Source organism: Eleutherodactylus coqui, chromosome 4 (assembly GCF_035609145.1).
Source record: "Eleutherodactylus coqui strain aEleCoq1 chromosome 4, aEleCoq1.hap1, whole genome shotgun sequence".
Lineage (NCBI taxonomy): Eukaryota > Metazoa > Chordata > Amphibia > Anura > Eleutherodactylidae > Eleutherodactylus > Eleutherodactylus coqui.
The window spans coordinates 184,615,575-184,740,281 of NC_089840.1; the positions used below are offsets into that span (position 1 = coordinate 184,615,575).

Sequence of the window (124,707 nt, forward strand, 5' to 3'; positions counted from 1 at the left end):
TTGCTACATCTCAACTTATGACCAGGGTACTGTGTGGATCCATGTCTTTAATCACATCAGTATCCCTATGAAAATGAGGAACGAACGTTGCACAATTGTGTTGAAGTTTGAATATTTCCTAGAAAGTGCATATGTATTATGGCGGCAACTCCCAAACCCCCCTCATGGTTCAAGTGAACCAAACTCAGATCAACATAGGGTAATATGGTGATCCAAGTTCGGTGAAGAAGAAATGTGGATTGTCCAGGAACTGTGACCTTTATACCAACTCTAAAATGAGGCCAAATGATAGCCATCTGAATTTGTCCTATATCCAATTTTAAAACCAGCAAATGTTAAACTGGCCTTCAATTTAACTCTCTAATACTATGTGGAATATCCCGCCATCATTTGAAAGGTCTACCATTAATAAGGCTAATAGAGCAGCTGCCTGATAGTCCATGGGGACACTGAGAAGACCTTTAACATCTGTCAATCAGCCCACTGATTAACACAAACAAGTGATTTCTTTTTCTTTTTTTATTAACCACTTTATTTTCACAACTCAAGCACATCATGTGGCTCTATTAATACAGAATATCATAAGCAAAAGCAATACAATAAAGTTAATGTGTAATTCAAACATTAAAGCAAACCAACATCAAAACCAATACAAGAAAATCTTATATTACATCATTATCTTGACTGTCTATGGTAAAATACTAAGGAAACCTTGTCAAATCAGCCTGCTAATCAACCTACTAGCCCTAGAACTAATGACAAACATATGGAATATTCTACTATGGACTTTCTAATCTTAAGTGATACATTGCTCCTGACCTGACGCACGTCTTCCAAAACGGACTGTTTTTGGTAACATTTGTTTTTTATTCATTTAAGGGAGGTCAATCTTTATGGCGAGATAACAGTTTTTACCCAGTGTAAGACTCATTTTTAACCTTTTCCTTATACTTACTAATTAAGAACTAATCTAGATGATCAGAGTAGAAGCATTAAAGCGCAAAACCATGTCACGTATACTGTACAAAGGTAAAAGGTTATATCTCACTTAAGACAACTATGTGCACAATCATTGCAGGGCTTTCAAATGTACAGATATGGTCAACACCTATCACATGGAGCGTGTGGTTAGCAGAAAAGTAATACACTGCACTACTCAATATCACTCTGCAATAAGCAATCCTGATGACCAGTGGTAATATTGATATATGTAATCCATAGGTCCTCATTCACATGTTGGGAGCAGTCATTTAACAACAATGCAGAACTAATAATGGCCAATCTCCATTATAAATTCACTCCATTATATCCCTAGCAGTGCTAGTAAAATTACTTAAGCTATTTAGGCTGCATATCTTCATGGCATATGCTATCCATGATCTATAGTCGCACAGCTAATCCATCAACCCATTATTCACCTGCATAGCAGGCATGTACCTCAATCCTACAGCAAGAGCTCCAACCCTACATTCTAAATTACCAGCATATACAGTGATCACACAAATCCTGATAAATGTTAGTTTACAGCTTTTTTTTATTTATAGGAAATGAAATACAAGAGCTAGTTTCTTTTTTTTTCTGATTCCAAACAGCATATTAAATGCAAACTCAAAGCAAATATCCACTAATATTATGACATAGTTGATAATGGTGGGTAAAGGCACCGGAACAACAAGCCTTCGTGTGTCTTTTTATATATTTATATTATTATGTATATGGTGTGCAGGGGATGTTTATGTTCATTGCCTTTCAATAGATATTGTGTTACACGTGGGCATTTAGCTTTTAACATTAAGGATTTGTGCCGAAAGGCCATTATGCCATTTGCGCAATTTGGCAAAGCGTGGGCTGTTACGTTCCGTTTCAAACTTTTCCCTGTGGCATGGAAACAAACAGAGAGACAGAGATAGAAAGAGAGAAAGAGAGGAGGAATAAAGGGGTTAGGGACAGTGGCCAATAAAGGGGTTAGGGACAGTGACCAATAAAGGGGTTATGGACAGTGACCTTCACTCCCCACCATACAAACATGGCAATTTATTTGGATTTTTCATTGTGCCAAGATGGCTCTCTAAATAAGTAGCCTGTTAACCAATCCAATGAATACGTGGCTTGTATGTGTTTGGTTTCATATATATATATGTATGAACATTTTCCAGCTAGTTTTGAGGGAAAATGCAGATGTAGCCAGAATCTTGAGTAAAACTGCAACTACGGGATACAATTGCACCCACTAAACAACCTTCCATAATGCCAATCAAGGAACTGGAAACTTTCATGTAACAAACATATTGTGGCTTTCTCCTCTTCACTAATACCTTAAGGGGGTTTCCCTCCTAAAAAAAACCCTTTCAGTATGCAGCACATAATGCAGTGGGTGAACAGCTGTTCAGATGAATGACCATCCTGCAATACAAAGATGGCTCTAGGCTGCCAGAATGGCGCTATTTGAATAGAGTGGCCTCTATTCCAGCTAATAGAGGGGGTTCAATGGGAGGGATCCTGCTTTATGATAGTCATATTCCCCAACAGGGCATATACATAGGTTGTTTTCCTGGCACAACCCCTTTAAAAAGCAGGAATATCATTGTTTCTATGAAGATAGTTGGACTCATTACTTTTGGTCTCATTAGTATATTAGGTCCATTTAATCATGAGCTTTAATTTTGCTGGAACCCTAATCTGAAGGGGATCTGTTCTGGCACCAATGGCTGTACGTTAATGGAGTAGGTGCCATGCCCACAACCACCCATCATTGTCAGATGCAAATAAAGCGGCTGTTTTCAATCCAGTGTTGTATGTACTCTACAGAATATTTTCATATCTTGATTTTTTTTAAGTTCTGCTTTAACTACAACTTTTTCTTACACTTATAATCTCAAGAATCTACAGTATTATAGCATTAAATATATTGTGAGTAGAGCTCTGGCTATAGATTCACGCACAATGTACATATAGCCTTCAAACTAAAAATGGATATAAAGCCCCTATCCAGGTATTGGTTCACTTTTCTACCCATGGATGAGGAAGGAGGTTTGGGCCTACTTGAGCTAGCTCCACTATAACACAAATGCCTTCGTTGAGCATCCCGTGTTCCATGAAAGATTGGCTTACATTATTTTTTGCCGTTTATTATGGTGCATTTCCCTTTAAGTGTAATTGTATCAACATGTCTCCCAACTGCGTTCTGTGTTAAAACATTATTGATATATCCAAATAAATTGCTCATTTAATGTCACATCATATATAGATGAATTTGCTAAAATATATATTTTATAAAGAAAATAATGGTCACCACTTTTTTGACTATAGCCAATTGAAAAGCCAATAGCAGATTAACTTCTGTGTTAAATCTGGTTTACATTTGTGTTTATTAATTCTGCTTGGGAGCTTTAGGCATTTTGTTATCTATTAAGATGGCCGCATGATTTTGCTGCTAGTTGCCTACCTTGCTCTTCTCAGAGCATCTTCATCAGGGTCTTGCACTACAAAGGAAGTAGAAGAAAACACATTCTAAGACTATAGAATAGAATATAGAATCCAAATGTCTATAGTGAAACTCTCATGTATCAGAATGCTAGGGTATGAAGCCCAGACCACCTACTATTAGACTTCAAGCATGTGTCGTTATTATGGATCTGTTTTGTATGGAGTAGTAATTGACCACCCATACCTCAGTATATATCATGGTGGCATGCTTCATCAGATGCTTATGTACTGAGCTTTACTTCCTGAGAAACATTGCTGCTAGTGAAGAATGGCTCTGTATATACAACACCCGATACAGCATGGTGACACAAGAAACCATATAGGCCTCTATATCATGCATGCAAGGCCTAAACATTAGAAATTTCCATATTATAATATTAAAACGTTCTCATTATTGGTACTTTATATTCTGGGCAAAAAAATATATAATTTTTCTTAAAACAAGAATCCAGCTAATTCACATGAAGTCTGTTTTATCAGAAAATAATCTCTAAATGTAATTTTCTTGTAGAAAAAAAACGTTTTGGGTTTTCTGCATTACTAATGGTAGTCTCATGTACAGTTAATTCTTTAGTGGATACAAAAGAAGAAAACACTGCATCAACAATTAAATATTGCATGCTAAAGGGTTGTCAATTTGTAAACTATTGCTAGCCCATCCTCAGTATAGGCTTCCAATAGTAGATTAAAGGGGTCCAAATTTAGGGAACCTCACTGATCAGCTGTTCTTCGGGCTGGTATGTTCGCACACTGAGCTGATTTCTGCAGAAAGCAGACAGCTCTATTCCCACTGCAATGGCCAGGCTGGGTATGGCAAGCAAAGTCCCAATGAAATTAATGAACACTTGACCTGCAATACCAAGCCTGGCCACTGCAGTGGGAATGGATCTGTCTGCTTCCTGCAGAAATCAGCTCAGTGTAGGAGACTGGTAAACAGCTGATGTCCTGAGCGGCAGACCGCCACAGATCTACTGTTGATGACCTATCCTGAGGATAAGTTATCATCAGTTTACAAGTTGATAACCCCTTTCACTTACAAGCTGAAATCATAGTCAAGAAAATCTACTCACTGTATTCTGTTCCTGTCAATTGTGCAAGGACACGGAATGACTTGGACTGCAGGTTAGCAGCACGACGTGTCCAGTCTTCAATCCCTTGTTCACTTTTACCCTGATTTTTAACCACAGCCTGATATACTGGAGAAGCAATGTCTACATGAGGATCTTTAACTGGGAGATTACTGCAACGTAGAAAGACGGAATTAAAGTTTTTCTACAGGCAATGCATAGGTCCATTTTATTTGGAAGTACGTCATAGCTGGGAAAAAGGTAAATTAACATATTTCAAAATTACTCGAAAAAAGTTTAGGTTTGTATCTGTTTGCTGTTGTGGGTTTCTAATATCTCCAACACTGAAGGACTTAGGCAAGTCTTGCATTTAGAAAAAATGGCAGAATAAATATGGTATTTTGAAATTTATTGATTGTTATATTACTTTCATGATTTTTTTTCTAAATCTTTTTTATGGATAGAATTGATGGAAGTTGTAAGCCCAATATCTGTAGTTCCTTTACCCAAGGGTTACTGTTCTGTGGTGTCAAGGTAAATTCACACCTGGCAGATTTGCTGTAGACATTTCTGCCTCTGTCCCATTCATGTGAATAGAGTTTGGAGAAATCCATTTGCTTGTGGCAGAAACATTCGTGTTCAGATGAATCGAATTAATTTTCAGAAACAGAAAATTCTTCAACAAATCCACCGTTCATCATTGTAATTCATCATTACAGTTCCGCTTTGTCATTGGAACACTACATGGATCCAATCAGCATCAACATGAATGGCCACATACTAATTAACGTGACTAGACATAGTTAGTTATTGATTTGGATAGTTGTTCAGTTTCCTGTAATGTCCTTATGACCATAGTGAATTAACAAAGTACTAGATGTGTCCAAACAGGGGCAATGTGATGAAAAATACTTTTAATACGTTTGATATGCAGTAAATAAGGTTTACCGATGCTTTCAGAAATATCACACTTGGACTATGAGGGAACTTATGTGTAAATCAAAAATATGTATTACTCAAAGAGTTCAAACTCGTAACTCAGAGCTGGAATAGATTTTGTTTTTCACACAGGGAAAAGATGAGCCAAATCTATTAAGAGGCGTGTAACCTCTAATAAGTCTGGTGCATCTTATCGGGCATATAAAATGCCAGTCTTAACAAATCTGGGTCTGGATCCTTACCTCTTCCTAGTATTTGCTGAGCTTTAATTGAGTTTACATAAAGAGCATCAAATGCAATCCAGCCAGGGGCGTAACTATAGAGGATGCAGGGGATGTGGTTGCAACTTGGCCAGGAGCCTTGGGGGGCACATAAGGCCTCTCTTCTCCATATAGAGAGCCCACTACTATGAATAAAGCATTATAGTTGGGGGCCCCATTCCAGGTTTTGCATTGTGGCCCAGAAGCTTCAAGTTACGCCTCTGAATCCAGCATAAATAGAGCTTTCACATAGAGTAATCTTAATACATGTACTTGATGATAATATTTCCTACTACTGCCAAGATGTAAATACAAGAGCTTGCCTAAAAGTTCATATTTTTTATCCAATATCTTCAATTAAATGACCAATTTTAGACCTTTAGGCCAGATTCACAGAGTTGCATTACTTGTAGGGCTCGGAACAGTTCCTAGAACTATTCCTACAGAAAATGTATGTCACAATGTGTAAAATACAAACTTGCAATTTTATGTTATTTTGAAAATGGTGGTCTTTACCCACTAAAGGCAGCAGGGAAAATTTGCTAAAATCAATACACCTGAAGCTTACTGCCATTTCCAAAAAGTGCAGAAGGCTCTAAAATTGCGGAAATCTTATAAAGAGTGAATACTTATTTCACGCATACCATTTACTAATATTGTATATCTAGCAGCTGAGGTTAAACAGCAATCCCCTGTGAAAATGGCCTAAAGGCTGCAAACAAAGGTATAATTAATTAATAAGGGATATCCAGGACTAGAAAAAAATAGGGTGTACTTTTTTCCCCTAAAAACAGTGCTATGGGTTGTGAACGGCTTATTACAGCACAACATAATTCCAAAGCAATGCTGTTACTGGCAAAAAATACAATTGCCTTTCTAATCCAGGACAGCCCTTTTACAAATGAGTATGAGCCCTTGAATAAGAATATACACTCTTTGTAAAAAGCAATCCTGCCCCAGGAAGAAGTTGTCATTTTTCTAGAAAACTCATCTTGCAGTTACATCTCAAGCAGATATACAAATGATGAGAGTTGTTGTGTGATTAGATGACCTTGGCCTATAAAAGGCTCTCGGAGGCTCCTTGTGTGTAGTGCCCTCTTCTTCCGCTTATATAGAGCTTGTTGATTACTAGACGCCTCTACGACACAGAGATGAGATGTCACCCTGATACCAGAGTCTGAGAGGGGTGCATTATTGGGATGTGAGAAGCTGGATCATCAATTAACAGTCCCCCACTTGGACTGTTCAGACCAGACTGTTAGGAGGCGTTGGGACCAGTGGATATGTGAGGACACTCAAGATGACTGGACTCAAGACCCTCAATAGGCCACCAGTAGAGAGGACCATCTGATCAGACTGTTAGGAGGTGTTGGGACCAGTGGATGTGTGAGGATACACAAGGCGACCGGGCTCAGGATGCCCCTGACAGACCCCCAGTAGAGAGGACCATGTGATCATCCAACAAGCCCAAGCAGCTCCAACTGTTTTGTTGTCCAGAGACAGGTGGCACCATCGTTACAGGCCCATGTGTCTGTCTGAACCATTTCCATGGTTGAAGGACATTTGGTCTCAGAGCACCCATTATGTGTACTGCCTTTGACACTCACTCATTATCACCTCCATTTAAAGTAGTGTTGTGAATGACAAAACTGGACTGCTATGGAGTGGAACTGGGTTGTCTTCAGCGACAAATCCAGGTTTAGTTTGGGGACTGATGGCAGCAGTGTTTGTATCTACAGACCTAGAGGTGAGCACTTACCTATATCAACTTTACAATCCCACAGAGAAAGTTTCATTCTATTCTGACAACTCCTTCTAGGGGAGGGATTGTTTTTTTTACAATGAATGTATGTATGTGCAATACTCCAGCTCATTTATATACACAATACTAGAATCGAGCAAGAATATTTTTGAGTTTCTTGAAGAAGCCTTTGTTTGCATTTCCCACTATAACACAACATAAAATAATACACATAATAATGACAAAATCAAATCGATCACACAATTAAACCTCTAAGCTAAACTACATTGTCTGTCAAGGTGTAAACAATGTTGATTTCTTTATCTTTATTGGTTTCCATATTTTTACTACGGCCTGATTACACCCGATATAAAGGTATGATTGTGTCATCGATACAACAGCTATAATATGACATTTACTGTTGGTTCTTGGTATATATATTGCCAATTATTATGAATCTGTAACAATGTCAAATGTACTTTACCCGGAGCAGCTTTGACTGTGAGGTCCCGGCATGAGCTTGTAAAATATATAGAAATTAAATGGTTTTACCACACCTGTTCATGATGGACTACTCATCATTTGGAGAATTGGAACTTCACAGTGGAATATCGTAGGCTGTTAATTTTACATACCAGTTAGTTTCGAAACTATATGGACTAATATGAAGATCTCTTTGGAAGTAATAACGTACAAAGTGTGATTGTGGTAAGTTTACCACCCAGTTTTTCTTTTTTTACAATCCAGTATGAGTTGAAAAGTTTATTTTCTGCTAAACAAGAACTCTTGGCAACTACAATGTATTTGTGTTGCGTGAACATAGACTGTAGTATCTAGTGGAATTTCACTTGTGTACTTTTACAAGCTGGTAATCACTGATCACTATACGACAATATTAAACTAGTCGCCATAACTAATGAGATGCCATTTAGGATTTTGTAAAAAGAATTTCTATGAAGCAGATGAACTGCAGTTGCCTACTTTGGCTAGATTAGCCATATACTTCTTCTACTACCTTTTCAAAATATAATTAGGCCCAAGTGACTCTACAGAGATGGATGCAGTCAGGACCAGACGGCCTACCTCAGAAATGCTAATAACGAACTAAGTATTGCATATAAGAAATACATATGAATATATTCTAAACCCAGGAAAACTCTAGGGCTTAAAAATATACTTCTCAAGATTATTGACATTGACTGTGAGGTATGTGTGAAACGGGCTAGAGAAAGCACACATGGTAGAAAGAGAACAGTATTTAGACATGAGACAGCCACATACACACTAAAGCAAGCACATGGACCGATCTTGTAGAAGTGTCTACAAGGATCTACAGTCATATGATGGCTTTTGGGATCAGTAATACCCTGATATTCTGTAAGACAGAATAAGAATGCCCCTGGAACAACTTACAATTCAACCGGTAAAGAGTTGACTTTGGAATAAGAAGCACAGAAGAAAGCAAAGTTAAAGAAATCTTCTGACCCTCCAATGATATATAATGTAGCTGTCTCTCAAGTATTGTGCTCTAAGAACAATAAGAACAATACATCAACTGTGATGAACCATGCATCTTATTAAAGAGAATTTATCACAAGGACAGGTTCCCTCTAATTAAGGCATGGGGCTATAGTGGAAGTCATGTAAAACCTATTCAAATGCCAATGGAGAGTTCAAATGAAATGCCCTACGCATATAGATGTAGTATCCTGCCTCCTAAATGCTTTCTTTTTTAATTATAAAGTAATTGCTAATATATGCATTACTTTATGATCAGTAGGGGTCCGACCTTAGGGACCCACATGATCATGAGAATGAAGTGGATGCAGTGCTGATTCAAAGCTATATCTTCTTCTAATTTGAACTTGAAAGGACTTGTGCTTCAGTTCCCTGGTGGCCTGGGCACTCCTATGTAGGGAAAAATAGTAAAGAGGACACTGTAGTACATTAGCCCTGCAGCCCCTCCATTGTCAGGATCGGTGGGAGGTCCAGGAGGCAAGTTGTAAAACTGTTGAGTTAATGTAACAGGAAGACTTAAAGAATGACTCTTTAATGCAAGAACATCCCTGTGGAGTGTAAAAAATATGGTGAATATCCACCTAAGAGGAATAAACCTAGCCTTTGTAGTGAAGTGAAAAAAATGGCTACTTACAGCTCAGATGTTTCAGGAGCACTGTGATTGATACGACCAAACCCAACAGACCAGTGCATTGAGGTTTGGTAACCATCATTATGATGATGTGATGGGCACAACAGAGTGAAGTTAGTATGAGAAGTACGTTAATAAGGAAAAAATGGATAAGGAGGGGAAAAAAGAAGAATATAGTCAGTAAAGGAAAACATTGGTATAATTAACATGTCAAATTTGCCTCAGAGAAGAACACATGGTTTTAAATACACAAGGAAAAGGGTCCGACAAGCTGGAACGACTATGATGGAGTGATAGTGAACCTAAAACACAACGTGTAAGTTGATCAAGTTACAGACTTGATCACTAGTTTTAAAAGTTAATATGCATTACCAACTAATGCAATCACCTTGAAAACTAGTAAATAAGGAAAGCAATTGTTTTACTAGCATTGTTAAAGATTAATATGTAGTTGTACAGTCCCTTCCATTAATATCTAATTATCGTTCTATTATCTGTGCTTCACTTAGAAGACTTCAATAGTCTCCAACACTTATTATTCTTCTACTGGTATTACCGGTGCTACAAAAGCAGCTATGTCCAATGAATAAGACAGTAATACAACAAACAGAGGTATGAAAAGTTACTGCAAATGGAACACTGCAAAATGACAATGTACAAATCGGTATAACAGATGACTGTGACAGGCGCAAGCGTTGTACAGATCTGTGGGGAGCTGCAAACAATTGTCAATGTTATGTTCATACTTTGCTATGGTTGGAGCTGTAGTCAAGCTATGGAAGACAACAAGAAAAGGGTCCAACAGGAAAGACAATGTCCTTCCTGTTGGGATTTTAATATGTCTCGACAAAGCTATGATTTCATGGATGTTGGATCCTTTTCTTGCTGTCTTCTGTGTTTGATTCTGGTCAAGTCCGTGCATCGTGCTGGTGAACTGCTTCATTTTCTCAAGCCCTAGTTAATGCTGGTTTGCAGGGCGATGCATTGTGCTACTGGTCTGTTCAAAATACTTTACTGGTGTAGCGCTGATTCAACTGTCACCTAGATTGGATCTCCCACCTCAATATGTTATCTGGGGCAGAGGTCCCCAATCTTTTGAAAATTGCAAGTCACTTTGAAGCAGAAAATATGCATCATAATGAGTAACAAAAGGGATAAAATCTATTAAAGAGATGACCAAGTGATATGGCGTATATTCTAGTGTTAACTACCAGTTCTATGGTTTTTAATATGCTGTGACATCCGTGGTACCACCACAGTAAGCAATAGTATCTGCAGGTGCCAACAGCTGGGAAACCACATGTAAATAAAATAAAAATTAATAAATCTTGTTATTTGTATAGCGCCAACTTATTCCGCAGCGCTTTCAGGTAATTTATTTATTACCCCACCACCACCACCACCACCAAGCTGGGTACTCATTTTACCGATCTCGGAAGGATGGAAGGCTGAGTCAACCTTGAGCCAACTACCTGAACCATGTACTAGAAGAGAAAGCCATTTGTGGCCTCTGGTTAGTGAACAATGACCTGTGGTCTCATAAAAATGGTTTCTTGTCAATTTCCTCAGTTGCAAGTCTTGAGGAAGCAGGCCTAAAAAGTTCCATAATCTAAGATCAATTTAAACTGCTCATAATCCCAATAATACTTAACGTCCCATAAGACCTTCAAGCAAACAGCTGATCTTGTTGGGGGAAATTTCCATCACTTTCCCATTTCTCTCACAGCAACTGCTACAGGAGAAATGTAGTATTACATGTGGTCATGCAAATGGATGGCTGTCTGTGTAATATATGTGTAAACCGGGTGTGGCAGAGAGCTGCAGCTTGTTATCAGCTTTCTGCTTTGTCTCAGAGGTTGTGCCCTAGTACCTATATGCCCTACTATAGAGAACTACCAAAGACCTGTTTTATGGTGTACCCAAAAGTTCGGCAGATGTTAAAGGGATTCTCTTATCAAGTTTATACTGTTTGAACTACAGGCAGCAAGAACCCAAGACAGGGATGTCTCCTGCCCCCCTCCCCCTCCACAACCCCTGTGGGTGCTTTATTCGGAAGTGCTACTACGTTTCAGAGTAAACACAGTCTGAAGTTTGACTCCGAGTAACAGGGGTGGCCGAACCGTTTTCCCCCCCCGCTTGCTGCATACAGAGTGGCAGCTCTCTCCGTATACCTAAGCAGGGGGAGGAGCTGTCAATCTTCATAGTGCGGGCAGGGAAAGGCTGGTGCGACCTGCCTTCGTGACTCTGTGCTGAGCTCTGAGTCGAACATCAAAGTGTGTCTATTCTGAAATTCTCCAACAGTTCAGAATAAAACATACACAAGGGCAACAGGCATCCTGTCATAGGATTTTGCTGCCCGTAGTTCGAGGAGATTAAACTAGATGACAGAATCCCTCAAAAAAGCACAGAAATCATGTGCAAGACATTTATCTAATCTTCTTGAATGGGCACAGAATCTTGTTTATTAGCCATTAGTAGTGAACTGATGTATTCCTTATTCAATTGAACTGATAGGATAAAATATACACATAAACCGTGTTCATCCAAGAAAAGCCAAATGTTTGAGAAAAATCTCTCTGCATTGTTTAGTTTAGCGTGATGGAAGTTGTGTCAGTAATATGTAGTTACACAAGACGACAGCTTTGTGAAAACCTTTGTTTCTGAGCAGTATAACTTTCGTAGACTGTACGCACTGGTCATAGGATCACAGATCATATACAATCACTGCACACGTAATGGCTACAGACCACACTGCAATGGCTTATTGCGCTGTATTATGTGTGTACAGTATGTCCACTTTATTTCTCTCTTAGACATTTCTGAGGAGGCCTCAGCACTGTTTTGAAACTGTCCTTGTCAGCTCTTGTCTGCAGCACTTATTCTAGACAGTGACTATGTCTACGGACACAGGATCTGTACCTATTTCTGCAGTCAGTTTACTATAGCTATGGTATTTACTTACACTCTCATTTTACGTGTCTTTTTGCCTATTCAGCTGGACTGAAGTCCCTATTTAAGTGGTTCGAAAGGGTCTATTTTATGAGAGTGCTGCCACTGACATCACTGACTAAAATTATTGAATGTCTATTTCTTCTTCTGAACTTTGCATAGTAATACTTTTTATATAGATGTAGACTTCCTCTATTGGAAAACTCTTATCCAATATTTTGAAAGACTAAAACAAACCAAAAAAAATAGTTGCACGTACTTAATAAAGTTATGTTGCATCTAACAAACCTATATACTTTGTGTTACAAAGTGATATATTGGCTTACAGTCTCTGAAACCTATACACTTTTGTAATGCAAAACTCTTCTGACTTTTCACTGTAGTTGTAGTACTTGGTGGCCACATGAGGGCAGAGATTAGCTATGTTTATCCAACGGATTATGTGCTTTGTCACTGTTCTGTGGATGCCATTTACAATGGCAATGATTTAAGGAATGTTATTTTTATACCATTTCTTAAGTACAATATCTAGATACATTCAGCCTTTTGCTCCAGGTCCAGAAGTTTATCATTTGTCATTAACATCATCAGTACGATCCAGTTGGCATTCTATCGGAATCATGGGGGAAAAGCAGTTAACTGGTATAAAACAATTACTTTATCATATTTGTCTACAGCGTTCCTAGAAGTAGAACAGAAGGTAAAATCTGCAATTGAACAAGTAGCAAAGTTGCATTTGTCGGGGAAGATTGTGTATCCATGCAGCCCAGTAAGTACAGAAGTTCTTTTAGAACAGTTGATATTTTTCACGTCTACATGGTTGATGTTTCGGAATGTGAAATGCGTTAAATAGGTCTCATTATCTCCTGACATATCTCTTCTAGTAAATACTTACATTCCCCATAAAGTAACTATTCTGGAGAATACTTTTGTACAACTCTGCTTTGTGCCATTCCGTCCACTTGGAAGTTTATGACTGACTGGATAACTGCGTATTGCCTCTTGTCATTGTCCCATCAGTGCTGACACTATTCATTTATTCCTGAATTAGGCTACATTCACACAGGCAAGCATGATATTGGGCCAAGAAATCTGCCCCGATTTTACTCTTGCCAACATGCGATTTTCAACGCGAACCGTTTTTGATTTACAAATTGCATCACTTTTGTGAATTCGCAATCCTCCTGTGAGTGTAACACGCTCTTACCAGGAGGAATCGCTGAGAAATGGTACAATAGAAGAAAAAATGCTCTAGAACTATTATGATATTCTCTTGGAGATGTTGTGTGATGTGCACAGAACTCGCACGAATTTGAAATCTATTCTTTTGAATGGATTCGATCACACGAGCGATTTCTTTTCCTCCCAGCATCGCAGTGCGATCTATCTTTGGGCGTTCCCTTGGAACACCTCACTAGAGATGAGCGAGCATACTCGCTAAGGACAATTACTCGAGCGAGCATTGCCCTTAGCGAGTACCTGCCCGCTCGGAAGAAAAGATTCAGCTGCCGGCGGGGGGCATGGGAGCGGCGGGGGAGAGTGGGGGGGAACGGAGGGGAGATCTCTCTCTCCCCCGCTCCCCCCTGCTCACTCCCGCAACTCGCTCACTCGCGCAACTCACCGCTCACCCGCGACGGCACCCGAATCTTTTCTTCCGAGCGGGCAGGTACTTGCTAAGGACAATGCTCGCTCGAGTAATTGTCCTTAGCGAGTATGCTCGCTCATCTCTACACCTCACCCATTTTTTTTAATGGGACCTTCAAAGACATCGTGGGATGTGCATGCGAATGCGATGCAATGTTTCCCATTGAAGTCAGGGACTGCAATTTCACAGTAGCGATGCAGTTTTTAATTAAAAGTGCTTAACATCACTGTGAAAATCGCATGCTGGCAAGCACATATTGGGCAGAGTTTGTTGCCCCAATATCGCGCTTGCCCCCGTGTGAATGTAGCTTCATAGAGAACACAGGTATTTACTAAAACAGAGATGCCAGGCGAACAATTATCATTCAAAAAAAAAAATCCCTGGTTAGTTTGAATTTGAAGGAGAATTATCATTCAGTGTAAACACAGACAACGACCTTATGATGAATGCTAATTCATTCACTTAATGTTCATTTCATGCAGACATGAAAATCATCATTGGCTTATTCGCTAATTGTTCGGCATAAACACCGATCGCTCGGCCGTTCTCATTCACCAATACAAAGAAGTAAAAAATAAAATAGATGATTTATCTTTGTTTTTAAACTGAACACCCGAGCGAACGAGCAAACTGTGACATCATTTGTTCAATCGCTCGGGTGAACCATTATCGCTACGTGTAATAGTATCCTTAGACTTGTAAAACCCTTTCGCGATTGTCACGGAATTCGGGTTGCACAGGGTGAGTTTTACATGACTTAAGAAGACGCATTGCGGTAGTAGAATCCCAAAAGTGAGTCATTATTATAGCTGAATGTAACTGCTCATATTGGCAACACAAGGAAAGTCTGTGCAATGAATGAATTTGGACTGCTGGCGCTTTTCAGCAGCTGAAGTAATTGACAACCTGCTTCTAAATGATTTTGCCAAGATTTCAAGTTACATTATGTTACATATATCCACTGACATGATGTTAAAATGATAGTATTTTTCTGAGAATGAGGTGTAGCAGTTATGGTAATATAACACAGTTTACCTGAAATCCTATGAAAATATCCCATATTTTACTATTTCACATGAATTGTGTCTGATGACAAACTGAGCTCAACCACATTTACAAATTTGACTGTGCTACACCTCTACAAGAAATTATAAATACACTTTGGTTTCTAGAATTGTAGTAAAGGTAAAGTTAAAGGGTTTGTTTTAAACTTTTATTATTGATAACTTCAGGATGGGTCATCAATAGTTGATTGGCAGGCGTCTGCCGCTGGGCATCCCCATGGTCAGCTGTTTGCTAGGCAGACAATGCTGGAAGCAGAAAGCGCTGTCAACATTGTAGCGGCCTGGATTGGTACTTCTGGCACACCTCCCATTAAATTCAATGGGAGCTGTGCCTGCAGAACCTACCCCAGCCACTGCAAAGTTGACAGCACTCCCTGCTTTGCCACATTGACTGTTGGCCTGGCAAACAACTCTTCGGTGGGGATCCTGAGTGGCAGATCCCCAAATATTAATGCCTTATCCTAAGGATAGGCAAAGTCATAGAAAAAGATCCGGAAAACCCCTTTTAATATTGATTTTTCTTAGTCTAGTTTTTCTATGAAAGTTCTCTCAGGTAGAAAAGAGTTTTAAACATTCTGTATAATAGATCCTGAACTTGCGCTGAAGATGGTCTATATGAAATATTATGAGACATGTATAACCTTGTTGTCACCATTAACCTGCCAAATGTAACTTATATCCAGATTGCCTTCTGGTACAACACAAATTTGTGACCTGTAGTAAAGAAGGTGTGAAAGTGCTTACTTTATCCACCATGCAAGAAAGTGTCTTAGATAGCTTACCCTGTGAGATCACTGCCTCTGGCCTGTGCTTGACCAGCAATAGCATCCATAATGGCATCCTGGGAATACATGCTGATTGGGGTGTTATATTGAGCGTGAATAATTGTGGCTTTGCCTCCAGGACCCTTCACCTCAATAGGCTTGTGGGTGGAGAGGGCTGAGTCCTTCAGGACACTGGGGTTGAATCGTTCCACAAACTCAGAGCTGAGAGAAGGTGAAGGAAGTTGTGAATTGTGCAAAAGAGAGGGAGAATAGAAAAGGTGATAGTGATCAAGGTAAGATATAGGTGAATGGTCTATAGGGATCTGGATTTGGTTAGGTCATAAGGGTTAACTCATGCAGTAATGGTACACAAAACACAAGTAAATCTAGGATCATGTTAGAGATGGTGACTGTGCAATTGTGGTAGATGGTTGAGATATGCACACTGAAGGCAAATGGTATCATAAGGGACCTTCCAAAATTTAATAGACATCTTATCTTTCTTTTGGTTGAAGTGCATGGTCACTCTTAGTTGTCATGATTGGCCATGAAAGAGCAATGGATTAGGCTGGTTTCACATCTGCATTGGAACCTTTCATTGCAGATCCGGCTCAAAGTACCGGAAGAAAAATCACTGCAAAAGCCAGGCAGCTGAGCGGAAACCGAACGGACCTCATTATAGTCAATGGGGACCATTTAGGCTTCTTGATTCCATCCTGAGACGGAGTCATTCGGCCGTGGGGATTGCCATCTCCTGCTCCCCAAATGGAACAGGAAATCGGAACCCCCAATGCAGATGTGAAACCGCCCTAACATTACAACACTTTATAGCTGGAACCCCCCTTTAAGAGTCGGCTATAACAATTCTATAGACTTCCAGGTATCTCACTGTTACATTTCTGTTCTCTGTCAGGAAAGATCGACTATAGTGATCTTCAATGGGATTACTGAGAAGAATGGTCCTCCATGATTACTAGTTTCCTTCACATATCTCCAGTTCAGAGTCTACAGACACATTTAGATATGCGGTTAATGCTATTGCCTTCATATGCTTTACTTTTATGGACTTTCTAGATCTTTCTCCTGGGTACCCAGCAGTCACTGATAGACATTCTGCTGTGTGATCGCTTGTACAGGCAGCTTAAACCTCCATCATTTATTTACTAGGATGCAGGTTTAAAGCCCAGAATCACATAACCATCACACTTGAATATATTTAAATATACAGGTTGAATAGGTTTTAATAGACTATCTGGTCAAGGCGCTTCTTAGGTAGATTCATGTACACCATAGAATTGCTGCAGACTTTGTATTGCAAGAGGAGGAATCTGCAACAAGCCAGGGCAAATCTGCATCCAAGGTATGCAAAGTTTGTGATGGATTTGTCTGTGGCAAGTTTTTGTGTTATAGACTATTTTCCGTAATTTCTTAAAGGGGCTGTCTTGTTATAAACTAAGCCATGAATAATAGAATAGGGGGTCATCTGTTAGCCAGCCAATGTGCTAGTGCACTTACCTGATTCCTGCAGGAAGTAGACAGCTCCATTCCCACTGCAGTGGCCAGGCTTGATACTACAGCTTAATTTCCTATTCATTTCAATGAGAACTTTGCCTGTAATACCATGCCTGTCCACTGCAGTGGGAAAAGAGCAGTCTACTTCCTGCAGAAATCAGTTTAGTGCATTAGTGCACTCGTTCTGCAAACAGCTGATTGGTCGGGCTCCTGCGCAGTGGAACCCCACCTATCAACTTTTGATGGCTTATTCAGAGAATAGGCTATCAATAGTTTACAACTGGACAACCCCTGTAAGTACTATGGGCTTCTTCAGATGACCATATGTGCAATTGTGCATGCTTCAGCACAGGGTATTTGCTCAGTGAACGAAGTTTATGCGGTAGATTTTCACAAAACACCTGATTTAAAAAGCTATTTAGCCTAATGAGCTCCAAATGTGTTCTGTTTTTCATGTAATTGAGCAGTGTATTGCGCATGCTAATGAGTTTTGCATGTACATTTGCACACCTCCTATAGACTTCTATAAGAGCGTTTGTTGAGCAATACGTAGAAAGATAGAGCAGGTCCTATTTTTTGTGTATGAGGGGAATGAACATGCAAAAAATGTTCATGAAAATGAGCCTATTTCTGCACATCGCGGATGTATACTTTATACGAGTAAAAACGTGCAAAAAGACAGTCATTTGAAGAAGCCGTAAGTGTGGCCGCACATGGACTTAAGCGCAAAAACGCTCGCTCTTGTGCAATGCATATGTGCAGTGAAGGAGTGTTTTTTGCGCCCGCGCCTGCATTAATACTGTGTGTGTTTAAGCAGGAATTGCTCATTCACATGGGTGAGGGAATCAACTACGCCCTGATTTAAAAGGCTAATTAGCCTTATGAGGTGCCAGTGTTCGCGGCTATGCACAGTGTTTTGCGCACACACACGCGTAAATATGTGCGCACCCTCATAGACTCCTAGGGGACATTTGGTGGGCAACTATGCACCAAAATAGAGCATGTCACGTTTTTTTCACATGAGAGAAATGCGCAGGTAAAAATGAACCATGAGAATGAACCTATTGAAACCAATGGTTTCTATTCGATGCGTATTGCGTGCGCAAAAATTGCCAGCACAAATACGCGTGCAAATACACTCATGTGTGGCCGCCCTAAGACTGCTGTCTGCCGGTTGGTGTACATGGCATTTGCTATGTGCATAGGAACGCAGCACAACTCAATATGCAAACCAACCTGTGTGCTAATAAGTGGTCTTTTTCTTTATCAGTGAGAATTTCATTTTCTTGCTTGGGAATCATTGGTGCCTTTTGAAAACTAATGCTCAACATATGCAAAATGTGATCACAAATGGCAGAACATCATGGGTTGCCTCAAAAATGGTCATTTTGTGTAGAATACCAGCTTATTGTACCATTGAATAAAATAGATATCTACTTGGTGCAAAATGAGACTTCATGTCCTTTAACCTTCCTGAAGAAGTAACAGATTACTCCAAGTCTAAATATTTATACTTTCATAGAAAACTTCTATTAACACCATTAGCAAGTGTTTAAAGAAACCCCATAATATGCCAGGCTAAGACTGCGCAGAAGTTTCATTTTTACATAACTGTTTATGCCCGCAACATCAATTTGTTCAGTTATTTTTGCAAATTTTAGCATTTTGGCTTATTGGTTCACAGAAGTTGTCATTCTAGACATCTGAATGCAGGCTATTAGGTTACATGCAGTAGAAAACTGAGATAAAAGCGCAATTTAGGTTTTAAGTGTCAAGAACATGTTTAGTTTAAAGGGTTCTCTGTTGATAAAATCAGATGAATAGAGAGCAGGATTTGTTCAGCGTTAGAGGGGCCTCACAGGGGCACATTTGTATGCCAATTTGCAGCCACAGCACTGAATTGCTGTGATTGGTTGGATCGAGCGCTGGCTCTGATTGTCTGGCACTCGAACCAGTCACAGCAATCACTTGCTGGAGGCGGGGTAATTCAAAACCCCATTATCAGAAAGAAGAGAATCCTCAGTCAGGCTGACATGGCAACCTGCCGCAGCATCGGAGATCAGCGTGAGAACCCGGGCGCCGCAAACCAGGTGAGTATAAGCCCCCACCCACACCCTAAAAATAAGACACTATGCCTCTTTTGGGACACAATTTAATATAAGACAGTATCTTATTTTTGGGGAACACGGTAAGTAGGTTGCCCGCCTACTCAAACATGGCGCTGCCGAGTAAAAAGTGCTGCTGTGGGTGCTAAAGCCCGCAATTGTGTGCCTTGCTTAACACATATACGTCTTGCGATAGCCCGTGTGAGGCCGCCCTTATAGTCCCTTCTCCCTATTTATCTGTCATCCATGGACACACGTTGTAAAGACATAGACCTTATGGAGATTGGGGATCTGACTGGGAGTTGGAGCGTGCTACAAACATAGGCCGGATGCACACTACTGTATTTGGGTCTGTGTGCTGTTCATGAATTAACACTGATGATACCCTATGGGACTATACACGCTGCTGTTTTTTTACGGCATCATGTGTATCATGAACGAGAATTATGACATGCTAATGCATGTCAATGTACGAGCCATCCATATATCATACACAACACAGTTAAGTGTCCATGTGGTGTCTGCTGCGAGCTGTGCCCAAGATTCTTGGGCGTAACTTGGGCATGCAGTAAGTGTGCACCCGGCCATACTGACATCATTCTGGAGCATCTCTTTCATTTCCTTTACAATACACTGAAACCTCTTTAAAAAGACTCAGCTTTATCTAGACTAGATGTCATGTGACAGATTTCAGTTGTAACACATACTATATTTTACTTATAGGGCTCAAAAAAAACCCTGGCAGCTACTTTGTGACCTATAAGTTAGTCTAATGGGATCAAACTAGCTGACCCACTGAGTATGGGAATGAAAGTGTTATACTTACCTTCCCCACTGTCAGTGTTGAAACCGGCTGCTGCTTTAAGCGGCACTCTAAATAGTGCTTTCATTCTAAACTTAGAATGGGAGAACTACTCAATGCAGGAGCCGGTTTCAGCACTGACAGCGGGGGAATGGTGGGGAAGGTAAGTATAACACTTACGTCCCCGGACTCGGACGGTCACCTACTATAAGCCCATAAGCTTAGTTTATAAGACTAAAAGTGGCTGACAGATTCCTTTTAAGAAGACCATCTGTCTAGAAGATAATTCTTACACTTTGGAGGATATCAGAGAGGTTTGACTGTATTTCTATAACAGGATGGTGGTTGTCTTTGTTTTAACATTGTTGAGAGACGACAACCAGCAAAGTTTTCTTGAAACTATTTATGAGAACATAGCAAACTTCAGCAACATGCTCTAGTAGTAAACCTCGATTTACAGACGGGCACAGGAGGCGGGCCTCCTCCGTCATTTAGTTGCTACACACCACATGCTGACCAAAGGCACAGACCACATAAGCACACACGATCAAATGAAAGCAAGTAGCACTCTTATACTAACTTGGCACTAGTGTTGGCTATGATCTGTAGAGGCAAAGAAGAAGCATTACATAAGAAAAGTAAAAGTGAACACATGAAGACAAAAAATGATGTGATACTCTATACATGTGATACTCTTTGTGCCAGCGCACAAAGCTAAAATATGGGACTTGTCACCAGAATTCTGTTGCAGGAACCTCCCTGAATGTGCCATATTACATCGCATTCCATGATACATTACAAAGCAGTCTTTCTAGTATGCTGCCACTCTCCTAACTATAAGATGTACAGAGTTTGTTACAACAGGGCCCCGGAGTTTAAAGGGCTCAAGGGGTTCCTCTTACCACTAGTAGAGACCAGCACTACAAATGACTTGAAGCTTGAAGTTACACCTCTACTTGCGGCAGAAATAAAGCAAAAACTACCTTGAATTGCCTTTGAATTGGCTTCTCAGAGACTGACAAAGCTGTCCGTATATCTTACATACAGTAGCCATCGGCTACTATAGCTCCCCCATAGATTTGAACACAGGGCACAAAATCCAAAAGCTCAATACTTCCCCCCGCCCGCCATCTTTGCCATTTGGTAGAGTTGGAACACCCCATACACATTAGATAGCCCAGAGGTTTGGCCAAGTTTCTACGTATAGGAGGTTTGTCAGTATGCTTTATTGATAACATCAGTTGCTGAGAAGCTTATTTGAACAAAGAAAATGTTTGTACTTCCTGTTATCAATCATGGTCAATACAACGGAATAGAACAATAGCAATGTCTAGTCGACTCTCTTCATGCCACATTAGAGCCTTCCATCAGTGATATATGTTGTGGATATTTACCAGTGTATACCTGTGGTGAAAAGCTCCAATATATGATACAGTATACAGCAACATACATGGCTCATAGTCTTAAAGTCCTAAAATGCACCTTATTAATTATATATTTTACTTTTATTAGGATTTATTTTTCATTTGTGGAGTCATCTCTTAATTATTCTTGTTATACAGGTCGGTATGTGGAATGTATATATGATAATTGTAATCCAGATCAATTCTGATGTATGGTTATGGTGGGACGATTTCTGTATATTAATGGAGGGACAATATCCATCTTGTGTCTCCATTTCTGTCTTTTATTTTACTGGCTGATTGTTCTTTATTAAACTGTTTTGTATTAATGGTAAATAAAACTTGATATTTGATGTTATTTCAGACATTTTTCTGTCTCTTTTGTTTTTTTTTTGGATGTTAGTTGGAAGTAGCATAGTATGTAAATCCGAAAAAAAACATATGTCCATCCAGTACAGCCTATTACCCCCAATGTTGATCACGAGGAAGGCAAAAAACCCCAATGAGGAATAAGCCAATTTTCCACATTAAGGCCTCATGTCCACGGGGAAAATCGGGCCCGCTACGGATTCTACATGTAGAATCTGCAGCGGGTCCCTCCTGCCCCACGGACATGAGGGCTGAAAATACAAATAAATGACAATAAACTCACCTCCCATCCGCTCCGTTTCTTCTTTTCGCGGCGGCGTCATCTTCTCTCGTCGCGGCCGGATCTTCATTCTTCGGCTCGGCGGATGTGCACGATGACGTCGGTGACGTGCCCCGCGCATGCGCCGGGCCGAAGCAAAATGATCCGGCCGCGGCTGAGAGAGGATGGCGCGGCGCCGAAGAGAAGAACCGGAGCGGGTAAGTAAAATGTGATTTTTGTGTCCCGCGGATCCGGACGGCTTCCATAGGCTTCAATAGAAGCCCGCGGGAGCCGTCCCCGCGGGAGACCCGCATGAAAATGGAGCATGGTCCAGATTTTTTCATGCTCCATTTTTTTTAAAATCACTTTTATTGACGATCCGCGGGTATTTATTTACCCGCGGGTGGTCAATGCATCCCTATGGGGTGTGGATCCGCGCGCGGGAGAAGAGTTAAAATCCGCTGCGGATTTTAATTCTTCTTTTCCCCGTGGACATGAGCCCTAAGGGAAAAAAATCCTTCCTGACTCCAATCTGGCAATTGGAATAATCCCTGGATCAACAACCCTTCTGAAGTTATAACATATAATATTGTATCACTCAAGAATGGCACTTGGGGCCCTTCTTCTGCTGTTTAAATTGAATTTGCCACCACCATGTCCTCAGGCAGAGAGTTTCATAGCCTCACTGTTAAAGAACCCCTTTCTATGTTAGCGTAGAAACCTTCTTTACTTTAGACATAGAGGGTGCCCCCTTGTTACAGTCCTGGGTATAAATAAATGGTGGGAGAGATCTCTGTATTGTCCCCTGATATATCTATACATAGTAATTAGAGCGCCCTCTTGTTACACCCCTCGGTATAAATAGATGATGGGAGAGATCTCTGTATTGTCCCCTGATATATTTATACATAGTTATTAGAGCGCCCCCTTGTTACAGTCGTGGGTATAAATAGATGAGGGGAGAAATCCTTGTATTGTCCCCTGATATATCTATATATAGTTATTAGAGCGCCCCTCGTTACAGTCACAGTCCTGGGTATAAATAGATGATGAGAGAGATCTCTGTATTGCCCCCTGATATATCTATACATAGTTATTAGGTTGCCCCTCAGCCACCCTTTTTCTAAACTAAATAATCCAAATTTTGATAACCTCTCTAGGTATTGTAGTCCGCCCATTCCGTTTATTGCTTTAGTTGCCCGCTTTTGTATCTGTTCAAGCTCTAATATGTCCTTCTTGAGTACCGGTGCCCAAAACTGTTTACAATATTCCATGTGTAGTGTGACCAGGGACTTGTAAAAAGTACAATATTCTTGTTATGTGCCCCTAGACCTCTTTTGTTGCACCCCATGATCTTTTCTGGAGGCTGGGATTTTTCAATCCCTGGCAACCAGACTACAGATGAAGACTGACGGGAATGGGGAGTAGAGCCGGACAGTGCTTCTAGGGATGATTTTCGGGGTAGGGCTTATATTTCAAGCAAGTCCCCGAAAATCTTAGCTGCAGGGGTTGCCTTCATCCTATTGCTTTTGAATGGGGCAGCAGCAGCGCCGGCCTCATTGAAAGCAATAGGATAGCATTGCGGTCCTCTGCCACAGCTGTAACAGCTGTGACAGAGGATTCTTTCATCCCCGCTGCAGATCCCTCCTCACTGAACCCTGTGACAGTGCTGTCACAGTGTTTAGTGATGAGGGGACTCCCCACGGGGATTAACGGAAATCACACAATGTCTTTACACGCAGTACGAACCTTACCGGCGCGCATTATAGGCGCACATGTGCTATCTTTTGCACGTGCGAGTAATTTGTGCCTCTAAAAAACAGACATGTGAAAACTTCATAGGAAACTAATGTTTCTAATAGACGCAATTTTTTTTGTGAACATGGGCGTGCAAAAAAAAATCGCTCGTCTGTAATGTAGTGTGTAATGGTGATGTGTATTTTTCCTGCCCATGTGCATAACCTTACATTTATCAGTGTTATAACCTCATTTGCCACTTTTCTGCCCCCAACTTATACAGATCCTCTTGCAATTTCCTTGCATCCTCTCGTGTTAATTTCTTAACATAGTTTTGTATCATCTGCAAGTATTGATATTTTACTGCACAATCCTTCTACCAGGTCATTAATAAATATATTAAAAAGAATAGGGCCCAGGTAATAGTTTGGAGGAACATATGTATGTTGTGTAGTTAAAGGGGTTTTCCAGTTCCTATTCTTAAGATAAGGCTTAAGGCTATCACTAGTAGATTGTCAGGGATCTGCCACCTGAGATCTCCATTAATCAGCAGTTTTCCGGGCCCATGTACTTGTGCACTTAGCATATTTCTGCAGTAAATAGACAGCTCCAATTCCTCTGCAGTGGGAAGGCATGGTATTACAGGTAACGTTTTCATTGCATGTAAAACCAAGGCAAACCACATAGCTGTTTATTGGAGAAAGCAGTTTTTGAAATATTCAGTGTCAGAAAGAATGATGACATAGTATTAGAGACAACAGACATCTGGCAACTGGTGTTTTGTAGTAGTGAAGTGGTAATATCACAGGATGATGTGTATAATTGGATGTCATCAGCGTAAAGATGCTACTGAAAGCCAAATCTGCTAAGAGTTTGTCCAATAGGGGCTGTGTAGATAGAAAAGAGGTGAGGGTCTAGGACTGAACATTAAGGAACCCTGACATTAAGAGAAATAGGAGAAGACAACTGGTAAATAATACCGCATAAGCAGGCAAAGAGTTAGGAGGAGAACTAAAGGAAAGCAGTATCCTGAAGGCCAATTGAGTGGAGCATACTAAGGATGAGTTGATTATCTGTGACAAGGAACGCTGCAGAGAGATCTAGAAGAACTAGTGGAGAGTAGCCATCCTTCTTTTATTGAGCTATCAGGAGATCTTTTGACACTTTAATAAGGGCAGTTTCTGTGGAATGTAGAGTTCAAAAATCAGACCATAAGGGGTCAAGAAGAGAGTTATCAGAGAGATAGCTTATTAGGTGAGAGAAGAATAGGCATTCCAAGTGTTTAGAGATGAGGTGGGGATTAGAGACATGTCGGCAGCTAGCAGCACAGAACGAGTCAAGAGCATTTTTTGTAGAAGCAGGCTTATGAGTGCAAGTTTAATGGAGGTCTAAAAGATACTAGAAGAAAGAGAAAGGTTAAATATTAGGCCTCTTTCACACGGGCTACAAAATCTTGCTACAAAAAGCCTGTATGTGAAGCCTATGGTTTCCAATGGGTTCTTTCACATGACAGATGTTTTGTAGCCTGAAAGAACTCATTGGAAACCATGGGCTTCACATACATGCGGTTTGTAGCAAGATTTTGTAGCCCGTGTGAAAGAGGTAACTAACGACAGCCATGAAGAGAGACTGGATATAGTGTGAGGGAATAGGGTCACTAATGTAGGTAGAGAAGAAGAGAGGAACCTGAAGACATCTTCTTCTGTTGTTGGGACAAATGCTGAGACTGAACTTCAGGAGATGTGGGAGGGAAAGGGGTCACATTTACTTGGGAATTAGAAGATTATTTCCCGTTAGCAATTTACTTTTTGAAATGAGTGGTCTTCACCCTGAGATCTATCATATGCTGTTGAACTATAGGGCAAAGGCAGGAGTGAACACTGTCAAAGAGTTGTTTTGGACTATTGGATAGTGAGAAGATGAGAGTGGTGAAATGGAGTGGGGAAGGGCAAAGTTGTAAATCCTGAGCATGAACTTGTAATGGAGGAAATCTGCTGATGTCTGTGATTTTTGTCCTAAGGAATTCAGCACACCTAGAGCACCACTGAAGGAAACATGTTTGAGCTAAAGTTCTCGTGGTCTGCATCGGAAGGGTCAGAGTACGGGGGTGTGCTGCTTTGTTCAGAGCGCTTTTGAGAGTTTTATTATAATGCTTGGCAGCCAGATTGAGACAAGAAAGAGACTAAGGACAATGACAACTGTAGGGAGTCTATAAATTACTGAGTGTTAAAGGCCTATAGATTTGTGTGTGTGATAGGCAGGAGTGTCCTGAGAAAGAGAAGAATACTTGATAGTAAAAGGAAAGGAAGTTCAGAGAGTGGGAAAGAGGCATTTAAATTTGTCATTGTATTTTAGCCAACTGGTGGACTGATGAAAGGGCTGGTCTGGCTCAGAAACGTGCAGCCCAATAATGGAATTCTCTCCTTGCAATCTTGTCATTGGATAAAGTTGTGGTCATTTGCATGTTTTAATGGCTTTTTTTCAGCATTCATTCAATCTAATGCAAGTCTAAAGAAGTCACTAAAATGGCAGCCAAGTAACATTAAGTAGCAACGATTGACCTTCCACATGGAAGGCAAATGCTATAGAGTGGCTCTGAATGTACGTGCACAAAATCAATGTGCATGGTTTATGGAGTTATATCCAGCATTTAAGTAATCATTGTATGTTAGCATTTGACAGAAAGACCCTTGACATTAACCAAGCTTACATGCTGTTCATAACCATCCACAAATAGAAGAGGAAAACAACTGTATTGCTAAAATACTGCTATGAGTAATAATCAGAAAATGTGAGGATTACTCCTTTATCCAGTAAGACTTATAGAGGTTTTATGGCTGTTGGCTGACCATGAAAAGTTTTTTTGAGAGACATACCCCCAAGGATCTTGTATGATATGTTAAGCCCCAATGTTCCAGTGCAAAGATTCTGTGTGTCACCTGGTATTACAATACTTTATCCCTGCACAGTTAGCAGAAAGATAAAACCTGTTTAATTAAACGGTTGTAAAACTAATAATTGCAGTGGTTTATCAATCATTTATTGCCAAAGTGGGTAGGAATGTGCAAATGGTTTTACTATGACACTTGAGATATGCTCCTAGGGTGAGAATAGCTTTTGAAAATTTGCACTTAACAAGGTATTACATTACAAGCAGGGGTGAAGCTATAGGGTGGGAAGGCATAGCACGTGGCTTGCTATACACTTTACATTGAGGTCCAGGCAAGGCTGGATTAACTAATGGTACATATGAAGCACTTGCCCCAAGCCCCATGGCCAAGGGGGGCCTGGGTTGTCTGCTCTTCTGCAGGCTGAGGGGCCCCAAACACTGGTTCTAACCAGTTCAAAAAATCCGATGAAAAGCAGTTCGACCCAGTTTTATGGTTATTTAATTAACAAAAAACCTTCATACTCACCTGTAACACCGCGCTCCCCCAGGTCTTCTAGCGTCAGTGCAGTCACGTGGTATGTGACTGGCGCTGACTCTGACCTTAGCGCTTGCACCAGTCATGTGTCTCAGCACATATCATGTGACTGCACTGACCCTAGAAGACTCACAGGAAAAAGCAGAAGAGAAGGTCTAAGCGCCTTGGGAGAGCGCAGTGTGAGAGGTGGGCATATAGCTGTTTTTGTTTTTTAAACTAACAGAAAAGGAGGCTGATGATGTGACATTATTAATCCTGCAGGGGAGGAGGGACAGAAAAAGCAGAATTATTAATTACAGGTGAAGAAAATGCGGCATTATCAATTATGGGGCAGAAGAGGTGGCATTAGTTATTACGAGGGGCACAAGAGGTGGCATTATTAATTGCGTTGGGGAAGAAGGGTGGTATTATTATTACCTACAGTGGCAGAAAAAGTGGCATTATTGATAATGGAGACAAATGAGGCAGCATTTTTGATTACAGAGGGGCAGAAAAGGTGGCATTATTAATTATGAATAGCAGAAAGACAACATTATTACCTACGACGGCAGAAAAAGTGGCATTATTAATTATGCAAGCAGAAGAGGAAGCATTATTACTGATGTCCGGCACCAACAGCAGCACTTTCAGTTTGGGGCCTTATTACTATCTCAGGCACTATGAATTGTGTAGCGCTGTGGAAAACATAGGGAGATAGATGGAAAAGCAAGGAGCCAAAGATTTCTGTGTCAAGTTCTGCAGAGACAAATTTTGGCTAGTAGGAGTCATTGTGATGGTCAAGCCTTCTTTCCTTTAGACCCTTGCCATGGTTAAAGTCTTGGTGTAAAAAGTTGACTGAAGGCCTGTTTCACATGGGCTACAAACTCGCACGATTTTGTAGCGATGCAACATTGTCCAAAACGCATGTATGTGAAGCCCATTAATGCTTTCCAATTGGTTCTTTCAGGCTACCAAACATCTCATGTGAAATAACCCATCACATACATGCGTTTTGTAGCAATGTTTTTGTAGTGAGATTTTTTTAGCCCGCGTGAAACAAACCTAAATGTCTCTGAAATGTCCACTCATATTTGTGTACATTATAATTAGATTGCTCCCAAGCCATCTTTTTCCAAACTGAACAACCCCAGTTTGATATCCTATGGCAGCCTGCAGACGGCCGGGTCGGATCCCGCTGCGAGAAGTCTCGCAGCAGGACCCGACCCGAGCCCTTGCAGGGACCAGTGCGGCACTCACCTCTCCCGCGGCTCCGGCTCTTTGATGTGCCAGCTGCCGGCCAGCCAGAACATGCGCAGAGCGGAGCCGGCGGCCGGGGAGTGACACTTTCTGCGAGCCCCACACAAAAATAGAGCATGCCGCGATTTGTTTTCCGCACGGACAAATCGCGGCCGTCTGCCTTGGATTGCATTTTCTAACGCAATCCTATGGCAGCTTCCACGGGCAGAAATTGTGCGGGAAATCACGCCGCGGAATTTCCGCCCGTGGGCAGGGGGCCTATGTTGTATTCCACCCATTCTCATAATTATCTTATCGCCCTACTCTGTAGTCACTCCAGTTCAGCTATATCTTTGTAATGCACAGGTGCCAAAAAGTGTACACAATACAATAATGTGTGAACTGATTACTGATTTGTATGGAGGCAAAACTATGCTCTTCTGTCTTTTGAGTCATGTCATGGTTTTATGTTCCTTGGTTGCAGCTGCCTGGCATTGGTCATTAAAGTTGAGTTTTCTGTCCACCAATACTCCTATAGCCCTATGTTTGTTTCAGTGACAGTCTTTCTTCCCTGGTGTTATCTATCTATCTATCTATCTATCTATCTATCTATCTATCTATCTATCTATCTATCTATCTCATATCTATCTATCTATCTATCTATCTATCACATCTATGTTCTATCGATCTTATATCTATCTATCTATCACATCAATGTTCTATCTATCTATCACATCAATGTTCTATCTATCTATCACATCAATGTTCTATCTATCTATCACATCAATGTTCTATCTATCTATCTATCGATTTTATATCTATCTATCTATCTATCTATCTATCACATCTATGTTCTATCGATCTCATATCTATCTAATATCTATCTATCTATCTATCTCTCTATTTCCTATCTATCTACTATCTATCTCTCTATTTCATATCTATCTATCTATCTATCTATCTATCTATCTATCTATCACATCTATGTTCTATCGATCTCATATCTATCTATCTATCTATCTATCTATCTATCTATCTATCTATCTATCTATCTATCTATCTATCTATCTATCTATCTATCTATCATACCATATACCTGTAATATATGTTGTACCTACTTCCGTTAATGAAAACATTGTATATAGTTGTAGTTAGGCTATACATTACCCACAGCAAAGATTCATTTTACAGCCTCAGTCCTTGTTAGTGCCCCCCTCCCCTAGCGCCCAGGGCACATGCCCTGCCAGACCCCTACCTATGTCCTTGTATATCTTAAATTTTACTGTTGTTTTTTTTATGCATTTCTCATCTTTACTTTGTCCATTTTATATACCGATGCATCATATCTTTTCCCTGCACCTAGTGTGACACCTCTTACATACAGAACTGTTCTGCCATTTCTCATAGCCTCTAAAATATCCGCCTGCTATCTGCGGAGATATATTAAGAACAGGCTGGAGCCTGTAAGCAGATAGTCATATAGCCATTTTTGGTATGCGTTCAACAGCTGAGCATCTCCTTACAGTCAAACACAGTGTAACAGTATCATTTGGTAAAAAAGGACCCTGTGTCTGTTTTAATCCGCTGAACCTCATCCATGTACGTCATCTGACATTTTTAAGGTAGAACAGGAGGTAAAAGTTTAGAGGAAAATCCAATTTATGATCCAGTGAAGAAGGTGGAAAAAGCAATCTTTTATTTTTTAAAGTGGGAATACATTTATTCACAACTGACTGGCGATACACAAGTGCACGGAGTCCAGATGTCTTGTTTTATTATAATGGTTTGGCAGCAGTAATGCCCATTAGCAGTAAGCAGTCACGTTAGCATAGGAATCCGTAACCAGATTCCATGACGAGGGGCACAGTGATTGTTCTAGTAGACCCAGTACCATTATGTCTAATAGAAACACTGCTAATAGATTTTTAATGAAGGGAGACTGTCAATTCTGGAGCCGCGGGGACGCCGAATAATTGTGTGTTTTATTATGCGTTTTTTTAAAGTGTAAATACAATCTATCTGGTATAGCATGTATAAAACAGGGTTATCTCTCTATGTCCGTCTTAGGGTGCATTCTCATGGGTGAGAGCGAGTCAAGCCCAACGTTCTGGGGCACGACTCACATCACTAGAACATGTTCGCGATGTGCGGGAGACTCACATGAAAATAGGATATGCTGCAATTGTTTCATCTTGAAGCATCGCCCATGTAAATACACTCATTGCAAATAATGGGTGCGTGTCTCGCAACGCACAAAACTCGCACGATTTTCTTGCTCATGTGAATGCACCTAGTCATAGTAATACTATCATAATACAATAGTTTGGATGTGTTTACCTGGGTAACAATGGGCAGATGGACAACCAGAGCTGAACCATTACAATAACCGGTGAATGTAAAGAAGACCTTTTTAAAACAGCATTCTTCAAAAAGGTTGTGTGGTTTCAAGATAAAAATTTTTACGGACTGGGCATGAGTTAAAATTAAAAAATTAAGCATACTCACCTGTCTTCACCCCTTAAATCACAGCCAACCAACTCCCACTGCCCCATCTCGATCTTCTGCTGCCAGAAATCAGGTGACCACTGTGGCCAATCAGAGGCTGCAGTTTCACCATCTCGAACACCCTGTCATCATGGCACCTAGGATGTGAGTGCTGATACTAGGAGTTTGGAAAGTGAAGCTGTAGACTCTGATTGGCTGCAGCGGTCACCTGACATCCCGTGGAGTCAGTTAGATGCGAAGCCAGGTGAGTATGCTGTATTTTTTTTATTGTAACTCATGCTTCGCCCTTAAATTTTTTTTCTTGAAATACCCTTTTTTAAATTGCTTTTTATTGCCATATTTTGACCTCGATAACTTTTTTTAATTTTTCAGGTGATAGAACTATGTGGAGGCTGCTTTTTTTACCAGGCGACTTGTGCTTTTCATTGGTAAAATTTTGGAATGCATACAGCTTTTTTATCTCTTTTTATTCATTTCTTTTTCTTGGAGATGAGATGACCAAAAAAGAGCAATTCTGGCATTGTGTAATTGTTTTTTTTGACAAAGTTCATGATGCAGGATAAATAATGTGACATTTTGATAAACTGGACCTTTCCAGACATGACAATGACTGGGAAAAGGTTTTTATTTTTACTTTTAATATGTTATAAATATACTAATTAATAAAAAAACATTATTAATTGTATCTTACCTTTTTTTTAGTCTCCATAGGGGACTTCAACTGGCAATCATCTGATCACATTTACAATATATTGCAGTACTTCAGTATTGCAGTACATTTTACTTTTGCATGCATCCTATTAAACTTTGCCACAGGCCAGGCCAGACTTAATAGGAGGAAATCCATGTCAGAGCCCTGACATGATAACTGAACATCACTCTGCAATCTTGTTATGGGGTCCATTCAGGAGACAGAGGGAGCCCCCCTCTTTCTGTCAGGCCATTAAATGCATCTGCAGCTGTCAGTATTGACAGCGACATTTAAATAGTTAGATGACTGGGATCTGTTACAGTCAGGTGTCAGCTGTCAAAGTCAGCCAACACCCACCAATTACAGAGCAGGTTTGTCTCCTGAGACCACTATATACACTGACACACGACATCCACTGTACGTACATGTACAGTGGATTTTGCTAAGTGGTTAAACGTTTGACAAACAGTTGTTATCGCTGGGGAAGATGTGTCTAGCAAGACATTTCCCCTGGAGTCACCACTACAGAAGAAATGTAATATTATATTACAACTATTCAAATGAATTGTCAACTATGTAATATGAGAATGGCTCATGTCCACTAGAGTGAGAGACACTCTAGAAGGAGGCCCCTCTCCTGCACTAATTTCTCGCAGCGGGACCCGACCCGAGCCTCTGCAGAGACCAGTGCAGCACTCACCTGCTCCCGCGGCTCCGGCTCTGTGATGTGCCGGCTGCCGCCCAGCCGGTACGTGTGAGCCCCGCACAGAAATGGAGCAATTTGTTTTTCGCGCAAGATTTCACGTGGACAAATCGCGGCAATCTGCATAGGTTTAAGTTTTCGGACGCAATCCTATGGCAGCTTGTATGGGCGGAAATTCCGCGGGAAATCCCACCACGGAATTTTCGCCCATCTGCAGGTGGCCTAAGGCCTAGAAAATATGTAATCTCACAGTAATGTAAAATCAGAGGTATCCACTAGATAGCAAAGCAACTTCAAGATTCAATATTCAAGTAAAGCTGATTTTGACTCAAATGGTCTCTAATTTTTCAATAACTTGTTCTTACATGATGTCTATTGTGATAGCTAGAAAAACTGCTATTCATTTGCCTAAAATTACATTTTGTGCTGAAAAATCACTCTAAAGTTCTGGACACTACAGGTCTCCCTTCCTCCTAACTTGTTGTCAACTGCCTGTCGTCAAGTAAGCCACTGGAGGCAGGATGATTGCAGAACAAGAAGTATAGGAAGAGATCATTCATCATGCTTATTGAAGTGTATAGAGAATAGAGATGAGTGAACGTACTCATTAAGGGTGATTTCGCAATTGAGCATCGCTATTTTAGAGTACCTGGCTACTCGGATGAAAAGATTCGGGGGGTGCCGGGGGGCGGCGTGGTGGAGCGGGGCGTAGCAGTGGGGAACAGGGGGGAGCTCTCTCTCTCCCCCCCATTCCCTCTGCAACCCCCCTGCTCACCCCCGGCGCCCCCGAATCTTTTCACCCGAGTAGTCAGGTACTCGAAAATAGCGATGCTCGATTGCGAAATCGCCCTTAACGAGTACGTTCGCTCATCTCTATTAACAATGGGGAGGGGGCAAGAGGAGAAGACACTCAGACAGACATTCCCTGAAGCTAATAGTCAGTATTTACTTTTCTTTTGCTACAGAAATTACATCTCCACTGCTCACTCTAGCTGTACACTGTACTACAACAAGATTTTATGTCTGTGTGTATTACACCCACCACCACCCCCACATACACTAGCATATTTTGGGCCATGTTCTGTCTGTGTTAATCCATGGACAGCACACTGCCCCATTATAGCCTATGAAGCTATAGATATTGACGTTTCTCATGTGGACTGATTGTCTATGTGATAAAACTCATTACATGTCCTATACCAGTCTATATCACAGACAAGATACTGGATATGCAAATTCCTGATCTGTATGCTACTCCAGCGTAAATTGAACAGCACACAGACTGGTGTCTATGTGCTGTCTGATGCAAGTGTGCCCGAGCCTCTTGAGCGCATTTTCTATTAATGAATAATGTGCACCTAGCCTTACAGACATTTACAAAGCAGGATCTGCACTGCTCTGTGTACAGTCTATAGAATACAACCCAGCACCAAGCTCCTCCCACCAGTACTGAGAGTACTGAGAATCAGATGTACACTCTGCAGAGCGGAAAACTTGGGATAAAATACATGATACAAGTCATATAATAGCCAGAAATAGTACTATCCTTCAAACACACACACATCAGCTTATTCTTCACATGATTCCCTATTCTTAGTTAAAGGGAATGTGTCATCAGAAATTTACCTACTATATAAAGTACACTTTGAGTTAAACATATTTTTAAGAATTTTGGGTTAATTTTTAATTTAATTTTTGGTCACAATTTGTTTTTGTTTTTTTAAATCCCAACATCCTGCATTTTTTACACTGACCACAGAGTTCAATAATAGGCTGATACTTCCTGATCTGTAGAGAAAACTTTGCCACAGTGATTTTACTGACATCACAGTCAGGACTATTCTGAAAGGTGACACCTATATGTAAATAATACAGGATCCACCATTCACTATAGGTGATCAGCTGTGAATATCTACTCTCCCTCCTTGCACAATGACCTCTGTACAGATCACAGAACATGCCTAGAACATTCTCCCATACAAGGTCAATTGCTACCCTCCTACACATTGTGTGAATGGACCATGAGACTGCTGTAAAACATATATCTAAATTCTGTTACATGCATCTCAGGCAAGATGGCCGTCCATATAGTCATGTATAGAGATGAGCGCGCGTACTCGGAAAAGCACTACTCGCTCGGGTAATTTGCTTTATCCGAGTATCGCTGTGCTCGTCCCTGAAGATTCGGGTGCCGCTGACAGGTGAGTCGCAGCAGGGAGCAGGGGAGAGCGGGCGGGAGAGAGGGAGAGAAAGATCTCCCCTCCGTTCCTCCCCGCTCTCCCCTGCAGCTCCCCGCTCCGTGCCGGCACCCGAATCTTTAGGGACGAGCACAGCGATACTCGGATAAAGCAAATTACCCGAGCGAGTAGTGCTTTTCCGAGTACGCTCACTCATCTCTAGTCATGTACAAACAACAGAGTAAAAAAATCTACAATCAAAAAGTAAAAGCAAATTAGAAAAATAAAATATATGTTTCTATCTGATTTTAATAAAGTAAAAAAAAATTGGTCATATAGTCCTTTTAAAGAGTTTTTCCAGACAGTGCCTGCTGGGATACACCCCCGGGTGGAAGTGAAAATGCTGCCCTGACTTCTGTGTAGTGACCGACACTCCTAATTGCAGGCTGGGGTCCCATTGATTTCAACTCCTTTTAGGTAAGCTCTAATACTTCCAGATTTAACTAGTGGAAATGTGTCTGTAATTAATTTGTGTTGATACAAAAGATAAATATTTTTCCTAATAAAAGATAGTAATATTCTTTCTGTAGTTCCAAACTATTTTCAGATTTTTCTTTCAATGTCTCTTTCTAGACTCAAGCCTTAACGCCTCATTCACACAATAATAAATCGGCATTGGAATAATCCAACACAAATTTAAATAGAAATCCACCAGTTACTGCAGATTTCCAAGGTAAATTTTCATATGATAATGCTGCAGATCTGCATGTGGATTGCCTCATTCAATGCGGCAAATCAGCATGCAGATTTTTCAACACAGATTCCACATCAAGAACTGACAGCTCCATTGTGCTTTTTCCATGCTTTTAAATCCGCCAGTGAAATTGCAATTGGATGTTAAACTGATGTGGATTTCACTTCCAAAAAAAAGTCATGTGAATAGGGTCTTAAAATTCAAAATTTTTTTTTCCATTCAAAGAAAGAATGTGGGCACCGCGAAGCAATAATAAAGTAGCGGTGCTGCTATTGCCTCCTTATAAACAACATGCACAGCAGAATAGAAAAGCAACACAAAAAATACATATATGCACACCCAACAGATAGTAGTAGGTAGATAAAAAGATATTTATTAATCACAAATGAGGAAACAAGAAAGGGGAGATTAAAAACACTTAAAAAGAAAAAAATTGCATATATAACAACGTCCTTTTGGTATAGAACAAATCAAACTACAGCTAGTCTTAATAAGTTATGTAAAGAATTGATATATTCATTGGAGGGCCCACTAGAAAACCTTATAGGGGCTTTCTGTGCACAAAATGGAAATTATGAAAATGCTGAAATCTAGGAGGTGCTGCTAAGTATCGGCAATCTGCACCTGTTATCTGCCTCTCTGGACCCTCTTTGACCCGTGGAGCCACCAATCTGCCACTGTGTTTACATGCATCAGTTCCGCAGCAAACACAGCAAAAGACTTCCCTATAACTCCCAGCATGCATATAGCTGGTTTACTGACCAGCACTGTAGCTCCACCCACAGCTCGCAGGTCCTACAACTTACTAGCACCAACCTCCCTCACTCTGAGTGCCAGAGATAGCCTGCTGAAACAGACAGGCAGAACCTTCCAGAACTCTGAGCAATGCAAGACATCGCTTCCACCCCTGTCCTCCCATCATGCCCTGCTCACAGGATGTTGGAAGCTATAGACTGGAGAGGAAATGCATCTTGTCCAAATGCAGGCATGATGCAATAGAAAGTGGAGATATTTTTTGGGCAGAGGGTCATGTGACATAGAAAATAAAGAAAATAGCTAGACTGGGTACAGTGCACCTATTACAGAATGAATTATTGTGAGGTACATTAGACTTTAATGTTAGTCTGTGCCCGGAATAGCCCTTTAATGGAATAAATAAGTAATATAAATCAAAATACATATAAAACCTAACCGGGAATAAATTGTAATCTCAAGAGAAACTAATTAATAAATAATTTAGCCATGAAATCCAGTAATCCATCTGAAGATCTGGGATAACAAATACAAACTAACCTAACTAAGTAACTAACCTAAATCACTAAGAAATAGATATTAATATGACATCTAATATGCATGATATCATCCTACCATGAGATCGCCATAAATCAGCATCCCAAATACATAGTAACTAGAGATGAGCGAGCGTACTCGGAAAAGCACTACTCGCTCGAGTAATTTGCTCTATCCGAGTATCGCTGTGCTCGTCCCTGAAGATTCGGGTGCCGCTGCGGCTGACAGGTGAGTCGCAGCGGGGAGCAGGGGAGAGCGGGCGGGAGAGAGGGAGAGGGAGATCTTACCTCCGTTCCTCCCCGCTCTCCACTGCAGCTCCCCGCTCCGTGCCGGCACCCGAATCTTCAGGGACGAGCACAGCGATACTCGGATAAAGCAAATTACTCGAGTGAGTAGTGCTTTTCCGAGTACGCTCGCTCATCTCTAATAGTAACATAATATGCTAGGCTGAAAAGAAGACAAATGTCCATCCAGTTCAGCCTGTTTCTACTGCCCTATGTTGATCCAGAGGAATGCAAAATAAATCCAGTTCGTTGGCAGATTACCCTGCCAATTTACCCCATTTTGGAGGGAAAAATTGCTTCCAAACTCCATAATGGGGACACTGCCAGGGAGCTCAAGTGTAAAAAATACAAAAAAGAAGCAATTCCCCAAACATATCGCTATATAAAAAACTTTCTTTAAATATAATCTATGTAATGAATGTGCCCACAGACAGCGTCCCGGCATGGGGAAACACAGTTATGAGAAGTGACGTAATGGAGCATAGAGAACTGAAGCCCAGCTCCAGATAATGTGCATGCCATTACAGGCATGCGCAGTACAATGAATGGAAATACAAAGCACATGCGCCAAAACATATCAGCGAAAAAAAATCCACATGCACTCATGGAGGAGCATATCAAATATGCAGCACACGCCAATACATCGTTATATCAAAAAGATCAAGCTTAAATGGGCATTGCTGTAAACATCCGGCAGTGTGGATGCTTGTATCAGAAAATTAGGTGAACATAAGATTATGAATAATCAAATTGGGCAAACAGGAAAAATCTATAAAAGTAGTTCACAACAAATAATATATATCCATGAGGGCTTATTCAGGCGTGCATATATCGGCTAGGTTTTCACGCCCGGGCCGATATACGCTGTCCCTTTCTGCAGAGGGAGAAGGCGGGATGGGCCGAGAGCAGTGCACTGAGTTCCTGCCCTCTCTCCGCCCCTCGCCACTGTTTGCAATGGAAGGGGCGTTGCTAAGTTCCGCCCCCTCCCATTGCAAATAGTGGCGAGGGGCAGAGAGTGGGCAGGAGCTCAGTGCACTGCTTCCATCCCATCCCGCCTCCTTCCCCTGCAAAGAGGGACAGCGTATATTGGCTGGGCGTAAAAAACCTGGCCAATATACACACATCTGAATAAGCCCTTAAAGTGATATTACTATTCCAATCATTAGCTGTAGAAGTCACCCATATTTGATTTATTGTTGACTATTGACAATGGCCATGGCTAAACGCTGACACACACTGTGGTATTTAGTGAAGCTAATTTTTAAGAACATTAAATATCATTATTCCTCAAATATATAGGAAAATGAAAGCGGACATTCAAGGATTTTTATAGAACGCTCATGCCTGGGTCAATAAAACAGTCTTGCTCCAAGAGATATACACAAACACCAACAGTTGTCAAATGTCCTATAAATGAGTGCAGAAAAACTGTCATGTCTAAGGCCGAATTCATCAACATTTGTAGGAATGTAATAGAAAAATACATGGGAGCAAATAATATGTTTTTAAGATTGAGATTTAATGTATTTACTCTTTACATATGGAACTCTTCAAGACCATAGCGACTTTAGACCAAATACTAACTCCACTAAGAAATCCGGGTGAGTGTACAAATTACTGCAATATTCTTCCTTCTCAAAAAGTTGATGAATTCAGCCAGCTAAAAAGTCAGTGCGAAAAACCCCAAAGTGATTATTGGATAGTTTCTTTAAGTGTGATCATGATAAAACTTAATAAGAACCTTATATTACGTACCCTCTAAGAAGACCACCTTCTGAAGCCCTTCCTTTGAGACTTAAATTATGCATCTGAGCCATTTCATTAAGAGTCTCTGCTGAATAAAGCCCAACTGGATTGTTATACAGTCTTTTCTTAGCTGGGCTAAACTGACTGTTGGTATTGTTCTCGTCATAGACTAAAACATCAGGCTTGGGACCTATACTATGCCTGGTAGAAGATGTTTCAGAAGCAATAGAATGAGACAACATGGAAGATCTAAGTGATGATGTCTGCACAAAAGAGTTGCTATGTGAATGGTGGATCTCCTGCTTGTTGAGGTAGCCTGACATTGTCCCATTGGTGGTCACACCACCATTCAGTGGAATAGCAGTTGTGTTAGACAGAGCACTGAAGACTGTTCTGCCATTAATTTCCAAAGCGTGGTCCTGTAGCATACATGCAGGCCAAGAGAGAAGAACACAGTAATCAGAGTAAACATGCAACAATACAAAACTATCATAACATAGTCTTTAGATGCACCAACATTCACAGCAACATATTCACAATCCAATTCCATTTTCACTCTTGCAAGCAAAATATTATTAGCAAATCACATGATGTTCTTCTTATTAAAGCAGCTTTCCAATGTGTTAATATTAAGTTAGAATCATATTATTTGAATGTATATGTTTGATAAACATTGGCCTCCTATGCAAAGTGATACGGCGCCCTCCGGAAGTTTGGTTATGCCTCATGTTACAAACAGCAAATCACTAGTCATAAACATCTCTGGGAAGTATTCCACCAAGAATGGAAACGTATCTCGACTCAAACTCTTAATGGTTGATCCATTGCATGCCCAGAGCATGCAAAGGTGGCATACAGGCAAAGGATGACTATTTCAAGGAGTCCAAAATTTGAAGTAATTTCCTGATTCCAAGAGTCATTCGGAAGACTGAGCTTTTTGATTTGTTTTCCAGTTCAATAAACATGTACAGTGCATCCGAAAGTGTTGATATTTTTGACATTTTTTTTAATTGTACAATTTTAAGAGGCATTTCCAAACTTCTCGAAAGTGCTGTAGATATATTGTTTGTTATAACCCCTATTTTCAAGAGTGCAGTGTAAAAAGAATCATGATCAAACCATAGGCCTGATTGCTATTTGGCCTCCTATCATGTAAAAACAGGTAGAACTTACTACATTTGGCTATGTTTACCTTGAAGTGACACTACAGGGATAGGCTAAAAATATGGCTTTGTCCGAAGAGTAGGCACCAAGCCCACCTCCCCAAAGCTTGTTTGCATGGTGTCTGTACAAGTTTCATTTTCTGTTCTTTTGCTGGGCAGGTCATGATATCTTCTACTTGAGACCTGAACCTGCGAGCAGGGTGTGGAGACCATGTAAGACAGGCTCGGAGGCTGGGGTTTGTACCATTATTTCACAACTTTGATTTTTAACTTTTGCCAGGGCTTTTACTAAGTAGAGCTAGGGAATATATTTTGTTTCTGGAACTATAAAGAGATTGAATATCAAAATAACTAAAAGGGTTTCGTGGTCTTAGAAAAATATGGATGCTGTCTCCTAGATACAGCATTATCCCTGCTTATGTATTATGTCTGGTATTGTTGATCTGTTTCACTGAACTTGTGGGGTTGTGCTGCAATACCACATACCACCTGTGGAAATGCATGGCACTGTTTTTGAAAAGAAGCAGCCATGTTTTTCTAATCCAGTACAAGCCTTTTCTGATAATTCAGCAAATGTAATAATCAATATAATAATGTAAATGAATATGGCAATGGGAAAAAAACATATATATATATATATATATATATGTGTATTTGTACATACATATATGATGTTTTACGCTATGTTGATGGACAACTGTAAACAAAAGTCTATTAAGTGATAATAAAAATGTACTATTCTCATTCACGAACCCATAAAACTGAAATCCCCTTTATAACTGTCAATGTGTCACTAAGGCAATTTATTAATTGGACATGCACATATAAAGCTAAAGTGCAGCTGAAGCTTGGCTTCTGGTAATGCCCATCAATCAATGGTTGGTAGAAAATGTTGGTTGTGTATAGAGATGAGCGAGCGTACTCGGAAAAGCACTACTCGCTCGAGTAATTTGCTTTATCCGAGTATCGCTGTGCTCGGGTCTGAAGATTCGGGTGCCGCTGCGGCTGACAGGTGAGTCACAGCAGGGAGCAGGGGAGAGCGGGCGGGAGAGAGGGAGAGAAAGATCTCCCCTCCATTCCTCCCCGCTCTCCCCTGCAGCTCCCCGCTCCGTGCCGGCACCCGAATCTTCAGACCCGAGCACAGCGATACTCGGATAAAGCAAATTACTCGAGCGAGTAGTGCTTTTCCGAGTACGCTCGCTCATCTCTAGTTGTGTAGCATTTGTAACACAAATTCAATTTGTGCAAATCTACACATTCTGCACCTAATTTTCCCAAAAAGTTGGATGCTGTGTAAAATGCAAATGAATGTAAAGGAAAATAGAATCCAATGATTTGGAAATCTCATCTAACCAAATTTTATTCACAGTAGAACAGAGAACATATCAGAAGGCTGAACGGAGACATTTTCCATTTTATTTAAAAAAAATAACTCATATGGAAATTGATGGCAGCAACACATCTCACTAAAGCTGGGCCAAGGCCACGTCTACTATTGTGTAGCATACCCTCTTCTTCTTTTTACAACAGTCTGTAAATGTCTGGGAAGTAAGGAGACCAATTATACTACAGTTTTGGGAGAGGAATGTTATCCCATTCTTATCTAATGTAGGATTTTAGCTGCTCAATAGTTCTTGGTCTTCTTTGCTGGTTTTTTTATTTCATAATGCACCAAATGTTTCCTCTTGGTGAAAGGTCTGGACTGCAGATGGCCGGTTCACCCTGGACTCCTCTTCTGTGAAGCCATGCTGTTGTGAGGGATGCAGTATGGGGTTTAGCATTGTGTTGCTGAAATATACAAGGCCTTCCCTGAAAGAGACATTGTCTGGATGGAGCATATGTTGTTCTGAAGGCTCTATATACTGTCAGCATTGAGAGTTCCTTTCAAGATATGTAAGCTGCCCATGACTTGTAGGCACTACCACAACCCGTCCTCACACCATCTTTTGAACTATGGCTGATAACGAGCTGGATAGTCCCTCTTCTCTTGAGTCTGTAGGACATGGCGTCTGTGATTTCCAAAAATGAATTTCAAATTTTGATTCATCTGACCACAGAACAGTTTCCCATTTTGTCTCAGTCCATTTTAAATTAGATTTGGCCCAGTGAAGACATTGGTGTTTCTGGATTGTGTTCATATATGGCTTCTTCTCTGCATGATGCAGCTTTAACTTTCATTTGTGGATTGCACAGTGAACTGTGTTCACAGATGACGATTTCTGGAAGTATTCCTGAGTCCATGCAGTGATTTGCATTACAGAATCATGTTTGTTTTTAATGCAGTGCCGCCTGAGCACCTGTAGATCTCAGCATTAAAGATTGACTGTCAGTAGAGATGAGCGAGCGTACTCGGAAAAGCACTACTCGCTCGAGTAATTTGCTTTATCCGAGTATCGCTGTGCTCGGGTCTGAAGATTCGGGTGCCGGCACGGAGCGGGGAGCTGCAGGGGAGAGCGGGGAGGAACGGAGGTAAGATCTTTCTCTCCCTCTCTCCCGCCCGCTCTCCCCTGCTCCCCGCTGCGACTCACCTGTCAGCCGCAGCGGCACCCGAATCTTCAGACCCGAGCACAGCGATACTCGGATAAAGCACATTACTCGAGCGAGTAGTGCTTTTCCGAGTACGCTCGCTCATCTCTAACTGTCAGTCTTGTGCACATGAATTTCCCCAGATTCTCTGAATATTTTGATGATATTATGTACTGTAGATGTTGAATATTCAAAGTATTTACAATTTTACATTAAAGAACATTTTTCTGAAATTGTTCCGCAATTTTTAGACACAGTTTCTCACCGATTGGTGACCTCCGACCATCTTTGCTTCTGAGAGACTCTGCCTCTCTAACATGCTATTTTTATACACAACCATGTGATTTAGTAGAAAAGTAGCCCTCCAGCTGTTTTTTATCAGTACCACTTACTTTTCCAGCTTTTTGTTAAACTTGTACCAACTTTTGTGAGGTGTGCTGCTGCCATCAATTTGTAAATGAGTTAAATGTCTCCCTTTCCCCTTCTGTTTTATTGTGAATAAAACATGATGAGATTCTCAAATCATTGCATTCTTTTTTTCTTTACATTTATTTGCATTTTACACAGCGTCCCAACTTTTTTGGAATTGGTGCTGTAAATCAGGTTTAGAAAACTCCATATGCACTGCAGAGTAAATCCTCATGAATGTAAGAGCACGCTGTCGCTGTACAAATCTGCAGCCAATCCTCAAGGTTTTCCATGTATTTCACACATTGCAATGCAAATTTTGGCTGTGGATTTCAGTGTATGGCACAAGGTAGCCGGTGGCTTATTTAGGCTGCCTGTAGACGGCCGGTTTGAATCCCCTGTGAAAAATCTCGCAGCAGGACCCGACCCGCACCCCTGCAGGGACCAGTGCGGTTCCCACCTTCTCCCGCAGCTCCGGCTCTGTGATATGCTGAGACCCGCACATAAATAGAGCATGCTGTGATTTGTTTTCCGTGTGTATTTTCACACGGACAAATCGCGGCCGTCTGCATAGGATTGCATTTTGTAATGCAATCCTATGCAGGCAGGCAAGGGTGGAAATTCTGCGGGAAATTCCGCTGCAGAATTTCCGCCCGTGTGTAGGGGGCCTAAGGCTGACCTGTTGCATTATCAATATTCCCCATTGGTAAAAGAAAGCATTCTGATAAAACGACTCTAACAAGACTGACTATTTAAGTCTAACTATTTAAGTAATATACCTGATGTTCAATAACATGTGAAATTTTAAACATGAATACTACAAGTAATACCTTAATAATAACAACTCACAGTAGACTTACATATGACACATGTTCATATCTACAAATTTTGTTTGCAAAGACAATATAATACATACCTTCTGATGAGGGATTATTGGCATTGGAGAGTCCATTCGTGGTGTGGCAATTGGAACTGGTCCTGGACGTTTTGATCTGTGAAGAAGATTCAGATGCATGAAATCAGTAGTTGGTTATAGTTCCCAATACAACATTTTCCATATGACATCCGAGCCTCAATCTCTGAAGAATGGACTTTTTTACCATACAAAATGAAGGTGGAGAATGAAAAGAGTCAGGGGTATATTAAAGGGGTACAGAGGTTGGAATTGACACATAGAGAGGCCTACTGAGGAGTACAGGTCATGGAGGAACGTTTCATCCTCTGGGGTTCCCCCAGCCCCCACTTTTCTGCAAGAGCAGTGCACAGTACAGTAGACTCTCTGTATAAATAACATGGTAAACTAATTAAATTAATTCTGCAGGTCAGTATGATTATGTCAATGCTAAATTTATATAGTTTTAATTTTTACTTTATTCTATCGTCGCATTCAAAGACCCCCTAACGTTTTTTTTTTTCACATTAACAGTGTTGAGTGAAGGTTTTTTTCTTTTGGGGGGAGGAGTTGTACTTTTTAATGGTACAATTTAGTGATACATAGAACTTTTTAATCTCTTTATATTCCATTTTTTTGTGAGGTGAGATATGCAAAATTAGCTAATTTCCTCATATTTTTAGTGGCTTGCAGCATACAGCATAAATAATTAACTAACTTTTTATGCATGTCATTACAAATGTGGCAATACCAAATTTTAGGGTGATTTTTTTGTCTTTTATTTTTTAACCTAATAAAAGTGGGATTTTACCGTAGCTTTTTTATTTTTATATTGTTTGCTATTTTTACCTTTTTTAAAACTTTTTAGTCTTATCCCACAAGAGAACATGAGGTTCACAACTTTAGATCATTTATAAAACTGTAATGTATTATTTTGCCTATGAATCTGAAGGCTAAGCCTCATAGGCCACCGTGAATGTCAGACCCAGAGGCCATCTTCAAGTCTCTGGGTGCCATAGCAACCCATCTGGAGCCTGTAGTCATATAATGGGGGTCTGCTGGGTGACAGAGGGAGCCCCCTCCCTTTTTCAGCTATTTCCATTCCTTAGTCACATTGACCATGGCAAGTAGGAGTTAAAACAGCTAGGATTGGCATTTTCTTCAGTCACTACTCTAACAGCTGGTTCCAGGCTGCCATCATACAAGTGGGCTCCCACTGCTACCGGCACTGGAGACCCATGTAGGTATTCTGATACAGCGCCATAAAAAAGTGCATGCATTAGAATGATGCCCCTTATCGACTACTGTAATAAGCCGTATAGGTGGTCATTAAGGGGTTAAATTAAGCCATATTCATTTTTTGTGGTTCAGAGCAGTCAATCAACAAAACAAAACTGCAAAACACCAAAATGAGCCGTCTTATAAAAACTGGATTACTTCTGGTCAGAGGATTATTTCTGTCACAAAGGGATTGCTTTGAACTACCCTGGCCATATACATTCGGAGCTCTGGCAATCATGTTGCCTTTCAGTAAAAAAATTGCTCTGCTTGTTGAAATTTCTTAAAATGATTTCCCATCTCTGGCTTATTGTAGCATTTCCCAGATATAAGTGACATACTCTGTTATATGTCATGTACTTTCCCTTCAGACTCTACAATGTGGGTAACTGTGGCTTAAAAGTAATTGGCTATGTTAGGAACAATGGAATGAAAAGTTTTGGAAAGTTTTAACATATTTTGTTTCAATTAACCACAATTTGAAAGATTTCTTTTTGCAGTCATTGAATGTATTTATCACAAATTACAAACACTGCAACTTGCGAGTCGCAGGGTGACCATATTCACATATATTAGCTTCCAGTGTAGTACAGTAATGCTATGACCTTTGGTCATGCCATATTTGTCACTGCCAAGCTTGGTATGTGGTCCTAGCCCTTGGATGTGATTAGACACGATGAATTTACTGCAGGTCTTCTGCAGCAGAAAGATATGCAGCGAATCAACCTCAAATGATGTGGAGTTTGGTGTGGGCCAGCCATGGATTTCATCTCTTCAATTGAGTTTAGTTAAAGGGGCGAAATGTACAGCGGGTCTACACCAACATCCGAGTCAAAATCGGTATAAAAATCAGATGACTATTGGCTGTGTAAATATGAACGATGGCCTGTTTACTGTGAATGGATATGGGCTGGCGGCAACGATCTCCAGCCGTCTCCACCTCCATTCACTGAGTGATCCTCACTTCTGTGTGAAAACAAAAGTGCCTGATAGTCGTCCCGTGTAAAAAGACGCAGCATGCTCTATTTTACCGCAGATTCCATGTGTATGGGCTACATTGATCTCTATGGATGCGTTCGATCCGCAATACATGCGCAATTAACATTGCTTATGGACGCCAATTCGTACGCATGTTGCTAGGAGATCAGATACAAATGGTATAAAGAAGGCAGGAATTTGTGGTTAGACAATGCAGGACAGAGTCTGGGGTGTAACACACTCATCTAGACTGCTGTCTGCAGCCTCTGCTTATTCTTCTGCGCTCTTCCTCCACAAGAATTTTTTAACCCCTTAGTGACCGGGCTTTTTTGCTTTTTTCCATTTTTGTTTTTTCCTACTCCCCTTTAAAAAATCGTAGCTCCTTTATTTATCCATCGACGTTGCTGTATGAGGGCTTGTTTTTTGCGGGACGAGTTGTATTTTTCAATGGCACTATTTATTGTACCATATAATGTACTGAAAAACTTTTTAAAAATTCTTAGCGGAGAGAAATGGAAAAAAAACCCCGACATTCCACCATCTTTCGGTGCGTCCTGTTTCTACGACGCACAAACTGCAACAAAAACGACCTGATATTTTTATTCTATGGGTCAGTACGATTACTACAATACCAAACTTATATAGTATTGTTTTTGCTGTAGTACTTGTATTTTTTTTTTAAGATATTAAATTTTTTTCAATTATTTTCTGCGGTCATTTTGTGCGCGTGATAACTTTTTTATTTTTCCCTCGACGTAGTTGAGCAAGGGCTCATTTTTTGCGGGATGTCCTGAAGTTTCAATTTGGAATACATACGACTTTTTAATCGCTTTTTATTGCGTTTTTTCTGGGAGACAGGGTAACTAAAAAAATGCATTTCTGGCGTTCTTTATTTTTTTTTCGGACAACGTTCACCGTGCAGAAAAAATAATGCACTACTTTGATAGATCAGACTTTTACGGACGCGGCGTTATCAAATGCATATTTTTATTTTAGGATTTAGATTTTTTAATAATAGATATGGCAAAAGGGGGGTGATTTAAACTTTTATAACTTTTTTTTTTTTTTACAATTTAAAAACTTTATTGATCTTTTTTTTTACTTTACTTTGAAGTCCCCCTGGGGGACTTTAACATGCGATGCTTTGATCGCTCCTGCAGTATGACGTAATGCTATAGCATTACGTCATACTGCTTTTTTACAGGCAGTCTTTCAAGCCACCCTGTGTGGATGGCTTGTTAGGCAGTCTGCTAAGGCAGCCCTGGGGCCATTCATTAGGCCCCCGGCTGCCATGACACCTGCACGGATCCCCCGATCTCACCGCGGGGGGGGGGGGGCCGTGCGGGACCCCCAAACAACGTTCGGAGGATTTAAATGCCGCTGTCAGAATTGACAGCGGCATTTAAAGGGTTAATAGCCGCGATCGGCCAAACGGCCGAGCGCGGCTATTGCCCGCGGGTGTCAGCTGTAAACAGCTGACGCCCGCGCTGTATGGAGGGGGATAGCGGCGCTACCTCCCTCCATACACGTCCTGTAGCTGCAGGACGTAAAAACACTATGGCCCGGTCGTTAAGGGGTTAAAATATTTTAAATGGTTAATAATACTTCCAAATAAAGTACTATAAACCAGCCAAACCAAGAGAGCAGTATCCCATCCTGAAGACTCGCAGAACAGCTCTGACCACAACAGCACAAAGGAATGTCACCTGGGCAGTTGACTGAGCGATGGAAGGGTGTACCCAGGGGTTAAGCCACTTTCTGATGTCATTCCTTGCATTCTGTTTTCCATGCGAACAATACGCTGTCCATCCATGTACATCCAAGCGAAAAACACACACATGTGCGACGATACGCAATTTGTTTCCTTGATCATTCACAGGATATCTGCACTGTGGATATCTGCACGCCGAATCCTGTCCGCTCATTTTAGCTCTGCCTAAAGTATAGAATTTTGCAAGAGTTTCCATTGGTACCATTTGGGAGTGAATATGACTTTTAATTTTTGTTGCTGTATTGTTTTGCAAAAAACAGCAATTCTGACATTGTTTAATTTTTAGTTTTTTATGTTGCTTACCATGTGGGATAACAGGTAGAGATGAGCGAGCACCAAAATGGTCGAGTGCTCGTTACTCGAGTCGAACTTCCCGCGATGCTTGAGGGTTCGTTTCGAGTAATGAACCCCATTAAAGTAGAGATGAGCGAGCGTACTCGGAAAAGCACTACTCGCTCGAGTAATTTGCTTTATCCGAGTATCGCTGTGCTCGTCCCTGAAGATTCGGGTGCCGGCACGGAGCGGGGAGCTGCAGGGGAGAGCGGGGAGGAACGGAGGGGAGATCTTTCTCTCCCTCTCTCCCGCCCGCTCTCCCCTGCTCCCCGCTGCGACTCACCTGTCAGCCGCAGCGGCACCCGAATCTTCAGGGACGAGCACAGCGATACTCAGATAAAGCAAATTACTTGAGCGAGTAGTGCTTTTCCGAGTACGCTCGCTCATCTCTACATTAAAGTCAATGGGCAACTCGAGCATTTTTGTATATCGCCGATGCTCGCTAAGATTTTCATTTGTGAAAATCTGGGAAATTCACAAAAGTGATGGGAACGACACAGAAACGGATAGGGCAGGCGAGGGTCTACATGTTCGGTTGCATCTCAAGTTCCCAGGTCCCACTATTAAGCCACAATAGCGGCAAGAGTGGGCCCCCCCCCCCGCACTCTCAGCATAAAGATCATTCTCCTCTGCCACAGCTGTAACAGAGGTGGCAGAGAAGAACGATGTTAGCCCATTGAATTCAATGGAGCCGGCAATACAGCCAGCTCCATTGAAAGCAATGGGCTGCTGCGAGCGCGGGATGAATTTTCGGGAAGGGCTTAAAAATATAAGCCCTTACCTGAAAATCATCCTAAAATGTGTAAAAATAAAAAAAAAATGTATACTCACCTTTCCGCTGAAGCCGGAGTTCAGCCGCGTCTGGCCGGCAGTTCTCCTGAACTGCTCTGAGTAGTATTCAGCAGCCGGGGATTTAAAATCCCTGCCTGCTGAATGAGCTGCCTCTGATTGGTCACAGCCTCACCAATCAGAGGCAGCTCTCACTCACACCCATTCATGAATTCATGAATGGGTGAGTGAGTGCTGCCTCTGATTGACAGCTGAGAGCTGCCCCTGATTGGTCCCTGCGCTGAGCCAATCAGAGGCAGCACTCACCCATTCATGAATTCATGAATGGGTGTGAGTGAGAGCTACCTCTGATTGGTGAGGCTGTGACCAATCAGAGGCAGCTCATTCAGCAGGCGGGGATTTTAAATCCCCGGCTGCTGAATACTACTATTTAGAGCAGTTCAGGAGAACTGCCGGTCAGACGCGGCTGAACTCCGGCTGCAGCGGAAAGGTGAGTATACATTTTTTTATTTTTTTTTTACACATTGTAGGATGATTTTCAGGTAAGGGCTTATATTTTTAAGCCCTTCCCGAAAATTCATCCCGCACTCGCCGGCAGCCCATTGCTTTTAATGGAGCCGGCTGTATTGCCGGCTCCATTGAATTCAATGGGCTAACATCGTTCTTCTCTGCCACAGCTGTTACAGCTATGGCAGAGGAGAACGATCTTTATGCTGACATATTTTTTTATTTTTTATTTTTACACATTTTAGGATGATTTTCAGGTAAGGGCTTATATTTTTAAGCCCTTCCCGAAAATTCATCCTGGGATCGCCGGCAGCCCATTGCTTTCAATGGAGCCGGCTGTATTGCCGGCTCCATTGAATTCAATGGTCAGTGCTCGTTTAATCAAGACGAGTACCGCGTGGTGCTCATCTCGAGTAACGAGCATCTCCAGCACCCTAATACTCGAACGAGCATCAAGCTCGGACGAGTATGCTCGCTCATCTCTAATAACAGGCATAATATTTGTACAGTATGGGTCTTTATGAATGCGGCCACATGTAATATATATTTTTCCCCATTATAAAGGGTGTTTGTAGGTAGGTTCCTCTTTAATAAACTTTATTTAATTTTTTTACATGTTTTTTGTTCCTCAAGGGAATTCGAGTATGTGGCAAGATCTGATAGGCTAGCTTGCTTAGCAAATCCAGAGGCCCTAATCAGGCTTTCGGCTGCTCTGCGATTGCATCACGGGCTGCCGATGGATGACAGGGAAAGCACCCCCCTCTCACCTGCTTACATGCGGCGATCGCTAATGATCACAGCAAGTAAGGGGTTAAATGGTTAGGAAGAAGGTCTCTTCACCCCCAGCCATTAGAGTTGGAGCCCGGCTGTCAGTAGACAGCTGATTTCTGGCTCTTGCCAACACGGCACTCTCATGCCAGCATTAGTGTAGGCCACCATATATTTACGTCAGCCTAGACTAAGAGCCCTTAGTCAATGCTATACAAACATGTACGGTTGGTCACTAATGGGTTAAGAGAGAACACTTGAAATGCTTGCATATTAGTAGTATCACTCATAAACCTAAATTGCTGGTTTAGATATCATTTCAGCCATTTATGATAGGCTCCTCTTTATAAAGAAAGGGAAGGGTTGTAGAATCTTAATCTTCTCATATAATATGAATTACTTCTCAGTTTCGTGTTGGTTGTAACAGTTCTATGTAATTTTAATAGAACAAGCTTTATTGATATTCTAGTTTATCCCAAACCTCAGAAGGAGAACAAACTTAAAGGAAAATAAGGTAAGGTGTGTGTGTGTGTGTGTGATGGGGAGGGGGGGGGGGGGGGGGGTCGTGAATATACACATGACGTACACATGGCTTTTCCTTAGAATGGACCATGAATGTGTGATTGATGAGGATTCAAACAGCATCCCAGATTTTGTATATCAGAAGATATTGATAAACTCTTTCTACATCAGATGGCCACGCTCTCAAAAAAGCATGACACAGTGATTATGGGAGATTTTAACTATCCAGACATTTGTTGGGAATCTTTCTCAGGTAAAAGTAATGGATCCAACAAATTCTTATCCGCTCTTGCTGACAACGTTATCTTCCAAAAAGAGAAAACAAGGTGATCTGGAAGGAGGGGGGAATATCTAAAGAAGAATATAATGCAGTCCTCAGAAACTGTAGGGCAAATGTCAGAAAAGCTAAAGCTAATAATGAATTGAAGCTTTCAACAGAGGCCAAAAACAATAAAAAAGCTTTGGGGGATATGTCAAAAGCAAAAAAAAGTCAAAGATGCTATTGCATGCTTACAAGATGAAAATGGTGAATTGGTTAAGAATGTGTTCTCTCAGAAAGTAGATGGAACATCAACTGATCATCCCTGTGCTATTGGGGGGGAAAGAATGCAGATTATCTATAAGCAGAGAGCTGGTGAGGGAATACATAGCTAACTTAAATGAATTCTAGTCTCAAGGTCCAGATGAATTACATCCTAGGATACTAAAGGAAGCAGCGGAGGTAAGTGCTTAACCACTCGCCATAATCTTTGAAAATTCCTGGAGAACAGGAGAAGTCCCAGAATATTGGAAAAGTGCAAATGATGTCGGTATCTTTAAAAAAAGGCAAGAAGGTGGATCCAGGAAACTACAGGCCTGTGAGCCTGACTTCTACACCGGGAAAGATCTTTGAACTAATTATTAAACAGCATGTATGCAAGTACTTGGATGAAAATGGAGTAATTAACCAGAGCCAGCGTGGGTTTGTGACAAACAAGTCATGCCAGATGAATCTAATTTCCTTCTATGACAGAATCACTGACTGGGTTGATCAGGGAAATGTGGTAGATATAGTATATCTTGACTTTAGTAAAGCATTTGACTAAGTATCTCATACCATCCTTATTGAAAAAAATGATCAAATATGGGATTGACAAGACAACTGTTAGGTGGATTCACAACTAGCTGAGTGATCGTACTCAAAGAAGCTGCACATCCAAGTGAAAGAATGTATCAAGTGGGGTACCACAAGGCTCTGTCCTAGGCCCAGTGTTGTTCAACATTTTTATAAATGATCTGGAGGAGGGAATTGATGGGAAACTGATCAAATTTGTCGACAACACAAAGCTAGGAGGGATAGCCAGCACTAGGGAAGAGAGAGAGAGAGTATTCAAAAACATCTAGAAAAGCTTGAACAGTGGGTGGAGAATAACAGAATGGTATTTAATAAGGAGAAATGCAAAGTCCTACATCTGGGCAAGAAAAATGAAAAAAAGCACATACAGAATGGGAGGAATTGGGCTAAGTAGCAGCACATATGAAAAAGACTTGGGTATACTAATAGATCATAGACTGAACATGAGTCAACAATGTGATACTGCAGCCAAAAAGGCAAACACAATTCTGGGATGTATTAAGAGAAGCATAGAGTCTAGATCACATGAAGTAATTATCCCCCTCTAATCTTCCTTAGTCAGACCTCATCTGGAATACTGTGTCCAGTTCTTGGCGTCCCACTTTAAAAAAGACATTGAAAAACTGGAGCAAGTTCAGAGAAGAGTTACCAGGATGGTGAGCAGTCTGCAAATCATGTCCTGTGAGGAACAGTTAAAGGATCTGGAAATGTTTAGCTTGCAAAAAAGAAGGCTGAGAAGAGACTTAATAGCTGTCTACAAATATCTGAAGTGCTGTCACAGTGTAGAGATATCAGTCCTATTCTCTTCTGCACAAGGAAAGACTAGAAGCAATGGGATGAAACCGAAAGGGAGGAGACACAAATTGGATATTAGAAAAAACTTTCTGACAGTGAGGGTGATCAATGAGTGGAAGAGGTTACCACGGGAGGTGGTGAGTTCTCCTTCAACAGAAGTGTTCAAGCAAAGGCTTGGCAAATTTTTTTTCTTGGATGATTTAGGGAATCCTGCATTGAGCAGGGGGTTGGCCCAGATGACCCTGGGGGTCCCTTCCAACTCTACCATTTTATAATTCTATGAATCTATGAATCTCCCCTCCCATAGTGAGCTCCACAATTCCTTCCATTATTACCCAGGCACTGAGGCCCATTCATATGTTAACTCAGCTCTATGTATATGAAGTCACAGCCCATCAATCTATTGATTGGTGGGGTCCAGGGAGTTGGACCTTTCCCAAGTATACGTCGGCCACATTTATTAAAAAAACACCTTTTCGTCTTTATTTTTTTAATCAGCATTGGAAGAGACAAGAAAGAAAATATTTGTTCACATCATCAATCATTGCAAGTATGAAATGTTGTTTTGTATAATGTACATACTACCTTATTTATCCCTTTAAGACATTTTGCAGAGATTACATAATTTTTTTATTGATCACAACTACTTCTGTCTGCCTCCTATTGCTGAACCTGCAGTACTTTTATGTTGTCCATCCACAATTTCACAATACAATTTGTGAATAGAAACACCTAAGAATTGTCTATAATCTAGCCTGTATTGTTTACTGCTTGCCTCTTGTATAGTCCATCTTCAGATGTCCTTTGTAGCTGCAAATACTGAGAAATTGCTTGAAGCACAACCTATAACTTTTCTTTATTTGGGTTAGAAGCAAAGTGGTGTTATGTGAAATATACGCATTGTCTGTGTTCAATAAAACTATTTTTCAGCCACCTTAAATATTTGCTGATGCTTTGTTGAGTATTTTCAATTGTTGTATTGGCCTTGGTTCTCATAATATTGTATTTTAGTATAAGAAGTTGAAGGTTTCCGTTAAACTTTTTTTAACTAGGAAAAAATACGTCGACCAACCCACCAAGGGCTCTTGTGATATGTAAGTATATAACTAGTAATTATTAGGAAATTATAGTACCAGTGTTTCTGGTGGTGCAATGCGCCACACAGCTGTACTACATGCTACATCCATCCTGATCCCTAGACATCCCACACACAGCTCGACTACATCCATCTTGACCCCACACATCACACAGCTCTACTACATCCATCCTGCCCTCACACATCACACAGCTCTACTACATCCATCCTGACATCACACATCACACAGCTCTACTACATCCATCCTAACCTCACACATCACACAGCTGTACTACATCCAACCTGATTCCCAGACATCACACACAGCTCAACTACATCTATGCTGATTCCCACAAATGACACACACAGCTCTACTACATCCATGCTGATTCACACAAATGACACATACAGCTATACTACATCCATCCTGATTTCCACACATTACACAAACAGCACTACTACATCCATGCTGATTCTCACAAATGACACACACAGCTCTACTACATTCATCCTGATTCCCACAAACCACACAAACAGCTTTGGTACATCCACATCCATCCTGATTTCCAGACATCACCAGCACAGCAGATTCCTGGATACAGTGATCCCTGACTCCACCAACACAGGTGATCAAATGACCTCATCACAGGTCGTGGTCAACACAGGTCTTGGTTGCTGCTGTCAGCTTATCCAGTGTACAGTACTTTCTACTAAACTGCAGAATAGCTCCTTCCACAGCAGCGCTAGGCACATTTAATTGACATCACTGCAGGTCCTTCAGCTTGCCAGATCTCTGTGGTGGTGGTAGCTCGGTGTCTCCTGTCAGGACCGCTGAGTTGTGTCTGAGATAATAATGACTTAGTTTTATTTTGTCATTTTTGTCGTCCCCTTCCAAGAGCCCTAACTGTGTTCTTCTTCTTTCGCTCAAGCTCTGTGTTTCATATATGCTGTAGGACCTGCGATGACATCACCAGGGGTGAAGCATGAGAAGCACCCACACACATACATACTAACGTACAAGTGGTCGTTAGTAGTTTGACTAGAAGTTCAGGTATATAGTGCAATTACTGAAAAACAAAAAACATAAATGGACCCCAATAAGATAAAATCTCTAATTTATGTGCTTTGGTTAGGTCATTGGAATAGCATTGAAAAGAAATGAATGGGCAGAAGGGAATAAGCTGTTGCCATACTCTTTGGAAGCTGCATATTTCTTATAGGAATAAAGACTGGGCATGTTAAGATCCAACATGGCCAATCCTTTTTCTCTGACATCCATTGAAAAACACTCCGGAGACCCATACACAAAACTAATCTTTTATCGGCTGTCCATAGCGTGCACGTTTATTACATGAAAGTTTCTGGTGAATACATTATGGATACGGCTCAACTGCAAAGTGTCTTGTATACAATCAAACTTTACACTGTATAACCAAATGGTAGAATGGGAGCTTACAGTTGGCAGCATAAACAATATTAGTTTACATTCTGTGATATTATACACACTATTTTATGCACTTTTAGTTGTAAAGTACCTAAACAAGACTTACTTTTGTAGGGTGAGGCCCAGATTGTAGCTAGCAGACTTGATTTTATTCTGGGCCTCTAAATGTGTCATACCATCTGTGCTAACTCCATCAATGGCCACCACCATGTCTCCCTGGTTTACATTGGACTGTGCTGCTTTACTGCCTGGAGTTACCTGGTAAAAAAAAATCAAAATAATTAAATTATATAAAATAAGTTAAGAAGTTTGACAAATATTTCAAATTGGAGAATCAGAGATGCAATCTTACTGCTATATATTTGGTTAAGCAGCAGCAATAGTCTATCATTTGTCAGAATGTTGGACACAATTAAATCATGTATGGTATAGATATCATAGGCAATATAGACAATATCATCAGAAAAATTGACTTTAAAGAGGTTTTATCAGGATCACAGGATAGCGGATAACTTACTGATCGGTGGGGGTTTAAACGGTTAGACTGCCACCGATCTCGAGAATGGGAATCCCATGTCACCCGTTTTCCTCACTCCAGGCTTACTGCAACCCCTGCAGTAAGGAGGGGGCTGAATGGTCCTGCAAGTGTTCTGTCACTCCATTCACTTTCAGTGGGACTGCTGGAGATAGCCAAGTGGCAAGTATTTGGGTATTTCCATTAGATGAATTTCTGTCAAATCAATTTAGTGGCAGCGCCATGCATACTCAGCCAGCACTCATTCCCCCACAGATTAGCAAGTTCTGTGGTTAGACAATAGCTTATGATCCTGGTACAACCCCTTTAAAAAATGAAGAATATATTCCTTAATAAGGCAATAGCTTCCACACCAATGATTACATTAAGATGCTTAAGAAAATAAAATTACTTAGAAGGAATTTCAGCAATGTCAGCTACCCTCTCAACGTGATATCTAAAGACTGCTGTTTATTTTCATGCTTCTAGTACTCTTCAGCTCACAAATGATGAACTTTAGAACTCAAAATAATGAGAATACAAAACCTGGGCTAGTTGACAGAAAGCCACAAGAGTACTGCTACTACAGTTGACATATTGATAGCATTGTGTATATACATTGGCCCCATGGAATATAAAAGACAACTTTCATCTGAACATACTTTATTAAAACCACACTTGGATCAGTTGAATTCTGGGTAATTAATTGTAATTAATTCCAGTTAATTTTACGTTCATAGTGCCATGGCTGTCCAGGCTGTGTGGGTTCTCTACATAGGGTCTGGACAGGATTCCTCATACCTCCAGCCTGAGCTCAGCACTATCTATATATTGAAGCTGGGCTAACCTAGAGGCATTAAACAACTCCATAGAATATGCCATAAATGTCTGACAGGTGGGGATTCCAATTCTGGGACCAGCATGTACTGGGAGAACAGGGAACTCCGGATCTTCTTTCTACCAGGGAACATGATGACCACATCTTGGCAAAAAATGAATGGAGTTTGGTTGGCTGTTTCTGTATCTCCCATAGACCCTAACTGAGAGACGCCACACTCCTCATTCACCTCCTGGATCTTTTCTGGCCAAAAGGTAGCTGGGGCTCCAAAGGATGTACTGCCTTTTCAATTTCGACTCTTAAATAAAGCTGTAATGCTGCTCATTTTGTAACATATGAGTGTCTCTAAAAATCCATTTATATTTTAGTCAGCCTCACATTTCATTATTTCAACAACTGATAATACCATTTTAAAACAAGAACAATGCATTCTCCATGTAAGACTTTTCATGGATTGCATTTGAAAGCATTAGTGTGAATGCTTATGTTTATGGCCAGATCTTTTGGGTATTTCTTGAGACACTTCAGGCTCAGCCAAGTGATGACTGACTGAATTGATGATAGCTATCAATACATTCAGCTCCATTTGCAAGCAAACAGACTTTTTCTTCACTTGGGTAAAAGTTTCTGTTTACTGCCCTAGCCTCATATTTAAATACCCTGACCCACGCAGATTTGCTTATTAATACAATAACCTCACCCCCATCTACCTGCTATGCACAGATCATAAGCTGATCACATAAAAGACCATGTTTAAGAATGCTACTAGAGATGAGCGAACGTACTCGTTTCGAGTAATTACTCGATCGAGCACCGCAATTTTCGAGTACTTCCGTACTTGGGTGAAAAGGTTCGGGGGGGTGCCGGGGGGCGGGGGGAGGCGTGGTGGAGTGGGGGGTAGCAGCGGGGAACAGGGGGGAGCCCTCTCTCCCCCCCCCCACTCCCCGCTGCAACACCCCACTCACCCACGGCGCCCCCCGAATCTTTTCGCCCAAGTACGGAAGTACTGGAAAATCGCGGCGCTCGCGTGAAAAAGGGGCGTGGCCGAGTAGGTTCGCTCATCTCTAAATGCTACATATAAATATATTTTATATACAGTATACATTTTGTACTCATTTGAAAAACAATATGTCTATAGTTTGGGAACCGCACTTGAACCGGTGAACGCTACAAAAACATGAACGTTTTAAAATCTAAATAATTTTTAGACAACATGAATGACGACAGTGTTAAATGTCTCATTGTAAAGAGGAACGAATGTACCTAGCAACAAAAGTCAGACCTTGGTATGAGGTTATCGGGTGATCCAATAGCGCCGCCATCTTGCGTTACTAAAATTGTAGTGGCTAAAAATTAGTGTAGCTCTGGACTCCAGCATGCTATCAAGTCGTGAGAGGTGTTGTGTGATTCATCTCAGTAAGTTCTACAAGTATATGGTAAAAAAGCAAACAGTAAACATTTGAGAAAATCGTGGTGTAAAGAAGTGCAAAAACGTTCTTTCTTTGCAAAATGTTGCGGCATATGGCCAATAAATGTCTTCAAAGTAATCAAAATAATCGAAAATGCATTCAAGAGGATAGAGTGGCTCGTGAGAATTACAGAAAGTCTAAAATCACTAATGCTGAATGTGAAAAGGCTTATCAGGTGTGTTTCAAAGTTAAGGTGGCTGAGCGTCACATCTCTATCTCTGATCTCTAAATGCTGCTGTTCGGGGGAATGATGTCTGACTCTGAGAAAGTCAGTAAAAACATGATAGTCAACAGACAAGTGCCCATCATACTAGGTGGAGATTTTAGTGATGATGCCAAACTGAATTTACACACTTTAAGCTTCCTGAAAATGCATTTTAATTTAGATTATCTGCCCATCGCATCGCCCTCAACTCTGGTGGTACAAATACGGATTTAAATTTCACCCATATTATTGACATCGATCTCTTATCAGATGTATGTTACTTCTCATATCAAAGACACGTTGGACATCCACTTTGTTTGGAGGCTGTGGACATTTCTTTAGAATTAAATGAAATTTCCAAAATAAAATTTCAAATCTCTATTGACCAGGCAATTGTTTTCAACAATACCTATCATGTGGTTCGAATTCTACGCCCCTGAAGACTTGCAGCCGTGACCCCAACACAGCCCCATTTAACTATTTTTTTGTATATACAATTATGGACTTTTTCTATATTATTTAAGAGTTTTTACATGTTTTTTGAAAGGAGGATGATAATATATTGTTTTAACTAGAATTGATTTGGATATTGCACATCCAATATGTAGTTAGCAGCAAATGATTTCCTATGATCCACCTTAAATTGCAATTAGTGAATAAACAAAAGACGGCCATGCAGCATGGAGGGAGAGGGAGATGATGAGTAGCTCAAATGTAGCCAGCGCACAAACATGTTTGATTGGCTGCTTAGTGTTCCCAAGACAATGGGGTATTTATATCTCCTGTTTCTCACAGATCTCACAAGACCATTACTGCATAATGCAAACGACACGTTGCTGCGCTTTCACTTGAATGCAGGCAAGCTGAAGTATTTGTAGACTCACAATGTTCTACTGAAATATGTTCTTTAAGTACATTACTGGCATACTGCAATGGTTACAAGTCTGGCAGGCAGCATCCTTCTGGGTGTCTGAACCTGCAGCTGGATATATTTCACAGCTCAGAAGTTCATGAACAATTTTAGTAATTTGGTCATAAACTTTATGCATGATATTACCCAGTGTTCAGTGGGTCACCTACGAGGGTAGTTGGCTATCCTTAGAATTGATGCTATTGTGTAAGAATATGCCAAAGTTGGATAAATAATTGAAAATGAAACAATGTAAAGCAAAAATAACGCATTAAAGTTGTAGCCAAAAAAATCTATACAATGTTACAATGTTAAATACTCTTGTATAAAAAAGACAAAAGTTTTAGTGGAGTTATAACTTTATTGGCCAAGCAGAGGACACTTCATCAGGCGGCTGACAAAGAAGGACTGAGAGAAACACACAATATAGAAAAGATGTTACATTACTGTTCTATTCCCACACTTGTATGTAAGCTTCCCACAACTGGCAGCACACGGATACCCATTTGTGTGCTGTCTGATATACAAGTAAAAATAAACGAGAATAGTAAATGCAGTGATTTTTTATCGTCTATCTGAATTGCCTGATAGGCAATTATGGGTCATGGGCTGTGTGGAATACATGGCCAGCACAGAGACCAATTATATGGCCTTATGAATGGGCACTAAGACATTGTACATGGGATGATACATTATTGAGATAAGCCATAGAAATAACACTAAGGTTTTTGCTACAGATGGAAAAGCAATAGAGGTGATAACTTAAGAGTTCACAGATCAGAAGTCCCTCTACAATCACTTCTACATTTATAAAGTAGGAAAACAGCTACCCCCCTACTGCACTAGAGAGAAAGTAGTAATGCAGACTATAGTAACATGTAAATAGTCTACTAGTTATATATGTCATATTAATGGCTTGCATGCCCCCCGAATCCAAATGTCTGTACTCTGTGTCTTAGCCATAGATACCTCTAAAGACCCTTTTACACACTACGATTATTGCTTAAACAACCACATGACTGAACGAACTGCTGACATTTTTGAATAAAATTACTCACACCTAATAATCTGCATTTTCCCTCATTAGTTTATGTAAACTCAGTAGCAGCTAGGTGTGTGTTTGAGTGACAGATTATCTGGCCAGCAGATTCCATTGTCTTTCTCCCTTGCATACACAATGAGTACATTGTCCTCTCCAGGCATTAGTAAACAGTGCACTCATTGTATATGCAAAGCAAAATTATCCATTGTGAAGTCTCTGAAAAGATGGAATGAACTGAATTCAAATAGAATGAATTCTGAGCGGCTTCATGATGGATTTTATGTCGGCTGAAAACCAGCGCTGAACAACAATTGAATGAATAGTGCACGACTACATGTAATGATTATCGCTCGCTTTCGGCCGCTTGAACGAATTTTTAGCGATAATCATTGTATGTAAAAAGTCCTTTACTATCATAGATGCCCTCAAGAGTTGCTCTTGCAAATACCCCCAGACTGCCTGACATTGATGCCCTGATCAGTGCCCATGTTGTTCTGGAGGGATACAGGTGCCAATGTGGGAGATGACATAGGGGATGGGGTTCGAGTCCAGCATTACATGCATCTACTGCTATTGTTCTGCTTATGTGGGAGATAAAGGTGAGGGAGAGAAGAGGAAGAGAACAGTTGCAGTTTGCCCTATGGATAAAACACCCCATGACATTTATTTGGACATCTCCAGTACATTCACTTTAATGCTGCTAAATTGTGACTCTAGTATGCTAATTGCCTACTACTACTACAAATAATAATACCATAGCTTCTATATACAATCAAAAAGCTCTTTGCAGGCAGAGATATTTTCTTGCCCACATTGTTGTGACTTAAATGTCTTTGCAGTCTAAACCTTAGCGATGATTTGAGTTCTGCAATGTCAACCAGTAACAATAGCTTCTTGACTGTCACATGATGTTTCTTAACAGGAATTTGTTTATGTTATAAAACTACTTCTAGGGCTTCCGTGTGAGAGTCATCCTCTTGGACTGTTGGTGGGACATGTTGTTAGATGCTTGTAAAGTAGTAACAAGAAAACTTTCCCTACCGGTAACAATAGAATTGTACGTTTCTCAGAGGTAATTGTTTTACATGTAAACTACGGAAACAATATGGCTCTTTCACAAACTTCTCTTTTTTTAAAATGTACTTATTTTTTAACTTTAAACTCAACCTGCCAGCAGAAATATCAATCTACATCTGCCCCAACATGTATACAGGTCACCCCAAGATCTTACTTTTAATGCTGTGTGCCCTGTTTGTAAATTTTTTTATCTTGAGTCAAAGAGGTGGTCCCACCATTGCTCCGAGTCACTGAATTATCACAAAAACCTGACTTCTCCTTCTGCTCTCCCTGTGTTTTGATGTTAGCATTGGTAGCTCTGAAATCTCGTACATATGCCATGCTACCCTTTGGCAATGTCTTCTCCACACATGTGCGGTGAAGAGAGGAGAATACACCTCATATTACCTCACTTCATTGCACATGTGCGGGGATATTGCAGCCAGATGTAGGACACATGCCAATCACACCAGCACTCGATGAATCAATCACAGTCATTCAATGCGATGGCTATGATTGGTTAATTGAGTGCTGCAGTGATTGGCTGAGCCGCAGCGCTCGAGAACCAATCAGAGCCAGTGCTTCCTGGAGGCGGGATTTTTGAACCCCCTGTCGGGTTGGCTGAAAAGCGGTGGCTGAAGACTACAAACAAGTGCTGCGGAACTGCTGGAGAAGTCCAACGGAGCGGACAGCGCCTGTTAGGTAATGGATTTTTTTTTTTTAAATGTAGCTAGGGCTTATTTTTGGGACAGACAGTAGGGCTTCCTACTGTAAAAGTTGCATCGCACTGCACAAAAAACATGATTTTGTGCGATTCAATGCTACACAAAGAAAGGCTCCATAGCGAAACATGAGCTACAAAACATCGCAAATCGTGGCTCTATATAGCTTGCTGTAATTTTTTTTCTCACAATGTAGCAGCCTACAAAACATCGCTAACGTGAAGGAATCCATTGGAAAGCATGGGCTTCACATACATGTGATTTGTAGCACTGTCGCATCGTGGGAAAATTGCGCAATTTTGTCACCCATGTGAAAGCTGCCTGAGGTAAATTTTGAATAAGCTCATCTACAGAGTAAGCAGCATTTCAGTTTGAAATATTGAAATTGCATTCATTGCATGGCCCTTCAAGATATTGGCAGGATAAACAGCATATATTCTTTCATCTAAGGACCCATGCACATAGCATTTTACAGATCCATAATATAGTACTTACAGCCTGCTATTAACCCATTCTAAACCTTCGAATGCCTCTGATTTTATATACCATATCACATATTCTCCGGGAGAAGAATTGAGTATGGCAGATGCATGCAGCTTTGATGTGTTGAGTCCAAATAAACTAATTGACAAAAAAATTCAAGCACTTAGAATGAGTTGTTGGAATGAAATGAAGCTTTCTTTGTGTGATTGTAATGTTGATATAAGTAAGTGGTTACAATATCAGAGCAAGAGGACAATTTATTGTGGAAGACTACCCCCTTGTAGGGAGGCTCAAGTATCCTGTTTTACCGCCTCTAGCTTAGATACAAGATGTGAAACAGGCAGGCATGGAGGCTCTAGTACCCTGTTGTACTGCCTCTAGCTTGAATACAAAATGTGATACGGGTGGACATGTAGGCTCTAGTACTCTGTTGTACTGCCTCTATCTTGGATACAAAATGTGATACAGGCAGGCATGGAGGCTCTAGTATCATGCTGTACCGCCTCTAGCTTGGACAGAAGATGTGATACGGGCGGCAGGGAAGCTCTAGTACCCTGTTGTACCGCCTCTACCTTGGATACAAAATGTGATACGAGCGGCATGGAGGCTCTAGTACTCCATTGTACCATCACTACCTTAGATAGAAGATGTGATACGGCAAGCATGGAGGCATACAGGTTCCATATAGTATCCTGTGGCATACCACCACATTTGCTGTAACTGAACCTCTAGATCATGCAAACTCATAGGTTGTCCAAGTTGGCAGCCTAGATGGTCCCATACATGTTCTACTGGTGATAAATCTGGTGACTGGGCAGGACATAGAAGTGTGGCATTGTTGTGAAGGCATTCCTCTGACTCCCTTGTGTGGGCATGGCCGAGCATTATCCTGCTGGAAAATGCCTCTTGGAAGCTGCCATAAGAGACAATGTATGTAGCTGCAGGATGTTCTGAACATATCACTGAGCTGTCATTGTCCCTCGTACCACTACTAGGGGTGACCCACTGTCATATGTGGTGTAACGTCGCACTCTATGGCAAAGGCAGAATTGAGGTGCTCACCTCTAGGTCTCCATACATGAACACAGCTGGTGTGAGGGCCCAAATAAACCTGGAATCATCACTGAAGACAACCGAGTTCCACTCCATAGCAATCCTCTTTTGTCATTCACAACACCACTGCAAACGGAGGCAATGGTGGTTGGATGTCAAACGCAGTACACGTAATGGGTGCTGTGAGACCAAATGTCCTTCAACCAAGCACCTGAAAATGGTTGTGACAGACACAAGGACCTGTAACATTAGTGCCAACTGTATCTGGATGGTGGACAATGAAACAGTTGGAACTGCTCGTTCTTGTCGGACGACCAGACGATCCTCTCTACTGGTGGTCTGTTACGAGTGTCCTGCGCCCGGTTGCCTTGTATGAATGCCCTCACACATCCACTGGTCCTTAATCTGCTAACAGTCCAGTTAGAATGGCCCAGGTGGCGGGCAATTCATCAAAAAGATCATCCTGCTTTTAAAACTTGCCCCCCTCTCAAAATTTCTTCTTTGCATCCCATTTGTGACTAGTAACCAACAAGCTCTACACAAGTGAAAAAAAAGGTCACTACACACAAGTAGCCTCAGAGAACCTTTTTATAGGCCAAGGGTGAAATTACTTCTAGGATCTCAGGTGGCAAGACCGTTTATCTAATCATGCTACAACAGGAGTGAACAACATATAATCATTTTGTCAAGGCTGCATCGTCAACAACAGGAGATTCCTCACCATTGAGGCCATCTGACAGTTTCCTAAGCCCTGCCAAAAGACTTATCCCTAGAAGTAAACTTTCTTCTGCTTGACCCCAGAGGCCCATTAGTGTGTCAAAACCTCAGCCTTCGGATGGTCCAGCAGTTTTCTGCTAGGCCTGTGAAACCTTTTACTTGCGTGATTCCTAACTTTATGCTGTCAGTAAAGTGTTTTATATTTAAAATAATCCAAAATTCTGATCCTTACTACCATTTTAATTTCTCTATTTTCTACATGACCATTATATGCCTATTTTTAGTATCAATGAAATACATGTGTTGAACGTTGCCTTCATGAAATATTGTTTATATTGTTCCGCAGTGTCCCGTTAGTTCAACATTCTTGTTCAATGGTCTCTTAAAACATTTAGTAGGCTTTTTTCCTAGTAACGTTAAGAGTCATCATCCTTTATCATAAATGTTAATGTCACGGACAAGTGCAGTGCTAATCCTCTCCTCTTGTATGTATGTTTATTTTTACTGTCACGTGCAGACAAATTGTTCATCTAGTATCCATGTAGTAGAACAGATCCACGACTCTTATCAGGGTCTATATAAAACAGGCATGACTCTATCATTTCTGACTTCTTGCCAGAAAAAGAAGCCCTGCTAACCACTAGCTTCCCCGGGTCTGATGATATTACACGTTCTTTAAAGGTCACACACAACAATGAAGACCTGAGGGTCTCCCAAAGGACAAGGGTGTCATATCTTATTATCAGCTATGCTGTTTACCTTTGAAATTCATCTTCTATTCACCTAACAATGAGTATATTTATAATATACAGTAACCAGAGACCAAGAAGTGGAAGCAAATTTATTTTGCATTTAAAGGGGTTTTCTAAGCAAAAAGTATTGATGACCCATCCTGAGGATTGGTTATCAATAGTTAATTTCTCAGGGGCGGACTGCTCAGGATCTCTGGTAATCAGCTGACTGCCTGGTCCGCCATCAGTTCAACAAGGCTGGACATCATCCGCAGGGACAGGAGCTGAAAGGCCATAGCTAGCTTCTCTCCCAATGAAATCAATGGGAGCTGAAGCCTCCTATTACACTTCCATTGCCTTTTCCAGTCTCGGAGGTGGAAGTGTCGGAAGTGTAAAGTTCTGCTCCCATTCCTAATTACAAGATCCGGCTCTGCTGCACTGACAGCAGGGTGGGTGATTAGCTGGGGTGCCCAGCGATTAATAGTTGATGACTACCTATCTTAAGGATAGGTCATCAATAGTTTTGTTTGAAAACAGTGAATTCTGGTAATAGTCGTCTCATGTACATGCAGCCACCGATAGGGCACTGGGTGAAAAAATTGTTCACTTGTAGTCATTTGGTTTTTAGCTCACCTAAAAATCAAGCGACTATCAGCTCTTGTAAACAGGCAGTTGTTGATCTACAAATGACTGCCTGTTTGCAGTGAATGGAGGCGGGTGGCCAGAAGAGATCTCCGGTGTGCTCTGCCTTCATTCTCTGTATGACTATGACTCCCGGCACGGTTGACAGGCGCTTATGCACCCAACAGTCATCCTATGTGAAGGGACCTTTAATTTACTGGCCAGGGACCTCTCTCTAATTTTATCTCACTGCTTGTTAATTTATTTGTCATTCTACTACTTTTGTTACATTCCCGGCTCAGTACTTTTGGGGCCATAAGCGTACTTATAGGTCTCAAGGTAGCTGATTGATTCCCTTTAATATCATGTCATCGACTAGTACTATTATTCAGATACCACCATTATTAGTTTCTTTTTACAGTAGACTAATTAGCATATAGAAGCTCTTGAGGGAATATAAGTGTCTATGTTTAGTTTAATGGTCATATAGATCAATTAACATTAAAACTGGATACTGAAGGTCATATTGTAGAAATTCAATGTTTAGAAAGATGTGAAGTAAACTTCATGTATCCAAATAAAAAGTCATCATCTACACAGAAAATCTCCCAAGCCTTCTGCACTTAGGAAAATTCTCCTGACCTTCAGAACATCTCTGCTAAAAACAGAGCAAGACTGTCATCACATTCAAGTGAGACTTCACATTGCAGACCCTGATGTACAGGAATTCCAGGAGGTGCTGTGCATTAAAGGCATAGTCACAGGCCCATCGTCTAGATCTATCTACTAGCATGTATCTGACATAATATCATCTTCTGAAGGTGTAATATAAGATATATCATTCGATATTCTGTGACTTGAATAAACCTAAGCCATTGATATCTATGTGAGATGGGTACGTGACGGTCAGCAGCGTCCACACAACTGTTTCAGTAGGCTGTGTGATTATGTCAGGGGGTTCCCTCCCAGGTGCAGAAAACAGCAGGGTGAGGGATTAAACAGACGCTCACCGCAACATTTGCGCATGAACAACTTAGATGTCTTCGTTTTTTTTACTGTTCAAAACTCGCACTGTTGCACATGCAAAAATGAAATGCAGAAAGATAGGGCAGGAATTATCTTTTCTGGTACGTACAAAAAATATGTGCAAGGAAGATAGAGTAAGGCCTATCTTTTCAGAATTGTAGAAATTGCGTGCAAGAACATGCTCAGGAGAGTGAAACCACTGAAATCAATGATTTTCACACGTGCAAAAAACTCCGCAAACATGTGCGTCTGTTTAATCCCTTAGGGCAGACTCGCACGCCCGTGTGTGCAGAAATGCATGCATTAGTGCAATGTTTTTGCGCCATGAACGTCCAGCTGTCATGTACGTTTTGGCGCATTTTACTGTACTTTTTGCCCTGTTGGGGACAATACACATGGGCGTGGGACACACTCATGCCATGATTTACAAGACTGTGAAGCCTAATTTGTTCCAAATGTGTTTGTTTTTCCACAAAATTGCGCAGCGTAATGCATAATTACATGGGTTTTGCATGCGCATATTGCATACGAATGAACCTCTTGAAATCTATGGGTTCTATTTGTTTGATATCGCGCTTGCCATCCATGTGAAATCCCTGAGGATGCGAGGGATGTTTTCAATAGGAGACCTCAGCATGCCCTGAGATGCTGCTGCCGGCCCCATTGAAAACAATGGGTGCTGCGACACAAGAGCATGCAGAAAGATAGAACATGCCGCGATTTGATTCCCGCATCGCATCGTAGTGCCATGTGGGAAAAAAAATCGCTCATGTGTATGATTTAAAAGAATGGGGTTCATATTTTGCGACATTTGTGCATCTCACAATGCACAAATCTCATGCGATTTTCTCGGCCAGGTGAAGCCGGCCTTAGGGCAGTGTTTCTCAACTCCAATCCTAGTTCCCCCAACAGATCATAGGATGATTCCCACAACCCTTTGGAGTCTTCAGTCTTCACTTCCAAGTGCAGGGAGCCGGCGATGATGTCACCGACAAAAGGGCCATGTGACTGCTGCAGTCATTCACCAGCTCACTTCAGCAGGTCATTAGCGGCAATAGTCACATGACCAGGTTTCAGTGATGTCAGCATTCAGCACCCAGGTGGCAGCGAAACAGCAGCGGTGGAGCAGTAAAAGGGAGTATATATTTTTACTTTAACTGAATTAACTGTGCGGGATAAATGTAATATTTCACAGTACAAGTTGCTGCAGATGTGGTGCTCTGGGGTCTACATGTTCACCCTGCAGAGTTGAGGCTTGCATGGAGCAGGATCGGGTGCTGATTTCCAGCTACATCAGGGCAGGTGCCGGCTGTTTCTGACAGCTAAAACCCGCTGGTAACAGCCATGATCAGTGCTCATGCTGATCATGGCTGTTAACTCTCCAAATGCTCCCCAATTGGAATTTGGGGGTCTCGAATGTCTTTTAACCAGCAATGAGATTGTCAGGTGCTGTTTAGTTGACATAGCAGCCGGGGGGGGGGGGGGGGGGGGGGAGGGGGGGGGCTTCTGACTGCCTGTCAAAAAGAGGTATGATGTGATACTATAGTTTTACATTATACTGTATGAGCAATCAAACAATCACAAGTTCAAGTCTCCTGTAGAAGCTAGAAAAAATAAATAAAATTAAGTAGAAAAAAGTTGTATAAATTAACAGAAAGCATAAAAGGTAGGAAAGGTTAACCCCCTTTCCCATATTTGTAATTTAAAAAAAATCATATTTGGTATCGTTGCTTCCATAAAAGTCTGATCCATCAAGGTAAAACAATATTTTTCTTGCATAATGAACATTGTCAAAAAAAACCCCCACAATGCCAGAGTGGCACTTTTTGGTCACACTGTCTCCAAGAAAAATGTAATAAAAAGCAATCAAAGAGTTGTATGTACTCCGCATGCAGAATCCAGCCTGGTTGTGTGCAGTGGTTCAGAGAAGACACATTTTTTAGGGTATGTTCACATATGTTGGCAACACTGCAGAGTTGCCGCAGATTTCATGATTTGCAGTAGAAGGTGTGAAATCCTTACTAAAACTCTACAGCATAAATTAACATGCTACAGGTTTAAAAAGTCATCCACATGGGTCAATTTACAAGTACTTTTAGTGCAGATTTTGAAAAATTTACATTTTTAAAAGTTCGTCCACTTGCTACTACTGTAAATGCTGTAGACTTTCTGTGCGGAAATTCTGTATAGAAAATCCACAGCAAATCGGCCGGCATATGGACAGCTGAAACCACCTCATCCTTAGAGTGATTTTTCATCTTTTCCCACCGTGTAGGTTTTAGCTCCAAAATTCTGTGTGATCACAGTGCAGGTTTTTTTTACATACTATTCAATTACTGAGTTTGATTACAGTAAACCTCCCCTAATATTAGCTGTTGGCAGCCAGAACTTTACAATTTAACACTATGCAGGTGAATCCGAGAATAAGAATAATGCTTTCAATGCCCGTGCTTTACCGACTGTGGAATCCACAATTCAAATCCGCTCGTGTGAGCCTGCCAAACTCTGACTGTTATAAAGATACAAGAAAACCATACAAACACTCAATTTTAGGCCGATTTAGATTCTGAAAAACAAAATAGTATTGAAGGTGGACATTCACTTTACTTTATTTGTTTTAATAGAGAAAAAAATCTAAATAAAGATAAAAATTCACAGAATTCCGAAAAAGAACTGGGTCACAGTCTACCGAAAGAGGACTGGGAGAGAGCCTGGACACTATGTCACAAAATGTCTTCGGCCGGTAAGGCTTAGGACCTAAATTTCAAAATTTTGGCCAGGTGGTATAGAACTCCTGATCACCTACACAAAATTTTCCCACAGACACCACCAACGTGCTGGCGATGCAATACCGACATTGGGAGCATGTCCCACATATGGTGGAACTGTCCGGGAGTGGCTGCCTTGTGGAGGGAAATTATCGATTTATATAACCACATCTACAAATCACAGCTAAGGCTCACTCAGGAGATGGCCCTCCTCTCAGTCCTCCCGGGTTCTATCAAAAATCTCAAGCGAAATGTTCTGAGATTCTTTTTGCTAGCAACCAAAAGAGTCATTCCTAGACTCTGGAAACCCCCCCCCCCCCCTCGAGAGGGATGTGGATAGAAGAAGTAAATGATCTCATGCGATTCGACGAGATGGGAGCGGAGGAGAGTGACTCCCAGGTAACATTCCATCATACCTGGCAGGCGTGGTCTACCTTCAGAGTTTCTGAAAGATTTAAAGCCTGGGTGGCCACGGGGCACCTATAGAGGGCTCTGGAGCTCCCCCAGTAAGCCCTTGGGAGTGGGGCATGGGGCGGCTCAGAGCTGGGCCCTGCCGCCTTAAACAGTGTTCAAATTGACGCCAAAGATTCATTGGTCATAACGCCCCCAACCCTACCCTCTCTCCTACCCCCCCCCCCCGAATCCCCTTGTCTGTCAGTTATGTCTGTGTTGTAGTACAAGTTTAGTTAGATATAGACAGTATACATCTGCCCCCAAAAAAGGAAAAAGACGCATAGCAGAATTCTCAAAAGTGAAAAGAATTTATTTACATATGTCAATACAACTACTGTACGTATCATTCCAACTTATTATGCAATTGACAAATGTATGTTTGTATAACTGAAACTATGCGAATAAAATACTTTTGAACAGAAAATTCACAGAATTCCATGTAGATAATAACACTGCAAGTAATTAAAATGATCAGTTTAACATTTACTGCTTACTCCTTTAGGGTACAAATACAGATATGCCTTAGAAATGAGTCACTTCAGCAGAGACAGACAGGAGTCAAATAGCAAACCAGGCAAAGTGCCCACCTGAGCGAACACATTATAATAATGTCGCTGTGACAGCTTCTGCATATCAGTAACAGGCCAAGCTGTTTTCTTGGAAGAAAGATCAGAGATATAAATACACTACAAATACACACTTTTGTATTCGAGTGGTTTTGCATGACAAGTGACATTTTAAAGGTATGTTGGAGGATGTACAAGTTATCAGCACTCGCTTAAAAAATGGCTTGGAAAATATGTATGCTGCTTAAAAGGGTATTCTCATCTCAGCTAATTAACCCCTTAATTACGCAGCCATTTTTTTCCATTAATTGCTTCTCCTCCCCACTTTAAAACAATCATAACACTTATTTTTTCTGTAAAGTAATCAGTGATATAACATGGAATATTGTAATGCTCAAGAAAGGCGTCCAGGCTCCTCTTACACTCTTATCAAATTTGCCATCACCACATCGTTATGCAGAGAGTTCCACAGTCTCACTGCTCTTAGGGCTTAGTCACACGGGCATCGATGCGCCCGTCTTCCTGCAGGATGATGCGGCCGCACTGCAGGTACGGACGATTCCCTGCACCATCGGCAGAAAGAACACATGACCGGCTTCATTGCCAGTCATGTGTTCTTTCTTCCGGCGCTGCGGAGAGTCATCCGCACTGCATGTGCGGCCATCTTCTTCGTGCAGGAAAATGGGCGCATCGGCGCCCGGATGCGCCCGTGCGAGTAAGCCCTTACAGTAAAGAACCCCCTTTTAGGTGTGGAAGGTGTGGAGACCTTCTTTCCTCTAGACGCAGAGGATGCCTCCTTGTTACTGTCACAGTCCTGGGTATAAATAGATCATGGGAGAGATCTCTGTACTGACCACTGATATATTTATACATAGTTATTAGAGCGCCCCCTTGTTATAGTCCTGGTGGAAGAGATCCCTGTACAGAACCCTGATATATCTATACATAGTTAATAGAACGCCCACTTGTTGTAGTCCTGGGTATAAATAGATGATGGGAGAGATCTCTGTACTGTCCCCTGATATATGTATACATAATTATTAGTTAATTATTAATTAAAACCACCACATGGGTAAAATCCCCAAAAAGTGTCTGGTACTTAAGGTACAAAACAGCCTCGTCCTTAAGGGGTTAAAGGGAACCTGTCATCAACTATAAACACCATAAACTAAATTGTAAAGAGACACACTGTCAGTTAAAAAACCTGCGCTCCTGGAATATGTGCAGTAGAGACCAAAGATGATGCAGATAAAGCAACAGAATAACACTTACTCTGAAGGAGGGGGATATGGCAGGCAGAAGCCCCCTCCTAGAAGTGTCACCTTCAGACACACCAGATGGATCTTCAGTCCAAGCACTCTGGATCCCGTAGGTCCTTTATTCATACAAATAAGCGGTACAATCAAAGGCAACGCGTTTCGGTGCTCTTCCGGCACCTTTCTTAAGCCAATATCTAAGTTGTGGTATTGCTAGTATAGGTGATGAGGAGTCCAGAGAGCTGTGTCTCATACTCACCCAGTCCCCCATTCCTGCCGCATCCCCCAGCAATGTCAGCACATGCAAAGCCAGCGTGACTCTTTTCAGAAGACTGTGCATGTGCATTCCCATTAATCTCTATGGGAGTCCACGCACAAAGCCCTCTGAAAAGAGTCAGGCTGGCTGTGTTCACACTGACTTTTCTGAGGGACAGTGCAGGAAGAAAGAAGCAGATGAGTATGAGGCACAGCTCCCCAGACTCCCATCACTTATGCTATAAGCACCATAACTTAGTTTATGGTGCTTAAAGTTGATTACAGGTTCCCTTGCCTGCGTATTATCCAATGTTTCACATGTCCAGCAACAATATATGTATAAAGCAATAAGAAAATGAATTATTAATGTATGATTGATACAATGCAACTCTACCTTCTAACAAACAGCACTTACATGAATAACATTGTCACTTCATTATATTGATGGGTTCCTGAACATCAGACCTCCACCAATCAAACTAAGGATAGGCCTTCACTGTGAAAGTCCCAGAGAATTACTTTAAAGGGACTAAACTATTAATGACCTATCCTCAGAATAGGTCATCAATAGTTGATTGGTGGGGGACCACTATAAACAAATTACCTGAAAGCGCTGCAGAATAAGTGGACAAATAACAAGTCCCTTTTCCGCAATGCAATTCTGTCCATGTGCAGTCGTCCTTACCCTGGAAATTGGGGAAGGCAGCGTAACTTCAGAAACAAGAACAAGCACAGAACAGGTTAAACATGGTACAACGGGCCAGATGTTGGGGCAGGCTGCAAAGAGATACCTGGTCAGCATAACAAGTCGAGGTCAGGAGTGGAGAAGGCAATTAAGTCAGGAATAGCCAAAATTATTCCAAAGTCAGAAACCGGAATATCAAAACACATTTAAATAGCACCTTAAGGTCCAAAAGACCACAAACGAAGACATCCCCCATAGGCATGTCTTAATAAGCAGTAATATATTAGGGCTTTCACAAGACAGGCTGCTATGACCCTTAAACAGCCATCCCTGATCTCACTAGGGGCAAGTCACTCAGGATCTTTAAATGCCGAGACACAAAGACAGCTGATACCCGCCACTTACGGTGTGGGCAACAGTGGAGGGCATTGGAGATGCGCCCACGTGTCGTTAACCCCTTCCCTGCCGCGATCTAAGGAGATTGCGGCAGGGAAAGGGTTCACAGAGGGAGCGCCAGATACTGGTGTCCTGTATTGCCATTGCCTAAGATCGCTATAGTAAGTGATAAGGCATGGCAGAAGAGAAGTCCCGCCATGCCTTATCGTAGCGATCATCAGTGCTGCAGTGTAAGTCCCTCAGAGGGACACAGATGGTGTAAAAATAAGAGCAAAATAAAGTACAAAAAATAAAAAAGTAAAAAAAAAAGTTAAAAAAACCCCTTTTTGTTATGCTTTTTTCTCATATTAGCATAAAAAAAATCCCACATATTTGGTATCGACGCGTCCATAACGACACATGCAATAAATTGAACATACTTTTTATCCTGCACAGCAAAAAGCGTTTTAAAAAATGCTAAAAAAGTGAGGCAAGATGCTAATTTTTAATATTTTACCTCCTAAAAAATGCAATAAAAGTGATTTAAAAAAACGTATGTACCCCAAAATGGTATTAATAAAAACTACAGCTCGTCTCGCAAAAAATAAGCCCTCATAGAGCCCTGTCAATGGAAAAAAGAAAAAAGTTATAGGACTTTCAATGCAGTGAGTTTAGAAAAAAATAATAATTTCCAAAAAAAAGGTTTTTATTGTGGAAAAACCTAAAAAAATATAAGAATTTTGGTATCGTTGTAACGTACCGTCCCGCAGAAAAAAATGTAGTGTATCATTTATGCTGCATAATTAAAGGGGTTGTCCCGCGGCAGCAAGTGGGTCTATACACTTCTGTATGGCCATATTAATGCACTTTGTAATGTACATTGTGCATTAATTATGAGCCATACAGAAGTTATAAGAAGTTTTTCACTTACCTGCTCCGTTGCTAGCGTCCTCGTTTCCATGGAGCCGACTAATTTTCGCCGTCTAATGGCCAAATTAGCCGCGCTTGCGCAGTCCGGGTCTTCTTCTTTTCTCAATGGGGCTCTGTGTAGCTCCGTGTAGCTCCACCCCGTCACGTGCCGATTCCAGCCAATCAGGAGGCTGGAATCGGCAATGGACCGCACAGAAGCCCTGCGGTCCACCGAGGGAGAAGATGCCGGCGGCCATCTTCAGCCGGTAAGTAAGAAGTCACCGGAGCGCGGGGATTCAGGTAAGCGCTGTGCGGATTTTTCTTTAGGTCCCTGCATCGGGGTTGTCTCGCGCCGAACGGGGGGGGGGTTGAAAAAAAAACAAAACATTTCGGCGCGGGACAACCCCTTTAACGCTCTAAAAAAAAAATCTATGGCAGAATTGATGCGTTTTCTCTCCCTATGATCATAATAAAAATAATAAAAGTTTTACAATATAGTCTATGTACCCAAAAATGGTACCAATAAAAACTACAGTTCGCCACGCAAAAACAAGCCCTTATAAGGCCGCGTCGACGGAAAAAAAAAAAGTTATGGCTGTTGAAAAATGGAGATGAAAAAATACCAAAAATCGTTTGGTCCTCAACGCCACAATAGACCATGTCCTTAAGGGGTTAAAATCAGAACCCCATTGACATGTTTTGCCACCATGTGATGTCCTCAGGCGTAACGATACACGTATTTAAAAGACAGCATATTATAATAACAAATCTTTAGGGCTAGGGCTATTATACTGAATGGCACAAAACGTTATATGTAGAGATGAGCGAGCGTACTTGCTAAGGGCAAATACTCGAGCGAGTATTGCCTTTTGCGAGTACCTGCCCACTCGTCTCAAAAGATTGAGAAAACCCTTAAAATATTCTCACTTGATTTGCCATATTTTAAATGCAGCACTCATAATTGCAGCCAGGATGTGTAAAGGCATCAGGTAGATTGTGAATATAATTACATTTTAAAGAATTGAGAAAGTTGTGGTTTTGTAACAGTTTTTTATGCAGCTTTTTGAGCCAAAGTCAATATAAATCTGTATCTGTCAATATTGTGGTTTGATGTGCTATTGGGGAAATAAAAGAATGCAGGCTGTCTATAAGCAGAGAGATGGTGAGGGAACACTTAACTAACTTAAATTAATTGAAGTCTCAAGGTCCAGATGAATTACATCCTAGGCTACTAAAGGAAGCCGCAGAGGTAATTGCTGAGCCACTTGCCATAATCTTTGAAAAATCCTGGAGAACAGGAGAAGTCCCAGAAGATTGGAAAAGGGCAAATGTTGTCCCTATCTTCAAAAAAAAAATGGAAGAAGGTGAAGCCAGGAAACTATAGGCCTGTGAGCCTGACTTTTATACCGGGAAAGATCTCTACTCTAAACAAATTATTAAACAGCATGTATGCAAGTACTTGGATAAAAATGGAGTAATTAACCAGAGCCAGTGTGGGTTTGTAACAAACAAGTCATGCCTGACGAATCTAATCTCCTTCTATGACAGAATCACTGACTGGGCTGATCAGGGAAATGCGGTGGATATAGTATATCCTGACTTTAGTAAAGCATTTGACAAAGCATCTTGTACCATCCTTATTGAAAAAATGACCAAATATGCAACTGAGAAGGCAACTCTTAGGTGGATTCAAAACTGGCTGAGTGATTGTACTCAAGTAGTGGTCATAAATGGCTGCACATCCAATTGGAAGAATGTCTCAAGTGGGGTACCACAAGCCTCTGCCCTGGGCCCAGTGTTGTTCAGCATTTTTATAAATGACCTAGAGGAGGAAATTGAGGGGAAACAGATCAAATTTGCAGATGACACAAAGCTAGGAGGGAGAGCTAACACTAGAGATGAGAGAAAGAGGATTCAAAAAGATCTAGACAAGCCTGAACAGTAGTCAATGACTAACAGAATGGTATTTAACAAGGAGAAATGTAAGGTCCTACATCTGGGCAAGAAGAATGAAAAAAGCACACACAGAATGGGAAGAATTGATCTAAGCAGCAGCACATGTGAAAAAAACTTGGGCATACTAAAAGATCACAGACTGAACATGAGTCAACAGTGCGATGCAGCAGCAAAAAGCTAAACACAATTCTGGGATGTATTACGAGAAGCAAATAGTCTAGATCATGTGAAGTAATTATTCCCCCCAACTCTTCCTTAGTCAGAGCTCTTCTGGAATACTCTATAAAGTTCTGGGCACCTCAATTTGAAAAAGACATCAGCAAACTGGAGCAAGGTCAGAGAAGAGCTACCTGGATGGTGAGCAGTCTGCAAAGAATGTCCTATGAGGAACAGTTAAAGGATCTGGGAATGTTTAGCTGGCAAAAAAGAAGGCTAGGAGGAGACTTAATAGATGTCTACAAATATATGAAGGGGCTGTCTCAGTGTAGAGGGATCAGCCCTATTCTTACTTGCACAGGGAAAGACTAGAAGCAATGGGATGAAACTGAAAGGGAGGAGACACAGATTAGATATTAGACAGTGAGGGTGATCAAAGAGTAGAACAGGTTGCCACAGGAGGTGGAGAGTTTTCCTTCAATGGAGTTCTTCAAACAGAGACTTGACAGACACTTGTCTGGCATTATTTAGTGAATCCTGCATTGAGCAGGGGGTTGGACCCAATGACCCTGTAGGTTCCTTCCAACTCTACCATTCTATGATTCTATGTTGGCAGAACATGCACTACTGTAGACCACACAGCTAACTCTCTTGCGGCACGTCTGTCTGTGTTTCTGGATTCTTCCAAGTCCAATCTTAGCAGCACATGTATTCAGTTAGGTTTGTTCTGTCCTCAGCATACATTCCAACAAGGTTATGGTAATGACACGCACATCTGAAATAGACCGCTGTGCTCCAGTGTGCAGTATTAATAGCCCCATGCTTTCTACTATGTCGCTTGCACAGGTTTAGTTCCATCTGCACGCCTAAATCCAAATGCTGTCACAAGTTTGTTACTAACTGTTGATCTAGTTGCTATGGTGGTAATTGGTTACATCACTTGGAAACACTGAAAAGATCCCTAATTAATGTTCTGGGCAGCCTTACATAATTCTAAGTGTGATCAGAAGTGTTGCTATGAGAAGACAGTGGTTGCAATCGCGTATGACCCCAATGTCTGGAAAGAGATGGAAAATTGGAGATGGAGAACAGCCCAATGACCATAGCAGAGCATGGCAGAGTACTACCGTAGTAAGTGTTAGTGTGCAGGAGCAATCCCATGGGGTCTTCTATTCCATGTGCACTATTAGGAGGTGGTTCTCTTATTCAGGACTCCATCTACTAGCCAAGTTGGAGAGTGTTTGAACAAACTCACTCTCGCTCTCATGGGCCCAACTCATTTTTCTTTTACATGGTCAGTTCATTCAATTGAATGGTTGACTTGTAACACTGTTACAAGTATGTATGGTTAGCCATTATTGGTTCATGATGAGACAATCAACACGGATGCTGATGCAGAATCACTGACGGTTTGACCCCCACATTTGAAGAGGTCTGTACTGGAAAATGGCATCTATATCATCAGCCAATTAAAGTCCACACAGCAGGTCAGTTTACACTGTGGATTTTTCTGCAGCATGTGGATGAGATTTCGTGGAACCTCATCCACACTACATGCACTGTTAAATAGTTAAATGCATTGCAAAAAATAAGCAGCATTACCGCAGTGTGTGTACATTCCTATAAAAATGGAGGTTGCACTTAGATTAATTGCTATGGATTTGGCAACCGTCAATTTAAAAATAAATAAATAAACCACCTATGATTTTAAGGTAAAAGGTCACTGGACCATCTTCATCAGCTCATGCATGAGAATTAAGCTGTAGCTCTATATATCAGAGAGAACATAGTCAAACTGACGCATTTTTGTATTTATATGCACATTGTGTTGCTCTACGATCCAGCTTATCAGTTACAATTTTTGGAAAAATTTAAGGGTGCTTTGACACACAGTGATTGGTTTTTAAAATGCTGGTTTCTTGCACCATTTTTAATTAAATTTCTTGCCATGTTTTTTTCAGCCTTGTTCAGATGCCAGCTCTAGGTAACTAGGAAATTCGAAATGTACTACTTATTTCTTTATGGGATTTTTTCCTCAGTTTTTTTGTATATTTGGGGTCCATGTTTTTTTTCCCAAGATACCGTTCACTTTTTTCATGCTCTTTCCATAGACTTTTCTATAATGAAAAAAAAGCCTCAAAATACGGCTTGTGTGTAAAAAAATACCTTATAAAAGTCCTCAAAATTCATCATGATGCTTTTTACAATCCTCAAAAAAATAAAAAAACGTACTTAAAGGAAGCACAAGGGCAAGTCCACACAGTGTTATAAAGTGGCAGATCCAGGTCAGATTTTTCTGAGGCGGATCTGCCACATAATCCATGGCAGAAATCCAAGCCTGAGTCTCAAAATTCTATCACAGATTTGCATACAGAGCTGCACGTGGATTTCGCCCCATTCAATACAAAAATAATCCATGTTTGGCCATTTGATGCAATTTGTGCATGGAAACTATGTCAAATATTGACATATCAGTTCTTCATTTCTGCATTGTGGATTTTAAATTCTACACATGGAAAAATTAGTGCTGCATTCAATGAGATGCTAAAAGGATGCAGGTTCCAACACGGTTTTTGGCATGAATGTGATTCAGAATCTTGACCCAAAAAGCTCAGTGTGTAATGGGCCAAAGGCCTTGTTCACTGCATTAAAAATCCAACATGGATTTACTTCAAAATCCATAATTCGTAGCAGAATCACAGATTTCTGCTCTGGTTCATTGAGTCTAATCCACGTGCAGAATTCCCACCGCAGATTCCACCTTTGCCTAAATTCTGTAAACCCCAGAACCTGATTATGCACCCTGAGTGCTGGACTGTGTATATCCTAAATCCACAACCTTTAACCTGTTTCTGTACGGCAAATCCGGAAAAACTTTCTGTCTCTTCTAAGGACTGTTTCATGGGCTCAATGTGGTTCTACTGGCCTGAACTTGGATCAATATAGGGTCCTCTGGAGATTTTGGGTTGAATGGAACCACACGGCACCCGAGAGGTGTCTATGTACTATAAATTTGACCCATACAGACATTTTTTGGAAATATGTGATAGGTGAATATCAAATAAACACCCTGGCTACACAGAAATGTGCTCTCTATCGTTAGTATGCATCTCACCATCAACATGGTAATTCAATACGGAGATTTACAGAATTGTTTTTAGATTTTATTCTAAGAGCAGAAAAATGGAAAAAAATTGAACGAGTGAAATTGCTATTGATCTCAATGGAACTTATTTTGTTTCAGTTTGCTTCAGTTTCATTTAGTTTCTGTTCATCGATGGCTGAAAAAGACTGACCTATAGGACTATTTTTTCCGTTCAAAAAAACTGGAACTGGATCTTTCTGCCTTTTTAAATTGTACTCTATGGGGGATGGACACAAATGGAAAAAATTTTATTCCATTTAATGGATCTTTTTAATATAACTGCACATAAGTAGTTGTAAAATAGTGCTGCATTTCAAGCAATAAAAAAAATGGACCCATTGTGATGAAAATGGATGTCTAATGCAAAGCAAACTAACTATCCGTTTTTTGATGGATCTGTCTGCTTCATTTTGCATCAGTATTTTAGTTTTTTTTTTAAATTACAGATCCATTAATAACAGAGTACAGGACAAGCATTGGACAAGTTTATATACATCAAGAGAAGTTGTAAAATGAGGTCAAATTTAAAATGAAATTGTAAAATGAGGTAAATTACACTGACATTGGGTCAACATATGGCAAAATATTTGACATGCCTGGCAAATTACAGCAAATGTGCACCACTTTGAAAATTTTGGAAAACTTTTCTCAGTTACTATAAATTCAGGCACTCTTCAACACTGTTGATAAATCTCTCCCAATGTGTCATATTACTTGCTTGCCTGGTTAAGGACATTTAACTGAGTAGCTACAGAATATATAACCAGAAGTGGTAAATTATTCTTTTTTTGGTCAAAAAAAATATTTGAAACTTATTCCAGTTTCTTAACCTAGTATGTTTCTTTTTTAATTAGAATTGTAAAATCTTTATTGAAAAAACAGAACTAAACTAGTTGAAAAAAAATGAACTCAAGTTTAAATAGGTAACAATAGGTGATTTTTTTTACCTATGGTATTTTAATGTCACCCTTGAGGCCTTAAAAGCACCACTGCAGAACTGTTAGGCTACTCTATAGCATGAGATTATCAGATTGTGTCTGGGATTACGTGACAACTAGATAACACTATGGGCATCTTCCATGAATGTTCCAATTTGTCCAAGGTTTATTTTTAGTTGTAGGAAAGGAGGGACAATTTCTACTTCTGATTGGAGCACAAATGGATTTTCACCTGTCACAGTTTGACTGACTGTGGCCTCCTGCATGGAGCACCATAGGACATCCTGCAGCTTGTTAACCACCTGAATTTATGCTAATTCTGGGCATCTGTAATTTACATAGGAACGAACATCTCTCAGTGAATAGAGTTGGAGCTGGTTGCGTATTGTTCAGGCCCACCCACCTCCATTCACAACAAACGGGCTGATCATCGTTCAATTGTTAGGCATGCATAAAACGAACAATTATCATTTGTCATTCAGTGCATGCATGCATTTACACTGAACGATGATTGTTCAGATTCTCACAGGTTTTTGGTAACCTAAACAATAATTGGCTTGTGTAAAAAGGAGCTAACAATGTCTAAATAGCAAAAGGTGTTTCAAACAAGTAGATGACATTGGAATTTTGGGTTTCACAGGTGCTTTGCTCATTTAATGAAGGCACACAAAGACTGGTTACTAACACATCTTTTCTCTTCATGAAAGATTAGTGTGTACAATGCCTCAATGCAAACAGCTTTCAGAAGATATGTCACAGATGCATGAAGATGGAAAAGGCTACAAAGCTTTTCGAAAGACCTGAGTATATTTCAATCAAAATTATCCACAAATGGAGAAAATTCAGGACTGTTGCCACTCTCTCTTGTAGCGGACATCCTGTTAAGGTCACTCAAAGAGCACATTAGGCAATTCAAGATATGAGAAAGAATGCAATGGTAACAGCAAAAAAATCTATAGAGGACTCTACAGACTGCAAAAAAACTCTGTTCATGTCTGCACTCAGACGTGCGTTTTTTTCCTGAATGTATAGGTGCAGAAAAAATGGCTCTATTAGAACCAATGCTTTCCAATAAAAGCCGTCACATGTCCATTTTTTACAAGCGTTAACATTCGCACCTGCAAAAAAATAGTACAGCGTGCTTCGATTTGCACAAAAACTGCATTTTCTTGCGAATCGATACAACTTTGACAGTAGGAAAACCTATTGTCAACGCCCTTAAATAAGCCCTAGCTGCAGGGGAAAAAAACCCCAAAACATCCCCTAGAAGCACTGTCTGGCTCCGACATATGTTCTCCCCAGGGTCCCTGGTTTGTTCTTCATCATTTCTTCTGACTGGGGATTGAAAAATCCCTGCCTCCTGAAAGAGCTGCCTCTGGTTGGCTGAGCACTTTGACCAATCACAGCCAGAATGCACCGGCTTCACTGAAGGCAAAGGGATAGCATTGCGCTCCTCTGCCACAGCTGTGACAGCTGTGGCAGGGGATTCCTTCATCCCCGCAGGGAGTCCCTTTCATCACTGAACACTGTGACAGTGCAGTCACAGTGTTCAGGGATGAGTGGGCTGTCTGCAGGGATGAAGGAGTCCCCTGCCACAGCTGTCACAGCTGTGGCAGAGGAGCATGATCTTCTCCCTATGTTTTCAGTGGGACCGGCGCTGCTGCACATCAAAAGTGCATCCAGGGGCTTCACATCCAAAGAATCCCCTGCTGCAGCTGTCACTGCCGCAGCAGGGGATAGCAATCTTTGAAAAGTGAAGAAACGCCAAAACAAATGTTGTGTCCGAGGTCCAAAATAGTTGTATCCTTAAGGGGTTAAACTACAAAGTTACCTCACATACCATTTGCATCTTCTGAAATGCAAACACTACCTATCTACCAAAATGCGGAACAAAACAGATAATAATAAAAAGCACCTTTTTATGACCTGTAATCATCATGATCACACAGATAATACAGATGGGGCACAAACAGAAGCAGTAGTAGATAGTACCATAGTGTGGCCAAGGAGAAAGATATGTCTTTTTACCAGTATTAAATTGTCATCATAAATAGATACTCAATAACACAAATACTAATAAAAAAAGTTGGTACAGAAATCATCGCCTAAATTGTCGTAAATATCTCCACAATTGTGCAAATATAAAAACTACACACTAAGACCCAACGGAATATCTTGGACGAAAGCCATCAAATAAGTGCCATACAGTTAGTAGCTCCTTCACATATATTTGCCGCTGTATTCGCTCACGTAAAATTTAATAAAGCCATTGATTTCGATGGGCTCATTCACATTTCCATGCAAAAAAAATGCAGCATGGTCTTTTTCCCCGCACCTTTGCGCACCAAAAGTCCCCATAGGAGTCAATGGGGGTGCACAAATGCGTGTGTGATACGCAAGAAGATGCGTGATATGCTGCGTAGTACAGCCTGAAAAAGCCTGCTGTGTATTTTTTCACTAATACGTCATGCCAGGCCATGCGAAGGGATGAGAAAACGCTAATTGAGTCAGGGACTTGATTGCGGAAAATTGTCCATTCATGCGAATTAACATCGCGTATGAGCAACTGTAAAAATGCATACACTTGTGTGTATAAAGCCAAATGCAGTTTTTGGTTGAAATTGGTAGCATAAATAAGCGTGGTGTGGATTCAGAATTTGCAGCATTTTTCAAAAACGCTTCAGATTTAGTGCAGAAATTTTTCACTCCGCGTAAAGATTTTTTAAAAATCTCCTTCACATAACTTGAACTGTAAATGTTGCAGAATTTCCATAGAAAACTATGCGTGTAGGCGGCCTAAGTCTACCTTCCCACAGGTGAGCACGATATCAGGTCGAGAAATCCGGCCCAATATGGAGCTTTTCAACATGCATTTTACCCACAGATGGAAGGAGTTTTTCATGCAAAAACTCCTCGCATCACTTCTCTGAAGTTCTGAACATCCAGCGCTTGCATCACATGCATTGGAGGATCGGCAAGTGTTTGCCATTGGTTTTAATGGGAAACATCACATCGCACAGCATACAATGTATTTGTCCCATTGAAAGCAATGGGAGGCGATGAGTTCCGAGGGACACGAAAAAATAGGATGTGCAACAATTTTTTTTACCTCGCATTCATTCACAAAAAATAATTTGCAGCAAAATAGCACATACCGAAGTAATTACACTAATTACCCATTGCAATCAATGGGAATATAATTACGTACCTTTTTGTGCATGCAAATACACATGCAAAAAAGAGGCACGGGGGCTCGCAGAAATGCAACACCCATCGCACAAATACGCAGTGCAAATTAACACATACAAGTGCTTATGCCTATATGACGTTGGCCTTAGGCTCCATTTACACGAGCGGACGATGACAGAGTTCGTTCATTCAGCCGGGTAATGCAGGCAGATTTTGTCATTTTATTCAGAATTGCATTCGCAAATCGTTCAGCTGGTCACATTCTCCATACCAGTGAACGTGAACAGCTAAACAATTGCTGTTCACATGCAATGATGTGCGAATGAGTGAACTACCATTTTTTATGCTTGTATAAAATGAATGACAAACAAGAAAAGAATGAATTCTCATTCGTCATTCAATCATTCGCTGTATTTTCATTGAATGAGATTGTTCTGTGAAAACGGCCACTAAGACTCTTCCACACAATCTAAAAAGAATCTATGTATGTTTTAGCTGTAGATGCATGTTGACCTTTGAAGCTGGCGACATTTACTAACCTGATGTATCACATGACATCTGTAATAGTCATACAGGAGAATAGCTAGACAAAACTATGACAGACCACCGCTGGGGCCCAGACAGCCATTGATTAAAGGTTGATCATTCACTACAAATTACTTATGTTTTCAGCAGTTTGGAATAAACTGGTTAGTAAAGAATTCAATCTAAAATACACATTTATTTCACATGATCAGAAAACAACATTTACGTTAACGCCAATATAAATGGTGGTGAATATACCGAATAAATTGAACCTGTCATATACTGATAAGACCTAAAGAGCATCCAATCTGCTTCTTGCTAATGTCATAGTCACACCTGATGCAATTTGATTTTTAAGTATATGTTCTATTTATCAAAAAATGGATCAGTCATCAATAGCTGATCGGTTGTGATAGATCAAAGAGTTGGGAGCTGTGTCTGCAATACCGCAGTAGGCCACTGCACATTGTATGGAGCTATCTGCTTCCTGCTTAGCACATGATAAAAGCAGCCTGGTGGACAACTGATTGGCTGAGGTCCCGAGTGGCCCCTCCTTACTGATCAGCTATTGATGATATGTCCTCAGGATAGATCATCATTATTTAAGAACTGGAAACCCCTTTGAACCATTTTTTTGCCCCGGATCTTTAAAGAGCATGAAAAAAAATGTCTTCCTCTTCTGCCTATTTATTTAAAATGCTTTTCAGCCATTTCTTTTATTTTTTAGGGAGCCATCCAGTCTCCATTCTTGTAACCTTCAGGAGTGTCACCCAGCTTTCTCAGGCTCCTAAATGGATATGCAGTAGTACATTCTCTGCTTCTGCTTCCCCAAAGTAGCTGAGATACACTTGTCTGGAAAAGCTGGGTAAAAACTGAAGGGGGAACTTCAACAACAGCCATACCGCTGAAAAAAGATAAAGCAGAACAAAAATATATAATTTTGAGTCTTCGGCCGGGCTCACAGTAACGGGTTGGATTCCACATGTGGGAGGCCTGCAACAGACTCCGGCTGTGAACCGGTGACCCTGCGTACTGCAAGTACCTTATTGCGGTCATGTACAGTGCATGTTTTTTTTTCTTTACTTGTATTTCCCGCGGCGTTGCTTAGTGAGGATGCAGGTACATTGCAGCCCAGACGCAATGTTAATTGTGTATGAGCTGCGGGTTGGACGCCTCCATTGACTTCAATGGAGGCCGTCTGTGTGGATTTCGCAGTAAAATAGAGCACGCTGCAATTTTTCTTCTGCTTGTGGAATACGCAATTTGTTTTTGCAAGTGTGAAGGAAAAAATTGAACATACATGCCTTTCAATGCCTGCATTTTACTGCAGATCATCCGCATGGATAGCGAGTGCTGAATCCGTAATTCAAATACGGTCGTGTGAGACTGACCTTAAATAGACTCCTCACTAAGTAACACAACGACCATCTAAGTTATCATAGATGCCCTTAATGTTTATCATTGCGAGCGTGTCATCTGATTATGACACACTAGACACAAATAACAATCAATGTTCTTTACAATTCTATTTACGTTTGTTGCATGCCCTATAATTACTATTACTGATGTAGCAGAGTTGAATTAGTCATCTCTTTCTTTCATGTTCCAAGATAACTCATAAAATAAATTAGTCCTATGAAAACTTCAGAAAACATATAATCCCATTAAATTGTTCCAAATGACAATATTAGCTCTGCCACAGCTGGAACAAATTCTACATTTGAGCAACTTAAAATTACAATTCCTTAATACGCTTGTGACTACTTAAGACTATTTCTAGTATATACAACAGAAAAAAAGAGTTAACTAAATTCTATGTATTTTTCCACTCTCCAAACTTCTAGTACATTTTGCAAAGCCCATAAATATTCTTTATTCCAAACACATTTTGCCCCATGGAATATCATGTCCTTATATCCGACACGCATAGCTCACTCAAGGCGTCTTCCACACTATAACATGTCTCAACGCTTTAGACTTACTCTAGAGATGGTCAAGGGCATGTTAAAGTCCTTTCCTCCTTGCAGACGGAATCCCCACGGGCCGGGTCCAGCGAGGGATACAGTATAAGCCATTTTTCCCAACTTTTTCTAGTGCAGCTGCTTGAAGGCTCTGGGAGGAAGAAAAGAGACAAATAATAAGCCTTATTTTTCCTAAGGTCAAACTAATGAAAAAAAATAGCAAAATAGTGTTGATTGAAGTAATTGTAAGGTAATTGTAATCTTGCCTGTTCACTCGGCTTGAAGTGCCACCTAAGAATAGATGGGATGTATAATGCAGATACAGATATCCCAGCTGAGCAGGATCCATAAAAGGTATGTAACCAAATAGCTCCCAAGCCGGGATACTGTGACTCAGAGATCTATTATTGCCTCATAGCAGTCCAGAGGATCTTTCCAAGCATCCCACTCCCCTATCGCTGTTAAACAAATTTCCGACATAGGAAACTCTACAGAATAACCAAGTAGCAATATACAAATCCTCATTTCCATACTTTAAGTAATTTTATACTTTACTGCTGGGTGTCACAAAATGTAAATGAATACAAAAAATGAAACCTATTGGATCTAATCAGGACTTGCCTAAAAATGTCCCCCATCCCACCATTGTCATGGAATGAATGGGAACAAAAATGTCATTTTGAGGAATAGCAGAAATGAGCTATGATGGGAGGAATTGCATACATCCCCATATAATATAATTGTGTACATGTGAATAGATGGCTCAATATGTTAATACATTTTGGGTTATCAGTGTGACTGGGTATAGAATCTATATTTGTAAAGGAAGCATAAAGCCGGCCTCATAGGGACATATCTGATGTCAATGGGTTGGCTAAGATTTCCGTATTTTTTCTCACGCATTTCAGAGCCGCACAAAAAATGATAGAACATGTTCTATTTTTCAGCATATTTGTGTACCAAAGGTCCCCTATAGGAGTCACACAATAAGCAAGGAGATGCATGAAACACAGTGTAATTCTGCTAGAGCTCATTAGATGAATTCGCCATTTCAATCAGTGTTGTATCCTTCATGCAAAAAAAACATGACCTGTGGGCAGAAAAAGTACAGCGAAATACGCCAAGATGCGCGCAAAAAATCTCAGTCATAGCGCCAAGAAGTTGCACGCTCATGTGAAGTCGGCCTTAGGCTGCTTTTAGGCCGTATTTTTCACAGCCTTTCTTTTTTAAACATGTCAGTGCATATTTTTTGCATGTTTGCCACTGTACTTCTATTTTTTTTTATTGGGAAAATACTGATCAAATACTAAAGAAATACTGATTTTGGAATCTCATCTATAACACTTCCGTTATTAAGATCCATATTTTATATGTGTTATAATACTCTCATCTGAAACTAGCCTTGGACCACTTTCACACAATGCAGATTTGGTCAGTACGTTGTGTCCATACTTTTAAGGCAAAACCAGGGGTGCAAAAAAAAGTGAAGTATAAATCAGTCCATGATGATTTTTTTCTGCGTTAACCCTTTACTTGTGGTCTTGGATTATAACTATGGATGCAAAATACTGAGCAGTTCTTCAGTATGTGAAAGTGGCTTTAGATGGCTGTAATGTGCCAACATTTTAGTACGTGTATTATGGCCGCGAGGCCCAGACGCAACAAAGTTCAAGTGAACCAAATTTAGATCATAGAAACATAGTGTTCAGAATGTCTGGGTGTCAAGGCTGTAATATGGATCCTAAAATGCACTCAGATTACATTCATTCAAAATATTTGTTAACCTTTTCCAATCCAATTTGTATCCTGGCTTTCCTAGGGGCTTACTCCTTTTATGCCGTTCTACAATGGCGCTATATGCTGGCTAAAGCCTGTACTGCATGAGGTGACACGTTGGATAGGCTCCGAAAGCAGAAAGGCTGGCAATATACAGTAAGAGAACCCCGACTGCCGTCTTCCAACATCGGAGCTGTACAGCCTTAAATCATAATGTCTTTAGATATCAGACAGTGGATTGGAAAGGGTTAATATTTCATTTATACAAGTTCAAGTCACCAAAATTATATGAATTTTACTTGACAAATTACTATTTGCTCCATTTCCCCCAAATCATTCCTGTAAGTACTATTGTTTATTTTGCCAATATTTGTTGTCAGTCCCTATAATACACTTTTCGATAGATGGTTTCATTATGTGGTGCTAATCGCTTAGATTATTCCATTCTGTTCTCCATTGGTTGAGCTCACTTCTTTATATTGAAATAATCAATTCTACATCATAATTTGACAATTCTGAAGTAAATGCATTTTACGAGTATTGAAAGTCTTGTGAGACAATATACATAGCTTGCCAAAGGGATGCAAACTCTAAAACTGACTTACTCAAGGCTAAAAGATCATGAGTTAATGAGTGTTAAGGATTAGCACTCTTAAGACCGTGCATACTATAAAGCTATGTCATCTACACTGTGTTATTACATGTTACTCATGGTACATAGAGCGTACAAAAGGGGCATGCCAGCTGTCTCCAAATCCATCTCCCATCATACTTATAGAATTTCCAATTGTAGATTTATATATATTTTTTTGGTTTGAGGGACACTAAAACTGCTGACGAGAGGTTGACTATAGAGTTTGTAAAAATTGTAATTAACGTAAAAAATGACTACCCTATTTTTTTACCTACTCTTTATCTCTCCTTAGTCCAGATCTGTAGGTATATATTTAATAATTATATTAGCAGAAGTGTTTATATGGAATATGAATATAATCCTTAAAGCTGACCATAGAGAGACAGAGAGGAGTTGAGAAGGTTTGGTTCTATCCAAGATTTTCCAACATGGTAGAAAATCTCCTGTGATATCCAGTGTTTCTAGTTGTTAGAAGCTCGTTATAGCTCCTTCTGTAAGTCCTAAGGAGCTACTTAGTTTTCTACAGCTGACTTTAAATTCAGAATTTTCATGGGTTGTCTGGTTTAGAAAAGCAATTTTGAAATATCTTAATAGGGAATTTTATCTTAATTGATATGATCCTCCATTCAGGACACTCATCTATTAGCGTAGAGAGCGGCTACAAAGAGGGTCTTAGTTTCTAGACAGAGACAAAAGAATTGCGCTCCATAGTGTAAAATGGAAGGTGGTACAATGAGCAGGTGTTTCTGTCTTAGCAAGCAGTAACCTCCCCAATGGACAAGCGTAGCTTTCCATAATAGACAGTCAGAAGAAGAAACAGAGGGATATATTGGTGCATTGGATAGGAGACAAGAAGTCAACCTGGTGTAGAGGTGAGGCATTTCAGCCAAGCGTCACCTCTACACTAGGTTGACTCCTTGTCATCTGGCTAAAATGTGTTGCCCCTGTTGTTTTTTCTTCTGTGTGTTTCAAGAGGACATAACATGTCCAACTAGATTATAGCAGATGGAAGAAGACCCTAATGGGATACCCTTTGAACAGTTTATCATCAGGGACCTTACAAAACAGGATTTTGCAAAGTGTACAACTCTCTTGTTTCTGGTATTGTTATTTGTAGATCTGTCTGTTTGTGAGCCCATTTTCATAACTAGCAAAAGCTGAGTTGGGAATAGTATGCTCGTATGTACTAGTATTGGCCTGCTTGTATGTACTAGTAATAGTCATACGAACTACTCACAAATGACTATTAAGCAAGTGCTGAGACTGGATTCTCCTGCCTTCTGATCAAATTTTAAAATTTACAAGCTATAAACCTTTAAGTTACATCTGACATCCCTAGCAAAAATGCTTAAAGAGTAACTGCACTTTTTCCTTATAACGCTCCTCTCTCACCTTCTAGGTGCTCTCCTTAAGGAGTGATGATACCCCTCCCGACTCACATCATAGGCCTCTCATTAACCAAGCGAGAATCCTTCTGCACACTGATGAGGGGCAAATACCCTGAAATAGCTGTGTGTGTATGGATTCTGGCTTGGTTTTCAATTCCCAGTCATTGTTCCAAAGACCTGTGTAAAGGTTTGCAGGAATGCTGCCATCTAATAGGTGCCACTGCAGAGGTATTGTTCCATCTTCCTTATTTGGATTAAAAACTTTTGACATGTCAAAGTAACATATCAAAAGTTTTGAACAGTGGGGGACTGGATACTAAGATCACTTGAACACTATATCCTGTCCGCTGTCTTCATTGTCTGTCAGCTTCTCTTAGGATCTGAAGATGGACTCCCACTGATCAAAATGTTTGACATGTAGGTCTGGCATGTTAAAAGTTTTTAAAAAGTGCAGCAACTCTTTAAGGATGCTTTAATAGCACTAAAATAATTGGTTTAACTGCATTCAACCAGGTGCCCATGTGGCTATCATGTTAATAAGAACTTCAAGTGGCTTCCCCTTTTATCAACTCAATAAGGACACATGACAAGATGTGGGACTCCTTAGGCTGGGTTCACACACGGTGGATTTGCCACGGAAATTCCGTCTGGAATTGCGCCACGGCAGATCCACCTGCGGCTGCTAATCCCAGGATTACCAGCCATGTGGACAAGATTTCTCAGAAAGTTCGTCCATACGGGACAGCGAATCTGTCGCAGCAAAGCAGGTAGAAGCCGGCGTTGCGGCATGGATTTGCCGGCCGCAGCATGTCCATTCTTTTTTTTTTTACCGCTCTGGCCGCGCTCTACTCTATAGGAGCACCGGCCGCAACGGAAAAGCGTGCCGCCAAGCCGCTTCAAAACCCGCAGCTGAGTGCCACAGGTTTTGAAGCAGCGCTTTCCCGGTGGAAATCTCACGGTTTTTCGCTGTGGCCAAACCCTGAGATTTCGGCAGGGAATACGTCGTGTGGGAACCCAGCCTTTGAAACAAAATATTTCTAACAAGACCTGGAACTTGTTATGTTATCATATCTAAAGCTCTGGCCCTGAAATTGAGGGATACTATTACCAGGGTGTCATACTAATTCTGCTTTCCTGTAAGAAATATCACCCTTCACCCCCATGGAAATTCAGTCCACCCTAATTTATAACCCAGCTTTGGTTTTCATAAAAGTTTTCCTTAAAGTAAAGTATACAAACAATCTAAGCAATTCCATCATAAAATAATTATAGGGACCAATAATAAGAGAATTGAAAGATCATAAAAGACAATAAGCTGCGAGATATAAAAGAGCACCCTGATGTCGTCAAAGAAAGGGTCCCTTAAAAAGAGGATAAAAGAGTTTCAACATGAAGTTAAGGGGTAACGAGACGGAAACTAGAAGGAGTAGATGGGGGAAGAAGGAATGATGGGCAAAGTGACCAAAAGAAAGAATGCAAGGAAATTGTATAGTCAATCCGTGACTTCGATTAAGGGGGTAAGCAATCCAGATTACAAGTAAGGTAGGAGTGGTGGAAGAAACACTAACATTGGCTGGCTAACGTTCATTGGGAGAACATGGGACTGAGTGCAGTGAATATTGGTACCAGGAAGTTCAAATTCTTTCAAAAAGTTTCTCACAATCGGTAAGGATGGCAGCTAGCTTCTCATTGACCATTATCCAAGACTATTTCATTTTGGCAAGGTCAAGGCTGACCGATATTTTCCTCCAGGATCATGCTGTTACTATATGAGCAGAGACAAAACACAGGGAAACCCTACCTAGAAATGCCTCCAAAGAGAATGTGCGCAGTTTAAGTCTGTAATGGTGAATATCAAGGAGTACACCCCAAACCAGAAATAACGAAGCCTAGGGCGAATTCCACCAAACATGTGAAAAGGTGCCTTCACACCCACAGCCTTGAAAGCAAAGACCCGACACCACATGGAACATACAAGTCTGTCTCCGGGGAGTGAAGTACCATTGCATCAAAAGTTTAGAGCCCCTTTCTATAATTGATATGTTGACGAAAAGTTTAGCGGTTGAAGTGTCAATTTTATGCCATTCTGAGACCCGAAACTCATCACTCATGTTCGCCTTCCCATTAAACATGTAGGGAAGTTTACCTATAGGCATAATAAAGTTAGAGTAAAGCTTGGTAATGATTCCAGAAATACATGGGGCTGTACTACAGATACGCTCAAATATGGACATGTCAGCTAGGATGCATCTATTTTCAGTTAAAGAAAAGACATATAACCCAAATTTAATGTTTCAAACAATATTTTTGCAGCTTTTAACTTTAATAACTTTTACTATAAGAAACTCATGATGAACTATGTCTTAGGCTTGTTTTAGGCTATGCAAGAGTGGGACATTTATTGCGTTAGTCACATTATGTACATATGTTTCATTTTTACAACTGCATTGCCAGATCCTTTTAAAATCCATTTTATAGGTCCTGGTCTGGAGCATGTTATACAGGGTAGCCCTGAATGCATGATATGTGACAGGTGCTAGTGTAATCCATCTCACAGTACAGCATTCATTACTGGCACACACAGGGAAGGAAGTCAAGGGAGTAGATCTCACAGAATACAGCTCCTCGGAGCTGTCCAGTGCAGCTGGTCAAACCATCAGGCCTTCAGATAGGCAACATGAAAGTTGAGTCCAAAGCTTTTCTGTAACATGGGTATATTTTCTCACTGTCATAGCAAGTAATATAAATAGGTTGCAATGTGGGTTTAATAATTAGCTGTAGAATTGTTACTGTACATAAAACTGATGTCATCTGAAAATATAAGGCTGTAAGGCTAAGAAAATGACCACCATATTTACTATAGATCTTACTGATAACCCATACATTAATACATTCTAAGACACTAAGTAGACATCATGTAGAAGGATGGTGGATATGCAGTAGAGGTGTGTAACAAGATCAAATACCACCTCTAAACACAAATATGATATCAACTTTTCAAAAGACTGAGGACCGTGAAAATGAATTCCTCCAATATAAAATGCGAGATGAAGTCTGACTGGTTATGTGTATCACATGCTGTTGTTATACATAATATTTTATGTCTTTACTATCTATTTAGATGCATTGATCTGTATGCCTTTAGATGGGTTTCTATGGCACTACGAACGCCTTTAAACTGTTTCCTCTTAAAAGTTTAATACCAAAGTATTCCAAGCTTTTTAAACTGATGACCCAATCTTTGGATACGTCATTAGTAGTTGATGGACAGGGATCCATCCCTTAGGAAACCTAGCCATCAACTGTTTGTCCGGATCATCAATGGTCATGGCAGAAAGTTGGAGGCTAGCTTCACTCTCATTGGAATTCATGCTTCTTTTATGGTCACGACACAACATGACAATCAACTGATGGACAAAGGTCCTAAGTGGGGAACCCCTTTCCATCAACAACTGAAGACCTATCCAGGGAATAGGTCATCAATTTAAAATGCCTGAAATAACTTTTTGACTTCAGACGTTTTAGATGTGCTCGAATTTTCAACACCCAATCTATAACAAATCTGGAAGAGTGAAAATCCTTGCCAAATGGTGGTCATAAATAGTAGATGAATAGTTTGGTATTTCACAAAACCATTAGGGCACAAACTAGCAATGAATGAACAGTTTACATTAATCAAAAGTATTTGTGAAAAAACTGTGGAGATTATTTACTTCCATTTGTGTGCACATGTGGTCTACAAAAACATGCTGATGGCAGTGTTGGACTTTCCAGGGTCCAAAGTCAAGTGACTATCCAGTGGGTGCTTTATTGTATTGGGCCTCAATGTGTATGCTTCACTTTAAAGTGAGTTTTTTTTTTACTATCATGGCCTGTTGACTACAGATTATAATATACAATATTACTTGGTGAGCTCCTCAAATCTACTGAATTGTTTGGTACAACAAAAATCTATCAAAAGACTCTGATATGTGAGTCTAAAGACAAAAAGCTTTAGAAACTGGTTCTATGACTTAACACTATAACTATGTATTGATGTCAGTATGCAAATAGTTGTAGGTTTATCAGTCATCTTCGCTAATAAAGCATTTGAATAATAAATTTTAAATCAGGTCCTTTGTGGATCCATCAAAGGGAATCTCAAGTTAAGTTATCCAATGTAAGCACCTACTTTGCTTCCCACCTTAATTAGGACGGCCAAGAGGAGTCTCTTGGCTTTCAGGTACCTAAGCAGCACTGTGGAATCTTAAGCATCTATGATGAAGTATGGGTATATTGACCCCTATTTATGAAACATTATTTATTACAAGAGAGTGTCACCAAAAAGTGGCGCTAATAAAACCTAATCAAAGTTGGTGTAAAGGAAGAGGAAGAGGCATCTGGTGCAAATTTTTGATGCACACTTGTTTTGGCGCATTTTTTGCGCACTTCTAACTACATGCATATGTTTTTCCCTTGATTTTGCTTGCATTGTTTTATCATTATTTTGGCTCTTGACAAATTATTTTATATTGGTAGATGATTCAGAATAAAATCTTTGGAGCAAAACATATTTCCGAATGCAAACTGATGCAATTTTGGTGTTATGTTATAATTGGCACATTTTATGGTGCAAATTACATCGACAGGGTGTTTTTTAATGTTTTGCCCTCATTTTATGTGTTAAAATTACTAAACAGACTGCCGGCTAATTTTTTTTATATTAGTACATAAAGCATTTAATTTGTGGTGCAAAATATATTTTGGAATTCAAATTCATGCATTGTTGGCGCACACAGCGGTGCTATGTGGAAATGGGGGCATTTTTGGTGCATCTTTCCTATTGTTGGCATACGTCAAATTTACAAGTCTGTGCGCCACATTTGTAAATTTGGGACGATGTAAGACTGTCAAGTTCTATAAAGAATAGGCGCAATATACTGCAATATTCATAAATAAGGGTCATTGAGTTATATGTATACATAGCTTACAAAATTAGCTATTTCTATGGACAATTCTTAAGATGGGAGAAGGATTTTAATGTCAAAGTATAATATAGAGAAAAAATAAATTTATTTATGGATGGCCTTTTCAATAGGAGACATTCTTACTATAAATGTAGACGCTTTGCAGTATTATGTACTATATTGCAAATTACAAAAAAGGATTTTTTTTTTAAATCCACTGTCCATTTGAATACATATTGACAAGTAATTAGATGAATGAGACTGACAAGCAAGTGATAGGTAATCACAGTGCGGGGCTACAGGCAGCAATATCTGTCTCCATGCAGTCTGTTTGGAGCTTTGGAAGCAGCTGATCCCCTGTGATTAGTGAGCAAATGGGTTGCTGTAAGTCCCAGCTGGCACAGTAAGCTCAGGCACACAAAATGCAAACAACATCATGCTGTCAAACACAGTTTAGAGGCGTTCAAGAAGTGCTAAGAGCTAGGCAGAAAGTTAACAGGGAAAAAAGCCTCTTTTGTGCCTCTTGAAGAGGTGTTAGTTTAGTCACACAGCCTTTAGATTCTACCTGGGAGCTGTTCTGCAGATCCCCTCTGGTGCTCTTGTGGCTCAACAGTTGCTCCATAAGCACATTTATCTGATCCCTCTATCCAGTGTGACGTCATTCTGGTACAGAGGGGATGAGGAGGGAGGGAGTTCTTAAGGTGGACTCATTACAGTCTGACTTATCTGTTTGCCGAAGGCAAATAGCCTTATCTTCAATGAAAAGACAAAAATAAGCCCCAAAATACGTATGATCTTCATCAGAAAAAAGCAGCTTTTTTGTTTTCTTTGTCTAGTTGAATGTTTATGTTAAAATAGTTTATACAGTATTTTATATAATTGTATTGGTAAACATAAAGCTGATAATGTTCCTAAAGATAAAACAGTGAAACTAGAGAATGAGGGGAGGAAAAAGAAAACATTTCTGGCAAGATAATCAGCCCATTTGAAGACTTTGGTGCATGCAAAAAAACTTCATAGTATAAAAACTATAATATGACAAATATTAATTTTCTATACATAGATGTGCATATCGGCAGCATTGCCTTGCAGAGCTGGATTCTCGGGTTCAAATCTGCCCAAGGGTAAGATTTAAAGTTTGTATATTACTCCAGGTACTCCTGTTTCCTCCCACACAAGTAACATAGTATGTAAGGCTGAAAAAAGACACAAGTTCAGCCTATTACCTCCCAGTGTTGATCCAGAGGAAGGCAAAAAACCCTCCAAAAAACAATCAGGTAGAACCCTGAAGGTCCCTTCCAACTCTAACATTCTATGATTCATTCATATCCAATCTGGCAATCAGAAAAATCCCTGGATCAACAACCCTTGAAGTTATTAATGATTAAAGCATATAATATTGTATCGCTCAAGAAAGGTGTTCTGACCCCTCTTGAACTCTTTCATCGAATTAGCCATCCCCATGTCCTCAGGCAGAAAGTTTCATAGTGTTACTGCTCTTACAGTGAAGAACCCCCTTCTTAAAAAAGCATGCTAATCGGTTAATTTGGAATTTAGACTGTGAGCCTCAATAGTGATAAGGACCATTGTAAATTATAACAATCTCTGTACAGTGATTGTTATAATTTACAATGTATATGAGTAGAGATGAGCGAACGTACTCGTCCGAGCTTGATACTCGTTCGAGTATTAGCGTGTTCGAGATGCTCGTTACTCGTAACGAGTACCACGCGATGTTCGAGTTACTTTCACTTTCGTCTCTGAGACGTTAGCGCGCTTTTCTGGCCAATTGAAAGACAGGGAAGGCATTACAACTTCCCCCTGCGTCGTTCAAGCCCTATACCACCCCCCTGCAGTGAGTGGCTGGCGAGATCAGGTGTCACCCGGGTATAAAAATCGGCCCCTCCCGCGGCTCGCCTCAGATGCGTTGTGAGATAGCTGAGGGACAGTGCTATAGTGTTAGAGCTGCTGTAGGGAGAGCGTTAGGAGTTAGTGTAGGCTTCAAGAACCCCAACGGTCCTTCTTAGGGCCACATCTAACCATGTGCAGTAGTGTGGAGGCTGCTTTTAGCAGTGTTGCACTTTTTTTTTTTTTGGTATATCGGCCGTGCAGAGCATTGCGCCCTGCAGTAATACTACAGGGACAGAAGTGGTGGTTAGGCAGGGAGAGTGTTAGGAGTTAGTGTAGGCTTCAAGAACCCCAACCGTCCTTCTTAGGGCCACATCTAACAGTGTGCAGTAGTGTGGAGGCTGCTTTTAGCAGTGTTGCACTTTTTTTTTTTTTTTTTGGTATATCGGCCGTGCAGAGCATTGCGCCCTGCAGTAATACTACAGGGACAGAATTGTGTAGGCAGGGCCAGAAGACATATATAGATTGAATATACGCAGTGGTCCTTTTGAAAAAAATATTTGAAAAAAAACTATTTGGCCTGCCTGTCACTGTGCTCAGTGTTCTGGGTCTGTGTCTGCTGGGGGTAGTAGTTCTCCAAATAAATACGCAGCCAGCTAAGTGTTACAGCAGGCTTGCGCAAAATTATTTCCTGGCTCTGAAATCACCGCTCTGTTGCACTTAATAACAGTGCAACACTGCAGTTCCGTGACACACACATCAGGGACAGAATTGTGTAGGCAGGGACAGAAGACATATATTATAGATTGAATATACGCAGTGGTCCTTTTGAAAAAAATATTTGAAAAAAAACTATTTGGCCTGCCTCTCACTGTGCTCAGTGTTCTGGGTCTGTGTCTGCTGGGGGTAGTAGTTCTCCAAATAAATACGCAGCCAGCTAAGTGTTACAGCAGGCTTGCGCCAAATTATTTCCTGGCTCTGAAATCACCGGTCTGCTGCAGTTAATAACAGTGCAACACTGCAGTTCCGTGACACACACATCAGGGACAGAATTGTGTAGGCAGGGCCAGAAGACATATATAGATTGAATATACGCAGTGGTCCTTTTGAAAAAAATATTTGAAAAAAAAACTATTTGGCCTGCCTGTCACTGTGCTCAGTGTTCTGGGTCTGTGTCTGCTGGGGGTAGTAGTTCTCCAAATAAATACGCAGCCAGCTAAGTGTTACAGCAGGCTTGCGCAAAATTATTTCCTGGCTCTGAAATCACCGCTCTGTTGCACTTAATAACAGTGCAACACTGCAGTTCCGTGACACACACATCAGGGACAGAATTGTGTAGGCAGGGACAGAAGACATATATTATAGATTGAATATACGCAGTGGTCCTTTTGAAAAAAATATTTGAAAAAAAACTATTTGGCCTGCCTCTCACTCTGCTCAGTGTTCTGAGTCTGTGTCTGCTGGGGGTAGTAGTTCTCCAAATAAATACGCAGCCAGCTAAGTGTTACAGCAGGCTTGCGCCAAATTATTTCCTGGCTCTGAAATCACCGGTCTGCTGCAGTTAATAACAGTGCAACACTGCAGTTCCGTGACACAGTCCAGGGACAGAATTGTGTAGGCAGGGCCAGAAGACATATATTATAGATTGAATATACGCAGTGGTCCTTTTGAAAAAAATATTTGAAAAAAAAACTATTTGGCCTGCCTGTCACTGTGCTCAGTGTTCTGGGTCTGTGTCTGCTGGGGGTAGTAGTTCTCCAAATAAATACGCAGCCAGCTAAGTGTTACAGCAGGCTTGCGCAAAATTATTTCCTGGCTCTGAAATCACCGCTCTGTTGCACTTAATAACAGTGCAACACTGCAGTTCCGTCACACACACATCAGGGACAGAATTGTGTAGGCAGGGACAGAAGACATATATTATAGATTGAATATACGCAGTGGTCCTTTTGAAAAAAATATTTGAAAAAAAACTATTTGGCCTGCCTGTCACTCTGCTCAGTGTTCTGGGTCTGTGTCGGCTGGGGGTAGTAGTTCTCCAAATAAATACGCAGCCAGCTAAGTGTTACAGCAGGCTTGCGCAAAATTATTTCCTGGCTCTGAAATCACCGCACTGTTGCACTTAATAACAGTGCAACACTGCAGTTCCGTGACACAGTCCAGGGACAGAATTGTGTAGGCAGGGACAGAAGACATATATTATAGATTGAATATACGCAGTGGTCCTTTTGAAAAAAATATTTGAAAAAAAACTATTTGGCCTGCCTGTCACTCTGCTCAGTGTTCTGGGTCTGTGTCGGCTGGGGGTAGTAGTTCTCCAAATAAATACGCAGCCAGCTAAGTGTTACAGCAGGCTTGCGCAAAATTATTTCCTGGCTCTGAAATCACCGCACTGTTGCACTTAATAACAGTGCAACACTGCAGTTCCGTGACACAGTCCAGGGACAGAATTGTGTAGGCAGGGACAGAAGACATATATTATAGATTGAATATACGCAGTGGTCCTTTTGAAAAAAATATTTGAAAAAAAACTATTTGGCCTGCCTGTCACTCTGCTCAGTGTTCTGGGTCTGTGTCGGCTGGGGGTAGTAGTTCTCCAAATAAATACGCAGCCAGCTAAGTGTTACAGCAGGCTTGCGCAAAATTATTTCCTGGCTCTGAAATCACCGCTCTGTTGCACTTAATAACAGTGCAACACTGCAGTTCCGTCACACACACATCAGGGACAGAATTGTGTAGGCAGGGCCAGAAGACATATATAGATTGAATATACGCAGTGGTCCTTTTGAAAAAAATATTTGAAAAAAAACTATTTGGCCTGCCTGTCACTGTGCTCAGTGTTCTGGGTCTGTGTCTGCTGGGGGTAGTAGTTCTCCAAATAAATACGCAGCCAGCTAAGTGTTACAGCAGGCTTGCGCAAAAATTATTTCCTGGCGTTCCGTAAGCGAACTCAGCCTACAACCACAGGCCAATAAGCGGCACATTAAATTACAGTGTTGTGTTTCTGCATTCCTGGTAATACAGCATGCTGAGGGGTAGGGGTAGGCCTAGAGGACGTGGGCGCGGCCGAGGACGCGGAGGCCCTAGTCCGGGTGTGGGCACAGGCCGAGCTCCTGATCCAGGTGTATCGCAGCCGACTGCTGCGGGATTAGGAGAGAGGCACGTTTCTGGCGTCCCCACATTCATAGCACATTTAATGGGTCCACGCGGTAGACCCTTATTAGAAAATGAGCAGTGTGAGCAGGTCCTGTCGTGGATGGCAGAAAGTGCTTCCAGCAACCTATCGTCCACCCAGAATTCTGCGCCGTCCACTGCTGCAACTCAGAATCCTCTGGCTGCTGCTCCTCCTTCCTCCCAGCCTCCTCACTCCATGAAAATGAGACATTCTGAGGAGCGGGCAGACTCCCAGGAACTGTTCTCGGGCCCCTGCTCAGATTGGGCAGCAGTGGTTCCTCTCCCACCAGAGGAGTTTATTGTGACTGATGCCCAACCATTGCAAAGTTCCCGGGGTCCGGGGGATGAGGCTGGGGACTTCCGGCAACTGTCTCAAGACCTTTCAGTGGGTGAGGAGGCCGATGACGATGAGACACAGTTGTCTATCAGTGAGGTAGTAGTAAGGGCATTAAGTCCGAGGGAGGAGCGCACCGAGGATTCTGAGGAAGAGCAGCAGGACAATGAGGTGACTGACCCCACCTGGTTTGCTACGCCTACTGAGGACAGGTCTTCAGAGGGGGAGGCAAGGGCAGCAGCAGGGCAGGTTGCAAGAGGCAGTGCGGTGTCCAGGGGTAGAGGCAGGGCCAGACCGAATAATCCACCAACTGTTTCCCAAAGCGCCCCCTCGCGCCATGCCACCCTGCAGAGGCCGAGGTGCTCAAAGGTCTGGCAGTTTTTCACTGAGAGTGCAGACGACCGACGAACAGTGGTGTGCAACCTTTGTCGCGCCAAGATCAGCCGGGGAGCCACCACCACCAGCCTCACCACCACCAGCATGCGCAGACATATGATGGCCAAGCACCCCACAAGGTGGGACGAAGGCCATTCACCGCCTCCGGTTTGCACCGCTGCCTCTCCCCCTGTGCCCCAACCTGCCACTGAGATCCAACCCCCCTCTCAGGACACAGGCACTACCGTCTCCTGGCCTGCACCCACACCCTCACCTCCGCTGTCCTCGGCCCCATCCACCAATGTCTCTCAGCGCACCGTCCAGCCGTCGCTAGCGCAAGTGTTTGAGCGCAAGCGCAAGTACGCCGCCACGCACCCGCACGCTCAAGCGTTAAATGTGCACATAGCAAAATTTATCAGCCTGGAGATGCTGCCGTATAGGGTTGTGGAAATGGAGTCCTTCAAAAGTATGATGGCGGCGGCGGCCCCGCGCTACTCAGTTCCCAGTCGCCACTACTTTTCCCGATGTGCCGTCCCAGCCCTGCACGACCACGTCTCCCGCAACATTGTACGCGCCCTCACCAACGCGGTTACTGCCAAGGTCCACTTAACAACGGACACGTGGACAAGAACAGGCGGGCAGGGCCACTATATCTCCCTGACGGCACATTGGGTGAATTTAGTGGAGGCTGGGACAGAGTCAGAGCCTGGGACCGCTCACGTCCTACCCACCCCCAGAATTGCGGGCCACAACTCGGTGGTGGTATCTGCGGCGGTGTATGCTTCCTCCACTAAACCACCCTCCTCCTCCTCCTCCTCCTCCGCAACCTCTGTCTCGCAATCAAGATGTGTCAGCAGCAGCACGTCGCCAGCAGTCGGTGTCGCGCGTCGTGGCAGCACAGCGGTGGGCAAGCGTCAGCAGGCCGTGCTGAAACTACTCAGCTTAGGAGATAAGAGGCACACGGCCCACGAACTGCTGCAGGGTCTGACAGAGCAGACCGACCGCTGGCTTGCGCCGCTGAACCTCCAACCGGGCATGGTCGTGTGTGACAACGGCCGTAACCTGGTGGCGGCTCTGCAGCTCGGCAGCCTCACGCACGTGCCATGCCTGGCCCACGTCTTTAATTTGGTGGTTCAGCGCTTTCTGAAAAGCTACCCTCGCTTGTCAGACCTGCTCGGAAAGGTGCGCCGGCTCTGCGCACATTTCCGCAAGTCCCACACGGACGCTGCCACCCTGCGCACCCTGCAACATCAGTTTAATCTGCCAGTGCACCGACTGCTGTGCGACGTGCCCACATGGTGGAACTCTACGCTCCACATGTTGGCCAGGCTCTATGAGCAGCGTAGAGCTATAGTGGAATACCAACTCCAACATGGGCGGCGCAGTGGGAGTCAGCCTCCTCAATTATTTTCAGAAGAGTGGGCCTGGTTGGCAGACATCTGCCAGGTCCTTGGAAACTTTGAGGAGTCTACCCAGGTGGTGAATGGCGATGCTGCAATCATTAGCGTCACCATTCCTCTGCTATGCCTCTTGAGAAGTTCCCTGCAAAGCATAAAGGCAGACGCTTTGCACTCGGAAAAAGAGCCGGGGGAATACAGTATGTCGCTGGATAGTCAGAGCACCCTCCTGTCTATATCTCAGCGCGGTGAGGAGGAGGAGGAGGAGGAGGAGGAAGATGAGGAGGAGGGGGAAGACACAGCTTGGCCCACTGGTGAGGGTAGACATGCTGCTGGCCTGTCATCCTTTCAGCGTGTATGGCCTGAGGAGGAGGAGGAGGAGGAGGATCCTGAAAGTGATCTTCCTAGTGAGGACAGCCATGTGTTGCGTACAGGTACCCTGGCACACATGGCTGACTTCATGTTAGGATGCCTTTCTCGTGACCCTCGCGTTACACGCATTCTGGCCACTACGGATTACTGGGTGTACACACTGCTCGACCCACGGTATAAGGAGAACCTTTCCACTCTCATACCCGAAGAGGAAAGGGGTTCGAGAGTGTTGCTATACCACAGGACCCTGGCAGACAAACTGATGGTAAAATTCCCATACGACAGCGCTAGTGGCAGAAGGCGCAGTTCCGAGGGCCAGGTGGTAGGGGAGGCGCGGAGATCAGCCAGGATGTACAGCACAGGCAGGCCAACACTCTTTAAGGCCCTTGACAGCTTTATGGCTCCCCAGCAAGACTGTGTCACCGCTCCCCAGTCACGGCTGAGTCGGCGGGAGCACTGTAAAAAGATGGTGAGGGAGTACGTAGCCGATCGCACGACCGTCCTCCGTGACGCCTCTGCCCCCTACAACTACTGGGTGTCGAAGCTGGACACCTGGCCTGAACTCGCGCTGTATGCCCTGGAGGTGCTTGCTTGTCCTGCGGCTAGCGTCTTGTCAGAGAGGGTGTTTAGTGCGGCTGGGGGAATCATCACAGATAAGCGTACCCGCCTGTCAACCGACAGTGCCGACAGGCTTACACTCATCAAGATGAACAAAGCCTGGATTTCCCCAGACTTCTCTTCTCCACTAGCGGACAGCAGCGATACCTAAGCAATACATAGGCTGCACCCGCAGATGGAAGCATCGTTCTCTATCCCCATCAAAAACGGGGACCTTTTCGCTTCATCAATCTGTGTATAATATTCCTCCTTCTCCTCCTGCTCCTCCTCCTGAAACCTCACATAATCACGACGAACGTGCAATTTTTCTTAGGCCCACAAGGCTCAGTCATATAATTTTTCTAAACAATTTTTATACGTTTCAATGCTCATTAAAGCGCTGAAACTTTCACCTCCAACAATTTTTAGTTTAACTGGGCTGCCTCCTGGCCTAGTTACCAATTAAGCCACATTAACCAAAGCGATTAATGGGTTTCACCTGCCCTCTTGGTTGGCCATGGCCAATTTTTCTGATGTACATTAGTACTGTTGATACAGCAATTTTTGTGGGCCCTCGCCTACAGTGTAATCAAATGAATTTTTAGCCCACCTGCATTACAGCTGACGTTACATCCGCTGTGTTGGGCAATGCAATGGGATATTTTTATGTACCGCCGGTGGGTTCCAGGGAGCCACCCATGCTGTGGGTCCACAGGGAGTTGTAAATGCATCCGTTTCCACTTCTAAAGAACCCCAGTCTGACTGGGGCATGCAGTGTGGGCCGAAGCCCACCTGCATTAAACATGACATTACTACCTCAGCTGTGTTGGGCAATGCAATGGGATATTTTTATGTACCGCCGGTGGCTTCCTGGCACCCACCCATGCTGTGGGTCCACAGGGAGTTGTAAATCCATCTGTTTCCACTTCTAAAGAACCCCAGTCTGACTGGGGCATGCAGTGTGGGCCGAAGCCCACCTGCATTAAACATGACATTACTACCTCAGCTGTGTTGGGCAATGCAATGGGATATTTTTATGTACCGCCGGTGGCTTCCTGGCACCCACCCATGCTGTGGGTCCACAGGGAATTGTAAATGCATCTGTTTCCACTTCTAAAGAACCCCAGTCTGACTGGGGCATGCAGTGTGGGCCAAAGCCCACCTGCATTAAACATGACATTACTACCTCAGCTGTGTTGGGCAATGCAATGGGATATATTTATGTACCGCCGGTGGGTTCCAGGGAGCCACCCATGCTGTGGGTCCACAGGGAGTTGTAAATGCATCTGTTTCCACTTCTAAAGAACCCCAGTCTGACAGGGGCATGCAGTGTGGGCCGAAGCCCACCTGCATTAAACATGACATTACTACCTCAGCTGTGTTGGGCACTGCAAAGGGATATATTTATGTACCGCCGGTGGGTTCCAGGGAGCCACCCATGCTGTGGGTCCACAGGGAGTTGTAAATGCATCTGTTTCCACTTCTAAAGAACCCCAGTCTGACAGGGGCATGCAGTGTGGGCCGAAGCCCACCTGCATTAAACATGACATTACTACCTCAGCTGTGTTGGGCAATGCAATGGGATATTTTTATGTACCGCCGGTGGCTTCCTGGCACCCACCCATGCTGTGGGTCCACAGGGAGTTGTAAATCCATCTGTTTCAACTTCTAAAGAACCCCAGTCTGACTGGGGCATGCAGTGTGGGCCGAAGCCCACCTGCATTAAACATGACATTACTACCTCAGCTGTGTTGGGCAATGCAATGGGATATTTTTATGTACCGCCGGTGGCTTCCTGGCACCCACCCATGCTGTGGGTCCACAGGGAGTTGTAAATGCATCTGTTTCCACTTCTAAAGAACCCCAGTCTGACTGCGGCATGCAGTGTGGGCCGAAGCCCACCTGCATTAAACATGACATTACTACCTCAGCTGTGTTGGGCAATGCAATGGGATATATTTATGTACCGCCGGTGGGTTCCAGGGAGCCACCCATGCTGTGGGTCCACAGGGAGTTGTAAATGCATCTGTTTCCACTTCTAAAGAACCCCAGTCTGACTGGGGCATGCAGTGTGGGCCGAAGCCCACCTGCATTAAACATGACATTACTACCTCAGCTGTGTTGGGCAATGCAATGGGATATTTTTATGTACCGCCGGTGGCTTCCTGGCACCCACCCATGCTGTGGGTCCACAGGGAGTTGTAAATGCATCTGTTTCCACTTCTAAAGAACCCCAGTCTGACTGGGGCATGCAGTGTGGGCCGAAGCCCACCTGCATTAAACATGACATTACTACCTCAGCTGTGATGGGCACTGCAATGGGATACATTTATGTACAGCGGGTGGGTTCCAGGGAGCCACCCATGCTGTGGTTGCACACGGAATTCCCATTGCGGAGTTGTACCTGCCTGTGACTATTTATAAAAAAGCCCGGTCTGACTGGGGCGTGCAGACACCTTGACAGAATGAATAGTGTGTGGCACATAGGTTCCCCATTGCTATGCCCACGTGTGCAGCTCCAGATGGAGGTGGCACAGGATTGGATTTCTCATTGCTTCTGTACAGCATTGTGGGCTATCGCCCCGCCCCTTTTAAAGAGGGTCGCTGCCTAGCCGTGCCAACCCTCTGCAGTGTGTGCCTGCTTTTCCTCTGGCAGACGCACTTATAAATAGACATGAGGGTGGTGTGGCATGAGGGCAGCTGAAGGCTGGGCAGGGACAGTTTGGTGTGCGCTGTGGACACTGGGTCGTGGGGGGGGGGGGGAATTGGCACCATGTAACCCAGGAGAAGTGGCAGCAGAGTGTCATGCAGGCAGTGATTGTGCTTTGTTGGAGGTAGTGTGGTGCTTAGCTAAGGTATGCATTGCTAATGAGGGCTTTTCAGAAGTAAAAATTGTTGGGAGGTGGGGGGGCCACTCTTGCCGCTATTGTGGCTTCATAGTGGGACCTGGAACTTGAGATGCAGCCCAACATGTAGCCCCTCGCCTGCCCTATCCGTTTCTGTGTCGTTCCCATCACTTTCTTGAATTGCCCCGATTTTCACAAATGAAAACCTTAGCGAGCATCGGCGATATACAAAAATGCTCGAGTCGCCCATTGACTTCAATGGGGTTCGTTACTCGAAACGAACCCTCGTGCATCGCGAAAAATTCGTCTCGAGTAACGAGCACCCGAGCATTTTGCTGCTCGCTCATCTCTATATATGAGCTATATATTTTATGCAAATATATAGCTCATATACATATGCATTATATGTATATGAGCTATATATTTGCATAAAATAAAAACAAAGGAGGTGTTGCTGCTATAAAATGAGCTGTCAATAAAATTCAGCTCAGGCAAGGTCATCTGTGGCATGGGCTGAACATGGCAATCCAATAGTGGTATGATATGTTGCTTTTTGCATTTTAATGTTTGTTGTGAACCTCCATCATATGTCATGGCATTAAAAAAGAAGAATAGGACTGGGAAATGAATATCTTTCTCTAGAAAAAGTATTCTGCTACTGTATAAGGGAATCGTTGGGACTACGAAAAAGATCAGACCATGGATCAGCAACAAGAATAGGGGCAGAGTTGGCCATAGCATGCTCCGTGTACCCCCAAACAATAGGATTGCTGGTTTGGTAAAACAATATAAAATTCTGTTACTCTTATGTTAATGGGTATCCCCTGATGGAGTGTGTGTGTGTTTGTGTGTGTGTGTGTGTGTGTGTGTGTGGGGGGGGTATTACCTCCCTGTTGGGGAAATGGGAGTCTTACCTCAGGGGTGGCTTGTCAACTCTCAGGTTCTTTCACTTTCTCCCCAACCAGGGAGCCCACTGGTTTACACCAGATACCATACCCATGAGCCCTAACATATTGACAGTCACAACCTTGGAGAAAAGCTACCATAGGCTTCTGATCATATGGGTTGGACAGATAGGCCATAGCTAGGTAATGCATAAATTCCCATTTTATTTAAAAAGAAAGAACAACTTGAAAACAGTTCCGTGAGCTCCGAGCGATTAATCCCAGGGAATGACTCTTACTCAGAATAAGTCTCAGTCTCTCAGTGTCCGAGTAAGCATACTGAACAAACTGTTAAAATAAAGCCTCTATTCAGCTTCTCTCGCAGAGCGAGGATTGGTTTCTTACAATAAGGAGGCCTTTCACCTAACTTGTCTGCTGAGCAGATATATAAGCAGGTAAGTTAATTAATCAAATCCCCCCATGTAACAGGTCCACTTCGCCACACTCACCAGGTTTTGTCTGGAGTTAACTGGCGTCATTGTTTTTTTCCTCAAATGCCAGACGCGACCACCAGGGTGGGGATAGAGATGATGGTAGTCTCCGAGGAACGTGGAATGCCCTCTCTCCTCAAGCCAGGATACTGAACATGGCTGCAAGCCAAGTCCATCAGTAACACAAGGGTAACTGCAGCCTAACTATAAGTCAGGCTTTCTAGGCCTACCGAAGGTGTTGGAACAACAGACAAGCCAGTAGCCAGCTTCAACATTCGAAACTTGATGCCAGAAACCTTCCAAAACATCATGCTGCATCTCCATTTATACCAGTCAGAGAGAGCACATTGCCACGTCCCACATGACCACTCTATGTAGAGTGGAAGCACCACCACCCTTATCAACACATAATAATTGCAATAAAACATTAGACTATGAGATGGCAATACATTGCCTAAAGTAGCATAAACTTTGTAAAACTTCAATGAATTAATGGTCACAAAACATTGCATGGCAGACTTGTGATACACAAGCATATCCCCTTTTTCATTGCCACTTACAGTCAGCATTCTCAATCAAACACCCCCATCCCTTCCAGCATCTCAGAGTAAGCTTCAACATGGCAACACCATGATTAGCTTGTATGGTAAGTAATATTGCCTGTGCTATAGACTAATTAGACAGAGGTCAAACAGGAGGATCCACACTCTAAATGGGTAATAGAATGGGCAGTGCTGGTGGTCCCATGTAAGGGATGAACAAAGGGTGGTACACTGTAATTTTGCTAGATTAGATGTGGGTGGCAATATGGAAAATGATGATGAGAGACTGGACAATATGTTAGTCCTGCTGTGGAGATGGTAGAAAAAATGATACATTCTGTAATGTCAACAAGTATGTGTGATTGGTACGTTCTATTGCTCCTTCAAACTGAATTGACTCCATTTGTTACCACATGCATTTTTCCCTCACCTCTATCTCTTCTTAATGTTTCTGGGCGCATTTTGTTTATCCAAAGAGGGCAGTAAACCTCTCCATCCACCCCCTTATCCTGTTAATTAGCCTTGCAAAGATGGGGACCAGCTGGTTGACTAGTATAATCTAACTAGACACTCCCAGCTGTAGTCTTGCAGCCTGAATTGAAGATATAATGGTAGCCTCATTGCCATGCATGTGGTTGGCCCGCATGGGTGTCTAGTACTAAGTTTTTTGGGAACATGTCTCTTATGCAGTTGAATGATGCAGTTACACAATGCAGTTCAACATGACAGGAGACAAGTAAACTCCACATTCACCCACACTCTGGACAAAAATATCCTTCTCTTTGCACTAACCTCCACAGCTATTTTCCTTTCAAGCCTTGACATTTTTTCCTACGCCCAGCCCCAATACACTCCATCCGCATCAGCCCCTCCCTCCTCTCCTCACCCATGCATAGCTCCCATGCACTTTTCACCTTCCTCAGATGCCTCTATCCCCCCATACCACCAAGAAACACCTTAGTCACCCATACAAGTCCCCCAACCACCCGCTCACCCTCACTACCCCGCTACTCTTAGACATATCCCCCAACCCAGGCCCACCCAGTACTGCTCTCCACCAAATTCCCCCCCAAGCATACCAAACCATCCCAATAGCCCATGCTCCCCCCTGCTCCATTCAAATGCGCCCTATGGAACTCCCAAACTGCATGCAAAAAAATCTCTACTATCCATGATCTCTTCACCCCCAAACACCTTAACCTGCTTGCACCTCATCGAAACATGGATATAGCAGTCGAACCCTACCTCCCCCGCTGCATTGTCCTATGATGGCCTGCAGTTCTCCCACAACCCCAGATTGGACAACAGGCAAGGCAGAAGAGTAGGCATCCTCCTCTCGCCGAACTGTACCTTACAGGTCATTCCCTCGACTGCCTCGCTCACCTTCTAGTCATTTGAAGTTCACACCCTACGAGTCTTTTGCCCACTGTCCCTGCACATTGCAATTATCTACTGGCCCCCAGGTCCCACCCACCTGCTCCTAGACCACTTTGCCACCTGGCTCCCCCACTTCCTATCCTGTGAAATCCCAACCCTCATCCTTTGTAATTTCAATATCCCTACTAACGACCCCAGCTCCTCATCTGCCTCTCAGCTTTTAACGCTCACCTCCTCCCTCAGCGCATCACAACTCTCAGACTCCTCCACTCACAGAGATGGCAACACTTCTAATTTAATCTTCCTCCACCTCTGTTCTGCCTCTAACTTTACTAACTCTTCCTTCCACTCTGAGATCACAACCTCCTATCTAACCTCTAGGATCCTTCAGACCGTCTGCACCCAACAGTTCACCGAGACCATCCAATCCTCCCTGTCCCTTATCTCTCTCCTGCCCTGCCCTAACCTAGCAGCCGAACACTACCACCTTTAGACATGCCCTAGATGAAGCAGCACCACCTGTGACTTGAGCCATTAACCACAGACCATGGCAACCTTGGCTCATATCCCAAATGCGCTTCATCCAGCAATGCTCTAGGTGTGCTGCATGGCTGTGGAGAAAATCAAAGCTGCCCGCAGACTTCCTCCACTTCAAATTTATACTTAAAACTTATAACGTAGCCCACTACCATGCCAAACAAGTTTATTTCACCTCCCTTGTCTCTTCACTATCTCATAAACCCAAATGACTCTTAGACACCTTCCACTCCCTCCTCAGCCCCAAAGAACAGGCCCCAGTGACAGATCTGAGTGCTGGAGAACAAGCCACCTATTTCAAATACAAAAATCAACAACATCCGAAAAGAAATCTCCGAAAACTGCATGGCTAGCCTCAATCCCAGTCTCTTCAGAAGTACATCCATCACCCTGAAGAAGTCTCCAGGTTGCTTTCTGCTGCCTGTGCCACCACTTGCGCTAGCGGTCCTTTCACCTCCCCCGGTCCCTTTCCCCAGCTGTCATTACTCACCTCACCACCATCTGCAACCTCTCCCTTACCTCTGGCAATTTCCCCTCCTCATTCAAACACTCCATCATATTCGCTCTACTAAAAAAAACAACCCTTGACTTGACCGACGCTGCCAACTACCGACCGTCCATTGGAGAGCAATTTTAAGGGCCAGTTATAATGTTACAGTATGCTACCCTTGATACGCCAGCCCGGGTGCTCTAGATCTCACCCACAACTTCTTTCTCTGCCTAATTGCCTCCACTTCTGGCTAACCCCAGGCAGGCAACTGGGCGACGGTCCCTACTCTGACTAGGGACCGAAAAAGGGACGCTGGCGTACCTGGATGGAAAGGGTAGAATACCAACAGAATAGGCAGATAAAAATAAACAACACAAACAATACTAAGCAGAACTGAGGTAGATGGAAAAACCTGGTGGATATAGCAAAGTATAGCAGACAAGATGACAGAAGCAGGAGACCAACAGAGGCAGACTAGCTAGCAAACTGAGGGAAACCAATAAATGGCAGTGATTGCAAGTCTCTGCCTGACCTGAAAACAAAAGCCTCCACCCAGAGGCGGAGAGAGGGAGACAGCCAACTCCCAACAGAGCACAACAGAAGGGAGCTCGTGCATGGCAGCTGCACTCACAGGTGCGCGCACGCACGGCGCCTTGCGTCACCAGCACAACGCCACCCATGCTGGCCAGGCACCTGCGCCCTTGGCAGCTGGACAGCAAGCTGGGGGGACGCGCCCTGACCATGGGACCCTGCACACCATCGCCCCGGGAGGACGAGCAACCGCCGCATGGTAACACACCAATTAAAATGTCTTAAAAAGGGGGTGTGGTCAGCGGATGGCGGGATAAGTCACACACTAGGCGAGCTCCCACGTCTCCTATCTAATTTGCAGCTCTGAGGCACCGGCGCGCCGCAGATTTTCGATACCTGACTCTGCATGGGGAAGAAGAGGACACCGCGATCCCAATCATGCACTCCGGTCAGAAGAGGAGGCGCTTTGGAGAAGTTTCTCGGCAGTGGAGAGGAAACCTCTACCAGACCCAAGATGGCGCCGTCTTCTGCAAGACCGCAGACATCGGAGCACTTACCCAGCGCAGAGACGGCACAGCACTCCAGAGGGCCGCATGAGCAGACAGACATCTGGAATAAGCTGCCTGGAGGCAGATTTGCAGGGGGAGGAAAGCCCCCAGGTTATTACACCGACAGAACCAAAGGAGCAGGAGAGAGATCCATTCACAGGGGGAGCAGTGAGTACTCTGGCCGGTAGCCCCTGCACACAGCACAGCTCACCCCCACGTCCAGCACAGACCCCCATGGCTAATGGGGGTGGTAGCCCCATATGGTCACATTCTCCAGCTTCCAGCACAGCAAACAGCCCTACACACAAGGGAGCCAGAGGCTCACCTAACAGAATAAGTGAGGAGGCTTGGAAAAGTCGTATTAGGGCCATACCAACAAAAAGTGAGCTAGATGAATTCTTCCAGAGACTTGAAACGTCCAATAAAAAAGCTCTAGAAAACATCCATCATGATATGCAACATCTAGGTCATAGAATCTTACAAGTTGAGGAGACCCAGGAGGGTACAGCGGCCATCTTAGAGACACACAGGCAGGCAATCTAAGCACAGGCTGACCAAATTTCAGGCATCATTATGCATCTTTAGGACCTGGAAAACAGGAACAGAAGGAATAACCTTCATATACAGGTCGGCCGGAGGAGGTAGAGGGACAACACTTGGAGTCCTGGGCGCAAACCTTTTTTCAGCAGCTATTAGACTGCACCGCAGAACACCCCATAGAAATCAACCGGATCCACAAGGCTCTTGGACCCAGGGCCACCGACCCCAACCGGCCAAGGGATGTCATTTGCAGAGTCCACTTTTTCAGGAATAAGGATACAATCCTTCGCAAGGCCAGAGAAAAAGGGGACTTACAGCATGAAGGAAGGCCTATCATTTTATTACAGGACTTAGCACAGCACACCCTGCGCATGAAAGGGGCTCTCAAGCCACTTCTGGTGACTCTGAAAGCTAAGGGGATCCCATAAAGATGGGGGTTTCCCTTCTCCCTGACAACAAAAAAAAAGAAGGAAAGTCAGCTGTCTTCCGCACAATAGGAGATCTGCCAAATTTTCTGGGAACTTTTCAATTGCCATTGATAGTGTTGCCGGATTGGCATATGGTCCCAACAATGCTGGATACCAGGTAATGGGAAACATAAAAATTTGGGACTATCTCTATTCGTGGAAGGGGTCATAACAGCCTGGATAGGGTTGGCCACCAGGTCAGGGCTGATTAAGAGACCGGGACCTTTGACACCGTTAGTGGGAAACATAGACATTCCTGCATTTCTCGCCTATTGTTAAAATGTTAGTAAGGGACCAATCAGAAGATATCCCCACGGTAAGAGATATGATAGCAGGCAATGGCCTTAAAACAGTGAGAGAGATACCTGGGGGTCGGGGTCCCCCAGCTTGAGCATGGTATCAGTACCTTCAAGTGTGCCATTACGTCCAATCGTTAGGAGGAGCTCAGTCGATTGGAACTTCCTTGAACATTCAGTTGACACCAGAAATAGCGTTGCTGTCGATGTCGGGTGTTTGGCTCAGGCCAAGAAATCACTGCTGGGATTTTTTATTAAAGCAGTACGTCAAGTGATTCCTAGAAAATGAAAAGCTGCCTCCTCACCTACCAGGTTGATGTGGTTAGAGGCACTTGACAATGGTACAATAGGTACCTAGCAACTTGGAGCCCTTGGACTCTACTTCAGGATACGGCAGAGGTATCTACATGGGTTTTGAATGGATCCATCCCCCCTCTGTGACCTCATCTTGCTTTATTATGATACAGTTGATTGGGATTAGGGTGACAATCAGGCCAGATTCCTCTCCCCTTCCCCTTCCCAATTTTCTCTTTATTTAATCTATGCTTTTCTTTAACTTTATCTCTTCTTTTCTTTTTTCTTTTATACCGTATATACCGGCGTATAAGACGACTTTTGAACCCCGAAAAATCTGCTCTGCAGTCGGGGGTCGTCTTATACGCCGGTAATTCAAAAAAAAAAAAAGTGTAAAAAAAAAAAATTCATTACTCACCTGCCCCGGCGCTCTGTCGCGCTCCGGCAGGATGTCGCTCGCTCCGGCAGGCTGTCGCTCGCTCCTCGTCCCGGCGCAGCATAGCTTTCTGAATGCGGGGCTTGAAATCCCCGCTTCCAGAAAGCTAATACACACGCCGGCAGCCATGACATCATTGAATGGCTGTGATTGGCTAAAGCGCACGTGGCTTCAGCCAATCACACTATTCAATGACATCATTGAATAGTGTGATTGGCTGAAGCCACGTGCGCCTTCAGCCAATCACAGCCATTCAATGCTGTCATGGCTGCCGGCGTGTGTATTAGCTTTCTGGAAGCGGGGATTTCAAGCCCCGCATTCCGAAAGCTATGCTGCGCCGGGACGAGGAGCGAGCGACAGCCTGCCGGAGCGAGCGACATCCTGCCGGAGCGCGACAGAACACCGGGGCAGGTGAGTAATGAATTTTTTTTTTTTTCTCCACTGAATACCGGCGTATAAGGTGACAGTTGGGGGGTCGTCTGATACGCCCCGTCGCCTTATACGCCGGTATATACGGTATTTCACTCTATTAGCGTTTTATTTAATCTATCTCTTTTATAATTTGATTTTGGTTAAATGGCTTTCAAAGCATCGTACTGTTTGCGGAAAATGTTTTTGCTCAAGAGCCGGATACAAGTACGTAAAAACTCAGCTTTACTGTTCACAATATAAGACTGCTGTAATGTTGTAATTTGGCCACAATTGTTGGCTAATGGTGATATTTGTTCCATATGTACAAATAAAATACATTTTGAACCATAAAATGTCTTAAAAAGAGGGCACCTCTTTATTATGTTACTTCTAAGCATCATGGTGTCCAAGCCATCAAACGCAAATCCACTGGGGCAGGGCATTGATGGTCCTATGCATATGTTTCCAAGTTGGCTCTTATGCCCTCATATCCATTCATTTGTTGAGCAGGCTACAATGATAGTCTGTTCTTCCCCCTTCACATTCGTTCAGACATCAACACAATTGTAGCTGGAATTATTGACCCATTTAATACAACACAATTCCTACTATTATCTGGCATTTTATTTGAACACCCTACTAGTGGGATCACTTGTGATGCAGTCCCTTCCATCCCAGCTAGCGATTGCTAAGTGGACCTTGCCAAAGTTTCAAGTTTGTAGTCACATGAGTTCAGGGAGTGTTGAAGTGTCAAAATCTACATATTGGCTACCCCATGGGTTACAGAGGCACCACCTATTAGCATGTAATTTACTTTGGAAGGTCAATGCCCAGACCCAGATCATACCAGATGGCTCACGTTTTGTGCCTTATGTAAACATCAGCTACACTGCTACTCTTTTCAATTCAAGCCAAGTTGTTGGAGGAAATTGTCAACACACCAAGCCAACACATCATTCTTTTGTAGAGTGTAACCTTTACATGATGAGCAGTCCTGCTGTTATTAAATATACCAGCTCTGGTCACACTATGAAAGTAAACGGTGAATTAGTCTTGGGTACTGTCTCTCTAAGTACCACTTAAAACAACTTTGCAGCTGAAACTGATCTATCATTGTCTGTTATCTATGGAGACAAACCCATAGAAGACGTCAGAGCAAGTGTAGGACTCTGTTATGGAATGTGGACCCAGAAATGTACATGTGACACATTTCTTCAAATGTTAATACATTTATGTAAGTCAGAAAATAAAACCCAACATATGATGCGGAGACGTTTGGGCACTTTTCCAGTGGATCTATTAGTGTTATATTTATGTCAGGTCTTAGGCCCCATGTCCACGGGGAAAATAAGAATTAAAATCTGCAGCGTTTTTCCCGCACGCGGATCCGCGCCCCATAGGAATGCATTGACCACCCGCGGGTAGATAAATACCCGCGAATGGTATTTAAAAGTGAATTTAAAAATTTCTGGAGCATGAAAAAAAATGGACATGCTCCATTTTAGTGCAGATCACGCATGCGGGAGCTCATAGAGCACATAGCTCAATTGATCTCCCGCATGAAAAATAAAAGACAATTACAGTGCACCCGCAGCCCAAATCCGCGTTACAAATCCGTAGCGGATCTGATTTTCCCCGTGGACATGAGGCCTTATACTATAATTATAAATTTTAATCAAGTGTAGATAAATTCTGAACATAACAAATTCCATGATCTTTCAAGCCTCTCAGGTCGTTATACTTACATGAACACCCATGGATGCTTAAGAACAGTTGACTGAGGTTATGAAAGTATTTACATAATTATCTACTTAGGTTGATGGACATGTGTCTTTTTTCAATTGATCTTAGTAACACTCAATGTCATTTAAAATTAGATTACAGTTTTTAAATGCTGGTACAATACCTGCCATTAGTATCTTTTAGGGTAGGGCACTCCATAGTTTGATTACTCTAACTGTAAAGAACCCTTTCCTCCACATATCAAGAGAGTTGCCTTAAAGGGAACCTGTCAGGTTGAATATGCTGTGCAAACTGCAGGTATCATGTTATGGAGCAGAAGGAGATTGATATATAATTTTATGGGGAAAGATTCCGTATCACCTGTGTTTTATTCATTTATGTCCCTGTTCATTCTTAACTACGTGGTAGAACGTGTGGTCCTATCAGTGACAGCTACCCCCGTATGTACAGTTATTGACAAATAACTGCAGTACTTTTTCAAAAATGTACTCTGAAACCATCATGGTGAACCTCATATGAGCTTATATGTCTTTTTTTCTACCCTTTTCCTGACAAGTCTTTATAGAGTATATGAAAGTATTTAAAAAGACTCTGTCACCATTTTTTGCAGCCCTTACTGAGCCTCCATGCCCACCTATATCACATCTTGTATCCAAGCTAGAAGCGGTACAACAGGGTACTAAAGCCTACCATGCCCACCCGTATCACATACTGTATCCAAGCTAGAGGCAGCCCAACAGGGTACTGAAGCCTCCATGCCCATTCGTATCACATCTTGTGTCGAAGCTAGAGGTGGTACAACAGGGTATTAAACCCTCCATGCCCACCCATATCACATGTTGTATTTAATCTAAAGGCTGCCCAACAGGGTACTAGAGCCTCCATGCCCACCTGCATCACATCTTCTATCCAATCTAGAGGCGGCAAAAGAGAGTACTAGAGCCTCCCTTCAAGGGGTCAGTTTTCCATAATAAATGGTACTTTTGCTTTGATATTGTAATCAGTTACTTATATTAATGTTACAATCACACATAGAAAGTTTCATTCCATTCCGATAACTCCTTCAAGGGGAGGGAATGTTTTGGACAATGAGTGTATATGGATATAGGACAATTATACTATCATTTGAAATTCTCCAACAATTATCTAGGTTTTTCTTTTAGATAGGATAGACTTCTAAATCCTTTCATTGTGCAAATTATTTTTTATTGAAATAATGAAGGGAATATAAATAGAAAAACTTGACCATGCGCTCCACTGTTCAAAACCTTCATGTTAGGCTCTATTCATGTTCACTACGTATGGCCTATACATTCAACATACATGTCTGAACAGTGCCATTGAAGGTTTTCCCTGGATGTTTGCAAATGTGTGCCTATACAGTACACATAAACTGGAATCTGGACTCTGCTGTGGGAAACCGAACAGGCCGCTACCTCCTGGAATAATCCCGGTATAGTTGGCTGCTGACGCCTAGTTTTTTTAGGCACCTTCTTCCACTGTAGTGTGCTTGAGTAGTTACTCCAGTTTTGTATGCAAAAGTGTACACTTGTTCTGACTTACTCCTAGTTTGACATGTCCTTGTTCTTCCTAGCTTTCCCAACCTCTGCTCTACCTGCACCTTTTTCTAACGCCGTCCTTTATTTGAAAAAATCTGGAGGCGAAAATAGCACCAAAAAATATTTTATTGGACACCCTTACAAGGAGGACTAGGTTGTCCACAGGTGAAAAATTACAACCTGGCTTCGTAATTAGGCCAATTACACAGCTGGTGGTTCAGTGATCCTGATAAACATTGGCACAAATGTTGTGCCATTTATACTGCATGGTAAACAATGTAGAAGAATGAAAAAAACGATGACAGAATTGCTGTGCTTTTCACCTTGTCCCTACGAAAAATAAAAGTTATGCAACATATAATATATATGTACCCAACAATGATATTAATAAAATCGACATCTTGTTATAAATAAGCCCCCATATAGTTATTTCAGCATGAAACGTGTCATGGTTTTTGAAAAGTAGAGATGAAAAAATCTGAAAAAAACGCCACATCATTAAGTACCCAATTAGGCCACGTCTTTTGAAGAGTAACTGCACTTCTTAAAAAGCAACATGTCAAAAGTTTTGATCAGTGGGAGTTTGTGTGTTAAAACCCCAGATGTTTGGTGAAATGAAGGGGCTGCAGTGCTCAGACAAAGCAATGTGTCTCTTTAGCTGTCTTCACTGGCTGTCTGCCCTTTTTGGCAGCTGAGGACAGATGCATAGATGTCTATAGAAATTTATGTATCCATCTTCAGCTACCGAGAGGAGCCAGCAATCAATGAAGACAGTCAAATGTGCATAGCGCTTGGGTGAGCGCCTTCATTTCAGCAGCGGCACCCCCACTGATCAAAACTTTTGACATGTCGATCTGATATGTCAAAAGCTTTTAAAAAGTGCAGTAACTCTTCAAAATACATGGTCTAGTTGGGTACTACTTTATGATTTTTTTCATATTTTTTTTCATCTCTGCTTTCCTAAAGCCATGACTTTTTTATGTCGACATAACTATATGAAGGCTAATTCATTATGGGGTGAGTTGTAGTTTTTATTAGTTCCATTTTGGGGTACATATAATGTGTTGCATAACTTTTATTTTTGAGAGGGACAAGGTGAATAGCAAAGTAATTCTGTCATTGTTCTTTTTTTTACGTTACTTAACATGCAGTATAAATGGCAGAACTTTTTTTTCGCCGTGACTGTGATAATATCAAAATTATATTTTTATTTATAAAATAAAATAAGTGATCACCCACAAAAAGTTATGTAAAAGCTAACATTTCCTTTGTGCAACTCCAGAAAATGCAAAGTTTCGAGTCAGTGACCCGTTTTCTAGCTAAATAATGGGGAGTCAAGGCATAGGCTAGAATGTATGTAATAGGGGCTGCTGGTCACAGCCCTGGCCTTAATGCCTCACGATTTAGCTTGAAAAAGGGCCGCTTACCTGAAACATTGCATTTTTTGGTGCCATTTGTGGTGCTTGATTTTTTTACATTCTATACAATATAAAGCCATTAACAGTGTGGCTTTCAGCTTAGCACCACATTCACACTTTATCTGGCATTGTGCTACCTTACTCTTCTATTGCAATTATATTTTTTATACTTCCCTACTTTTGCACAATAAACTTCTCCTTTTTCTTTCTTTTCGAAATACTGTTTCCCCTAAAATAAGCCCTGACCATAAAATAAGCCCTAGCTACGCTACATTAAAAAAAGCCATACATTACCTAGTAGATGTAGTTCGAATTCCCTCCCACTGGTCTCCAGAGCTCTGGCACTCTTGTTTCAGTCCTCAGCCACCGACAGAAGATCACTTCCTGGTAACAGGGTTCGTAAACCCTGCCTCCAGCAAGTGATGGCTCTGATTGGTTCTCAAGTACCATGGCTGTGCCAAGCAATGCAGCACTCGATGAACCAATGCGATGACTGTGATTGGTTCTTTGATTGACTGAGCTGCGGCGCTCAAGAACCAATCAGAGCCATCGCTTCCTGGAGGCGGGATTTATGAACCCTGTTACCAGTAAGCAATCTTCTGTTGGAGGCTAAGACTGAAGCAAGAGCAACGGACCTCCAGAGACAAGCAGGAGGGACCCAAACGGCGCCTGCAAGGTAAGTATGATTAGACATCCCCCAAAAATAAGACCCTGTGCTGCTTTTGGGGCAAAAATAAACATAAGATGGAGTCTGTATTGCACTGGTTCCTTCACTAACAACTTGCGCAGTCCAGTCTACATAGTCATACTTCAGGAGGAGTTATTTTTGGCTTACAATCCAGGTATGTAGAACGGGTTGGAGACACTCACTGGACCTGGAAGATTTCAGGTCCACTGCACTGTCACTCTACTACAACCTCCGTCTGCTTGCTTGCCCAATATCTTGTACCTACAGCTTATGGCAACATAATTACTATACGATATCCAAAGAGAGCATTGATAGAACGGCACTGCTGCTTCTGGCAAGTGTATTCAGTAGAAGAAACCCCTGTGCATCACTCGATGGTCCTCTGCAGTGAAAACCAATCCAATACCAATGAAGTGAAGAGAAATTGTGGCATTCATTATTCTTCCTTAAAATCCTTTATGTGTTTCCCAAATTTTTTTACAGTGTTAATCACGCAGCATAAATGACACAATACATATTTCTGCGGGTCAGTACAATAACAACGATACCAAATTTTTTTTTTAGGTTTTTCCACAATAAAAATCCTTTTTTTTGGAAATTGTTTTTCTAAATCGCTGCATTCAAAGTCCTATAACTTTTTTTATTTTTCCATTGATAGAGCTCTGTGAGGGCTTTTTTTTGCGTAACGAGCTGTAGTTTTTATGGATACCATATTAGGTTACATATGGCTTTTTTGATCCCTTTTATTACTTTTTTTGGAGGCAAAATGAAAAAAATAAGCATCTTACTTCAGTTTTTTTAGGGCTTTTTTAACGCTTTTTGCTATGCAGGTTACAAAGTGTGTTCAATTTGTTGTCGATACGCATACTAAGATATTTTATACAATAGAGGAAAAAAATCACAAAAAAGGTTTTTTTAAACTTTTTTTACATGTTTTTTATTTTGACAGTATTTTTATTTTTTTTTACACATTTTATACCCCTGTGGGGGACTTGCACCATAGCACCTGTGATCACTATGATAAAGCATTGCAGGACTTCTGTCCTGCAATGCCTTATTGCTTGTTATAGCGTTCATAGGCATTGGCAATGCAGGACGCCTGTATTGGGCATCCTGTTGCCATGGCAACCCGTCGGGCTCTCCCCTTCCTCTGTGAACCCTTTACATGCCGTGATCACGGCATAAAAGGGGTTAACAGCGGGGGTGCAGAGGTAGGCCAACCATCGGTGACAGCCAGCTCTCACTGCTGGATAGCATGGGATCTCTTCTGATCTCGCACTATCCGCAGGGCGTAACTGTATGTGCTTTTGCATTAAGTACCCCGCAGCCAGAACGTACAGTTATGCGCTGTGGTGTTAAGGGGTTAAATAATGTTTTTGCTCAAAACGCCTTTCAATACTTAATAGATCCACTACCAAAAAAACACAATATGTCATATATTGTAACCTATACCTTATTATCATTTTACTGTCAGATTGTATTGTCAAACATATATTTAAGCTATTTCATACATCTATATTCTGTTAAATATGTTTTACAGGCCCCAGACTCTTGTATTTCTCATCAGAAATTTCAATATTTTAGGATTATAGTAATGGTAATATTCTGATGATTTTAAATCTACTTTGCCTATAATATGCACTGTAAACCTAATACATTGTAACTGCAGTTCACTTAGTGGAATATGTTATTTTTCAATAAATGAGTTAAAATAAAATCCTTGCCATATCCTGCAGATTTCAGTGTGTAGTTACTGCTGTCGATTCTAAAGAAGAGAAAAAAAGAGTCAATGGGCTTGAAATATGTAATTGTAGATTTTGCTGCGTATCTGCAGGTAATATGCAGCACAGTTCCCAACTAGAGATGAGCGAGCATACTCGATAAGGAAAATTACTCAATCGAGCATTGTCCTTAGCGAGTACCTGCCCGCTCGGAAGAAAAGGTTCGGCTGCCGGCGCAGCTGAGAGGTGAGTTGCGGCAGTGAGCAGGGGGGAGCGGGGGGAAGAGAGATCTCCCCTCCGTTCCTCCCCGCTCTCCCCAGCCCGCTGCCGCAGCTGAACCTTTTCTTCCAAGCAGGCAGGTACTCGCTAAGGACAATGCTCGATCGAGTAATTGCCCTTAGCGAGTATGCTCGCTCATCTCTATTACCAACAATACATATCATTGCAGATTTTGACTTCCTCGTAGAAGTTTATGGGAAAATCTGCAACTTAAATCGACATGCTGTGAATTAAAAATTGGCGCCACAGATCAATTTTGACTATTAAAATTTCCCCAGCGTATAGATGAAAGCACTATTTGTTAAAAGCTCATTTACTTTACTGTTACCAAATCCCGCTGTTACTTTTTTTGTGTGTGTGCAAAGCCGCGCAGAAAATATGTTCCTTATGTATTTACTTTAATACCGACGGGTTGTCATCTAGGCAAGAAATTGAACTACGTGAAAGCCACTTTACAAATGGGTGCAATATGGATGAAGTACTGATGACATGCAGATACTTCTATATTTTAATCACTTTCCATAAACTCCAATGGGTCTTTCCCATCTACATAACAGATGGATGTACAGCATGCTGCATTTTGGTAATAAAAAATATTATAGATTGCTAAAAATCAACTTAATTAATTGCCAATATTATATGTTTACTTCTGTTTTCTACAGTCTGTGCAAACAAAATATACTGAGGCAGCATCCTTGGAAATGAGTTGTTTCTCTCCTCCTCTCGCACTATGCATTTAGCTCAAGGTTTTCGGCTTACAAAGATAAGCTTATCGAAATGATGAGAATCAGAGTGTTCAACGCTAGCCAAAATAATCCAATATGACTAAAGGTGCATTAATGATGTGGTATAGTGAATGTGATGTGAATGTACAGGAAATGTGAGAAACCTCCCACTGGCAGGTAGCCCCAAAAATAAGTTTTTAAGAGACTCTGACACCATCTTTTTGTACCTCTCTCTTAGAACACCATAAAGTAGTACCTGTCATATTGATCACAGTCATATGTCTTCTGTGGGGATCTGTGCAGTAGTTTTGAAGAAACATTTTATCAGTGGTAGGCTGGTAGCACATGCATAGAGGACTACTTAAAATAGTCCTGGATATTCATGAGCTGCAGGCTAGCTACAGCCACCACGCCAGCAGGGTGGATGTGGTTAGGCTATGGCTCATGAATATGCAGGACTACTTCTGTGGTTGGCTGCTACTAATTAAATGTGAGTTTCTCCAGAACTACTGCACAGATACATTCAGCAGACATATCACTACCTTACAGTGCTGTCAGTGAAGGCTGCAAAAAGATGCTGATAGATTCCATTTAAATATGATAGCATTTGAGGGGGCATGGCCTATCCTATGGTGGGATAAGATGCCAGCGTCCAGAGCTCCTGAACACCCTGACTATTATAACTCCAAATGATACCTTAATTTTCCCATCTTGGCACATGTAATGCAGGTAAAAGCCTTCGGTACCAGAGTCAGAAGCAGAGAGACGCAGGCACTTTAACACAATTATTCAGTTCTCAGACATCTCAGCATGGTCCCAAGATGGCGCTGGCGTCTGCTCCCGACACCAGTGCCTGTGCTCCATGGGAGCCAGACACACCTACCTCTCCACCACAGCAGTTTAATGGCTCAGGGCGCTCACTTACTGAAGCCTCAAGGTCCCTTCAGCGGCAGTGGTAGGCAATAGCCCTCAGATCTCCATACCACCATCTGTATCACCTCATGTAGTGCCTCCACATTGGTCCTCCTCGTCCACCAGCAGCTCATCACCCCACCCTACAGGGCAAAGGCACAATGTATATCTCTCTGCTTCTGATGAAGTAGATGGTTGGGATTAAAAAAGCTCACCTAAGAGCTACCATTACTAAATCAGAAATGGACAGTTTATTTGCCCACTTAGCAACATCTCACAAACAGGATATGGAGTCCCTGCAAAGAGAAATGCAACATGTCGTCCAACGTGCAGCAGAGGCCATGGGCACTCAGAAGAATGCTTAACCAAGTCAATATACATAGGACTGTTTTGCTAGAACATTCTAATCAGATTCATGATATATTGACCCATCTAGATGATATAGAGAACTGCCATAGGTGAAATAATATGTGTATAAGGGGGCTAAGCTAGGAGGCTGAGCCAGCACATCTAGAACAATGGGCACAAAAATGCTTTGGCAAGTTACTACAATGACCAGAGGGAAAACTGAATGAAATCAACAAGATACACAGATCTTTAGGACTAAAAAAACCCTCTGATTCTTCTTGTCCAATTGATGTAATTTGTCAAATTTATTTTTACAGAGAAAAATAAACTATTTTAAACATGACTCATTCATGACAAGTGCCTTATCAAATTTAAGGACACTATGCTCACTATCCTCCCTGACCTTGCTAGATTGACCATACAGCTCTGTAAAGCTTTATGTCCACTGCTTTTGGCCTTAAAAGAGAAAGAGATACCTTATCTATGGGGTTACCCCTTCCAACTTGTGGCCAGATATGATGGCAGATCTGCTCTCTTCAAGACATTGGGGGAGTAAGGAGTCAGTGTCTTGGCCATTGATTCTACCTCTCTCATCTAAGGATTGCAATTCCCAGTGTCGTGATGACACAAGTCGATTGATAGTTAAAAGTGGGGTTGCTCCTTTTTTGCAACCTATGATTATGTTATCTCTTATTGCATCTGTCTCTTTCTCTGTCTCTCCTTTTTTTTCTTATTATTTCTATGATCTTTTTCTCTTAGCGCTCCAGGGAGATGCAATTCTACGGAGGCCCCAATCCATTTGATTTCTTTAGTCTATGCAATAATACTAGATAAACAGAAGGAGGACTCGAGCCTTAGGTGGGTCAGAGATTAGGAGGAGGTGATGGGTAAATAATTTTTGGGAGAACTCTGGGCCAAAGCTTTCACACTCACACATAAAATATTGGTGTGCAGTAAATTACAGAAAACTATAAAATTATGTCCCAGTTGTATAGGACTCCCTCCAAGATACATAAAACAGTTCCATCAGTTCCTGACTTATGGTGGAGGTGCTCTACAACTCCTGGTATGATGCTGTATATTTGGTGGGATTGCCTGCTTTTAGCCCACTATGGTGAGACATCTTCACATTTTATAAAATTCTATGCAGGTCGTCGTGTGACATCACCCCGAAGATGGCCCTTCTCTTTATGTTCCCAGGCTCTGTGTCTCAGATCAAAAAGGATCTTATGAGGCATTTTATAATGGCCAAGTCATTCCTAGATTCTAGAAGCAAGTTGTCTCCATACTAAGGGTGATGTGGGTTGAGGCCCTGGACTCTGAGATATATGGAAGATCTTAGGTCTTCAGAATTAGACGAAGCTTCCTCTAGTTTCTACTTCACCTCAGCAGTATGGTTAGATTTTTGAGATTCACCTTCTTTCTATTCCTGGCTAACAAGGGGAACTTTACCATCTTTGGATTGTTTAACACAACATGAAAGTATGGCCATCCAAGGGGGCACCAAACTTTTTCAATTTTCCTTTTTAATTTCCTTCTTTCATCTCTTCCTTACTCTCTGGCATTTTTTCCTTTCTAGTCTTATTTCTTCTACATCTTTACTTTTCTCTTATTGTTCTTTTTTGTAAGGTTTCATAAAACATTATTGTTTTGTATTCTCATACCTGTTGTTCTAACACTTCCCCTTTAATAGATTCAATTCAATGTTTTTATTGTGTCATTACCGCCAGAGCATCACTCCTTGTAATTTCCTGTCGAGTCATAGCAGCTGATCTCTATCCCTCGTCCCTGTGTGTCCTCACTCTCGTACTGCTGCACTGGAGCTAGTATCTCTGTCTCGCTCACAGAGCAGCCA

At 41.9% G+C, this 124,707-nt stretch overlaps 1 protein-coding gene across 3 annotated transcripts; it reads right to left on the minus strand.

Annotated features, from left to right (window-relative positions):
* Positions 1-1,516: 1,516 nt before the first annotated feature.
* LDB3 (LIM domain binding 3) lies at positions 1,517-95,329 on the minus strand. 3 transcript variants are annotated; one of them, XM_066600460.1, is made up of 10 exons: positions 95,238-95,329; positions 85,950-86,079; positions 55,511-55,662; positions 44,055-44,130; positions 21,064-21,086; positions 16,083-16,286; positions 9,646-9,666; positions 4,557-4,726; positions 3,446-3,482; positions 1,517-1,875 (listed from the first exon to the last, which is right to left on the minus strand). In XM_066600460.1, exons 2-10 carry the CDS (start codon positions 86,040-86,042, stop codon positions 1,779-1,781), a joined length of 873 nt encoding a protein of 290 aa, XP_066456557.1. In that variant the 5' UTR covers positions 86,043-86,079; positions 95,238-95,329; the 3' UTR covers positions 1,517-1,778. The 3 variants fall into 3 exon arrangements, with proteins under 3 accessions (XP_066456557.1, XP_066456558.1, XP_066456559.1); XM_066600461.1 differs by lacking the exon at positions 95,238-95,329 and adding an exon at positions 86,195-86,238; XM_066600462.1 differs by lacking the exon at positions 9,646-9,666.
* Positions 95,330-124,707: the final 29,378 nt, after the last annotated feature.

Excerpts from the sequence above, each read along its gene's own strand:
- LDB3 (XM_066600460.1), bottom strand. The coding sequence starts at position 86,042 with ATGGCTTATACTGTATCCCTCGCTGGACCCGGCCCGTGGGGATTCCGT. Across the intron at positions 16,287-21,063 it reads ATAGCCAACACTAGTGCCAA|CTCTGAGTTTGTGGAACGAT; the intron begins GTTAGTATAAGA and ends ACCTTCTCTCAG. Across the intron at positions 1,876-3,445 it reads GATGCTCTGAGAAGAGCAAG|GGAAAAGTTTGAAACGGAAC; the intron begins GTAGGCAACTAG and ends TCCATGCCACAG.